This window comes from Trachurus trachurus, assembly GCF_905171665.1.
Source record: "Trachurus trachurus genome assembly, chromosome: 19".
NCBI classification, from domain to species: Eukaryota; Metazoa; Chordata; class Actinopteri; order Carangiformes; family Carangidae; genus Trachurus; species Trachurus trachurus.
The window spans coordinates 20,041,889-20,150,545 of record NC_139913.1 but is presented as its reverse complement, the minus strand read 5'-3'; the positions used below and the strand labels follow the sequence as shown (position 1 = coordinate 20,150,545).

At 41.8% G+C, this 108,657-nt stretch overlaps 11 protein-coding genes across 12 annotated transcripts; 4 read left to right on the top strand and 7 right to left on the bottom strand.

The window, feature by feature from the left end:
- The first annotated feature begins 1,757 nt into the window (after nt 1–1,757).
- On the top strand, nt 1,758–32,138 carry LOC311002421 (cytohesin-3-like). Its single transcript, XM_083993786.1, has 13 exons — nt 1,758–1,827; nt 14,578–14,660; nt 14,996–15,060; nt 16,671–16,737; nt 16,924–17,042; nt 19,684–19,764; nt 19,864–19,976; nt 22,265–22,413; nt 22,571–22,682; nt 26,777–26,853; nt 28,559–28,630; nt 29,226–29,380; nt 31,942–32,138. Exons 1-13 carry the CDS (start codon nt 1,803–1,805, stop codon nt 32,012–32,014), a joined length of 1,191 nt encoding a protein of 396 aa, XP_083849912.1. The 5' UTR covers nt 1,758–1,802; the 3' UTR covers nt 32,015–32,138.
- A 1,959-nt stretch (nt 32,139–34,097) lies between these two features.
- On the bottom strand, nt 34,098–44,131 carry usp42 (ubiquitin specific peptidase 42). The gene is made up of 18 exons (XM_083994738.1): nt 44,053–44,131; nt 42,239–42,488; nt 41,396–41,602; nt 41,123–41,233; nt 40,808–40,907; nt 40,079–40,146; nt 39,912–39,982; nt 39,692–39,774; nt 39,473–39,584; nt 39,236–39,376; nt 38,828–38,928; nt 38,401–38,566; nt 37,567–38,283; nt 37,358–37,440; nt 36,060–37,205; nt 35,395–35,705; nt 35,239–35,304; nt 34,098–35,101 (listed from the first exon to the last, which is right to left on the bottom strand). Exons 2-17 carry the CDS (start codon nt 42,477–42,479, stop codon nt 35,243–35,245), a joined length of 3,720 nt encoding a protein of 1,239 aa, XP_083850864.1. The 5' UTR covers nt 42,480–42,488; nt 44,053–44,131; the 3' UTR covers nt 34,098–35,101; nt 35,239–35,242.
- Nucleotides 44,132–44,709: 578 nt separating this feature from the next.
- eif2ak1 (eukaryotic translation initiation factor 2-alpha kinase 1) lies at nt 44,710–54,402 on the bottom strand. Of its 2 annotated transcripts, none has more exons than XM_083993758.1 (15): nt 54,020–54,402; nt 52,306–52,473; nt 51,622–51,758; nt 51,442–51,476; nt 51,249–51,348; nt 51,071–51,151; nt 50,881–50,974; nt 50,737–50,788; nt 50,271–50,655; nt 50,034–50,142; nt 49,702–49,808; nt 45,833–45,947; nt 45,655–45,734; nt 45,263–45,496; nt 44,710–45,008 (listed from the first exon to the last, which is right to left on the bottom strand). In XM_083993758.1, the coding sequence occupies exons 1-15, from the start codon at nt 54,192–54,194 to the stop codon at nt 44,883–44,885; spliced, it is 1,998 nt and encodes a 665-aa protein (XP_083849884.1). In that variant the 5' UTR covers nt 54,195–54,402; the 3' UTR covers nt 44,710–44,882. The 2 variants fall into 2 exon arrangements, with proteins under 2 accessions (XP_083849884.1, XP_083849885.1); XM_083993759.1 differs by lacking the exon at nt 54,020–54,402 and adding an exon at nt 52,718–52,830.
- LOC311003096 (ankyrin repeat domain-containing protein 61-like) lies at nt 46,444–49,604 on the top strand (the record flags this gene model as incomplete). The annotated part of the gene is made up of 5 exons (XM_083994781.1): nt 46,444–46,473; nt 46,940–47,034; nt 47,262–47,430; nt 48,205–48,405; nt 48,975–49,604. The coding sequence occupies 5 exons, from the start codon at nt 46,444–46,446 to the stop codon at nt 49,602–49,604; spliced, it is 1,125 nt and encodes a 374-aa protein (XP_083850907.1).
- Nucleotides 54,403–54,729: 327 nt separating the features above from the next.
- On the top strand, nt 54,730–60,351 carry pms2 (PMS1 homolog 2, mismatch repair system component). Its single transcript, XM_083994294.1, has 15 exons — nt 54,730–55,095; nt 55,498–55,637; nt 55,862–55,948; nt 56,023–56,125; nt 56,215–56,398; nt 57,072–57,239; nt 57,337–57,434; nt 57,519–57,618; nt 57,705–57,789; nt 57,881–58,033; nt 58,212–59,049; nt 59,141–59,308; nt 59,395–59,495; nt 59,616–59,785; nt 60,206–60,351. The coding sequence occupies exons 1-15, from the start codon at nt 55,082–55,084 to the stop codon at nt 60,347–60,349; spliced, it is 2,553 nt and encodes an 850-aa protein (XP_083850420.1). The 5' UTR covers nt 54,730–55,081; the 3' UTR covers nt 60,350–60,351.
- A 376-nt stretch (nt 60,352–60,727) lies between these two features.
- Nucleotides 60,728–65,764, top strand: rsph10b (radial spoke head 10 homolog B; the record flags this gene model as incomplete). The annotated part of the gene is made up of 17 exons (XM_083993903.1): nt 60,728–60,828; nt 60,917–60,992; nt 61,153–61,221; nt 61,417–61,590; nt 61,671–61,756; nt 61,832–61,952; nt 62,054–62,230; nt 62,411–62,516; nt 62,600–62,715; nt 62,825–63,014; nt 63,146–63,251; nt 63,352–63,431; nt 64,565–64,713; nt 64,895–64,999; nt 65,115–65,246; nt 65,423–65,483; nt 65,565–65,764. The coding sequence occupies 17 exons, from the start codon at nt 60,728–60,730 to the stop codon at nt 65,762–65,764; spliced, it is 2,049 nt and encodes a 682-aa protein (XP_083850029.1).
- Nucleotides 65,765–66,367: 603 nt separating this feature from the next.
- On the bottom strand, nt 66,368–72,390 carry dlgap5 (discs, large homolog-associated protein 5; the record flags this gene model as incomplete). Its single annotated transcript, XM_083993902.1, has 19 exons — nt 72,291–72,390; nt 71,198–71,440; nt 70,880–71,067; nt 70,628–70,702; nt 70,476–70,512; nt 70,290–70,382; nt 70,070–70,168; nt 69,829–69,903; nt 69,661–69,698; nt 69,309–69,562; nt 69,027–69,200; nt 68,836–68,924; nt 68,559–68,719; nt 68,361–68,462; nt 68,004–68,256; nt 67,220–67,872; nt 66,966–67,131; nt 66,604–66,647; nt 66,368–66,481 (listed from the first exon to the last, which is right to left on the bottom strand). The coding sequence occupies exons 2-19, from the start codon at nt 71,433–71,435 to the stop codon at nt 66,368–66,370; spliced, it is 2,853 nt and encodes a 950-aa protein (XP_083850028.1). The 5' UTR covers nt 71,436–71,440; nt 72,291–72,390.
- A 1,619-nt stretch (nt 72,391–74,009) lies between these two features.
- Nucleotides 74,010–83,736, bottom strand: ccz1 (CCZ1 homolog, vacuolar protein trafficking and biogenesis associated). Its single transcript, XM_083993836.1, has 17 exons — nt 83,579–83,736; nt 82,620–82,695; nt 82,435–82,531; nt 82,188–82,285; nt 81,999–82,092; nt 81,793–81,873; nt 81,671–81,718; nt 81,442–81,525; nt 80,606–80,781; nt 79,929–80,010; nt 79,512–79,573; nt 77,616–77,727; nt 77,246–77,279; nt 76,998–77,115; nt 75,451–75,609; nt 74,649–74,776; nt 74,010–74,528 (listed from the first exon to the last, which is right to left on the bottom strand). The coding sequence occupies exons 2-17, from the start codon at nt 82,631–82,633 to the stop codon at nt 74,473–74,475; spliced, it is 1,443 nt and encodes a 480-aa protein (XP_083849962.1). The 5' UTR covers nt 82,634–82,695; nt 83,579–83,736; the 3' UTR covers nt 74,010–74,472.
- A 1,561-nt stretch (nt 83,737–85,297) lies between these two features.
- Nucleotides 85,298–87,249, bottom strand: pvalb9 (parvalbumin 9; the record flags this gene model as incomplete). Its single annotated transcript, XM_083994102.1, has 4 exons — nt 85,298–85,323; nt 85,949–86,058; nt 86,539–86,671; nt 87,189–87,249. The coding sequence occupies 4 exons, from the start codon at nt 87,247–87,249 to the stop codon at nt 85,298–85,300; spliced, it is 330 nt and encodes a 109-aa protein (XP_083850228.1).
- Nucleotides 87,250–91,683: 4,434 nt separating this feature from the next.
- On the bottom strand, nt 91,684–94,213 carry pvalb3 (parvalbumin 3). The gene is made up of 5 exons (XM_083994101.1): nt 94,041–94,213; nt 93,488–93,554; nt 92,814–92,946; nt 92,234–92,343; nt 91,684–92,096 (listed from the first exon to the last, which is right to left on the bottom strand). The coding sequence occupies exons 2-5, from the start codon at nt 93,546–93,548 to the stop codon at nt 92,071–92,073; spliced, it is 330 nt and encodes a 109-aa protein (XP_083850227.1). The 5' UTR covers nt 93,549–93,554; nt 94,041–94,213; the 3' UTR covers nt 91,684–92,070.
- A 3,787-nt stretch (nt 94,214–98,000) lies between these two features.
- On the bottom strand, nt 98,001–100,300 carry LOC311002672 (parvalbumin, thymic-like). The gene is made up of 4 exons (XM_083994100.1): nt 99,649–100,300; nt 99,338–99,470; nt 99,140–99,249; nt 98,001–98,163 (listed from the first exon to the last, which is right to left on the bottom strand). Exons 1-4 carry the CDS (start codon nt 99,806–99,808, stop codon nt 98,135–98,137), a joined length of 432 nt encoding a protein of 143 aa, XP_083850226.1. The 5' UTR covers nt 99,809–100,300; the 3' UTR covers nt 98,001–98,134.
- Between the last annotated feature and the right edge of the window lie 8,357 nt (nt 100,301–108,657).

Here is a 108,657-nt window from a genome sequence, read left to right as displayed (position 1 = left end):
GTCGTGAGCTCACATGGGAAGGGACCGTCAGGAAGTACCAGCGCTAGACTGGTTTGGCCATGAGCTTTTGAAAGTGTCACCGCCTGCATCACCAGTGACGGGCGTTGGGCGGATGCATGAGGTCAGAGTCACTTTTAAGGCAGATATTTGGTGAGTAACCTACATTAAAAGCCCGTTTAAGAGAGCTGCTCCACAGCTCATCAAAAAGGGGGGGATTGTGAAAGAAGAACATAATAAAATATGAACTACTTCTGAATAATTTAACTAGAATGAGCAAGGACTAAGTGGCTTTAAGGAGAAAATCATCTAAATCTGATCTGCAACGAAACCAGAGACACATCTGACACGTTTCTTATCAGTTCACCTTATTGACTAAGGACTGACTGACTGAGCCACAATGAACGCTCCAAGTAACCCACAGTAGTCTGTGTGTGTGACTCCTGAGTGTTGTTCTTTTTAAATCATAAATCAGGAGGAGTAAATTCTTGTATGAGAGTAAAACAAAAATGCAGTTTCACTGTAACTGCTCAGACAGAAACTGAAAAACTAACAAACTGGATGTGGCAACTTTTTGTCCATTTGGGTGAGGAAGGCTGGACACAGGGGCCCCATTAAAAGATATCATATTGGAGGATTAATAATTTAATATTTTAAAACAAAATTACCTAATCATCTAATATTTTTCAAGGCCCCTGTCAGTCACAGGCCCTTAGAAATACATGGCTCCCCTGGTAGGATAGGATAGAAACAAAGAATGGTAATAAATGTTGGATTAACATTGATCTAATGAAATAATCAAACGTGTTAAACACCCAATGAAAAGTTGGTGTGCTTTCTTTTAAGCTGGATGTGAGCAGGATTTTTCTCTCATTCCAACTGGTAATAATCATTATTACATGTTTAAATTGCATAATTAAAGAATACCATTTAAAATTTGGTTTGCTTGAGGCTGTAGTTTAAGCCATTTAACAGCATTAGATAGAAAATGAAGCTGAACAAATCTAAAATGCATGCTATGTCATCCGAGCAGGTTAATAATTAACGTTCACCTTATTTTATAACTTCCAAATAATTTGTGGATACTGCGAGGAAACCTTTTTACAGCCAAGTGTTATCATCCAACCTGCCATAACTGCTCATAAACCAGCAAGTAGCCTACAGTAATAGGCCTATAGGCTACAGTACCAGGCTATAAACAGGCATGACTGTGAAAACTGAACAAGAAAACATGATGATCTTATTCAATAGCTGAATGATTAATTTATTCTTTATTGATATAAAGTATGACAATAACACATTGAACACCTGTAGTGTGCTGGCATTGTGTGTACTGTGTGTGTGTGTGTGTGTTGGAGGGGGTTGCATGGGGGCGTGGCTTAGTGACGTCACCGTGGTTGCAGTGTAGCTAATGTGAATGCAGACGGAGCAGCTGAGGGATGGAGCAGAGACCAGGACTCGTCTCTCACCGCGGTCACACACCTCTGAAACCTCCGCTCCTCTGCAGATAACGACCGCGCTTTCCATTCACACCAAGACTCCCTGCTTTTATTTATTTTTTCCCTCCGTTTTTTTTTTCTTTATTTCCCCCCTCCCCTCTCGTTCATTTCGCCCGCTGACATCTGCGCCCCCCCAATCCACTTCACCCATCTGCCTGTCAACACAGCACCGGCTCCCGCTCCGGCTCTGGCTCCGGCTCCTTCTCCCTGGTCAGTGGAAGGAGAGAAAACCCACTCTGCTACATCCACCTTCCGCGGGGTTTCCACCGGACACACCTTCTCCTGGACTGCCCTGTCACTGCTGCGATGAATATGGATGAAGACAATCACGGTAAGGCTGTTTTTTTTTTTGTGTGTGTTTTTTTATGCCGTGTCCCCACATTGGCTTCTTCTCCGTGTGCAGGGATGGATGTGTAGGCTATGAACGGCACGGATGGATGTGTGTGAGTCGGATATGCAGAGATGGAGGGAGCTAATCCAAGATGTTGTGTTTTTGTTGTTGTTGTTGCTGTTGTTGCAGTCTCACTAAGGACAAAACAACCATGCATGGTCCTGATTTAACACCTGTTAATAAATACAGGATGTAGCTCCCCCATCCTCCCAGGTGAGAAGGAGGCTGTTCTGTTCCCCTATGGAAACATGTTTAGAAACGCTGTAGTCATGCTCCAAAAAAAAAAGAAAAAGAGAAAAGCCAAAACACAGCGTTTTTTTCTCCATGCAGCCCCCTTTTCCATCTGTTTGATGTCTTGCTGTAAGGCTTTGAAGTTGTTCTCTCTATCTTGTCGCCCTGTTTGAAGCCAGTAAACTGGTGGAAATTGATAAGGTATCTGACTGGCAGAGGACAGACCAAGAAGGATCTGCATCCTTGTAGCAAAGCATAGAAAATAAATGCCTGTATTGACTTTGGAGGAATTAGTAGATTGACTCACTCTATAAAGTTCTGATATTGAGATGAAATATTACAGCTGTGGAGTAATATGACATGCAGCCACTTGCAGATTAACAGTAAAACTTATTTTCTCTGTAGTAGATTTTTTTTTTTTTTTTTTACTTCAGGGTGGATTTTTAATATTTCCAGACCCAAAACATCCTACTACATGGCAGCGAAAAACAGTAGATTACATTTGAGATGTTTGAACCCTGGAATATTTGGCATTTTTTGCTCAAAATATGACTGAAATGATTCATAGCTCATACAGTTGTTTCAGCTCTGTTGTGAACTATTAATAGGCATGTGCAAAATGTGTGAAAAGCTCATCCTTAGGACTCATTAGTGAGTAACACAGTGTTTCTATTGGTGGGTGTTAGTTGTGGTGAGGTCACATTCAGTGGCATAGACGAGCTGTGGTGAGACACTGTAAAACCATGTGGCACCTCAGTCCCGACAGTGTGATGTGGTGATAAAGCTGAATGAATTGAACCTGTGTGAAACCTGAATTACACTGCTGCTTATGCAGCTGCAGCTTCAATATCCGATAGTGGCTGAAACACACACATAGGCTACACACACACACGCAGGACGCTTCTGAGCAGATAATCCAAACCGCCTTGTGGGCTGAAGGCCTTGAGGAGCAATGTAGTGTAAACAAACGTCTGATAACAGTGTGTCAGTTAAACTGTTGGAGATTAGCTGAGCTTCACCCCCTCTTCCCCTCTTCCTCTTGTCTGAGCAGTCTGAATATGCATAAGCAAATATGTGTATATGTGAGAATAGAAATGATCTCTTCCTTCACATTTCCATTGCTTTATTTTTCTACTGTAGTAAAATTTGTGCAGGACATTCATGCTCCTCAGAGGATGCACTCCAGAGTTGTCAATGACACTCTGACCTCTCCTCTAGCGTCAACATCAGGCAGCATTTTCCACTGGTTAATAAATTACATTAAACTCAAATGGTCATTAAATTGACAAAGTATGAAGGAGTCCAGGAGGGAAAGATGTCCTCTTGTTTTGGACACTTGGAATAGTAAGGAATATCAATTTTGCATGCATGCATCCTTTTTAATCTGTGTTTTATATGTCACAAGTTAGTCAAAGTATTGTTTCAGGGGCTGATTTGAAGTAATATTTGAGGATTGGACCTATATTCTCCTCACAATGTAACTTGCTGTGTTGCATGCTTGCTTTAATGCATGTGCTACGGGCGCACAGCCCATAGACGAGGCTGCTCTGAGAGATATCGGTCACTGAGTCATGTGACAGGATGTCTGAGAGCACACAGGCACGCTGTCTGCGATCCAACTGGAAACATGCGACACATGCTCGGGCAGATTGCGCCCGGCACCGTGCAGGAGTGTGTGTGTGAATTATTAAAATAACTTACCATAAATGTTCAACTAATCAAGAGCTCTTGTTGGCTCGCTCGCACACCCTCGCTCCCTCCCGCTGACCTGCGTGCACATCACTTAACATTGTTCACATGCACTTGATACGCTGGTATCACAGCTCAGGAACTGGCTGTGATGTGTCAGTGCAATAGTGGCTTTTGGAATAGTTTCAGTGGCTCCTGCATGTGGGACAAAATGCAACTGAATCCTATTGTCAGTGTGTAGTTTTTTCTACAAACTAAAGTTTTTATTAAAATCCCCCCACATGCTGTCCGATGACCTTTCAGCTCAGTGCTTGTAAATCCCTCCTGAGGTGCTCTTTTGCATGCCGACAAATGCACATTATCCTCATGTGTGCACATTAGGGGCTGTATTCTCACGCCTGCGTGTACAGTATGCGTGCAACATATGTTGAAAGTTGGAGCTATAATTTGTTCTGCACCAGTGAACCAATCTGGGAACAACAGAGAGGGCGGGGGCCAGCTGATGCCATGATATTCTATAGGATTAAGAAATAGTATAAAAAGAAAACTAATTCTCCCACAATCCACCTCTCGTGAAAGTGCAACAGGATACAGATGAGACAACGCTGTATCTCAGTAAGAGACGTCCCTGGTGGAACAATGCATGGTGCAATAATGTGAAGCTATAACCTGCACTGTCTCATTCCATATATCTTTTTCCTAGAGCTCTGAATGAAACTATAAACTGTGCCACTGAGTGTTGTTTGTGGGACTCAGCTGTAGCATGGAATTCATTAGTCCATGTTTACTGCGCTCACTAATCAGAGTTGGCGCTTTTCTGCTCAGTTTACATGCCACGGAGCAGACACAGCCCGGCCTCAAAATGGATGGAAATCAGCAACAGGCTGAAAATCCTAAGTGTTTTTTATTACTCATGTGTCTATTTTTAGAATCATTGTATAGCTGGAATGAGAAGTGGAAAGAACACAGAAGCAGAAACTGGCTGGGAAACAGTTCACTGAACGGCTGGAGGGAGGCCATGAATTTTAACACTTGGCTTTCTTGTATTTTCTCTTCTTTATAGCAGCTCTATGATGCGTCAGTTAGGGGATTAATGTGGGCTGGGTGAATGGCTGCTTTGGGAGTTTAGGGGCATTAAAACGTTGAGAGGAATACAATCCACCTTTTCAAAAAAATTTCCCTGCACCTTTCCAGCCTGAATTAAGGTGTCTGATGTCACCGATGAGGCTCCAGAGAAAGTGTGTTTTGTATCTGTAGGTATAGATGGCAACACATGTGCAGCTAATGTTTGTTTGTGGGGCCCCACTGAGGGGTTTCTTGACCATATTTCCTGTGTAAGGACGTGATAACACGGTGTCAATCAACACTCTTCTCCCTATCTGACCGTGGGAAAGTTGAATGGGAAAGGCTTTTTCCTTCAATTCTTCTATTCTCTTTGGACTGGACGTGGTGCGAGTGGTGTGTTCGCTAAAATAACAACTGGTATCAGACTGCAGCACTGATGTTTTGTCTGTGTCAGGCTTTTTGTAATGGAGCACACATGGCAGTGTTTGTGCGCAGCAGAATCATGCATGCACATCTTTGTCTTCTTTTTTTTTTGTAATGAAATATGTCCCTGAGAGAGAAGTGCTGTGCCTTTTCCACTCTGCAGTTTTAAATCAAAGTTAATGGACTCCTGGCTTCATGCATTTATTGCCTGTGACATCCACCACAGCAGGCATGAAACCCAACCTCAGGTGGCTTTTGTAAAAAAAAAAAAAAAAAAAAAAAAAACCCCTGAATCAACACACTGTATTGTACGTGTGGTTTCTTTGGTTCTAGGGTTTGTGAGGGGGACTAGTGGGTAAGAAGGGGAGGTTGTCGTGCTGTGGGTACTCTCTTTGTTGTGGCTGGAGGGGAGTGTGTGGGTGGACATCAGACAGTCACTTGGGGCGAGCCGGGGCTGTTCTCTGGTTGTATACTCCCCCCCACCCCCACCCCCCACCCCCCCACCCCCGGGAGGCTGGCTTAAAGTAAGTGGTCGGTGCTGAACGGCTAGACAGCAGTGAAACAGAGCTCAGACATCTGTTTCTCTCCGCATCTGCATGTTTCATCTGCCTAACGTCGCCCTGGAGATGAGCTTCATGCGTAACTTTCGAAAAGGGAAAACGCATTAGAGCCGAAATGATTAGTCAATCATTTGATCAGCAGAGAGTTGATTGGCAAACTATTGCGATGATTTATGAAGTGTGTGTGAGTGTTTTTTTTTAAGAACATTATTGTTTTATCGGAATAAAATAAAACTGCTTAAAGACGTCGTCAGTAGACTATGGGGACTTGTAATTGTCATTTTAATTAATCGCAGGCCCTAAAATGTTTCATTCATCAGCTGAAGAATAGAGCCTACAAAAAAACTATGACAGACTTTTAGACTCCTTCCCCCCACGTAAAATAAAAAGTGTTACAAATAAATCCAACAATGTTATGAATCATTTTCAGAAGTATTCACTTTCTTGTAGAGAGTTTGACAAGAGCTAGAAGTAGCTATCTTAGCCTAGCATTACTGGAAACAGGAAGCGAATGGGATTAAACAACTAGCTTGGCCTTATAAAGGGTAAGAAACCAACACAACCAACCTTTTACAGGGTGTTATGTTCAACGCTAGTTTTATTATAAGGAATTTGTTGCTTTTGGACAGAGCCAAGCTGCTGTTTCCCTCTGTTTCCAATCTTAATGCTAAAATAAGCTAACTGTCTGTTAGCTTCATTTACCACACAGAACCAAAATGACTCTAAATGCATTTTCCAAATGGTCGAGCTATTTATATAATGAACAATACCAACACCGTTGATACTGAATGGCAATGTGAAGGTGTCCTCTATATTCTCTATAAAGCCTTTGCTTGTGTGTGAATGTCTGATGCACTTACCACATGTTTTTTATTCACCTGGCAGCAGGAGGAATTTGCCCTTTGGTATAAAAACATGGAGCTGGATCGAAGTCGCCTCCTCCAAATGCCCCTCAGCGTCTCATCTCACAGGCCTGAAATGAACGTCTGCACTGGTTTAGGCAAAAATGTGTCTCTTGTGCGTTGACACGGATGCCAAAAAATGTGCTAAAACGTACCCTTTTACAATCTCTCTGGTTGACCCGGCAGGCTGGCGGTGCTGTTTAAAGGCTTAGGGGGAGATTTGGCAAGAACAAGAAAATTAATTTTTACTGCCAAGATTATGGGTGTTGTGGTGCAACATTAGAAGATTAAACATACAGAACATTACACCACATGCGACAAAGACAAATACACAAACACAGACATAGACACTGTTGGCGCATTATGTGCAGGGGCTGAGTCGGAGCTCGTAACAAGCTGCACTGTTTAAGTGTGGAGAGGACACATGGACCTGATTAGGAGAGAGACTGGAGAGGCTTTTCGACATGTTCCCATCTCCATGGCAGTGTGTGGGGGGGGAGACAAGACATTGTAGCTGTCTGTCAGGGGGGAGACAACATCTCCTCTGTTGTTGAATAGAGGTATACGCTTTGCCTGGAATTATTGCTCGGAGCTGTCGGGAGGGGAAGCTCTTTATGTGTGAGATGGAGAGCAGATGGGAGACAAAAGGCTCGGCAAATTAAATGAGCAGGAGTCAGGGAAGAACACAGGCAGACATTAAGGGCAGCAGAGATGTACTGTGCTCGAGTAATCCACACCTAATTTCAGCAGAGGGAGAGAGAGGAGAGAAAACAGGGTCCAGCTGACCATACAGACAGACAGAGAGAGAGTCGGGGGCGGAGGAGGCTGGAGGGGAGACGTGTGTTTCCTGGCTACTGGCTTGATAGAAATGGAGAACCACGCCAACGCCCAGGCCCAGCTCGTTCTCACCTTAGTAAAATGTCCTGGCGCTCTGTTATTTCATTTCCTGCCCCCCCCCCCCTTTTCTTTTTTTCTAATCTGGATGGAGCATATATTTTCTCTTTTGCTCTGTTTCAAATCAGCTCGTGTGAGGAGAGAGCTGCTTTTAATGGAAACTCTTTGATCCAGCAGGTAGCCATGGGACAGGTTGATATTGAACACCATCCATCTATAAGGAGCTGTAGTGAAACACAAAAAGAGAGAGAGAGAAGGTGGCCTAAGCTTTGTGGGTGGTTTCTGTAGCTGTTGTTTTGATCAAAGGTTGCTCCGGTCTCACTGTGAATGGGATGGCGGTGGTCAGCCAAAGTCAGTGTTTTTGCAGGCAAATGCACAACCATCACAGGAACATCCTGGACAAGCAGACCAGGGGGGAGGCCGACACACACGGAGCGGCTCGCTTCATCCAGGCTGACACTGTCACTGACAGCCCTTCCTTTTTTCTGCCGGTGTCTGCGCATTGTCAGCGTGTTTGGAGATATCAAAACGTATTTTCCTCTCTCGTACGTTGTTGTGTGTAGAATGAAAAGCACCCCGGCCCAGCCTACAGATTTCAGATTTGCTCCCAAGCTAGATATCTATCACAATAATGGAGCTGAGCGTGTTCATATCAGATAAAGCGCTTCATTCATTCGGCTTCCTGTCAATCACCTGACACCCACAGGTATCTGTCAGGAAATAATCCCTCAGATATGTCGGCTTTAGAAATGTATTGTCACATCCACATGTTCCACCCAGTGATTTAACTCATAGTGAGGCTGAACATGTGATATTTACAGTTTTACAAGGATAAAAGCTACTCGAAATGTGTAAAATAACGGTAACAGCTATGCCAGGTTGGTAATTAATGTGCTCATACTGATATTCCCAGAGCCATAACATTTAGACTAGCAAAAACGATTCAAATCATCTCCTGATACTTGGTGAGGCAAGAAAGCTGAGACAAATTTACAGCAGGCAGTTTCGCATAAAATCCAATATGTTTGTTAATTGAAGCAAATTATCCACAACTCGTTCCAAATATGTCACACCACAAAAACAGCTGACATTGTAACAGCTTAATATTGTACAGTCTAGATTTCAGGCTGAATGTAGATAGAAGCAAACAGGCTCTGACGCCCGCCCTGCGTTGAGCCTCACTTTTCGATATTATTACCCCCTGAATGATTAAAAGTGAAAGATATTAGTCCGAAGGTTTTTACAGTTTACCCGTAAATTGTGTCCAAAACCTGGACAATCTTCTGAGATCTGTCGCGGCGAGGGAACAGTGAGCTACTTGGACGGCGCTCAGCCTCAGCGAAAAGCCTCCTCATCCTGCCCGGATGCCAGAAGAAACAGCATCCATCTAATTCATTCTCAGGCCGATCAAATCATCAGATTATAGTTACTTTGGCCGCCAGCATATGGCAGTGGAAGTCCCTCAGATCCCACTGGCAGTGCTCATTGAATCAAATATTGACATAGTGCTGATGCTGAGCAGATGTGTCATATAAGGAGGACATGGTGTGCAGCAGACCACCTCCTATGCAACCATGCACTCGCGCAAATGCATTCACAGCAGGGGGTCCCCTCTACAAAACTGCAGATTAACCAGAGCAATCAGCATGGGGGGCTGTTCAGCTCCCCCAAGCCCCAGATTCTCCCTGAGACCCCAGCGGTGGTTAAAAACTAGAAGCCATATTAGCCCCCCGAATGTCTTCTCACGCAAAGGGCAGGAGTGTAGTTGCTAAATGATTACTGAACTGACTACACCGGGGCGCACCGTATGATATTAATAATGCATGTTTGTGCAGGCGCAGGTAGCACGTCAGACACATTCATCAGTTATTCATACAATCTGAACAGACTCACTTTAATCAGGAGAATAAAATGGTCAATTCATTTTTTCAATTCTAATTAAACTGAAGCTATACTGCACTATCATGAGTTTTAACTGTATAAGACTGTTTATTTATCCCACACATTGGAAATTTGGTTGTTGTAGTAGCATTGTAACATACAGGGTAAAAAAAAAAGAAGAAGCAAATATAGAAATATAAAAACAAACATGAAAATATAAAAAACAGACAAATAGAGAGAGAGAGACATTCTGTATAGTTATGTGCCAAAATGTTTCAAGAATATATACAGTTATAGAATACTACTCTGTATGGTGTGCAGTTTGTACACAAAAATGGAAGTGTTGGACATAAATAAATAAAAAATAACTAGACTGTGTAAATACAGCCTAAATAGCCGTAGATTAATTAATTGAGGGAATTAATTAATGGAATGATCAGTCATTAAAATAATTGTTCCTGCAGCAATAGTTTTAGCAATTAGTTTTCACCAGAATAAAAACTAGAGTAGATATTTCACATGATGAACTTGGTCTTATGGCCACATATGTACACATGCATGTAGATTCCTGCACGTGACCTTTTTACCCTTTGTATCACAACCCCCGTCCCCTCACATCGGCCTGTATGCTGACAACCAATCATTCTACATGCTTTGTGGCTCGGAGCCAAAGTGCCTCTGCAGACGGCCTCGCCAGACTCATCTCCGATCTGCTGCTACACTTACTGTCACATTATTTTATCCCGCATCACCGATGCAAAGTAGGTTAAAGTCAGGCAGCGACTGGTCGGCGGCAACATCTGTGTATGTACTGTATATGCTGTTATACATCACACTTCTGCCCCATCAGACTCACATCGGGCTTAAAGAGCGGCGGGGAGGGCGAATGCGTGGGATTAGTGCCAGCTGGCCTGGGTGTGTATGTGCTCATGTGCATTTTCTATCCACGCGTCTGTTTGTCTGTCTGTATGTATGACCCCGGCTGTAATTCAGAGTGTGTCTTCCATCGTGGACAGTCAGAGGGATTGAGGGTGGTGGGCTTCAGATTAGAGTCTGGGTCCAGAGGAACTTTTCCTCCTGTCCTCTAATGACTTCCTTGCATGTGTCGCATTGTGCTGGAGAGGCCAAGCGGGGTAACAAGGTTATCTTTTTTCTTTCTTTCTTTTTTTTTTTTAAAGCTCATCCACTTTAAAAGACATCACAGTAAGTAAAGTCGCTAGTTTAAAAACCAGCGGATCTGGACAAATCCTTTCTCACACACAGGAGTCAGTGAAAACTGGGACTGCAGCCAGTGTTAAGTGAGCGTGGGATTTTCACTCTGAGCTCCATGCGCTCCGAGGACTGTGCCGCTTTTCCTGCACAACTGGCATGAGCGCCGCTTGTAGGGAAGTCCTTCAATCTGCTCTCAAGGCCTGTTGAATATTTTCCTCCCCACGTCCAGTCTTATGAGGTGGCTTCCACTGTTGGCGCCCAAAGTAAACATTGTAAAAGTTATGAAACTGATGGAGACTGGTGATGGTGTGTGCGTGCCAAAGTATCCCTGCATTAGTTTAAATGCCATTAAAGCCTCTGGTTTCAGTGGGTGGTCAGGGACAGTTGTTAGTTTTGGGTGTGAAGAGCAGCAGGGGATTTACTCCTAAAAGTAGATTTTGAGGGATTTTGTTTTTAGGGGGGAAAATTACTGGAGCCTCTTGTTCTCTGTTGCACATGGCCGAGTTTAAACCCTTCGGACCCTCTCAACCCGCAGCTCACAGTGGATTTCTAAGCTCTCATATACGAGATTTCTTTTAGAAGCCACCAAGGTTAAAATGTGCTTTAAGTCAAGTTTCCTGCAGATTTAGCTCAATTTAAAGCAGTGCCTCCACCAGCTCCAGCTGCTTCGCCACTGGACAATCCAAAACCTCAGCCCTCTTCTTGCTGTGAAGAAATGACTCACACCATAATTGATTTCAGTAGATTGTGTCATTCAAGCGTGGCTGTGTTTGCTGAAGACACTAAACTCATTTCCATAGAAGGTCACAGGGGGAAGTGTGTTAATAATGTAATTGGAGGACCACCTCTGTAGAGACTAGCCCCCCACAACCACCACCACCACCATCTTCCACCAAAGTGTAATTTGATGGACACATGTACATCATAGCAGATCCAGTAAGAGAGGCCTGGATTGGAGGATAATGGTGGTGGGCTTTTATTAAAGGGTGCATCCTCTGCTTTTCATTAGATTAGTAATGAATGAAGATTGTAATCATGCACACTGTTGCAGCCAGTGGATATCTCCATTAGCTAATGCACTGCCTCAGGCAAATGGAAAACATGAAGCTGTCTGCTGTGTGTGCACATTATCTTCCTCTGGGCAAATTACTTAAAAACTTAATCCTAATGTTAGATAACTGATGATTTAACTGGTGACTGCTAAAACAGAAAGAAAGAAAAAGCCAAGAACAGAGGTTGATATATTCAAATTGTTTGTTTCTTTTGCTAAGGAACATGTCATTCATTTTACAATGAAAAATGTATTTATCTATTTTTTAAACAAAACCCTCAAATATTGCAGTATTATGCTAGCAGCTCTGTTAGCATTACATTTGGTAATCATCATTAAACACATGAGAATATCAAGTATTAACTCATAAATCTACTGTAATACAGATTATCAAAGCTGTTACTGAATTACTGTTACTGTTATATATATTTTTAATCATCAAGTGTTTCAAAATCTGATAGGCTATGTGTGTCATCTCAATTGTGACAGATTTGGAGAGTCTAAACCTTGAACTGTATTCGTCATCCTTTAGCTGTATCAGAACTGGAACTGCTGTGGCAGAAACAAGTTGTGAAGTTTACCATCTTGACCTTTTAATTACATCTCCTCAGGCCAGTCTTCCTTTTTTTAGTCTGTTTAGATCAAATGCGTCAACCCTCCACAGGCTTTGTCAAAATCAGACTGCAGTGAATCTGAGTCAAAAATGTTGACATTTACCTTTAATGCCCTCAGTGGGTGTACAGCGGTGGTGCCACATTTTTTTTGGAAATCCCCTTCTTCCCTTCCCTGCAGACAGGTCGATGAGAAGATTGACACCATTCCTATTAGTGTGTTAAAGCAGATATCACTGGCACGGCCATTTCGGCTAATGCTGCGTTCAAGGCAGGCTTTTGAAACCGTAAGTTACAGCTTCAAGTCACAACTACGACTTGGTAGCGTTCCAGGTAACCCGTAGCTCGTGTTTTTACCATCCTGTTGTCTGTGAAAGTTCCCTATAACGGCCACTCGTAACTTCCGACCCGTGAACTCGTACCAGATCGAACTGGTATGACTTCACAGGAAGGAAAAACACAAAGTACGAGTTTCCTTGAACGCAACATGAGTTAGCAGCCCCCGCCCTTGTCAGGCATCAATTGGTCCTCGTGCTACGTCACCACATTCACGCGCATCCCTTGGCTGCACACACAGCCCTTCATGCCGTTCTCTCTTCTCATTGGATAACACTTGTATCCCACAAGGAAAATTTTCTCCTCGGGTTACAGCAGAGCAGAGTGACGGAGAGACTCGTGTTTAGGCTGAAATACTTCATGTAAGTGATTGCTGACGGAAAATAGGACTATTTAGGACTTATATTAACAAAAACATTCCACTGATATCTGCTTTAAGAGATGAAGCTACAGCAGCAGCTACTTAGCTTAGCTGGCAGAAAGGCAGCAACACGTCTTTCTGCTTCTTCCTAATTTCATTGCATGTAGACCAAAAGAAAACAGAAAACATTCCTCAAGTAAAAGATTAAAGTCTTGTGTAGCAGCCTGGAAAACTTTTTTAGGAGCACTAATTGGCTTTCAAGCCACACTACTCACAGTTCTCACAGTTGTGTTGCTCAAGTGCAGTGATTTAGCCAGAGGTTAACAGCGCTAATTATGGTTTTTTAGTTCTGTACTGTAGCTATATCCCCCTCTGTTCTCTATTAAAAAACATGGACCGCAAAGGAAATCCCTCAGCTGTTTACCTGACCCTCATCACGGTGCTTCAGAATTACATAACCAGGTCAGGAAGTGCCTTTTGTCTCATTGTTACACTCCGCTCCCCTCAACTCTTTTACAAGCTGTCGAATTAAAAGTGGGTTGAATGCTTCCTCTTATAAGCCCACTGACCTTTTTTTTTTAACTTTAATTGGCACAGACTTCCGCCTGCAAGGAAAAAATAACAAGTGATGTTCTTGATATATATTCATATATCTCCTTTAGCAACATGTAGGCAGCGCTGAAGCTGTGATATTAGACGTGCTTTTTCCCCGTAGAGAGATGTGTTTTCCGCCTCTAAGCTGGTTTAATGAAGTGAGATTGCTCGGGCTCTCTGTGCATCAGGAAGACGGAGGAAATTGAGAAATAAAATGTGTGTGTGTGTATGTGTGGGAGAATGAAACAGAGAGAGAGAGGAGAGAGGGGTAGATAAAGACAAAAGACGGAGAATGAAAAATGGCGAGGAGCAGCGTGTAGAGAGCAATTCGTACTCCCTTCTTGCCCTTTTTTTTTTTTTGCCTGGAGCAGTAAAGGCCTCAGGGCTGGGGGAATCAGGGTTGTAGGCCGTGTTAAATTACCAAATTCACATGTAATGAAAGAAAACTTAATCTGGATTGGTTTTATTAATAGAATCCCCCCCCCTGAGCCAAATGGAGAAGGAGGGAAGGGGGTAAAGCACTTTCAAGTGGAATAATTAAGATCCTTCGCCCCCTCTCTCTAGTTAATTAAGACGAACATGCAGGATCCTGATATGTGTTGCTCCGGCAGAACAAGGTGAAATCAAGTCGAAGCAGCAGCAGCAAGCAGCAGCAGTATTCCTGTCACTTCGCTGTATACTGAGGGACGAATCCATCTCAACAACTTTACAACTTGCAGGCACTAGATTGGATTTAGAGCTCACTTGTGTTGTGTTCCTTCATCTCTGCCCTTTCTCCAGTTGTTGGGAGCGAGCAGAGCCGATGACGGAGAGAGGGCCGAGCATATAGCGTAGAAATGGAAGTTAAGCCGTGCTGTGTTTTCTGCATCATGTCTTTCAGTTCCTGAGGATCTGTCCCTGGAGGAGAGGGATGAGCTGTCAAACATCCGACGCAGGAAGAGAGAGCTGCTCGATGATATTGAGGTGTGTATGACGCTGAGGTTGATATGAGCATGTAGGAAAGCCTGCTACACAGAGGTGCATTGTGCGTTTGTCTTACTGTTCAAGGCTGATGGTTTTAGCAGATCATTTTACGACATATTTAGACAAGTACAATATACATTCATAATCTATTATCTTTGTTTTTGCCTATCTGCTGCCATAGCTCTGTACGTCTCTTTGCATGATGCAAATTGACGTGCAGTCCATCTTTGTACTCACGGTCAGCTGGAAAAAAATAAGGAATGACTTTTCCACAGCATGCAGTCCCATCTCACACTGTAACACTCTGTCGCTGCTTTGTCACTCTCTTCTCTCAGAGGTTGAAGTTTGAGATAGCAGAGGTCATGACGGAGATCGAGCAGCTGACGTGTGTTGGAGAAAGGTAAGCCAGTCTAGTCCGTCTACAGAATCCATCATGTATTCCTCTGAGCTTTGTGGCTCGTTTTAATCGATTACAACTTCTCTGCTGTAAGTTCAACCTTTATGAAGCTTGCAAGTGCAATTTCTTTTTTTGTTGGAGAAGTGTAAATCCAACCCACTCAGGTCTTAGTGAAGTGTGAGGAGCAGAATATTACAAATACCACTCAACATAAAGCTCTCCAGTACATGACGGCAATACTAAAACATGAGATTTCATTAACAGCTCTGTGACAGTGTCGACAAAAAAGTTTTTTTTTTTCCACTACTGATTAAACTGCTGCTTATTTGTTATTAAAAACAAGAACAAAAGTCCAATGAATGGTTCAGATATTCAATTCCATATTCCATTTTTTTTTTACTTCAATTTCAAAAATTCAATGTACAATTCAGTAAAAAACAATATAGCCTATACTCCCATTGTCAATGATCTTCGTGTATTTTTAAAGTCTACAATAGCTGTGTAGGCACTGCTAAATGATAACATGCATGTTAATATGAGCACAGTATTAAAAATGTGAGCATGCCTCATGTTTACCTTAGTTAAATACTAGGGTTAGGCAAAGGGTTAGTGTTATCAGAATAAAATACATTTATTGGCAGGAATATCAGTTTTTCATGTATTTAGTCATTAATGTACTGCACTACTGGACAAATTAAATGTGTAACAAGATAGAACTGAATAGCAGATTGTTCATTTGAGTTTCACACACATTTAGTTCAGATGATGACTATAACAATTGAGGATTTTTATGTTCATTGTCCAACATTTACGTTTTGATGGTGAGTCAGTAAAATTCCTGGAGAAATTCAGGTCATGACCTTTGTGACCGTTAACAGCCCTAAATAACGCTGATATCGGTTTTAAACCCCAGTCATAAATAGCAGCCAGTAGAGTTATTATGGCTCCTGGTTCCCTCATTGCTTCTATCTTTGTTGGGTTTGGGATTTGCATGATCCGTCAGAGACAGTCAGACTACAAAGGTGCTTTTTGTTTGAAGTGACTCTGGGTTGTACGAGCGCAGTAGATAGACCTGGGAAGGATGTGGATTTCTATGGAAGCATTGTGGTCACATGAGCCAGACTCAGCTGGTTATTTGTCGATAAATTTGACTTATTACGCCCATTGTTCAGCACCACGTAAACAGCGTTGTTCTGTATAGGGTCCAGACCCGTAACATGTGAGGTTGTGTTCAGACGGTGACAGTCAATATGTGCCAGTGTAAATCAATCAGGCCTGTTCTCCTTAGTGATTCATTGTGTGTCACAGTGTGTACTGTTTGTCATTCCTGTTTTGCCTTCTTATCTGTCACTTAATCACCCACCTGCATTAGACACACAAACACACACACATTTGGGTTAGCCTGTGCACAGTGGGGGTTTTATTTGTCTCCCTGTGCATATGTCTTTCAGATTAGATTCAAGCATGAACATACAAGCATATAATGAGTGGAACAGATGTGGCAGGAAATAATCTCCCCAGTTCAGACTATAAATAAAATGTAATTGTTGTGTTTGACATTCAGGTACTTGACAATCAGTTGTTTTCAGTTGTTTTATGTTTTTCTGTCACAGTAAAACATCCCAGAGAAACAAACAAATAGCCATGGGCAGGAAGAAATTCAACATGGATCCAAAGAAGGTAACGCTTCTGTTTTGCACCGGCCACATGTCTTTCATCATAAACCATCACAGCATCTCGCATCTCTGTGGCCCTTCAGATGAAATAAAATGATTCCACTCTCATCAGTGAAACTCTTTTATTTTCCTTTCATCTGAACTTAATTGAGATTAACAACCGTCCTCCTTTCTCCTCTTTTGTCTCCAGGGAATTCAGTTCCTGCTGGAGAACGACCTCCTCCAGCACACCCCTGAAGACATCGCCCAGTTCCTCTACAAAGGCGAGGGGCTTAACAAGACCGTCATCGGAGACTACTTGGGCGAGCGGTAAGACAGAGCATCAGTCAGGCTGAAGGAGAAAGCCCTGCTTACATGGGATTTATACCTCCTCCGTGATTAGAGTAGGAAATTATGGGCTGGATTTATTGACTAAAGAGGGAGAACATGATTGAACCCCTCGCTCCCCCCACCCACTCCCCCTCAACATGAATCTCTGAGGCAGTGTGGGTGTCTTGTCATAGTCCACCCATGTGGACTTATAACTGGTAATAAAAGGGCAATGCAGCTCCTCAGATCTCAGGCCAGCCTGCTGGGTAATGAAGAAGCAGGGAAATCCTGCAGCTGTAGCACAGCCACACAGAGGACTATTGAGATAGATGGTGTTATCTGAGGGTGAGATTAGATAGTTAAACATACTATATGAGGAACAAAGCAGGCTGACTCAAAACTAGGAGATGGGGAGCTGAAAGTACTGAAGTTCAATTACACACAACTCATAGCCCAAGGAAATCATCAGTTGCAGATAATTTACATAATAAGATATGGTATTAAAAGCATCCATCAGTGCTATTTTTTACATAAACACTGTGTCCATTCAGCTTCTCATTATCCCCAGTTGATAAAACACACAGCGACGAATCGACCGCTAATCACTCCTTACATTTGCTGCAGTGCGTTACTGTAGCTGAGGCCTTTTACAGTACAAGCTGTAATGAACAGGAAGTGATGCATTTTAAATGACTAATATTATTGATTGTTGTCTTTAAGAATCTGGTGAGAGTTCATTTTTTCAGCCTTAATGAATTATTTACACAGTTCTTTAAAGCACAGCCTGAGCACCAAAGTGGTGTACAAAGGATAAATGAAATAATGAAAGAACTTTTTTATGTATATAGTATGCGTGGATCCTTTACTTTCTATTTTCTTAAAGAAATACATAACAACAATATAGTCAGACGTAATTTCCACCATGTGTGGACTGCAGCTTTTTATTGGCCATTTATCACCATGACCAGTATGTCTGTAAAAACTCCATATTGGTTCATTGCTTTATCCATAGCTACTTAATCCAACATTGGTTATTGACTTTTATATCAGTCACCTAGCAACCAAGACGGTTTAATCATCTTCTCTCACTGAGGTATTTTTATAACCTTTTAAATCTTTCATGAAGTACATAAAAATTAGCCTGAAAATAACGTATAGCAAGAAATAACTAAACGCCTAAAAAGCGAAGAAAAGGTCACAATTTCAATTTTAAAGTTGATATTAAAAAAATTAACTCCTGTAGTGGTATTTCAAAAAAGGAATCTCGATTAAACACTGAATTAATTGGCTTTTTTAAAATAGATCCACTCTCTCTGATCTTCAAAGTCCCATCAACTCCAGTCTGCATTGACTCAGTTACAGGTGCTGACGCTGCATCGGCCCAACAGACAGCAGCTGAGACAATGAAGCACACACAACGTGCTCTCAATGAGGCTCACATGAGGGGTTTTGGGGGAGGGAGGTGGGGCAGGAGAGGGGGGGGGGGGGGGGGGTGGCGTGGGCAGGGGGAGTGGGGGAAGGGGTGCTCTGTTGGAGGATCATCAAAGAGGCCACCTACCCAGTGCAAATCACACTAAACACAGGCTCAGGGTTCACACTCGGTAATTATCACTAATTAAGCTTATGCAAGGAACTGGAACCTATCGTTAGAGAGAAGGGGATGTGGAGTGGGTAAGGGATGGGGGGGCTGCAAGTGGGGGACACATGGAAAAGCGGTGGAGACAGTGGGAGAGAGACATAGCTAGATGCAGACTGATATTAGGGTATTGTTGCAGGCAGAGTTTGTGTTTGGCAGCATATTTTGTTTTCGAATATACTGTCAGATTCTAAACACTCACTCACCGTTACATACTGTTTATATTTATTTTTTATTTTTACTTCACCAATCCAAACAGCAGGCCACATCCAAGTTCCTTTTGTAATAACTTCACCTATAGCAACAACCTATAGAGGCCTCGTAGGACAAGATTTGTTTTATTAAGCTCCAGACATAAAAAAAACACTTCGCCCTCCAAATAATCCAGGATTGTTGCTGCTTCTTATAAGCCAGAACTCTCTGTACTCCTCTCAACTTTTCCACTGCGTCCTTGGACAAGAAAACTAAAACTAAAAAAACCCTTAAGTCTGAAAAATTCCTGGTTTCTTTGGAACAATACACAGCTCACAACAACGCAGGATCATAGAGCCTGATGTACAACAAACACGATCAGAGAAGGGGTGACCGCAGCCCGAGGGCAGCTGTTGATTCTTCCTCTGAAACCCCCTCCGATGGTCAAACAAACCTTGGAGAGGAAAAAAAAGAACCTTTGTAAGTTTGGTTTTAGCTGTTTTTCATCACTCAAACGCACCGTTTCCTCCCCTCGGGTGGAGAAACATTCAACACAGGCCAGCTGTTTAAATTGCTTTCAGACCTGCTCAGTGTCCGGTATGAATAAGGCCACAAGTATGACAGGAATGCTGGGGGAAAAAATTCAGGTTGAGAAATGCTGTCAAGAAGGAAATATGTTTTTCCTCCGCCCGGCCTTGTGGGTTCACATTGTGTTGAGAGGTATCCTGGATAGTTTAAAAAAAACAAAAAACAAAATGGCTACAGCTAGAACAATAGTGGAAATCAGTTTTTGTCCTTTTTTTTTCTCCACAGGGATGACTTCAACATCAAGGTGCTGCAGGCTTTTGTGGAGCTGCACGAGTTCGCAGACCTGAACCTCGTCCAAGCGCTAAGGTCAACGGAGTGATGAACCCAGACTGAACCTGTGCACCCTGACCCCTGTGACATCACAAATCAAAGCCCCCTCTCTCTCTCTCTTTGTCTCTCTTACAGGCAGTTCTTGTGGAGTTTCCGTTTGCCAGGTGAAGCCCAGAAGATCGACCGAATGATGGAGGCGTTTGCGTCACGGTACTGTCAGTGCAACCCCGGAGTCTTCCAGTCAACAGGTCAGACACAAAGAGAGTTACTGCTAAAACTGTGCTTTTGTGTTGTTTTTTTTACCAAACAAGGCTTGAACTCCATACATTTTATACAGTTTAAATCAAAGTGGGAAAGTAAGTGGTTATTCATTATCTATAGACACCCTGATAACATAACACTCTTTTATCCATTATATAACAAATAATTATCCATTAACTGAAACTATTTTAACCATTTTCACATTGATGTTAACTGTTTGAGCCATATTTACTATTTAAACCCTAGATCAGTTACATCTAGTTAATTTAACCCATTTATCAGCTTCCCTCACCCAACTATAACAGCTAATAACTATAGCTACCCATTAACTTTGTCCATTTCATCTTTATTCATTTTTCCCCTACCTGTTTTTCATGTTTTAAATATGCTTTTCAAATCAAACTGTGACTTCTGTTTTATTTAAAAAATCTTTAAAAATCTTTCCACATTCCCCTTGGCAATGGCACAAGTACCTGTTAGGAGCGTCCTAGTTAGGAGCTGCTGCAATGTGTGAAATCCAAAACATGGCAACACAAACACTGCCTGAGGGTCTATTATAGGATGGCCTGTTTTCTTTTTAATGCATTTCAATCATTAAACCACGAGAGTTACTGTAACTAAAGTTCAATGAGGATTAACCAGATTACAGTTTCCAGTTCACTGCAACAGACGACATCAGAGTGAACAACCAGCAACAAACAAGGGACATTCATTATTTAGGACTCAACCTGGTTAAGTGATACATGTCTTGCGATAAACAAAGTCAACAACTACAACAGTTTGTAAATAATTAAAGATGTTTTAAGGCAAGTTATTGTTGCTCGAAGGCAGGGATACTCCAGATTGTAATAGATTACCTGTTACGGTAAGAGGGCTAAGCAAATCCTGATGCTATGAATGAACTGGGTTGTTATATTTCACCACTTATACAAATATTAGATGTCTTTGTCACTGTTTCCACATGCACTTAGTTTATGTCCCCATTATGGAAAAAAATGTTTGAGTCCTGTAATCTGCACGTAGGCATGAACACGTGTGTGTGTGTGTGTGTGTGTGTGTGTGTGTCTGTGTTATGAACAATGTGGGGACCATGTGTGTGGCAGTAACCACATATTGGGCCTATAAAGAAATTAATTGATCACACATCTTTAATTATCAGGGTCATGAGCAGCCTGTTTCCTTCAGTGCTTCATCATCATCATCATCATTATCCGTTCTTTCAACACGCTGATGTTCCTCTTGCTGTGCACACTGTGTGCAAAGCTCCACTGTGTGTGCGTGTGTGTGCGTGTGTTTTTTTTTCTTCACAAAGAATGTGTGTCGGCAGACAATAAGCAGCGCAGGACAGCCAGCACCAAAGTGTGTCAGCGTGAGGAGACAGACAGAGTGGAATGAATGATTCATTTACAGGCAGCCACTGGGCCGTGTGAGCCTGAACATTAACGCACAGCAGAGAGACTTCAGTCCTACACCCCCACCCCTCACACACACACATACACACACATACATACACACACGTACATACACGTACATATATGCACATACACAATTTTCCAAATGGAGAACGAAGAGAATGAACTACGTTGTAATTGTGTCCTAGTTTTGATCTTGTGTGGTTTGTATTCAACATGAAGTTTTCTGTGCTGTATGTTTCATTGTGCCATGTGATCATATTTCTGCTGAACAGATAGATTTCGATATACAGTAGAGATAATAGTATAGTAGGTTCTTGATTAGGGATGTCACGATTATAGATTTTCTTGGTATGATTATTGTCAGAGAAATAATCACGGTACTACGATTATCACAATTATTATGCATCAATACATTTCACAACAATATGAATGTGTAAAATCAAATAGTCAAAATATTATAACATTACTAATCTCTTAATATAGGACCAGTTATTAATCCCCTGGGGGAAGTGTTTGAAATATTTAAGTCATTAATTGTCATCTATACCAAATGTTTAAATTTATTTTAATAGTTTTTTTGACACGCTAACATATAACCAATTCAGTATTACTTTAGATAAATGGACCAGTATCTGTGCGTTTACCTTTACTTTGGTGCACATCTGCAGATATGGTTCCAACATAATATTTTTCGGAAAGTGTCGGTATTTAGGAATCTTTACGATCAATTAATTGTGGCATTTAATACCGCGATTAATTGTGAAAACAAGTAATCCTGACATCCCTATTCTTAATACGTGATGTTTCTGGCAGGGTATACACTTTCGTAACCCTTTCATTTGGCTTCCTGTTGCTCTCAGATACCTGCTATGTGCTGTCATTTGCCATCATCATGCTGAACACCAGCCTACACAACCCAAACGTCAGAGACAAGCCCCCCGTGGAGCGCTTTATCTCCATGAACAGAGGCATTAATGAAGGAGGAGATCTGCCAGAGGAGCTTCTCAGGGTTAGGATTTGTCCGTAATACTGTGTGTGTGAGTGTGTCTGTGAATGTGGTGATTGGTTTCTGTGACCATTCTGCTTCACTTCACTCCATACAACTGAGGTTTTCCCTCCATTGTTTCCTCATTTGATAAATAGCTTTCCTCCCCCCTTGTCCACAGAACCTTTATGACAGCATCAAAAACGAGCCCTTCAAAATCCCAGAGGATGATGGGAACGATCTGACGCACACATTCTTCAACCCCGACAGAGAAGGCTGGCTCCTAAAGCTCGGTATGTGCATTCAGATTTACTAAAACTAATCTTTGATTACGTGTCTTAAAGTCAGGACGGCCTCAATGTCAGTTTGATGAGCAGTGACCTTCATCGCCTTGGTGAAGTGTGTTGGTTTGTGCGTGTGTGACTTGTGTATTAGGAGGCGGCCATGATGAAGGACGGTAGCTCCTGGACAAATAGGTGATAAACCTTTTCAGTTGTTGCAGATTTAAACATTAACAACAACTGGAAAAGATGCAAAATCCAACTGACAAATATCACAAGTCAGTGATGTTAACATCAATAATAACGTAATGGTAACTGGAAATGTATTATTAATTAAAGGGACATTGTGTAACTTCTCCTGTTATCTATTCACGAAAATCGATTATTTCGTTCAAAAGTTTTTTTATACATGGAGCGGGTAAGCTCGGTGCTGGCTGCCATGTCGTGTCGCCATGTTTTTACGTTCAGTGGCAGCGTGACGGTAGGAAACCATGGAAACTCATCGGAGACACCGTAGCTGTCGGCTCAGGTCGAGGTGGCGTCTGTGAAAAGTCACCGTGGTAACGCAGTGAGGACCTTCCCTGAATAAATAAAGGAGAAATGAAAATGAAAAGGAGGAATGGAGCGTTACACTGATGCTGCATTCACGTGCAGTCGGGCAGACGGCCGTCGGTAACAAACCAGATGTCATTTTAGTCACAGAAGTCGAGAGAAAGCCGGTAAAACGTGGGTCAAGTGAACAATACGACATGACATGACATGACATGACAACATATTGTAACGTGTATTGTTTTGCCTCGTGCTGATGGACCACTTGTTTATGCCGTTACGTGCAGCGGCTGTCCGCCCAATTTCATGTGAATGCAGCATGAAAAATATGATTGAGTTGCTTGCGATCTACAACCGCAACGCTAGATGGGAGTAATTCCTACACAATGTACCTTTAATAGACATCTGTTCATTAACTGTGCCGTGAATTGGAAAATATCAAACTCACTGACTCATTGACGGTAATAGAACGACAAAATACTGTTTTTATTCAGCTCGTGATTTTTGCTCACTTGTGCCCAGGAAACTGTCGACCTTCACGATGGCACCATGTAGGTCGCTAGAAGATCTTAAGTGTCTTTTCTATCTTCGTCCTTCATCACACGACCTCTCCTCCTTTTTCGTCTCATGTTGTCTCTCCTGGATCCTTCCCGTGATCTCAACTTCTCTCTCCCTCCGTCTCCACTCTTTCTCATGGTGAATTTTTTGTGCTTGCTGTCTTCCTGTGTCCCTCTGTGTGTTTTTTGTTCCTCACTCCCTCTCTAACCTTTCACCCTTTCACCCTGTGTTTTGTTCTTTCATTCTGTTCTGTGATGGCTGTTCCTTCTTAAATCTGTATTAGGAGGTAGGTAACGCTCCTTCCTCCTCCATCCACCCAGTTCATCACAGAGTGTCCTCATACATAGCATAGCATTGGCTGCCATTATCTCCTTAGCACACCCAGTCCCCTGAACATGCTAGCCGCCTCATTTAGTTGGCTTTTTGTATCAGAGCTGTTATTGGGCAAATAAGTGATGGCAGTGTGAGGTGATGGATCATCTCAACCAAAGGAAAGGTCAATGATCTCTTTCATACTCCTGCATGAGGACTGGCTTCTTCTTGTGGCTCTGGAGGAGGCTGGATGACGCTGAGGGCTCGACTCTGTTGGTGCAAAACATGTGGAGCGCGAATTCAGCAGAAAGAAAGAAACTTGGCAGAAAAGATAGATGTTCATCTCAACACACCTTTGAGCCAATCACTCCAAACAGACCACGTCATGTATATCGTAGTCATGCACAAACAAGCAAAGGTTTCTACTTTATTTGAAAACACATTAACATGAATGGGTTCTCACCTTCAGGTTTAATTCTTTATTGGTCTAGATAACTGATTTAAAATGGCCTCATTTAAAGGAATAATCAGACATTGGCATTTAGTAGTCATTAGCGCCCAAAAAGTTCACAAATTGGCTTGAGCTACTTACTCCTGTTTCTAGTCTTTTTGCCGTGCTAGTAAAACCCATTATTGGATGTAACGTTAGCTTCGTACTTGTCCGCAGCCATGAGAATGAGCTAATTCTCAACAAGAAAACTTAAAAGCATATTTCCTGTATTTTTCTCATTTACGTAACATTACCTCTTTCAATGTGTCTTTATGTACTCTTAGCTAGTCAACCAAATGACCAAAACAAATTCTGCGAAATGACACTGCTGCAGGCTTAGGAGTTTCAACATGTAACAGTCACATGCATCATTGTGACGCAAGTGACTTCCCCTCATTTGTAGATTCCCGTTAAACAGGGGTCAGTTCAACTGGTCCCCTCATGTTTTGTACCGTTGGAGACTCTGCCCTGCGCGTCATACAGCTCCTGTGCAGCGATCTGCCAGAACATGCGGTCATGCTCGAGCTTTGGTGAATGGTGCCGCTTGAATCCGCGCTGTGGGAATGCACACGTGCCGCTGCGTGACTGGTCATGCAGTGAAGTAAAGGCGACCCTTGCCCCTTTTTCATTTTTTGTCCCTCTTTTCCTGCCCCACAGGCCTCCATACCTCCCCCTGCTGCTTCACGGATCCCTATCTCTTCCTCTTTCTCTTTTGCTCTCTGTTCCACTAGCTGCACTTGCCAGATCATTTTAGATTCAGTTTCCCCCCATTAGTGAATCCCACACTGCTAATTTTAGCTTCAAGACAGGAGCCCCTGGTTAATGATGGGCAGATTTTCAATATGACATACAGCTGCACTGCTGAGGCTGTGAAGCTCCATAAGCTTTCATAACACCCACACTGTTAACCCGGATCGAGCCCACTGCTATGCCTGAATCCATCATCATCCAGCATGATAATTAAATTCAGTCATTTAGATGTTTAAGACTCAGAATATATTTCAGAATATCTATGAGCTGTTAAGGAGAGCCTGTTCTCTCAGACAAAGACAAATGTAAAAAAAAAAAAAGTGTTCAGCATGTAACCAGATCAACATTTATATTAGATACACAGCCAGCCAGTGTAAAAATATGGTGCTCATGCCTGTGAGAACTTCATATTTATTCAACGACTACATCACACTCATGGGAAACTAGTTCTATCTGGTTCAATAGTACTAATCATAAAAATAGACGGATGTGAGACTTTCTACTCCCTCACATTTGTGCATAATTTTGAACCTTCCCACATATATTTGCACTCCCTCTCTGGAGTGTCCAAAAACAAACAGCCAAGTGATAAATCTGCATCAGAGGGTCCTGCTGTAGAAAGCCATAATAACTGTCAGGTTTTGAGGATGAAATGAAACATATGGTTAAAGGGGATAAAGAGCTCTCCGGGCCGCCTTATGGTGGATGGTAGCAGAGTAAAACATATATCCACATTTACCCAGCAAGACTATTGTACACGTTCCTTCCACTTTAGAGAGAAAAATGCAGTGGCTGCATGTGGAAGTAAATATTGCTTATGAATAATACACACTAGACGTTGGATTTTAGTCTGCATAGCGGTATAGAATGAAAATCTAGGTCAGGTGCACATTACATATTGATTACATCAGTAACAGCAGCTTTCTGCTTGTTCTGTAAAGTCAGCAAACATGTTATTATGGGGCGCTTATTGCAGACTGTACATTGACATCAGCCACATTATGTCTATTTTTGATTACATAGGTAAATTGTTCATTGCATTGCATCACCGATGGTGTAATTAACCGACAATCTAATAATCCCAATAATCCACGTTTATCTGATGATTAAAGCAGATGGAGAGTTTTTGTTTCTTGTAAAGAAATCTCTTTGGACTGCTCCCACCCACCGCGCCCCCCCCCCCCCCCCCCCCCCCCCCCCCCCCCAACCCCACCCCACTGCTCGCCTGCACAGCCCTCAGGCGTCAGTCTCTGGGGACTGGGAGCGGTTGGTGGAGGTGGAGTATCCAGCCTCTGATTGAGCCTAATAATAATAATGCAGAGACTTGATGATCAGAACCAGATGTGGCGCGTGGGGCCGAGGTCTCCTGGAGGTTAGACTTCACGTGCACAAGACGCCGTCACCTCTTCAGGTTTTTTAAGTCAAAACTGTGTGTCTCTCTTCGCAGGCGGCCGGGTGAAGACGTGGAAGAGGAGGTGGTTCATTCTGACCGACAACTGCCTCTACTACTTTGAGTACACAACAGTAAGTAGGCAGATGAGTGTTTGTGCACCAGTCGCTCGACCGACTCACGGTGATGACACGACTCAAAAGATATCATCACCTCAGGTCAATGAATTGTATACCACATATCCCCCACTTTAAAGGGATAGTTCAACATTTTGGCAAATTGTCCCATTGCCATATTCGCTATAGTCATAGCAGTAGGTTCGTTACCTTTATTTGTCGGTGTAAGCTATTTCGTGACGTTCCGTTATTATCTCATAGCGTGGTGAATGTGCAGGTCACAACTTGTCCACAAAGCATTTTGGAGTTTTTGGATTGTGTATTTAATGAGGGAAACCAAGAAATCCCATGAGCCTCCGTAGCGTAGCTCTGAGCAGCTCGCGGCTCTGCTCCGCCGTTCTAAAAATAGCTTGCACTGACAATTAAAGGTAACGAACCTACTGCTATGACTATAGCGATTATGGCAATGGGCCAATTTGCCAAAATGTTGAACTATCCCTTTAAAACCAAATGGTACATTTTTGGGTTTGCACAGGTTTGTACATTTCCAGGATCTTTGCTAAGCTAAGTTAACTAGCTGCCTGCATGTAAACATGAGAAACAATAAGGAGCTAGGAGCTAAACTTAACATATTTCTCAAAATAGATGTAGTTAGATCAATAAAGGACACACACGTCATTGTCTCTTTTTCACACACACAGTTAGGACAGAGGCAGGGGTCTTTGCCTCCCAGCCCTGCTCTTTAACAGATGTAGCCCCTTTGACCTAAATGAACCTCACTCTAGCAATTAACATGAGGCATCATGGGAAACATCTGCAAAGTCTGTGGCACACATCTGGCCCCTGCTATGCCGTATGCCAAGAACCTCCCCCCAACCCGCTGCGAGAGTCACCCCACACTTCACCCCGGCATCCCTAATTCTGAGAACACACACACACACACACACACACACACACACACACACACACACACACACACACACACACACACACACACACACACACACACACACACACACACACACACACACACACACACACACTCCCCAATCCCTCAACACACGCACACACACACAATCTGTGGTGGGGTATACATTCAAAGAGACACGCACACAGCCAGCTGTGAGCAGCCGTCCCCGAGCATTTCCTCCCCCTGCTGTGCCCCCTCATTAGTAGGAAGATGACAAGCAGGACACGGGGTTGTTCCTCAAGGTCTCCCCCACCCCATCACACACACACACTGACACACACACACACACTTCACATCTGGCCCCCCCAGTCACAAAAGCAGTCGCTAGAGGACGGAGGGTGTCGGGTTACGTCTCCCTCGGGCGCTGTCCCCTACATGACCAGGTTAAATAAAAACCTCCAGTGTGCTTTAATCACCACCTTGAATTGTTTTACTTAAACGCTGTCAGGCTCAATATGATGTAGAGATAAAACACTTTAACCTTTAAATTCCTGCAGTGCAAAGTAAAGCCGCTACATGTAGCATCAGGAAAGTTTCTATTTTCATATTTTAATTTGAACAAAGCTCATTCATCCTCTACAAAGCCACACACGTGGTGAACAGTGGATGATAGAAGATCTCAGTGACAGACTGTTTGTCATTGTGTCCTCATCGCCCGCTGACATTGTCCCCGTCTTGGATGGTGGTTAAGGAACATTTGCATTCTGAACGAGCATCGTGTTGATGCTGAGTGTCGTCTGTTTGTGTCTCCAGGATAAAGAGCCTCGTGGGATTATTCCCCTGGAGAACCTGAGTATCAGAGAGGTGGACGAGCCCAGGAAACCTGTAAGGAACAAATGCACACACTGTTCTAAATTTACACACTAAACTCTATTTAAACTGGGTTTTTTTTTTAAGTTGAATAAGATATTCCCTGTCTTCAACTTTTTTGTCATTTTTTTTCTTCTAAACTAAATATATACCCACATGGAAAGAACCTATAGGTTTTAATATAGGTTTGAATATATGTGACATACATAAAATTGGCCGTTTTCATATATACGCATATATGCTATATATATATAACATGGTGCATATATGCATAATGCACCATATGCATAGCCTATATGCTATATATATATATGGTGCATATATGCGTATATATGCACCATATGCACAGATAAACTGCATATAGGTTTCATATGAAATATCGCATATATGCGTATATATGCACCATATATATATAGCATATATGCGTATATATGAAAACGGCCAATTTTATGTATGCCACATACGTATATTCAAACCTATATTAAAACCTATAGGTTCTTTCCGTGTGGGTATCCCCCATCTGCAAAACCTTCAATAAAAAGAAAAAAAAACATAACTGCTGAGAGATGTTATTCTTTCACCATGTTAATCAGTTTCTGTCTCTTCCTAGAACTGCTTTGAGCTCTACAACCCAAACCACAAAGGTCAGGTGATCAAGGCCTGCAAGACGGAGGCGGACGGACGTGTCGTCGAGGGGAACCACGTGGTGTACAGGATATCGGCCCCCACGCCAGAGGAGAAGGAGGAGTGGATCAAATCCATCAAGTAAGAGGCGGCGTGTTGGTGTGGATCCATTTACACCGAGAGGGCACTTAGCCAACACAGGGGCTGCTCCCATGTGGGCCTTTCACATGTCTGACCTTGACTATGAGAAACCTACACACACACTGAGCTGTGAGCTTAATCACAACGTGCACTGCAGCACAAATACACACTCACACTGTCGCGCACACACACACACATGCTGGTGGTGACTAAATGTGACTCTTTCTCACACTTCCACACAGATAACACTCAGAGGTGATTTCTGCTCTGCTGGATAAGCTCACTTCCCATTGAGTCGCGCTCAGCAAAGAATAACACACACACGCACACACCTACTCAGAGACACCATGCCTTGCTGCGCTCTCACAAGAGTTCTGGCAGCCTTTGCACCCGATTTGTCATCTCCAAACGCTGCCTTGTTAACCAGCAAGGAGAGTGGAGGTGCGGCGGTAAATTGGACCCGGTGGGTAATTGATCAGCTCGCTGGTTATCATCCACTCAGCTTCAGCTTCACTGGCAAATATGATCAATATCAGAGGAAAAATCATGTTACACAGGCTTTCCTTGCTCTAATGATATTAAAAAACCACTTAGCATTGACAGATGTGTACCCATTAAATGGAAGTGATGGGTTTTTGCAGCTAAGTTACAGCGGTCTTGGTCGGGCGAGGCTTCTTCATGGACAGTTAAAGTGATTGCAAAGACGAGAGAAGCGCTCATTTTTCTCGGGTCAGGAAATTTAGAGTTGGTTGACCTTCAGATGACACGCTGCCGCCTGGATAACAGGTTTTGTTGCTCCTGGTGCTTTTACTCCTACCAGGCACAAGTGTGAAGCAGGAGTCGCTATCTCATTGCACATCATAAGGTAAAGCCTCTTCCTGTTGCTGGAACGATAAAGATCACAGATTGGACTCAGCAAGACGGCGTTTCAACCGCACTCTCGCTTGACTCAGCTGAGGTTGGCGGCAGACTGTCCTGTGGTCAGCAGATCCTCTCTCTCTCTAACACACACATATTATAACCACACCTGACTCATCTGCAGAGGTGGAAATTGCTCTGGTGGTAGCTGTTGTGTGTGCAGAGTGCAGACACACACACACACACACAGGCCACCTCAGCATGTCCAGTGCTGTGCAGCTGCTGCTGGGAAGGCTGGGGATTACTCAGCGCTATTCTCATCTTCAGTGTGACAGTGACAACACATCAGGATATGAAGGGAGGACACAGAGCTGCAAGGACACACAGCAGCAACAGTTTAAAGCAGATGTAGTCCTGTTTTTATGATCACAATGATTCAAATGTCTATAAAAGTGAAAGTTGACCCCCCCTCAGCAAATTGGTTTGGTTTTACAGCCTTGTTGTGTTTCTCTTGGTGGTATTGTTACTACATGCTACCTGCTTAGCACAAAATAACAAGCAAAATTAGCCACCCAAATGTTAGCTAGTTGCTAGCTGGATTTAGACTGGCTTTTTTTTTTGCCTTTTTTATATTCTAATTATTTTTATTCCTGTGTTGTTTTTCATCTAAGGTGACCTTGAGAGCCTATAAGGCGCATCTGAATAAAATCTATTATTATTATTATTATTATTTAGAGTTGTTATTAGACTAAATGTTCACAGGCTGAACAGGAAAACAATTAAAACCGTATGTGAACATTGCTCAAAACCTGCCACACACGCAACTGTTTAACATATCCACTTGATCATATGCCATCATCTCTGTTGCTTATTTTCTTCGGAAAAAGCTGAACAATCACAGCACTGAAGATGAAAATCCACCCTAAATTGCTGCTTTGCTATTTTTTTTTTCCACATTCGGTGGTTTAAAGCCGAATTTTGTGATGATCAGAGATTTCCATTATCAAGCACAATGAATCCTCCTGAATATGCAAGAGAAGCAAATGTAGTATGGTCACAGTGACATTGACGTTATCCAGTGAATCTGTGGTGGTAGAAAACCAAGTGTGGTTGCACTCTCCTGTTTACATTTTGACTCAAATAAGCGAACTGATATAACCTTTAATTTGGTGCTGAATAGTTTTTGATGTGACTTTTTTTCTGTGGATAATAGATGCAGATGATAAGATGTTTATATATTTATAGCACAGCGAGCAGAAGCTTAATTAAAGACCAGACTTATGGGGGTGTAACAAATCACAGTCAACAACATGTTTTGATGTTGATCAATCAGAATTGGAGCAAATTTCTAAACCCAGCAGAATGCAGCTCAGGCAGAAGACGTGGTGTGTTTTGGGTAGGATGCTCTGACTGATAGCAACGAGACAGATTAAGGTCAGGTTAGTACACAGAGAAATTACTGAATCTCGTCCCAAAAATAGTCCCAGAACCCTCCAGAACATCACAAACTGATCATGTGTCATGTCTTTTTCTGTAAGCCCTGCAGTAGGTTTTAGTGTTTTCCGACACATCGGTCCAGCGAAACAAAACCACAGTCGGTTTTAATATCAGCAGATGATTAAAAAGTGTGAGTAAGATTGAGGCGGGTGGTTGAAAACAGTCGATCACTGATGTGTGTCCTTTTTTGCGTTCTCTCTCCGCAGGGCGAGCATCAGCAGGGATCCTTTCTACGACATGCTGGCCACCAGGAAGCGGAGGATAGCCAATAAGAAATGATGACTGCCCCGTCTCCATCCACATCTGCATCACCACTGTTTCTGTGACCAGCAGAGTCCTTGTGTGTGTGTGTGTGTTTGTGTGTGTACGTACAAGTATGTGTGTGTGAGTGTTACAGGGGCTATGAAGGACTCCCAATTGCTATTTCAGGGCTGAAGGACACAGCAGCAGACAGGTGGAGTTGTTCTGACTGAATGGATGGAGTTTATCTCCACCTGAAGACGATCTGCGCCTCGATATGAAAAGCTTTTATTTCACGCGGTGCAGACTTTAGCACTGGTGTGAAACGGTGTAGAAGGAACTCCACAATCTTTACACAACTGGATATTAATGGACAAAAAGGATGAAGGACTGGCCCAACAGCCATGACTGGAATCAGTGGACAACTTCTGCGTTAACGTGGCTGTGGCGATATCGCCCTCTGCCGGACAAGTAAGGAATCGCATCTGCTGCACTACAGATTGTGAGGATTTGAAAGCTGAACCTCCCCGGTCATGTTGCGTTCCTTTTCATCCAGAGCGGGGATCGCCCGCTTGCTGTCAGATGCCGGTCAACGTTTAATCTCCACCTCACATGTCTTTGCCAACACCAACAATCTTTTATAGTATCCTCTAACTACAGAAAGCCTCAAGCTTTTAAATCAGCTGGTCTGATTGTTAGCCCTCAACGGACTCGTATCTGTATATGCAAACGCTGATTTATTCCAAGAAAATGAAACCTAGACTCATATTCTTTTTACATTTACAGTACGCCCCTCCTTATTTCTTCTTTGAAAACATAAAAAGCTAACAGTCTGGGGAATAATACCCAACATATATCAAGTGGAATGACCTTCTTGCGTGGCCACAGTTTGAAAAAGCTACAATGCATCATATATTAGTTCTCGTACGGTTATGTATTGAAGATCCACCTCTGTGATCGAGTTCATTTCTTTTGTATTTATTTCTTATAGTTTAACAAAAGAGGCAGCCCCTCCCCCCGACTGACATTATGCATGTATAGTATATAATGTACATACTGTTTTTTTTTGTTTTGTTTTTTTTGTTCTTTGTTGTGTTTATGTAGCATGTAAATCATAATGGCCATAGCCTATACCCGTTCACATTTTTTAGTTCAACAGCTAACAGTTTACAATAGTGGAAGAGGGACCTTGTGCAGAGCAGTGAAACCTCCTCATGCTGTGTATTACTAAGGATCAAATAATACATGTTATATGAAAGAAAAACTGAGAGCATAGATAGAAGTGGGATTTAAAACACCCTTGAAAAAGTGAAAAAAAAAAAAAGTCCAAACATGTGAACACTGACTGGAATCTGAGGATTGTGTTTTTTTTTTTTTCCCAGACTGATCAAACCAACCCCTTAGGTGGTGCAGCTTTTAGGTTTAAAGCTGGTTTGAAGTCAGTTTGGGGAAAACTGCTCCTGAATTCTTTGATGAAGACTTTGAATAAAAATACATGCTGATCAGAGAACACTTGGTGTCATTTCAGTGGGAAGAGGTCTTACCAACTTACCAGGTCTTTGGTTATTTCACTTGTAGAAACAAGTGTTGTGAATAAATGATAGTGAGCTGAGCCGCCGCGCTGCCCCTGACCGCTAAACAAGCGCGTGTATTTAACAAAACCTGAATACAAACGAGTGTCCTCTGCTTCGACCCTCGCCCACTGTATCTACAACACTATTTCAATGAAGTGAAAGGTTTGTTCAACAAATACAAATCAGTCTATTCTATGTAATATAAAGGCAGACAGGAGCTTTTTGTAAAATTCCCTGGCAACTCGTCACTCGTCTCAATCTGAATTTTTCATTCATTTCAATGCAACTTGTAAACAACGTCAAAGACCAAGAACAAATTACAATTTCTGACATTAACAAATGTATTTTAAGGCTTTTACCTTATACAATGTATAAATTCGGACATGCTAAACTAAAAAGGTATAACAGCAGTTTTTCAACGTCTGTCTAAAATTGAAAAAAAAAAAAAAAGAAAAGAAAAAAACAACAACAAAACAAAAGCTAACCATACTCATTATTGTTTTTTGTCCAAAGAATATGGTCAAAATGAACAGGATTTTCTAAAAATAAAGCAAAACAACATAACATCTACTGATAATCCTGATACAGGATTTTTTATGTATAAAAATAACTGATAGTACAGTTCAAAATTAAATTCACAGTATTTTTTATGATGCTAGAAGACACAAACTGTATTTTTCATTAAAAAGCAAACACAAATGGTCCACAGCCATGATAACAAATTTTTGATGTTTTTCTTTTTGAACATTTAAAAAAAAAAAAAAAAAAAAAAAAGAATGTGTGGGAGGAGAGAGAGAGCCGGGATGAAGAGAAAATTCTCCGCACCTTGAAAAAAGTGAAAAGTTTAAAAATTACAGTGAGTGAATCTTAGGCTTCAGAGCAAAAATGGAAACAAACAAAAGAAAGGAGAGAGAAAAAAAAGCTGGGAAATGTCCTCAAGTCTGTCCAGGGTTAAAGTGGAGGTATCAGTCAGCCAAGCCTTGTTCCCACCACTGCACTGGTCTGCCTCGTTCATGAATTATCTCCTCCCTCAGTTTGTCTGCTCCCAGTGGGATCAAAGTGAAAGGAAAATTGCAAATTTCAAGAGGAAGAGAAAAAAAAAGCAAAACATTTTGCAGCTCTGTAGATATGATGACATCTTGAACTTGCAGTCAACGTGATGCCTTACAGTTCTCTTAGGCAGTTTTCCCTTTTGTTTCATTCATTATTGAAGCGTGTGGATATCTGTGATGGATGTTAACAAGTTTTCAAGTCCTGAGTTCCACTGAGCAGCAGCTGAGATGTTTAAGCTCCAGGCTTTGTTTGTGTTCATACAAGTATATATTAATATTTTTCATCATAAATGTTCAACAAGGTGACAGTTTTTTTTGTTTTTTTTAACCGTAGTTAGGAGAATTGCGGCAAATAAATCAATGCCTTAAAAAAAGACTTCTGAACATTTTAAAACACTTTACTTGCGGTAAAAATACAATATATTCCCAATGACGAAGCACCATGTCAAAAAGTTGTGGATGTCATTCCTCTGCTGTTCTTAAAATGTTGTCGGGTGTGTCTGAAATGACAAAGAAGAGGCTTTCATGCTATTTGTTTGCAGGGCTATGAGCTCAAACACATTTGCCCATGAGAGTTCCTCTTTTTCACTGGCACTGATAAAGCACACAGCAACCATCAGAGAGGACGCCCACTCACCGGGTCAGTGTTTCAGGCCGATGGAGAATCTGTAGGAGTTGCCATTGGATCGGCTGTAACCGTTTCCTACAAAACAGGATCAGCGCGTTAAATTGACAAACTTTAAATTCAGCGATACGGTTCCTGTAGAATCTGAATGTGAAAAAGCTGTCGTACCTGTGTGCCCGTTGAGATGGCGGTGAGCTGAACCATTGATGGGTGAGGTGTGGTGGGAGGGGGGCGGCGGGTCACTGCTGCTGTCCGTGTAGTCGGTCCGCCGGCGTTTTTCAGGTGAGAAACCGTTGTCGTGTTTAGCGTCCTTGGTGTCGTGGTGACGTCGCTTGCGGCTTTCCCTCTCCTCGCTGCTTCTGTTCTTGTGGCTCTGAGTGGCTCCTGGACTGTGCTGCTCCGCCTCGGCGTCCCGGTGCTTCTTGCTTTTCTTCTTCTTCTTCTTTGTTTCAGTGGTTCTGTCTGAATCGTCGGAGCTACTAGGAGAAAGGCAGAACACACATGACGACTCTTTATCCACGAATTAGATCTGAACGACGATATCAGACAATCGTCATCAGCTTAAGTCAAATCCTGCCATACTCTCATTACTGATTAATCATTAAGGCTGTAAAATATCAAAATAACAGCAGAAAAAGTTTTTAAAAATGCCATCACAACTCTTCAAACGTCTTCTTTTCTCGAGTCCAAAACCCAAATATAAACAAGTTCTCATTATGTGACATACAAAAGCAACAAAATAACTTTTGGGAAGCTGCAGCCAGAGCAAAAAATTTTCACTATAATTGCTGTAAAAATGGATAAAACTATTGATTATTAGTAGTAACACTCACCCGCTCTCACGGTGTCTGTCTTTGTCCTTTGACTTCTTCTTTTTCTTGCTCTTTTTGGGTTTTTTAGAGTGACAGGCCTCAGAGCTGTTGTCTCTCTCCTTGCCTGGATTATCAGCAGCAGTCCTCTTGTGATTTTGATCGTCCCTGTTCGCAGACCGAGGCGGTGAGCCCTTGGACTTTGAGGATGTTTCTGCCGCTGTGGCGGAAGAGTAGGTCTCCTCTTTTGAAGCGTAATAGTCCCTGTCCCTGCCGTTGCTCTTGTCCTTCGTTACCCGGGAGTCCCGACGTTCCTGCTGCCACCTCCTGCGACTGCTCGACCTCTCCTCGCGGCGCGAGTAGCCGCGCCCCCTCCGCTCAGAGTCCCACTCCTCTCTGGATTTGCGGTAGTGGTCGTGGTGGTAATGGTGAGAGCACCTGTCGCGGTCGCGCTCCCTTGGGTGGGGGGTGGTCCGTTCGTTGTGCCGCTCGGAGTCCCTGTCCTTGTAGTATCTATCGTGATGCGACACGCGACCCCTGTTCGACCGACTGTGGTTCCGGTGATCTCCGTGGTCCCGGCTGTACCGATAACGATCACCGTCGCTGTCTCGCTCCTGGCTCCTGTCCCTGTAGTGTCTCTCCCTGTCTCTGCTCCAGTCAGAGTGCAGTCTGTCCCTCTCCCTGTCTCTGCTCCAGTCAGAGCGCGGCCTGTCCCTCTCCCTGTCTCGGGAAGATTGTCTTTCGTTGCCTCTAGAACCGGGCTTGTACTGGTGCTCCTCCTTAGCGTCTGTACATCCTTCGCTCCCCGCTGCCGGTCCGTTGGTCTGCGGTAGATCCCTGGCTTCAGCCCCACTTACGCTATCCTTCTGTGGAGCAGCAGGTGTCCCACTGGTGCTTTGGGAGCCGTGTGGTGGGGTGGATAAGGCCGCGGGGCTGCCATGATGTGCAGAGGAGGAAGCAGATTCTCTAGATCCAACAGAATAGGTCTTTGTAGCAGTAGATGGAGGTGGGGTGCTGACGGCGGACGATGCTGTGTGCTGAAGCGGGGGTTCAGACACACTCTTAGCCCTTGTGTGAGAAGTGGAGAGGTGCTGGCCTTCACCAGCAGCAGGATGGACGCTGTGAGAAGACGTGGCCTGATGGGATGAGGCTGAACTGTATTCCTCTTTGCTGGAAAACCAAATCAGACACACATAAATAACAATTTAAACCAAAAATTTACATTGTCAGAAATAACTTTTGCTTCAGTGTTTTTCAATTTCTAATATTTGATTAGCACAACATCATCTTTTTTTCTTGTCATTGTTGGATTACCACCGTACCTTGTTTGACTGTGGTCACCATCTAATCCATTAGTGGCGATGGCAGCCACAGAGGACACACTTCCAAGATTACTGCCAGACATCTGAAGGGCACAAATGTTAAATTAAATGTAACCTCTGTTTATGCTTTTTTTTTTTTTAAGGTTAATTAAATAAAAAGAAGCAAAATATTGTTAAGATATAGCAAAAACACAAAGCTTGTGACTTACCTTTTCAGAGGTGTTGTGTCCATTGACTTTGTGTTGTCCATAATGGTGCCCGTTCTGGCCTGATTTAGAGCCACCATAGGCCGATCCGTTTAATCCGTTACCATTATGGTGTACGCTTGACTCTCCATTTGTGGCTTGCGAAGAATTCTCAAAAACATCTCCTGTTGTGTTGTTTCCGTTGAGATGAGACTTGCCTACACAGCCGTTATCCAGCGCGCCGCAGTTCTCCTGGTCCGATTCCTCCGACGACTCTTGGCCGTACGGCACCAGAAATGACGCTCCGTTTCCTCCGGTGTGGTGATCCCCGTTACTGCGAGATGTGCCGTTTACGTGGTTGAGCTGACGTGGAACAAAGCGAACGTCTGAGTGGACATCTGAGGTAGACTGTGAAGAGGATAAAGAGCTGGAGGAGGAGGAGGAAGAGGAGGACGAGGAGGAGGAGCTGCTGCTGCTGCTGGCAGAGGACGGCTGGCTGTAAGAGGACGAGGAGGATAAAGAGGAGGATGGGCGGTTCTGTTTGCCGTGTCCGATAAAGAATGAAAGCTTCTGGCGTTTGTCATGGTCTGGGATCATGGTGGGCCGGCTGATCGCGTGGGAGATGGAGGAGGAAGAGGCCAGGCCATGGTTGGGTTTGCCCACAACACTGCTGCTGGTGCTGGGCTTGGAGCTTGTGGGATAGTCCCTCAGAGATCCATTCCCGTTGACATGAAGGGCACTCTGATGGAAAACAAGCATGAGGTTTGAGTTCCCGGGTCAAACACTGCCAACTTTATTAAGTAAATATATCAAAATACACTTGGTCACAAGCGTAGGATGAGAGCATGTCTGTGGTACCTTAGTCATGTGTGGGGGCAACTGAGGACCAATGAAGCCGATGTTGTTGTGGTGGACAGTGGTGTTGATGCGTGGTATCACCACAGGCCGTGGAGACGACTGACCAGGGATCCCTGGGTTATGGCCCATGTGGCTGTAGTCCCCTGTTTTTTTCACATCGTTGGATCTGGTGACACAAGAGAAAGTGACATTGAAAACATTTGGAGACATGAGAAACCAATTCCAGTGACCAGGCTTAAGGAAAAATGTTACAAGTCCCAGGATAAAAGAACTGTTTATTAAATATATTTGAACTATATACAATCAATATACATTTTCCCAGATTATTAAAAAGCATATTGAGTGGGAGAGGAGAATCATACAATATTAAGTTCCTTTGACCCATAGTTTCTTGTGCAGAAAATAAAAACTTTTTGGATTTACTCACTTGATGTAGAAAAGAACGTAGGCCTGCTGGCTGAGGACAGACCTGATGTCACTGACGGACACAGAGGAGTCGTTCATTTGATACCACTGACCATTGCTCGCCTGTGAGACATGACAGAAGAGTTGGCAGGTTTGACACAACTCTAAATTTGATTTCCACTGCTGAATATATATGACTTTATTAACAAAAAAAGTGGTCAATATGTAAAGTAAAATTGCATTTATGTTCTTTATTTCTTATTTAAAACATGAACAAAGAAAAATAAATCTGTATTTTCTCAGGTAAACCTCAGTCTGCATTCAGCTCTGATAACGTCAGAGTGTTGTGTTGAGATAAACGCATGCATGTGCACTTAGCAACCGCAGCGTCCTGATAGATTACAACAGTGGTCTGTAGCAGTGCCAGTACCTTAATATAGCAGAAATAGTGTCCCGCATGACAGCTGAATCCAGAGTGGACCAGCACAGCGTACAGCCCGTAGACCTGGGCTTCTCCCTGGGACTGAGACATGAAAGGCTGCAGGTCCAGGTACTCCGGATATTTCACATCCTATCGACCACAGAAACAGCTGATTAATACCAAATCACCACCCACAAGTCACTAAGGCATCACGGTTATATTGTTGCTCTGAATATGTTTGTCCACCTTTGTAATTTTGCCTCCGCTGAAGTTTGCAAAGCGTTTGAGTGAGAGGGTGAGCACGTTAGAGTTGCGGTGGATGGTAAATCTCTTTGAGGCTGTGACCATTTTTTTGCACCTAAGGAGGAGAAATGTTCAATTGTTAGTCAAAATATGTAAATGAACAAATAAACACAACGCTTGCCATCTTTTCTGAATTGCTTGTGCTAGTTTAAAGCAACCTACTTGGTGCATTTGTAGGCGTTTTCTCCATCCAGCTGCTCTGGTTTAACAAACTGCTCCAGAGCCTTGGAGACACTGGGAGCTGTCTGTATGGAGATAAAAATCCGTTTTAAGATCTAGTACTGTGAAAGATCCTTGATTACATCTTCAAGTAATTGATTTGTTACAGAGTAAAACAAAGACGTGTCAGACCCATGGGTGACTGAGAACTTGATTTAATTACCTTTATTTCCAGAGTAATATCCAGAAACGGGTCAAATGTATCTGAGACTGCTTTGCAGTTTAAACATTTAACTGAAAAAGACAAATCGGTGTTATTAGTCTCGGGAAGATGTAAGACATAAAAACATGACATCAAGTGGAAGAAACAAATCAACAACAATCACTTACCTCTGGACCTTAGGTACCCGCCAAATACTTGATGGATGAAAGTGGTTGCCTGTGTTTGCCTGTCCAATCTGTCACAAAGATAAATATTATGAGGAAAAGGGTGATCACATAAATCAATGTCTGCCGTATTCATTCAATGAATAAACAAACATTTCCTTTTTTTTTTGGCTGCACTGTACAGAGAAAAAAAAAGTCACTACGCAGTGTTTTGCACTGACATGTTACAAAATTTCACAGCTCAAATAACAGGAGAAAAAAAGAGAGGGCATGGAGCAAGAGTTACATGTTGAGAGGCCACTTGTTGGGACAGAGGGAGAACTGACTTGATATGATGTTCTCTAAAAAAAAAAATCACCTTCAGCAGTGTATCAATTAAACATGCCCCGCTGTGGCTTTAGTTAATGCATGGAGGCGTCGTATGTGCCCCTAACCTACTTATAAAATACACTACATTGATTTATTATATTTCAGCAGTAAAATAAATGACTTCTCTATATTTACACAGAGTTTTTTATGCAACATCCCTTCTGGGTGGAGCGTTCAGTGAATCAACAAAATGCCAAGATTAAAATTTCTCACTAATGTCGTGCATTTCAGTTCAGTTCAGGAAAATTAACAAATAACAAATAACCGTCTTGTTAATCAGAAATTATTGTCAACCATTCAAAGTAAACGTGGTTGTCTCACTATCCATTTCTTTTTCCATACACAGGTTAGTATGAAACTTACTTGGTTCCAGGTAAGCAGGACTTTTGCATAGCGTCCACTGTGTACCGCAGGAACTCATGGGAATCCTCTTGGCTTCCATAGCGGAAGTGCTTTGCTATCCCTGTGAGGGCAAAAGACAAGCAGGAAGACTTGTAAGCATTTGTGGTATTTGTCATGTTTACAACGGTGCATTTCTCACTTTAAACTCTCACTACAAGATTTCCCTCCAAAATGGAAAGGTAAACAGCCACACAGCGCCTCCTGGCATTCATTTCTGGTAAATATTTTATGAAAGAGCACAACTTCAACCTTCTAACCTCACAGTCGGTCACTTACTTTTGAGCTCATTGAGCACACCAATGGGCTTAATGACATTCCCAGAGTTGGCAAAAACTTGAATGATGTGGTTTTGCATGGTACACATCATACAGAACCCAGGCTCATGACCTGCAGCAGAGACAGATGGACAAAAAAAAAACACCAATGTGAGACATGATTCAGGAAAGACAGCAGCTCACAGATACTGCCAAGTGCCCAATTTCATCACTGTACAATTACATAAGAACGCAAGTGCAAAGATGCGCCATGAAAAACTGAACATTAGCTTACATGTTTTAGAGTGCTCCCTTGTCAGCATGTAGTTGGCGAACGGAGGGGTGTAGGTGAGACACTGCAGCGCCGAGTTGAGGAAGCAGGTGTTCCCCATGTTCTGCAGACCTGCACCGATGCGGTGAACCTGGGTCCATTTCAGGTTGAGCCGCTCTGGAGGGAAGAGGACCTTCTGGGGCACATCAATGCCGTCACCACTGCTTATCACTGGAGACAAAGAGGCCATTGCTAAAATTAGATTCAATGTATTTACAAGGTCTAAACCATTAACGTTGTTAATATAAGTACTCGTGCAAATTATAGGAAATCTACACCATATAATCATACCTATCGCTCTAATGAGTTACATAATGTGATTCTGACTACTGATATAAAACAGTCAAACAAGCTAATGAAAAAAACAAAACAGTTTGCTTTCTCTTTCGTTCCTGCAAATACAAGTAGGACTGCTGCTCTTTATATCCAAACATCAATTGCGTCACAAGCACAAATGATTGATCATGCTCCCACTTAAAAACTGGCTTAGTTATGTAACTGGATGAATGAAAGTAGAATGGAAGCAGCAACACAACACCCACAAAACCAGTTGTGTCAGACTCTTATACAGTTGCTGAAACTTTTAACTTCATTATTACAGCTATGTATTACGTGTATGTAAAATTCAAGTAACTTAGATCACAAGCAATTCAGTGAAAGAAAATAAAAATAACTTTATAGATGTCAGATGTCTCAAAAACGTTTTGTTTTTTTATGAGTTGGAACAAGACGTGTGCCCATATGGGCCACATAACATTGATTAGTGGTATAAGCCTTGAATACATGCATAATTGTTGTTGCTATTACCTTGCTCCTTGGGTCGGTCCACAGGGGAGGGAGTACTGTTGTAGACGGCAGCTCCAGGTGTGGGGCCCAGACAGCCTCCTGGAGCCTTCAGCCTCGGAGAGTCACTGGGCATAGCAGCGCCCACTGCCCAGCTGCTGGAACAGCTGCCGTCCATCCCCACGTCTCCACTGGTGAAGGGGGATCGCTTGCAACCGACTGACTCGTGGTCAGATTTTTCGGAAGATCTGTCAACTATGGTCATTGTTCATTGCTGTGTGAAGAACAGAAACACAGATGTGTACAACTTTTGGAGCTGTAGGAAATACAGAAAAAGTTTTTTTCTATTGTTCATCTTTGTTGTCGCTTTAGATGTGGATTTGGGTGTAGTTTATTGTGGCACAACTTTCTTCCTTAAATTATGTATTTAAGGGGACTTGCAGTTTTCTAAATTTGTTGGATTGTTCTCCACAAGTGAAACAGACGGTGGATTATACACAACCTTTGCTCTTAGAGAGGATTCTACCATAGCCCAAATCAGATTACACTACATTAAAATTATAACCACTAAATGCATTGTAAACATAACTATTTCAATCACAAATTATCAGCAAGTACCATTAGTCTCTAAAGTCTGAATCGTCACTTTTCACTCTTTTCTAGTAGTATAACACAGTTAAAATTACAGTCATTCTAATTATATTTTGATATATTTATTTTAAAACAGCACATTATTTGTCTTACAAAATAATCCACCTAGAGGCAGTTAGAAATAGCTAAATCTCCCAGGCCTGAATTCTTGTTGCATGTTGTTATTAGATCAATCACTGAATGTTATGACTATGACCACAATGGCTTGTGGTGAGAGAAATCTGAACTGACTGATAACACCAGCAGTCTTGTTAATTAAAGCTATTAATGAACACAAACAGCACATTTGTGTTGTAGTCTCTCCTTGAATCTAACTAGTTTGCTTTCATTTCATTCAAATGACAGCCATTTGTGTGCATATTGTAATGTTTCTTTTAGCGGCAAAAACAAACGTCAACACACTAGGAAATTATTCCAATTTAAATTTATTCAAATCGATCGACTTGTGAAACCTACAAACGAGAAAATAGTTTGCAAAACGCACAGGAGTAAATATTATCGATTTCAATACGCGACCGAATAAAATATCCTCGACGGTCGGTCGCACGTTTGAAAGAGCAGCTGTTCCCTCCCACCTGCTCCAGCAGACTGGCTCACATTGGCTAACAGACGACTGCTAGGCCTTTAACACGCAGCGCCGCTGAACTTCATTAAAACACAAAATAAGGTTTCGTTGACCGTCGTGGGAGAAAGGGCGCCGGCTAAAACCTTACCTTTCTCACAGAGGTCTGAAACAGAACGACTGATAAGGAGCGAACGGTCCGAGAAGCCTCCAACACCATGGAAACGGCGGACGTAACACTTAGCCACCGAACGCTGCTAACGCTGCGTGCGGTGATATTGATGCTAACGCTGCTAGCTAGCTAGCTCGGCACGATGGTCGCTCTCCGACATGGCGGAGATAACGTAGCCATTAACTATGAATGTCTGTGAGCACTTCTCTGCTTCCGCTTCCAAATAAGTTAGATCTGAGTTGGGAAGGGGCCCGAGTAACTGGACATTCAGGGAGCTAATAAAAGGAGGGGCTCGACACCGGCGGCTGTGTGTGCTCATTGCGCTGCTCTCTCCGACATGACAGAGAACCGGTGTAAGGATATTACAACAACTCTCTGAGGCTTTGGCCCTTTAAATTAGCACGGCTGCACAGTTAAACTGTCACTCGATCGCATAAGCAATACAGCACTCACCTGGAATATGTTACGAATACGTTAATATCGGTTGTAAATCCATTCCTTATTTCCAGCGGGTGTCCGGCGGTGAACAATGACGTAGCTAATTGCCCCACGGGTACATCCGGGTACCTGCGATGAAACGACGTCTCTGATTGGCTCAGTCGGCCGTTTCTCTGCGAGAAACGTGTTTCGGGAAGTCGCATGTACACACCTCTGACCTTTGTGTACATGATGTACAATCAACATTACGTGCTTTAAATTCAGCTGTTGTGTAAATCCATACCTACCACATACACTTGATGGCACCAATTACTGTGTCTATGCTGAAATGTATGGCCATGGTACCTCACTTATGAAGGTTGTGAATCCATAACCAAGTGCATTCCCTGAAAACTATAACCCAACATCTGAACAATCAGCTAAATGCATGTGGAAATAAATGTGCCCATGTCCCCATAAAATCACAATTGAAAGTCTTACTCTGTCCTCAGCAGCTGCTTCTGCTTCAGGTTCAAGAAGCTGCAGGAAATCAGAATACACATCATTAAATCTACCTGTCAATCACTTTTTCAGTTTGTCATAAATGTACAAGTTTCAAAGCAGCGATCCAAATGACTTGAATGAATGAATTACTATTCATTGAATCTTGAAAATCCCATCAGACATATGATTTATTGAAATAAATAATTGCACCCTTACATCAAGATACACTCAAATGCTTACACGCACACACATACACACACTCTCTCTCTCCACCACTTGTACCATATCAGCTGTAACATAGTATAGCAGTAGTTAAACATATCAAGTTTTGACAGTCTGTAAATTGTTACATTTTTTAAGGCTCAGGTATTGTCAAACTCAGAGACATGAACTGTTGCTTGTGAACTCTGAAGCCGACTGATCTGTCTCCTCAGCTGCATGATCTCTTCCTCCTGCTCTTCAACCCTTCTCTGCAAACCATGGATCACCTGATAGAGAAAGAATTCAGAGCCCTCAGTGCAAATGCAAGTATAATGGTCTTCCTGGAGCCATTGTGTGTTAAATGTTATTTTGAAAACACACAAGCATGTAAGAATAAGAATGAATAAGAATAAAAATGACTTTATTAATCCCCAGAGGGAGATTATGCAACACATATAGTGCAACAATTTAGATTAGATTAGATTATTACGTAACATCAATTGTGTTGATGTCATTATTTTTAAAGTGAAACACTCCATACCATGTCTTTACTGCAGAAGAGTTCACTCTGTAGAAGCTGGCTAGCTGTGGGTCGGACAGTAGGATCTTTACTTGTTAGCTTCATGATGTATTTAGCCAGGACTGGCCATCTGCAGCAAAACGAGTCTGGGACTTTCCCCTCTCTCAGGTCCCCAAGGGTTCGGACTCGCTCCATCTCCGTCCCAAAGGGCTGGAATAGCTCGAGAGCTAGCACTCCGATGCTATACATGTCTGACTGCAAGGATAACAACAAGATTAATATAGTTTAAACACCTAAAGACTGGCAGTGTTTTAACATGTCAAAGAAGAGATTATTACAGTGACGAATATGAAGTTCACAATGGTTTAGCATAACACAAATAATGGTATAAGTTGTACTATTACAGTGTTTACCTTTGAATCATAATGGGAGCCCTTCAGTTGTTCTGGTGCAGCATACACAAATGTACCAACACCTGTGGTGTGAGAGGAATCTGCAAAACACATCAGAAATGTGACTTATAAGCAAATAGCGCCATCTATTGGCTCTAGGAAGTACTGTGCCATGAAAATATATTAAATGAAGTATTACCACTGGTGGGGGGGCTGGTTCTTTTCAGTCCATCAAATATCATATCCCTACAGGCCAAACCAAAGTCCCCAATCCGAACATGGCGGTCCTTAGCGTGGAGGAAAATGTTCCTTGGCTGTGAGAAGAGCAAAGAAATTACAATTATTTCCATGTGTGGCTGCCTGGGTGTGAAGATGCAGATGTCAGAGGTTTTTGAATTTAGACCATGTTTCATAAAAATATTAAGGGGATAGTGAAATAGTGAAAAATTACATTCCAAACACTTATTTTGCAAAAATATTTTGAATGAAAATAGGGACTACAACACTGTGATGTAGGTACTGGATGTGTGTCCATCATAAAAAGGAGTGATTAAGAAATAACAATTCTGCTTTACTAAAAACAAAAAATACATAGGTGCCACAACACTACAACTTGTTAACCACCCCCTTTAATTGGCCCCACACACAGCACCACGTTATCAGTTCCGACAGAAAGGCTGCACGTCAAAGTTAGACACTCACACATAACACCAAAACGGAAGCAGCTGCTAGAAAACACCAAATACAGAAAGGAGAAGTAGTAAGGTTTGAATTCTCCCACGTCAACATTAACTGGAATTTCTCTCAGAAATGAACGCTTGCAACAACAAGAATAAACAGGTTCTGATTGCCACTGCCCTTCTCAAAAACTAAGCACAGAGAACTGGGAAGCTGCAATACCTTGTCATGCTGGAGGATTAGAAGGAACATTATCAAGCTTCACAAAAATGGATTATACGCTGCTGTGATGGATGAACACTTGGGACGTGTTGAAGATGTGTCAAAAAAGTATGGGAGCAAGATGTTGCATTTGGAAACGTTTTTTTGGAAGGTAACTGCAACAACGCAAGCATCTTTTAAATGTTAAATTAAGAGCATAAAGGTTAACTTGATTAAAGGTAGTAATCAAAAGAAACGTAATGTTTGCAGTGTTTTTGCTCCTGTTAAGTTTCTAACAACAGTTACTGTAAAAATAAATAAATAAAAGGAACAAGTACCACACATCAGGTTTGAACAAGTAAGGATCTAGTTACTATTTTCTTGGTGTATTAAATTTTTCGTTCTAACTTGACATGTCTTGACTCAGGGCCTTGCTGTCTTTCCCCTTCACCTGGCTGCCTCTCACAGAAAAGTGAAGAGCATGCAGACCCTGCTGTCAGCAGGAGCAGACCCTGAAATGAGGTGTGCACAAACACCCACAAGAAAATGCACAATAACGTCCTAACTGCATCCATCAATACTGGGTTGTTAGATATAAACTCCAAGTTTATATTTCCTTAGACAAAGACGCTCAGGTATACGGTATGAATTTAATTTGTGGTTTAGCGATCTGAGGACTTCCTGTTACTGCTCAAGCTGTGAAAGTTCCCCCTCAGCATCAGTGTCACAAGTCTCTTCCTCTGTCACAGGGACCATCTCGGCCGGACCACACTACACTTGGTGATAATTGGTTGGCCGAAGATCCCTACGTGGCCCAAACCAGACACCAAGTTGCAGACTGTCATGATCGGTGTGCACCGTAAAGCTGAGGCCTGTCTACGGCTCCTCTGTGAGCACGGCGTTGACATCAATGCAAAGGTGACCAGTGTTTTGAACGATAAATAGCCTCTTCTTAAACTAATGTAAGTTACTGTCGGTGAAATTCAACAGGTGTGGGGTGGTGCGTGGCGCAGTGGTTAAGGCGGCCGCCCCATGTAGAGGCTACAGTCCTCAACGCAGGCGTCCCCCGGTTCGAATCCCGCATCGGGCAGACCTTTCCTGCATGTCATTCCCCCTCTCTCTGCCTCCCCCTTTCCTGTCTCTCTCTACTATGGTTATCAAATAAAAAAAATAAAATAAAAAAATATATATACTTAAAAAAAAAGAAATTCAACAGGTGTATGGTAATCCCAACAATGCCAGAGTAACATTCAATTCCCAGTGGTGCTTGGTGGTTGAGTGGTTAAGTGCACGTCCCATGTTGGCAATGCCCAATGCAGTGATTGCCGGATTGATACCTGACTCTGCCGACCTGTACTGTGTGTCATTGCCTCAGTTTCTCTCACAATAAAATAAAAAAAAGAAAATGTCCAAAAAAATATGTGATAATAATAAAATAATAAATAATAAAAAATAATAAAATAAAATAAAAAATAATAAAATAAAAAAATTCCCAAATTGAAAGGAAGGAAATGCTGTATTACAATAAAAGTCTTGATTAATGGCTGAGGGTTTAAAGTGCTGGCTAAGTGTGTAAAAAATGAAATGTAAAAGTCTGAAATTAAATATATTAAAACATAAATTATGAATAGCCTCCTCAAGAATGCAGTTTGTAATTTTGCTCTGGTCTTGTTTCTTGTGGTTTCTCCAAAGGTGGAGGGACAGGGTCAGGAGACGGCACTTCACCTGTCAGTGCGCTACACTGCTGTGTCTGCTGTCCGCATCCTGACCAGCTACGGCGCTCATGTTAATGCAGTGGACAGCAGTGGGATGACGGCCCTTCATATGGCCGCTGCCATGCTTCATAAGGACATCATAGCCAACTTGAGCAGGCGGGGGGCGGACATCAACATGGTTTGTGTCGTTGCTCTCTTATTTGTTTTGGGTCATTTTGACACAGTGGGTGGAGCACAGGTGTAATTAATGATATTGATTAGAGGACATTTGATGACTCACTTTAATAGAGCAGACCTCGTTATTGTTATTAGTAACACCTGTGCTTTTCCCGCCAAAAGCAATAATGTTCACCATGGAAGCAGTTCAGCAATGTCCAACACATTTCCTTCAAATCAAAACTAAGGTATTAACATAGAAACAGATAAATAAATAAAAATTAATTCAGGAGATGCGGCCTGTTGAAATTATATTCAGTCTGATATAAATCAATTAACCTATAATTTAGGTCTAATTTCAACCTTTTATTCTGAGATTACACATTGAAAACAATATTAATATTATCATTATTATTATTATTATTATTATTAACATGTTACTTTTGCTTTTTTTAATCTCTACTTACCATAAAGAATTACAAATATCTCAGTGTACACAAATGCAAAAATGTTCAGCCAAAATTTCTTCTGGCTGGGCTATTAAATTATGTGCTAACTAACAGATTTAAATCTTAAAAACCTTTTCTCAAGGGAGCGAAGAACAGTGGAAACACTCCTCTGCACTTAGCTGCTGTGACAATGGCTATGAAGACCACTAAAACACTGGAAGACGACTTAAACTGCTTCTCTGAGCTGCTGGAGCACGGGGCCGAGCCCGACGCAGAGAACAAGGCGGGAATAACACCGTTACACGAGGCGTGCAGCTCAGGCAATGAGGAGCTTGTGGACCTGCTGCTCAGGTATGGAGCCAACATCAATAAGCTCAGCCAAGCAGGAGAGAACTGTCTATTTCTGTTCCTGAATCACAGGTGTAACGTCAGGAACTGCTCCCTGCTGGTCAAACTCCTCAGCCTGACCTCTCCACTCACAGTCTACAACAAAAATGGCCACCTGCCCTTAACTTTGAGGTTACCATGTTTCTTCAAGCAGAGAGACCGGCTACTAAAACTCATTCAGCAGCCAAGAAGACTTCAAGATATTTGTAAGACTTGTATTTATCTCCAACATGTCTGGGACAAGAAAGAGAAACTGAAAGAAACCCTGCCCAGGAGGCTATATGACTTTGTCTTCAACTATTGGGAGAACATACACGACATCTCCTTTGTGACTGGTGATGAAGAGGACTCTTTTAGAAATGTATTAGATGTTGGTCTGAGTTGAGACCTGTGTGTTCATTAAAATGTTGCAGGTGACTGCTAATGTTTGCATCAAGCTGCAAAGACTTGCCAATGAAATAAAATCTGTCAAAGCCCCTTACCTTCAGGTCTCTGTGCATGATTCCCCTGGAGTGAATGTACTCCACTCCTTCAAGGATGGTTTTCAACAGGCCGAGTGTGTGTTCAGGATCAACACATCCGTAAGGACCTAAAAAAATTACAAATCAAAAAGTGCAACGTGTTTAATTTCTTTAGAACACATGTGAAATAAATTATTACCATAAATGTATTAAATTACATTAGCAGTCGTTTGTAAATAGAGACAAACTGATCAAACTTGTGCACTTTAAATAAATGAAATCTACATTGGAACAATATAAAATTGTAGAGTTATTAATATAATATTAATTCATAATATTAATTAATCAATTACATCTTGAGGTTTGTTCTTCTTTGGGTTTGGCATTTCTCTCAGAGATCCAGTCCTTTAATGAGCGCTCACACAGCTGCATCTGGATGTAGAGCATAAGGTGGAACTGTACCTGCAGACACAGAGGAACAGTAATGAAACACATTTCACTTAAACATGGAAACATTTGGAATGTAAAGAAAGAAATGTTAATCTTGCTAGTAATTAGTCTAATCCCTGAGAGGCACCTGAAGCACCTACCTCTTTGGAAGGCTTTGTTGTGCATTTGACGGCCCACTGTTGACATTCCTTGTCGATGCAGGAGTTGTTGTTCAGCTCGATGCTGCTCCTGCTGGACTCCTCCTCTAACAATGCAGAGCTGTCCCAACCCATGGCAGGACATTTGGAGCTCTTCACGGCACCACGCTGCGAAAGGAACACGCAGGGGACATAATTTTCTGGGAGACGTCGCACTGTCTTGGAACACACCACCTGGCCCTTCTCTTGGGCTGGGACCAAAGCTTTGACAGACTCAGCGTCTGCTGGAGATGCTTTGGTACTTGGATCTGCATCTGTTGGTGCTTCACCGAAGCTTTGAAAAACTATAGAGGAGCCGGTGTTGCTGCCATCAGGGCTCTCATCAGAACTGCAAAAACAGTTTACAGTTATTAGACACATTGCTATCACATCATACGTAGCTGGTTTGTAATTTTGTTTTCAGTCTTACTTGTCTTCTTGTCCAGGTGATTCCAGTGCAGGCAGAACAGACTTGGAATCCACTGCAAAGACAGTTCATTCATTAATCTCCATGAACAGTAACTTTATCTATTTCAGCTAAACAAACATCACAGGACAGAGGTTGAATACTCACATGCTACAGGCTGAACATGTTCCATCCATGCAGTGTGATAACCCACAACATTTACATGCTGCAGGCTGGACAACACTTTCACTTCCCTCAGGACCTGGATTAAAGAAAACAACCACAATCACTGAAGTGTATTTCTCTGTATTTGGGTGTAAAAAAAAAAGGGCCTATTGATAAAACCCTGACAGCCCACCTTCATACAGTCATCCTTTGAGACTTTCTTGATCAGAATTTTCTTCATTGCATAGTGTTGTCCATCAAGTTTGTTCATAACCTACAAGATGATGACAGAGAAAAAAACATGACTTAACCCATGTGCTTTACAGGAACTGGACAGGATTAATAGTGTAGTTGAGAACTGAGCACAATACCTTAAATACATTTCCATACGATCCTTTTCCAAGTCTGCAGACTTCTTCAAACTCACTAAGATACCGCGACGTCTGCGCTTGAAATAGTCCCTCATTGGGTCTGTGGGAGGTCGACAACCAACAATTCTTACATAAAACTTGCATATTGCCCGGGGGAAGATCAATATTCAAAACCAGACAAGGTGAACCTTACCTTGCAGACGGATTGTGTGTATTTGTGCTGAGACCCTGTAAAATAACAAGAATACACTGTGAGCTGACAACAATAAACACTGATAAGATTACAAAGCCATAACCTGCATGCACTGCTTTGATCTGAATGTTTATTGACATTCATATCAGTGACTCGACTAGTGTTGAAATGTCCACTTACCTGGGGGTACAACGAGGAGCTGGCAGCATTTAGCAGCTCGGTGAAGGCCCGGTTGTGCTGAAGTCTGACGGTGCTGAACTCATCACTTATGGCCAAAGGTGAGAGGAGGTTCATTGCTGCTAAACGCTGTCCAATGACTGTCAAAGACAACAGATTAAATGTAACTGAATTCAGAGTTAACCACCAACTGTACATTCAAATTACTTCTCACAGCCTACACTGCAAAAACTCAAAATCTTTCCAAGAATATTTGTCTTATTTCTTGTCAAAATGTCTCATTTCTAGTCAAAACGAATCTCTTTCCACTTAAAATAAGACTCATCACCTAAAAATTAACTTGTTTTTAGACAATTTTCCCTTGTTCCAAACAGATTTTCACTTGAAATAAGTAGAAAATTCTGCCAGTGAAAGCAAGTTTTTTGTGCTTGTTATATGGAAGAAAAACTTGTTCCACTATCAGATTTTTCTACTTATTTCAAGTGAAAATATGATTGAAAGGAGTAAAAAGTGTCTTAAAAACAAGCTACTTTTAATGTGTGATTTAAGTATAATGAGATTTGTTTTGACTAGAAATTACATTTTGACTAGAAATAAGACAAATATTCTTGGTAAGATATTTGAGTTTTTGCAGTGTAAACACATATTTACTTATTTTTAATTCCTGTATAACAACTCTGTAGATACCTTTGAACAGCATGCGTGAGCGTGCTGGATTGCTCTCATAGACGAAACACAGGTGCTCCAGCAGAGACCCCAGAAGAAGGTGGTTGGGGATTGCCGAAGCAAACTCTTGGATGGATGGGTAATGTCTACCAGCAATCAACACCTCACGGTCAGTATCTGTGTCAGAAGCTGAGCATAGAGGTAAAAAAAAAAAAAAATGTGAAAGAGGAAACAGTGGTGAATCATTGTTTTAAAAACTCCCAATTTCTGGTTCAGTTTTGTTTCTGCAATTTATTTATTTTTATAATAAAATGTCCCCTCAAAAACTCCAGACTGGATACTGACGCACAAAAAACACTTTAGATTATATTCTCAACTGCCAATAAAAATCAAATACTCACATAATATCTATAGAAAGTTACAACTGTCTTACCTTCTTTAAGGATTTTTGCAATGATTTCAATAATGTTTTTTTCTCCTAGGTCCATCTTTTTCTGTATTAAAGTCGTTTTATATGTAATATTAACCACTCAGAGCTGTAATAATGATTATCGTGTTCACCTCCAAGGCTCAAAAACGAATGCATCTTGATTATAGCCTACATAAGGGGGCGTCTACAGCAGTAATGCTTATCTGCCTGGTCCAGCAGACACCAGCGTCCTCCACCTACTGTAGCCTAAAAACATGACCAAGCTGAGATGCTTGGCCCCAGTGCCAGAGTGGGAGGGAGTGGTTATATCGTCTGTCAAAATTGCCTGCCACCTCTTCTTTCATTAGATTGTTAGATTAGGATGTGTCGAGTAGAAAGTCTTGACTTGTTTGCCAACTTCAAATGTGAAAGGCACAATGTTTGAAACCTCAAGCAAAATCCACTTATGGTCTTGGACTTAGGAACAATAAAATCAGGTTATTCCAGCATTTGTTTATTCAATATTTTACTTTTTTCCCATATAGCCTATCAGACTTTCAGATTAGGGATAGAAAGAAATAATAGACCAATAAGGTCCAATATACTGATCTGCATATCACAGGATGGACATTAGTAATATAGATGGGCCTATTTACTGAGATATACAGCTCTGTTTAGAAAAAAATCACATCAGTTTAAATAACTGAAAATTTGCACAATTTCAGAGACTTTAAACAGGATTGGAATAACTTCTGGTAATACATTAGAACGGGATTTCAGTATTGTAATCAAGTTATTTCTATGACATAAGGACCAAAGTTGATCCTAGTTTGTAGGTACACTAACACAGTGAAATGGCAGTAGGATGATTGTCCCAAGCTGGGAGAAAGGCTCAAATATCTCTGAATGCAAATACATGATGTTATATCTATCGCTCTGGGCCAGAGGTGCCATTTTTAGGAAGTGTAGTTAGTGTAGTCTAATTCCCCAAAACCAAACCACACTTCCTAAAAATACAGTTTGTTATTTCACTCCAAGATACACCAGCAGTTTATGAAATGAGCTAAAATGTAAAACAGCTGTTTGGTGTAGGCTATGTGATTTTATGCTGGGGTAATGGTGGGCTGGGCTTGGTGACGTTAATAAACACATCGCATATAAATAACCTAACTGAGCCCGAGCACTAAAAAAAACACAAATGCTAATTTTAATTATTCAGAGACAGACATTTTGTCCTGGTACACAGCCACCTATGTTTAGTTTACTCTAGTAATTGTTCCTAATGACAAGACAAGCGGCCCCTTTAAGTACAGAAAAGCTGCTTACTGTCAAACTGGACTTCATCGTCCTCGTCGGATGCCAAACTTAGCAGGCTAATGTTAGTCCCAGACTCGTGTTTCCTCCTGGTCGATTTAAGGCTGTGTCGGGCCAACAGGTTACTGCCATTACTGGAGCTTTCGTCCGACCGCAGGACTCCGCTGTTGGATCTTGAACTGAACATTTTTCTACTATGTGTTTAACGATAGCTCCCTCAAACAAAGTGTGTAATTTAAAACGCTGCCCAATTTACAGCAGCTACCCCATATCTGCGATAAGATATGTTAAAACACTCGATAAATCCGAGCTTCTCTAATGTTTACATCGCATGGTTACATCTGAAAAGACAGTAGAAAAGAGACAGGTCCCACACCGACCACCATGTCCGATAATGAGCATGAGTTCAGAGCCGTAAAGGGACCGTCTGACAATGAACGTGCGTGACTTTACATCGTCATTAACTTATCGTGAAAAAAATAGATTACAGTCTAAATTGCAGTTTAAAATCAACAGAGATGTTGAGTTGTAGTAAATCCATAAGTTGAAGGTTTAATATTGAGGAGAAAGACCCAGAAACAAAAAACGATTTATTCGTTTTTGACAACAGCAGGTACTTGCACGTGCGCCCTAATATCGCACAAGGTCAAAGGTTGCGGTGGATTTGGTGATGAAATGCTACAGAGTTTGATGCAACGGGTCGGTTTATGCTTACTTTTATACATAAATATCGTTATTTTTACGTTTTTATCACGCCTACAGTTTGTAAAGTCATTATTTTTTAACAAACAAAATTTCATATTTTCACGTTTAACCGTCAAACTGCGCAGTTTTTGCGCACGGGTGACGCTCGTGAACAATTTGCGACCTGCGCGCGGAACTGCTTCACTTTTGTGTTTACAGCACGATGTTGTGGACGGATTCACCACCAACACTTGGTGAAAACAAAGTAGCTACATTTGCATGGATGGCAACATGTTAATTAGCGTCCCGTCTTTTATCAACATGAGATGTAGATACCGGTACATGTCAAAGTTTGAATGAAGTCTGTCTCAAGCTTTTCAGGTTTTGAAGATGTCTGATGCTTGGTAAGTTAGCCTCCCTAGTATTTAGTAGGCTATATTGGCCTGCAGATACATGTTTTCACAACACAATGCAAATCTTCATGGTAAATGTGTAATGTTAGATGTTGTTACATTTAGTTCCAATTTCTTGTGTTGTAGGTTTTCCTGAAACTGAACCACACTAATGAAAGTGCTAATTTCTGTATAATTTCACATAAAGGACTAAGTTTTAGTAGAACTCCACATTATAATCAGGTCACCCAACATTCCCACAACCCTATACTGATCATATATCATAGCTTTCAGTGGTTATTTCATATTTGATAGTATCCTGAGAGTTGAGCATGTTGTAATCTGTTGGACCAGTATTACTAAGGCTGAGGTCAATGTTATCATTCACCAATGTGTTTGATTTCCTCTCATTAGTTCGGAGCCTGCAGGAGCCATCAAGGCCATCGATAAACACTCAGTGCATCAAATCTGCTCGGGACAGGTGGTCCTGACTTTAGCCACTGCTGTCAAAGAGCTGGTGGAAAACAGTGTTGATGCAGGGGCCACCAACATTGGTAAGCAGTGTTAGTTTACATATTAAGACATAACACATAATTAATTTCCTGGCTCATGTCTTATGTAACTCTAAGCACAACAAAATAAATCATTTTAAGAAAAAATTTGATCAAAAGATAAAGAGATAGGTCTGATTAGATAACAAGTTGTAACTGCTGTAAAGGACTTTACTGCATAAAACTAGAATTTGTTTGATTTGTTAACACATTGTTACATGTTTCAGATGTGAAACTCAAGGAGTGTGGAGTTGAACTAGTAGAAGTGTCTGACAATGGCAAAGGAGTAGAGGAGGCCAACTTTGAAGGACTAAGTAAGTGTCAGCTTTGAATATCTGCTCCATTAAACCAGACCAACCCACTGAAACCTCCTCTGTCTGTTCCACAGCGCTGAAGCATCACACATCAAAGTTGAGAGATTTCTCTGATCTCATCCATGTGGAAACATTTGGCTTCAGAGGTGAAGCTCTCAGCTCTTTGTGCGCTCTGAGGTAAAACACTTCAACAGCCTCATTAATTCACCATTTAAACCTAAATTCCTTTTCACTTCATTAACCTTTATCCAACTCTTGTGTTGCAGTGACCTGAGTGTGGTGACATGCCATGAGTCCAGCCAGGTGGGGACCAAGCTGGTGTTTGACCACAAGGGCCACTTGGTGCAGCAGTTGCCCCAACCCCGTCAGCAAGGCACCACAGTCAGCCTGCAGCAGCTTTTCTACACCCTGCCTGTTCGACACAAGGAGTTCCAGAGAAACATAAAGAAGGTTCATCACATACGTTTTCTGTTACTCCAGTTTTCCAAATAATTTGTTTCAGTTGGTTTCACAGTAAGTCATACAATCTCTGCTTCATGACAATAAGTACAATCATTTGTTGCTTTACTAAAAATAATTTGTATTTTATGTTGATGAGTAATTAAACAGCAGAGACCTCTTCCTTTTAGCTTATCTTCCAAGTTTGATTTTCCAGCTATATGTTGGGATTTGTTTTGTGAATGCAAGCATAGATATCCAAGGTTTCCACCACTACATGAACACATCATCATTCTAGAAGTTTATGTTAGTTAAATGCAGTCCATGTTCTAAAAAATAGACCACATTTATATCACATTTAACCACAGTTATATCACAGTATAAATGTTAAGGGTGATGCATCCTCCAAGTTTGTAGACTTTGCAAGTTGATTTTTACATAATAAATGAAATGACAATGAAAAACACATTGAATCCTTGTTAAAGAGTGAATGTGAGATCTTCCCGACCATAAATACTTAAATAATTCTTGAGAAAAACTCATGTCTCAGAACATAATGTTTAATGCATATTTTTCTTGTAGTATCTTTGAATTTATTACTTTAGTTTAGATTGTTTAGGTGCCTGTTTGAATTGCATATGTCATTTATGTTTAATCCCTAATATTCACTGATTTGTATTTTTAGGAATATACCAAAATGATACACGTCCTGCAGTCGTACTGTATCATCTCTACAGGGGTGCGTATCACCTGCTACAACCAAAACGGGCAGGGCAAACGCAGCACAGTGCTCAGCACCAGTGGAAGCCAAAGTATGAGAGACAATATAGGAGCCATATTTGGACCAAAACAGGTTGGAATATAGTCACATTGTTGTTGTTTTTTACATTTGTCTTGAACATAACCTGACATTATGTGGAGTGGTTAAATGTCTGTTTTGTGTCCCACAGCTACAGAATCTTCTGCCTTTCCAGCAAGTTTCCCCTACAGAAAATATTATTGAAGAATATGGACTTAATAATGCAGATCTTCCCAAACAGCTTTTCACGTGAGTGGCACCATAGCATTAAAGTCCAGTCCCTCTTTCTGCATCCAAAACAGTTTTTAAATCAATGACTGTGTACGTTGGCAGCATCACAGGGTTTGTGACACGAGGAGACCACGGTGCTGGGAGAAGTTCCACAGACAGACAGTTCTTTTTCATTAATAACCGACCATGTGATCCCCTGAAGGTATTTGATGTGTAGTCGATATTCGGATATTTAAAGGTGAGGATTTGTCTATTCCAGTCTGACCTCTGGATATTCCCACTTTACAGGTGACCAAAGTTGTGAATGAAGTTTATCACATGTACAACAGACATCAGTATCCATTTGTTGCTTTGAACATAGCTGTCGCCTCAGGTAAGAAACAATTATTATATCACAGCTCTATTCCTGAAATATATGAAGATCCTTCAGTATTTCATGAATATTTTTGCTTTTGTTATTTCAGAGTGTGTGGATGTGAACGTAACCCCAGACAAGCGACAGATTTTCCTGCAGGAAGAGAAACTCTTGCTGGCTATTCTGAAAACATCTCTAATCAGCATGTACGAGGCTGGAGTCAATAAGATCAGCCTGAACTACACACCCATGCCCAGCACCAGTAAGAGCTCAACATTACATTTAGCCTGCATAGGAACAGTTATTATGTACAATATAAATAAGAATATAATAAGAAAGTAATATCCCAGAGAGTTATTTTATGGTTGTAACTTGTATTTTGTGGAGACGTTGTCATTGCGCTGCTTTAACTTTGACATTTTTCCTGTCACTTGCCATAGAGGCTACATCTACAACTGAACTGCATCAGGTCGTACCCTCTGATGGCAACAGGCAGGAACCTGGAGAGGCCATGGAACCAATGATCCAGAGCCCAAAGTCGTCCTTGAACCTGGCCTCTCTAAAAGCTGCCTTTTCAAGTCATCAAAGCTCCAATTCAAGCAAATCATCTGCCAACAGTGGCCCAACACAGAAAACAATGCAGTCTTTTTTTAAGGGCTCCGTCAAACCTCCCACTTCCAATCCCAGTGCTAAATCTCCGATGAAACCTGTAAAAGATCTGGCCAGAATCTCCTCAGTGGGAAAGTCAGTATTGGATGGATTCAGATATGGGATGAGGTCATGTAGCGACTCAGACCATGAAAAAGACAGTGTTTCCACTCCAGGAGAGATCCTGGAGATCAGCTCCCCTGAACCAGTGACTGACACACCCAGTGTAAAAGATGAAGCATTTGAAGAAACATCAGACAGCAGTCAGACTGCTCCTGAAGACCCAGAGATAAAGACTGAGCAATGCACTTCAAACGAGGATGTTACGGTGAGCCCTGATGCTAAGAGGGCCAGGAAAGATAATCTACATTTCCCTACAGACCTCAAATCCAACATTTTCTCAAAGTGTACTGAAGGATCCCCTCCCTCTAAGGTGGATGCTCCCGTCTGCTTACGGAAGAGGACGGTGCCTCTCCAGTTCTCTTTACAAGAGCTGGAGGGGAGGATAAGGAGAATGCAGGACCGGAAGAAACAAAGGGCTGGTGAGGAGCTTCAGTACCGCCGCTTCAGGGCCAAGATCAACCCTGGAGAGAATAACAGTGCAGAAGAAGAGCTGAGGAAAGAGATCAGGTAGGATTTTACTACTACGCTATTACTGCTGAATTACTTAGTGGAGCAGTGTTTGGGTGTTACAGTAAATAATCTTAATTTGTCTCTACAGTAAAGACATGTTCAAAGAGATGGAGATCATCGGTCAGTTTAACTTGGGCTTCATCATCACCAAACTCAACTCGGACATCTTCATGATCGACCAACACGCCACAGATGAGAAATACAACTTTGAGATGTTGCAGCAGCACACTGTGCTCCAAGGACAGAAACTCATAGCGTGAGAATATAAATCTGTAGTTTCATTTTTACATCGTGTTGTTTTATATTGGCCAGTGATTGATCTGTGTTGTTTTTGGTTTGCAGCCCTCAGAAACTTCACCTCCCTGCAGTCAGTGAGAATGTACTCTTAGAAAACATCGACATTTTCAGAAAGAATGGCTTCGAGTTTCTGGTTGACGAGGACGGTGAGGACATTCAGGGGTTTACATGAACCATTTAGTTCATTTCATTTTAATGTTTAATACACAGATTTAGCAATTGGATAATTGCAACCACTAAACCACATTTTTCCATTGTGACTCTAGCTCAGGTGATGGAGAGGGTTAAGCTGGTTTCTCTGCCCACCAGTAAGAATTGGACATTCGGTCCAGGCGATATTGAGGAGCTGATCTTCATGTTGAGCGACAGCCCAGGGGTCATGTGTCGACCATCCAGAGTCAGACAGATGTTTGCCTCCAGAGCGTGTCGAAAATCGGTGAGTTTACACTGACAATACTTGGACAAATCATAGGCCTATTTACACACACAAAGTTTCTGCTTTACATGGGGGTCAACTTATTATTTTCTTTGCCTTTCCAGTAGCCATTGATCTTCCTTTAATTCCATGCACTGTTTAAAAATCACTGTTAAAACAATGTTGTAATGTAATGTAGCACATTTTTGCTGGGAATAAAAAAGTAAACATGCATATTTTCCTGAACCTTCAGTCTGAAATGTAATTGTAATAGTGTACTGAAAACAGTGGAGACCAACGGCTGTGTGGAGCAGCAAATAAAACTGACGTGTAAAACAATTAGTTTTTTTTTAGTAATGTAAGCATTTGTGAGTCTTGTCCATTATACGTATCTGCAAGAGAAACACCCATTACTGAACAGTTTTTTTTATCCATCTTCAGGTGATGATTGGCACTGCTCTGAGTGTCAGTGAGATGAAAAAGCTGGTGGTTCATATGGGGGAAATTGAACATCCATGGAACTGTCCTCACGGCCGGCCCACCATGAGACACCTGGCCAACCTGGACATCATCTCACAAGACTGAACAATACAAGGAGAAACCCACCTGCACACTGTTCGGTGTCCAGCCTGTCTGCAGACATTGTACATTTGTATTATTGACCGTTTTTATTTGTTGCTTTGATTGTTTTGTTCTTTGTTTTATTGTACTGAGAGGAAATAAACGATATATACCACATAAAACGTTGCTATCTGTTTATTGCGTTAACCTTTTTTGGTGCAGTGTAGTTGCCGTAGTTGGTGCGCGTTGTTCGTCGTTGCCATGGAGACGTGCCCGACTAGTGCGAGAGATAGACGGAAGAAAATGACACAAAACGAAGAAAAGAAGAAAACTACGAAAATAAATGATGAACAGAAAAACGTCAAGAAATATAGAAACACGGAAAGAGGGGGAAGGGGGAAGATGAAGGTGAATTCAGCAGATGTGGAACCGACCCGACCTAACCTGCCGGGAACCGGTGACCTGTGGGAACTCCCTACACTGTTCAGTTTAATTATTCAGAGGTAAAATGTCACTCACAACTAATAATTGATTCGCTCAGTGAATCGTCTGGACTGGTCGTGGCTGTAACCTCTGGTGTCTCACTGACAGATATGAAGGAGAAACCTGTGACGACCAGTTTCACGGGGAAGGTGTTGCTCACTTTGAAGGAGGTCATATGTACAAGGTGGATTTTACATTACAGTATGCACATTGTCAATAGTTTATTTTAAGGCTTTGTGCCATTGCTAAAAACGTTTTTCCTGCAAAGTAACACTCTGAAATACAGATGTGTAGTTCCAGCAGGATAGCCTATATCATGTGGTCCCTGCTTTGTTTTTGTGAAGGGCATGTTTACCAAGGGACTTATGGATGGAAAAGGTGTCTTCACATGGGCAGATGGAATGAAATATGAGGTAAGCTGCTATGGATGCACACACTCACATTTTTGTTATCATTTTCTTTTAATTTGATTGATTTGTACATTTGATTTCTAAACATACATCTTCTATACATGAATAATGAAATAAAACTGAGAAAGGAATGGTTAATATAGTTACACATGATGCTGGTAAAATCTTGAAGTAAATTGACATGTCTAATCCCAACAGGGAGACTTTGTGTGTAACATGCCCATGGGTCGGGGTGTCTACACTTGGGCAGATGGCAGCACTTACAAGGGAGAAGTGTGTAATGGAATAAGACATGGGACTGGAGCTTACAAATGTGCCATAAATGGTGTGTCATACAGGGGGCAGTGGGATCAGGGCAAGAGGCACGGAAAGGTATGATTAACCAAGTTATCATCAAACATATTCAGTCTTATTTTACTTTTTAAGTTTTATATTGGTTGTCTTTGTTTTAGGGCGTAGTGTATTATAATCAGGATAAAACCTCTTGGTACAAAGGAGACTGGTTGAAGAACAACAGAGAGGGACTGGGAGAAAGATGGTATGTACAGTGAAATAATCTAACCAGCAGCCACAATTACATCACTTCTAAAAGTAATTCATGTTTCTTAACAAGCTACCCCTCTGGAAACATTTACTCTGGTGAGTGGAAGAGCAACCAGAGACATGGAGAGGGCACAATGAGGTGGCTGACACTGGGACAGCAGTATGTTGGCATGTGGCAAGATGGAGTCCAGGTATAAAAGCATCATCTGGTATCAGGAAAACATTTTTTTTTCTTAAAACATCAACCTTGATATACTTTTTTGTGACTCATTTGAGCTTACCTCTCTGGCAGCATGGACGAGGAACACAGACCTGGATCCGGAGGCGGGTGGATGGATCCCAGTATTCGCAGTGTAACCAGTACACAGGGGATTTTGTTCAGGGCCAGAGGCACGGACAGGGAACGTTTTACTATGCCGGTGGTGCAATCTATGAGGGAGAATGGAAGAACAGTAAAAAAGATGGGAAGGTTAGTCAGAAAAACATGATTGTCTGTCAATGATTATGGCCCTAAATTCAACAAAATACAACAAAAGACAGTGAAAATTAGATTAGTTTTCCTTAACACTATTTGTTCTATTCATCACAATCAGTAACACATCTATACTGAAGTTACACACTAAGAATGACTGTGATTTATGGTTCATAGGGAAAATTCACCTTCAAGGACGGTCATGTTTTTGAAGGAGAATTTGTGGATGATCAGATGATGACACCCAACTGGAATGGAAACAGAGCTCTGACTCCACTGTGTGGTAAACACCTACAGCATATTAGCTCAATGTTACAGTCTGAAAACCTCATATACAATGACTCACAGCTTTGCATCTTGCTACAGGTGCGTTTCCTCCGCCAAGTGGTGATTCATCTGACTTGGGATCGGACATGGCTCTGAACTTTGAATGTCTTCTGGATAAATTCCCGGACAGAAAGCGCGACACTGAGCGCAAACAGGTGAGGTGACATCCCGCTCTATCGTAAACCCCTCGCAGCGTACAGTACGATTTATTCCTTGCTACCTTGCTTTGAATCCTGTTTCCTGTTCCTGTTTCATGAGTAACAGGTGGAGTTTGTGCTACTGAGGAACGACATGGAACTGCGGTCCATCAATAGTTTCTACAGCAGACTCGGTCATGTCCATTTCAAAGATAACACCTTCCAGATGTCTCGCCTGCAGCTGTGGCGCCTGCTCAAAGACTGTAACATCCATCATCACGACGTCACTCTAACACAGATAAACCGCTTAATCAAAGGTGAGGAACCATTTACTGTATGCCCCAAATCTCACATATACAGCACACAATACTGATCGCTTCATTATTACTGTATTTTGGGAAACTTATTGGACACAGTGGCCAATATTATCATTCTTTGTGTGCCACAGAGGAAGCCACCACAGAGATCCACTCTCCTTTCACACCTATTCCGCTTCGTAGGCTCCTCAGCTGCCTAGTGATCGCGGCCTACCATATCTACAATGAAAACATGGTGTAAGGAATAAAACTCGCCCCACCCTTAGATTGGAAACCTCTTTTTTTCTCCTCTGTTGCTAATTCTAATTTAGAAACATGACTTTTCCTCCTTTCACAGGGCACAACAACATGTTCTGGCTGCTTGCTTATCCAAACTGTTGACGGACGACATCCTCCCTAATGCTAAGAATGTAAAAGGTGCTAACAACATAAGAACATGGAGTCATGTGCACATGGACGAAATTTTGATTTTAGAAGTGGGGGGGACATATTTTAATAAAACCCAAACTCTTTCAGTTTCTTACAGTTTTCACCGATTTGCGCCGGCATTATTGGGCTTATGCGCTCTCTCTCCCCCTCTCTCTCTCTCTGTGTGTGTGTGTGTGTGTGTGTGTCTGTGATTGTGTGTGTGTGTGCGTGCGTGCGTGTTAATGTGTATCTTTGTGTGTACACGTGCGCAGGCTGCGCAGATGCACACTCACGTCCACACTTCACACACGCACGGTGCAGAAATTATTTTCCAGACTGGACAGACTAGTTGTAGAAGAGGTGTAGCCTACATTCAGGGGGGAAATATCAATATGATATCAAAAGAAAACGAAATTCGTTTTATAAAGCCAGTATTTAGGAGCAAACTAGTGTAAAAACAGAGTCGCTGTGCTCTTCATGTAAAGCGCCGACGTGAGCGCACGCGGGGGGGGGGGGGGGGGGGTCGGTATGATGGGCAGCTCCACCTGACATATCAAACAAAGATCACTAAGGACTATGGATGTCTCCGTAAAAGAGAGAGAGAGAAAAAAAAGGTCGTTTATACGGTGGAAACCTGGCTTTACAGGCGGGGGCGGGGTTCCTACGGTATGCCCCCCCCCCGCCCCCGCCCCCCCCTGCCTCGCGGAGGCTGCGGGGTGCAGCCTACTTCATGGCCCAGAGTAGCTGTTAAAAGACTAAGACAAATGTAACACCTATACAGCTCTAATTAACGCTTTATTACAGTTCGTCCAATGAACGACTCATGGCGGTTATAGGTATATAGTGTGCAATGGCGGTGCTAGTGTTAATACAGTGTAACATTGTTTGTGGACGGTAAAAACAGCGGGGGACAAAAACGGCGTTTTGAAAAAGTGGGGGGGACATGTCCCCTGCGTCCCCCCCTAAAATTACGTCCGTGCATGTGCATGTACACAAATTATATGATCAAATAGGGATATTTAAACTCCCAGACAGGAAAACCAGTTATTTAATAAGATTTAGTGCAAAACAGTGAAAATAATCCCTGCAAATCTTTATTATGCAGTAGTAGCTGTGCTCACAAACCATTGCTGTGTATCCAGGCTTCCTGTTTGGACAACCAGACCTTTCACGTGTGTCCATGAACCACATGAAGAGGTGTTGGGAGGTCTACCAGGCTAACTGCAAGGTCCATTCAGCCCTGGGTGATGACCAGACCATGACCTGCAGACACATGCTGTGGATGTTCAAGGTGCAACAAACAGTAACATAAAGATTTCCATTTTTAAGACATACAAGTTTCTATTAGTGTTCTATTAAATAAAGGTTGGAAAAATCACATTCACATTCGACAGGAGCCACCAAATCATGCTCACATCACAATGTATAATTCCAGCCATGTTTAAAAATTAGTTCATTTTAACTCGCACTAGGATCTTCATCTGTTGGATGATAAACTGACCACAGAGAAGCTGCTGAAGGTCATCACTGCAGAGAGCCGTGACCCCGAAAACCTGTCCTCCTGCCTGAATCTGGAGGTCTGACTGTAGTGTCTGCACATCCGTCAGTTCCCTTTGAAAGATCAGTTATCACCTGCTTACTCCTTTCCCTCTGTATCACTTTTGTTGCTGTCTCATTTGTTTGCCACTGCAGATTACATTCCTGGAGTTTTTTGAGGTACTTTTGGGATGTGTTGAGGTCAAGTGTCGGTGTGCTTCCCAAAGTCTGCCAGAGTGCCAATCCCTGTCCAGATCCAACGTTGAAACCAGGAGAGATCTTCCTGAGGTGGGCAGTGAGAAAATCTTACAAACTACAAACAGCCCCTCACAGTTGGTCAGATCCTTTCTCAAGCCTCTCCTGAGCTCTGCACCGATGTAGTATAAATATTCTCACACCTTTGCTTTTGATATTAATTTTTATGTAATAAACTTTATTATATTGCTTTTGTGTTTTGTGCTCAGGACACCCCAGAGAGTCGACAAGATGTCAAGACTGAAGTCAAAGAGCAGCTTCAGTCTGCTGGTTTGTATTTGTTTATTTTATGTTGGGAAAATGAATCTTTATGAAATGTATGTAGTGGATTAATTGTGGATTTTCTTATAGAGAGAACAGAAGTGCATCAAGCTGAGGGAGAGGACATGGAAACCAGAGAACTGGAGGCCAAAAACCAAACAATCCATCAGTTCTTCAACCACTTTTTCTTTCCTGCATTTGATCATCACCAGTTGGTGACTAAAACCATGACGGAGGATAAACTGTCCGAAGGCCCAGTTGCATTCCTACTGTCCAACAGATCAAGCTAAAAAATAATAAATAAATAAGAAGCTAGAATTTATGTTTTTTGTTGGGAGACTTGACATTACAATGAAGTCAGTGTCTTTTTTTTTTTAATGGAAACACATCATTACTCATTAAATGTTTTTAGATACAAGTGGTTTTATTCCAGCTCCGTCATGAACCAACTAAAGAAAATGTGATTTTTTTTTTAACTGTGTGCAGTTTACTTTTTGATTGCAAACATGTGTTGTGTTACAGGCAGAGAGAGGATTAAGAGGCTGATGAATGACAGCAGAAGATGCAGCAAAGAAACCACATGAACACTGAATGAAGCCTGTTGCTCTGTCCCAAACTACACAAAATACCTACAGCCTTCAAAGACAGAAATAAATGCACTGATAGGATCGCTGATTTGTGCTTGGGTGTAAAGAAGAAGTACTGGCCATATCCTTGTTGTAACAGCTTTAATTAAACCTTTAGTAGTAAGACAATTTTTTTTTTAATTCTCAAGTAATCTAAAAATAAATGTCAAAAATCACTCTTATATTTTTTTTTCTCAAAAAAAAAGAAAAAAAGGGAGTAATAAAATTACCCAATACATGTTAAAATAGAAATAGAAAAACAATTTGCTACAGATAAGAGGGAGGGGTGAAGACCATGAGGTCACTTGGACAAACAGACTGGCGTATCCGGTCCGTCGGGTCCGGGGTGAAAAGAAGAAGGGGAGACTCTGCTGTCCGGACCTGAAAGTTCAGAAAATAATATTTAGTAATGTTACAGCAGCAATAAGGAAATTGGGATATTAGTTAGCAGCCTAGTTAATGATTTTAAGTCAATATTTGGAGGATAAGAAATCAAAAAACACCTGTGGTGACATGGTGGTGAACACTGAGGGAACCTCTGGCAGTGCTGTGGCAACAGTGAGAGAGTGAGCATAACCGTGAGTTTTAAAAAAAAAGTGCAATTTAAAACAGTTTAAAAATTGAAGCCATCACAATATTTGAACTTAAAGTTGCAGTATGCACATCTGATGTCTCAGGTAAAACAATATTTCTCTTTAAACTACTAGTACTCAAATTCTTCCTATATTAATCAAATTAATTTCATCCTAAATGTCAATAAATGCTTACTGCAGCTTTAAAATCCATTAGCGTTGTTAAGGTAGAAAACCCAGTGTACCCAGGCTAGTGTATGTGCATGCACAGTACCCAAGAATATCAGTCATACCTGCTTCTTGTTCAGTTAGCAGATCCTCGGATTGACTTCTGGGACTCTCCATCTCAACATCCATTGCCATGGGTGACTGTGTCTCTACGGCAACTGCCCCGCTCGGTGACAGGCTGCATCTCTGTGAAGGCTGAAGGTATCGCTCAAAGTCCAAACCAGGAATTTCCTACAGTTTCGAGAGAATAATTAGTTGATTGTATAGACAGAGAAAATGCCAAGTTTAAACAACCTCTGACGGTGAGACTTCACTTTACCTCAACAACTGAGCTGTCTGGTGTACAACACACAGACTCTTGTGCCTCGACGTGGCTCTGCACGGCGGGAGGGGAGCAGGTGGGAGGTTGGCTGGGAGTCACACAGGGTGATAGCAAGAAACTCAGAGATGATGAGGGCTCAGGGGCGTGGGCGATGGGTGCAGGTGTTTTGCATGGAGAGAGGGAGAGCCTTGGAGAGACACTGACTTTAACATCGACAGCTTCAACTGGTTCACCTTGCTCTTCGACTACAGAAATGGATGGCAGTGGAGAATGTGCAGGAATGGCAGGATTTTCCTGCATTGGCGCTGGTTCTGTCTGTCGGGCGGGGCTTCCCTCAGGCTGAGTGTCGTCTGAAACCAGTTCCTTGACAGGTGAGAAACAAAGAGAGACGTTGACAGTCTCCTTCCTCTCCTGAGGCGGCTGAGGAGTGCCTTGCTGTGACTTTGGTGCGGGCGCCGGGGTTTGCTCCAGGGTTAAGCGTAGCTGGGCAGGAGTGAAGACGGGCTGAGCAGGCGAGGCGGCGCTCTGAACCGGGGTCTGTGTCAGCGCCAGGGAACGCCGGGTGACCCGTCTGGGTGTGAGATAATTGGGGCAGGGAGAGGCCTGGGGCAGCACAGCAGCACTGAGACGGCTGGATTTTCTCACTGAACCTACAGACGACAAGATGTGTGAAATCTTAATCTGAATCTTAGAGCTCAAGCAGCCAGAAACAGTAGAGAAGCAAACACTGATACATGATATAAAAACTCTTAGGTGTGTGTGTGTCATTTTTTATTCTCACCTGGTGGTTTGGCTGGACTCTCCACCTGAAAGAAGCCTCCATCAAAGACCACAGTGTCTGGCTTTTGGGGCTCTGCCTGGGGACCTTGAGAGTCCAGACCGGGGTCATCCTCGCTTATACCAGCATCCTGTGCAGCTTTCTCTGCCTCGGCCGCCTGCTGTTTGGCTTTCATGGCCGCTTTAACGGCTGCCAGGCGAGACTTGGCTGCTGTCTTGTTTCCTGCAGGCTTGGCGGGGGCGGCGGCTGACGGCTTCTGTCAAAAGGACAAGACAGGAACAAGGAGTGTTTTATTTTCATAAAATGAGGGGAAGTTATGGGGGCAAAAACAATGTGTTGATGACCGAGTACTGTACTCACCTTCACAACTTTCCTCTGTCGTGGAGGAGGCTTGTGTTCTTCCACCCAGCCTCGGCCCTCCGCTTCCTTGAGAGCTTCAAACTTCTTGTTGACATCTTCAACCTGAAAAGTTACAAAACATCCATCTATAAATTGTCCTTTTCTTTACATACTTGGTGTGTGAAACAGTGTGTTGTCTCTCCGCTGTGAGGCACTCACCTGGTAATAAACCATGTCCCAGAATCCCTGCAGGTCCGTGCAGGTGGTGATCTTCTCGCCACGGCCCAGGTCGCAGTCGTCGACTAAACCGCTGAACTGTTTAAAACGTTCTTTCATCAGCAGCCTCGCCTGGCCGACAGCTGTACGCATGCGGTCTCTCACTATAGACGGTACACAAAGGCAACTTATTCACATTTGTTTAGTTAGGGAATACTGGCAATACAGCTGCAGATTGCAAATTCAAAGAGTCACATAGGATGCGGCTCTTGTTACTCACTCTCCTCTGGGATGGACTCATCCTCCACTTTGGGCTCCCACTGGACACACAGAGTTGTAAGTCTGTCTGTCTCATTGGTGATTTCCAATCTGAATTTTTTTTTAAGAAAAAAAGAAGATGGGTTTAAAACTAAACAACTGATTGTAAAGTTAGAATATATTTAACAAGAAAGGTAAAACAAGGGATCTCACCTGAAGTACGGTACATCATGCTTGGATTCCAGGGGGCTGGCTGGAGCTGGAGGAGCCAGTGTGGGAGACATGTGAGGTGGCGAGCGGCGAGGGGATTTAGGGGGAGAGGGTTCGCTTGGTTCAGACTGAGACTCAAAGTTGAACACAGGAGGTGGTGGCAGCGTGAAGCTGGAGCTGGGTCGGAAGATTCACAACAACACAACATGTAAAGTAACTGTCCCGAGTATTAAATAGCTGAAGAAAAATAAATAAGATTTAAGAGAAGAGGGAAAACGGACTCACCTGGGTGTGAGGAAAGCATCTGCTGAACGAGGAGTGAGAGGCTCAAACTTGAAGGATGGCAAAGTAGCAGGAGCCTGGAAGACAAAACCCCGTGGAGCAAACGAGGACGGAGCCTCGACAGACTCCACAGCGGGGACAGCGTCAGCTGAAGCCTGGTCCACCACCATGTCTTCTTCCTCAGGGCAGGGCGATGGGCTGGGAGGTTGAAGAGTTTCCTCTGGCTCCTTTAATTCAGGCTCCTTCAGCTCAGGTTCCTGTAAAAGACAGAAACTATGTAAACATATTCTAAGGGTAAAAGAAAAAAGTTATAAAAGATGTAATCAGACTCAAACAGACTCATAGAAATGCTAACCTTGGGGACAGGCGCCTGAGTGGGCTCATTGGCAGTTTCTGTGTATTAAAAATAAATAAGATATTAAAAAAACAGAATAAATTCAAAAACAATAGCTCATGTTCACACGGGAAAAGCAAAACTGGTCAGTTTCCAAAACCAAATGGTTCTATAATCATTAAATAATACCTTTGCAGTTTCTCTCTTTGCCAGAAGGGGGGGCCACAGGGTTGACAATGGCTCTACTCCTGGTGGTTCTTGCATCTGAAGGTGGAGAGGATATTTGACATTAAGAGTGGTTTTCTACAACAGCAATGTCTGTGTTTGTTTATTCTGACCATCACATCTCCAGTGGTCTTCCAATTTCTATGTCAAAGACCAAAGAAATGTTCAAAAGCCTCCTTAACTCTAGCCTCAGCTCTTTGTTTACCTGCAGCCTTGTCCTTAGGTTTGTCTTTCACCAGAGGCGCTGCTGTAACAGGAGGCCTGTTGGTTGATCTGGTCGACAAACCTCGCACAGTAGGCTCCACTGCAGTAGGAGGTCATTACAGAGACACAGTGATATGTAAATAAGGAAACATAATAGGACAAAACATGATCGCTGGTCTCGTGGTAAGAGAGAAGTAAGAATATTTTCTCTCATCGGTTACCTGCACAAACTTTGGTCCTGTTGGTAACTGGTGTAGGGGCAGGCTTGACGGGAGCTGCCCGGGTCCTGGTTGATCTTTCAACAGCAGGTTGAGCTATAGTAAAAGCAACAGGTCAGACCTGATGTATAATAATCACCAGAGATGACAATGAATCATTTGAAATAAAAGTAACATTCAATAGTTCACCTTTCTTTACAGTATTTGGGTCTTGTCTCTTCAGTGGCTGTAGAGATTTAGGTAAAAGAAAAATTATGCAACAAAGTGTGTGACAAGTGAAACATTAAGTTTTATGGAAGTTTGTATCAGAAAGATGTTCAACAACAGAGAGGAAACTGTACCTGCTGAACCTGCTGCTGCTGTTTCATTGAACGGGTGACTCTGCTGCTCTGAGTAGGAGCTGTGAACACTTTTGTCTGAAAGACAAGCAAAAATATTATAGGTTGCTCATAGGAGCCGTTTATCATTTAAATGTACCAATGCAGCCAAAATAACCTTTAACTTAGATCATCATATCCAGTAAGTACAATAAAATGCATTGTGATAGAAGTGATATAATTTACTGATATGGCTACAGATGAGTCCGTCCTCACCTCCTTAGTCTTTTTTGTGGCAACTGGGGCCATGGGCAGAGAACCAATGTCAAGGCCATCCTTGTGATGATACACGCCAGTCTTAAAAACCCCTTTGCGCTCCTTCTCTCTCTTTTCTTTCTCCTTCTCAAGAGTTTTTCGTTCTTTCCAGCGTTCCAGCTGTTTCAACCTCTCTTCTCCAGCAACATCTGTGGACAAACAAGTGTGGGATTGATGAGCACATGAAAAGCAGATCAGCAACATGATAACAGCAGTTATTCTATACAATCCTATGTGATAAGGTGCGAGTTGAAGCCGTATTGGATGATGAAGCATTACTTTTCACAGATTTTGCAATATTCTGTGTCTTCTCTTGAATGACCGACATGTTGGCCATCGCGATGGAGGCATCCAGGGAAGACATTTCCAGCTCCTGGAGCTTGTCCAGCTGCCTGCGTGTGTTCATGACACGGTCCCGATTCTCCTTCTGGGACTGAGACCGTCTGCGGGACAGTTTGACCCTCAACATCGACACACTGGTGTCCCGCTGGCGCAGGTGAGAAAACCGAGACTCCATCTTACCTGGAATAATCAGAAAGAGGCAGATGATGTTACAAAGGAACAATAAATATGAGACTTATTCCTTATTATAAATATCAACATGCATCACATAGACATAACTGTATTTGTCACTAAATTGTCATCACAAAAATGAGACAGTAACTATTATTGTCCTCTTTAATCCTCTTATTTTACTTAATTAAAACCAATGACTACTACAATATTTACTACAAATGCCAATCAACGGACGAATAACATGATATGTATATAAATATGATTACTTAGGAGTTGCATGATCCTTTTCCCCTCACAGATTACAACATGAAGACTGTTTTTAAATAAGAATAACCGAGTTTTGCCTAATCTCAGTTGAGGAAGTGTTAGCAAATTTAGCTAACTTTCTAAAAAGCTACATAAACCAAACTTAAATAATAGTATCAGAGGTCAGAAAGGACCAGAAAGCGAATCAACTTTCAAAATGTAAAGAAAAATAACTCTGCAACATAACAAGGATAATGACATTAAAGCACTGCTAAGAAACGTTGCGTATCGTGTACATTTTGTACGTTAACGATTATGTACGTTAACTTCTGTTTATCACGGCCAGTGAGTACAATTTCACTACGACCACTCAGCATTGGGATTACCCAACGTTTGAGACCCTCTTGCAACGTTTAGTTATCATTTAACGATAAAGTCTGTGGAAACTTAAGCTGCGTTGGAGCAAAATTGTGTTTTAAATGTTTAAATGTTAGCCGCCGAGGTTAGCTAACAAGAAACAAGAGGAAACCGTGAACTAACAGTTGAATTAAAAAAAAACAGAGACGGACAGTAGCTAATCTGACACCATTGAATTACACATCTGTCTTACCTCGTCCTTTTCCGAGAAAAAAACACGTACAAAAAAAAGTCCTTCTTTGGACTGTCTTGTTAAAAACAACAACTAAAACTTAGCGGACAACCGACGGACTCTACTGAGCCTGAAAACACAACAATCATGGCGGGTGAGATTTTGAAAATCATCTAAGCTGACGCTGATTGGCTGAGAGTCAGACTCAACGGCGAGCTCTGATTGGTTCATTGTTTTCTTCTTCAAATTGTTTATGCGCGTCTGGAAGTCTGAGATTTGGTGCCGCCCTCTGGTCTGGAGGAAAAAGTGTAATTTAAACAATATCGCCAATCACTTTAATTTCTCTAACATCATCACATCAAATTTATTTATTTTGAGGCATATTTTAAACAACATAATTTGACCAGAGCACTGTATTATAAAACACAAAGAAACAACATACTGTGGTGACATGACAGCTAAGGGGGAAAAAATGCAAGAGCAACAGCAAGAGAAAAAAATTAAATACTCTATAGAGACAGACAGAAAAAAAAACACAGGGGGTAAAAATGAAAAATAAAGCCTGGGGACATGGACAAATTTTAATGTCCAAAGAGAGGGGGCACTTAATTAAAAAAGCTAAATTGTTCCAAAGCTTTGAGCAGCCACACCAAATGCCAAATCACCCTTTCCCCTGATCCTCGACCAGGTGACGGCCAGGAACAGCTGGTCTGAGGATCTGTGGATGGAGAGGGGGCAGAGGAGCTCAGAGAGGTACTGGCATGCCAGACATGTTGCATTAGGAAATAAATAAAAGTAACCTTGAAATCCATTCAATAGTTGACAGGTAGCCAATGAAAGGGTGCAAGTAGAGGTGAGTCACTGTCTCTCCTCCTGACACAAGCTAATAATCTGGCTATGGCATTGTCCACCAGCTGTACAAAGACAACACTTTTATTTCAATAAAGGATAATATTGTTTGGAGTTTGGTGATGTCTCTTATCTGGTAATAGCAACCTTTCACAACAGTGATGATTTGTTTAGAGATCTTTAGATTTCGGGCCTGAGCATGGGGGTGAAGGGCCAGGGGCCCCTACAGGATGTGTTGTAAAGGAAAGTAAAAATATTAGCATCATCGTTGCCATCTTTAAATCTGAGTGTTGTCAGCACAGAAATGATAGGAAATGTTGTGTATTAGTCAAATAAAATGGACCCGAGAATGGAGCCTTGAGGTACTCCACATGGATGAGGGGGTTTGCCAGATTTGACAGAAATAGATCCATCAGGTTGAGTGTTTCCAATATATATATATATATATATATATTTTTTTTTTTTTTTTTACAGCATCTGTGTATTTTTATCTCAGCATATTCACTTGTGTTGTGCATTCTGCTTCACAATAAAAACCAGTAGTCAGTCTCTCCTGTAATTCTTTTTCAAAAACAATGAACACATGGAACCTATTTTTCTTTATTATAAAGATAGCATTACTGCCAGATTAAATTTGATCTCCCCCAAACTTTATAAGAGGTACCTTGTTATCACAGCAACACTTAAAACACTCTGGTCTGTGGTATAAAAGATTAATCTTACCCAATTGTAGATGTAAAAGTTTAGTGGTCTAGTTTGCATTCATTTTGATTGAGGATGTGATCTTTGTGCAAGTGTCAGCCTTTATTCATCATTATGTACCTAAACTAAAGCCATATTTCAATTAAAAAAACACATTTCTTACACCATGTAAAATTAATTCTTAATTTATTTAAAGTTAGCGTAGTTGTTTACAAACCACAACACTTCTGACATGATGACATCTCATTTTAAAACTATCACTGATCATCAAAGGAACCTGGAGTGAACTGTTCTGTGTCAGTTTTTAAATTAATTTTGTCATGTTGCCTTCATTAAAAAAAAAAAAAAAAAAAAAACTTAACAAATTCTAATTTGAATGAAATCAAAACAAACAGTTAACAAAATCCTACAAGTATGTACAAAGAAAATGAAATAAAATAAAGTGAATGTACAGTAAAAATCTGGATTTTTACACATAATTACAAGAGGAAATTACAATTTTTGTAGGTTAAATTAAAAAAAAAACTTGGTGAGAAAGCTTTTTATTGTATTTTTTTTATTTTACAATGCAATTATTGCATTACGCTGATGCTGTCATGATACCCTGCAACACTGACAGTTTTTAGTGTTGTGAAACAGCCTCTCAGCTCCGTCAGTCCAAGAAGAATATGTTGTTGAACTGTGTTGCACAAAGCCTCTTAACCTCCTCTGTGGAAGAGAAAAGATAAAAGGGCATTAAGGGTGAAGTGGAGATTAAACATCAAGGCAGATTGTCTATTGTGGTGGTAGTGACACAGATTCACTCTTAGCCAGGTGGCGGGGACATACCGTTGACTTCAATCAGATTGGCGTTCTTCTGGTTCAGGATCACATACAGTTCTCTCTGGTCTGACTTCTTGCCGACTACCCAGTAGTCTGTCATTGCTTTAACGATGATTTCTTCATCTTCGTCGACCCTGAGAGACACAGAATTGTATTGAAGGGAAAATAAGATTTTGTATTTACCTCTGCATTAAACACATATAAAAAGACCCACATGTAATTACCTAAAAGGTTATATTTCATTGCATAAATAGCAGAGTGAGAACGTTTTAGATGTGCCGACAAAATAAAAACGACAAATGGTATTTACACACCATGTGCCCAAAAACAGGAAATGATAGTTATACTGGGGGAGTAAATACCAGTGTGTGTTCCACAGACTGAGAATGGGATGCTCACATGACTACAATCTCATGACCACTTCACAAGATATAATACTGTAGTAAGATTACAAAGTTCCTGGGAGCACAGCATTATGTAAGAAAATGACACAGTTGCGCTGATATCCAGGGACAAGAGGGAGTTTGTGGTTTTACACATTTCCTTCTTTAATTTATAAAATCTGAAAATACTGCACAGCTGCTCTTCACAGCTGACGATATTTTTTTTTATATCCTCATGCTGCTATACTATCTACCAACACTGACATAAGAGGAAGTTTACAGAACTAAAACTAACCAATTCTAATCTATTCTTTAGTTTCTACTGTGAAAGCCAGCATCGCCACGAAACTGATTTGTGTCCACTAAAAAAAACTCCTTCACAAATATCTGGAGAAATACAGCAGGCAGATGTTCTCTTGCTGTACCTGGCAAAGTCACAGTTGATGTCTCCCAGGATCTTCATGAGGTCAGGATGGACAGAGGTGAGGCAAACGCTGGCGGTCTTCCTCATGTGGATGGTGCTCTTCTCCGCCAGGTTCATGTGGTTGAAGTAGATGAACTTAAACTGAGGCTCTTTCTCTGGCCTGAGCAGATACAACAAGGAAGGAATAAACCAAGTCAATATTTGGATTTACTATTTGGACTATTGTTGTCTTTGCAGAATAAAGATGCATCTTTTTCAAGAGTTTCAATTTATTTAAGTGGCATTTAGTGATTCAGTGAGTTGTTGTTCTCATATATAACATCATATGGCAGAAGGAGCTATGGACACAACTTTGCACATGTTCTGACTGTGTCTTAAACAGTTAGGATAGAGCCTTGGCCCCGGTATAAAACTTTAAGAGATGAACTACTCAGGTTACAATGATGAGGTCTCTCTGAGGTAGGCCATTCTGTAAACACACATAAAAGATATTGAGCCAAATCACTTTGGATGATAACATCAAGTTCTGCATTGCAGTTACTCAACTGTCCATGCACTCCAATGTGAGCCGAGATCACATTATTACTGTAACAGGACTGTAATTGCCTCTCTGGAAGTGTGGCTGCATGCATCCAAATGGACTGGACAACTGATTTTTATCTATGTCTATCTAATTATTTACAGTTCCATCAGGCCGAATCAGGACAGAGACCTGGATGCCAGCTGAGGAATTTAGGACGGCATCATTTATTCAGTGCATTCTTCACTAGAGTGATTAAAAAGGAGCCCGTCACATTGTTCTGGCCAGCGAGTCCAGTCTTACATTACAGGCTGGGGCGCATCTGAGGCAAAGTGTTAAAGGAGAGCAGGCCAGGATAAATTGCAGGCTAGGATGCTAGTCTTTAAAGCTGCACTGCTTCAGTTACCCCTAACTGGTGCCATGACGATATCCACCAGAGTCTCGCCTATCAATGCCAGCCTGGCAGAGTCAATACAAAAGGACCGAAGGCAAACTGATGACAAACAACTTGTTTACTGTAATCACCTCTGATACAACTACACTAAACCTCCAACTAAGACAGAAAGACAAGAACCTGTTGACTGGCGCTCTGTGTGGAGTTAAAACGAAAGCTCTCGAATGTCCTGTGTGATGATTAATTAACCAAATACCGGTAGTACTCCACAGAAAAAAGATATCACACATGTGATAGCAGTTTTGAGAAACTTAAATGACAATAATTTCTTTTTCCAGCTGCTTTTTCACAGTCTCTGTGAATACAACGAATAAGGGAAAGAAACATCGGTCATGACTTAATCATCAGTTGCAGCCATAATTATACAGCAGCATCAGCTATGGGGAGTGAGAAAACAGCCAAAGCATGATTAGTATATGAACCAAGAAAATCATGGTGAACTGCTATGAAGCAGTTGCATTGTCTGCATCTCATACTGCAAGACTATTATGATTCTTTAAATCTTTCCTTGTGTTGTAAGAAAAGTGACACTGACGCAGTTATAACAAAACACGAACATGCATCTTCAACTGACCCTGATATCCTGCGGTTAATGGTGAACTGTTCACAAATATCAGATGCCAGCAAGGTCAGCTGAGGGCCCACCAGGCCGTCCAGTTGCTCGCAGAACTCCCTCGTCAGCTCCACAGAGGCTGGAGAGAGACGGAGCAGAGAATGGTTGAGAAAAAACATAATATTTAAACTCCACGTAAGCAAAAAATTTAATGAAATACCAAAATACCAATTTCATCATATAGGTACTGTGTGTGGGCGCACACTCACCACTGATCATAAAACAAGCAGCCGCGCTCATCGCCTGGAGAAGAACAGACCAATACAGGTTAAATGCAGAATCAAGGTCACACAGGTTGGAAATTACATTAACATGATGATGAGCATCATGGCACGTACTTCATCATTTTAAAACTCTGCTGTCTAATCCCCCAAATCCATATCATTTCATAGAGCAGTAGAATAGTTCATTCTAAACCTACTCTTCATAAACAAATCACCCAGTCACAGATTATGGGAATCATCCTAAAAATGAATAACAAACTTCCTGTTTTAATACATTAAAATATTCCTGTATGCATATGAATGAATCAACGGATTGACGGTCACAAAATAGTAGAACATATTTACTCAGCCACACCTTATAAACGATCAGATGCAGCTCCTCGTAGCCGTCCCCTGTGCTGACAAATATTTTTGGAAATCGGAATTTGGCCTCTGGATCTTTGAGATTGGTCGGTCCTGTCAAAAACCTGGAGAACAGAGAAGTGCTCAAATGAATAATTACTCAGATAGAGGATGTGAAAATCATTGTGGTTATCTGACAGACTCGCTATGAGTAAAAATGAAATTCAAAAGGATTGCTAGGAACTGGAGGAAAGGCTGCATGGTGATTACAAATCAAGAATTTATCCTCTTGAGAGCATGAATGCACGTAGGACTGTGGAAAAAGTTGTCATTTTGTGCCAAAAGGGGGAAAGCAATGTCCAAAACAGGAAGGGCTCATCCTCTGGGGAGTGGTTTATGTTGTCAGTCATTTGTTTAATGCAAGTTGGTCGGTTCACCACTTGAATCTAAAAGGTGAATTCTCAACAATTCACATTAAAATGAAATTTTGTACCAACATTCATGGTCCCAAGAGGATGAATCCTACTCACATACTACTACCACCATGAAGTTTAGAATTCTTTTTTTTTAGCACAGTGGAGAGAGACAGGAAATGGGGGAGGCAGAGAGGGGGAATGACACGCAGGAAAGGGCCGCCCGATGCGGGATTCGAACCAGGGCCGCCTGCAGTGAGGACTGTAGCCTCAACATGGGGCGGTAGCTCTATCAAGTGAGCTAAACGCCGCCCCCATGACGTTTAGATTTGTAGTTTAGAGTGACAGGTTCCCCACAAGATGAACTGTAATAACTTTATATTCAGTCAGTGTTAGGCATCATTGCCATCCTAGACAGATCCCCCTCCATTAACAGTAACTGGACTGATTGGTGGAGGCAGACAACTGTGAGACTGTAATTTAACTTCAATCATAAAAGGACAAATTCATTTTCTCAGTTCCAAGATTCCGTCCTCCATGACTGATTCAAATGATAAGATCACAAACTGAACAGGAAATTCACTGTTATGCTGTTAAATTGCTGGAATTCATGGATGCCATTTAGTATCATGGGGAACTACAGTACTTGCATTGCAAGACGTTTCTGTGCATTAACTATGCCTTCTCTATGTGCAGCTCGGCCTGCATGGGCCTCCAAGAGCATCTGTAAGCTTTATTCTGTCATTTTCTTCCAGTTATAATAACTTTTCTAACCTTCATCAGGTCCATAAATTCTGAAGTGTCTTCCAGTTACAGCTGTAAAATCCCGCCCCATGATAGGTCACTAGGAGTCACACTTGGGACTATTGCACCAGCCCCACTTCACCTTTGAACATTAGTTACATCAAGCAGCACACAGACACACAGAATGTTACCACGCTACTCTACACTCTGCTCTGTTGCTTGACTGCAAAATGTCACACTGCTTTCTATTTACCTCAGATGAGCAGATTAGTCCAAGTACAACAAACGACAAGCCTTTTATTGTTGTCAACCAGTCCATAACAACTCACTTGGCTGTATTTGGTGTGTGCTTTTTGAACAGTGCTGTGTGTGTGTGTGTGTGTGTGTGACTGACGCAATCAGACACTAATAAGACAGAAGTGTTATGATATAGCAGCTTTCACTTTTCCTATTGTGCACAGCAGCCATTTTGGATTTGCCGAGGACTTCAGTCCTGCACCAACTTATTATTATGTTAAAATTAAATTTCCGACTGGAAACTTGGAAATTCCGACTTGCCAGTTCAAATGCAATGCACCATGAGCCACGGGAGTTCCCCTCTTATCTAATTTGGTTGACAACAAGCAAAACCCATTACTCATGCTTATTGTTTATTCAACTGGTGACACACCAGACATTAAATGAATTAAACTAAATCCCCATTTTACCCTAATTTAGACTCTGTCCTGTGCATAGGAAGTGGGGGAGCTTACCTTCCATAGTGCAACAAATTCCCTGCAACCTCCGGCCTCAGAGGAGAGTCCCTGCCGGCCAACTGTGAGGAGAAAAGACAATAGCAGAAAGGCAAAAATTATGTGGCACAGCTTTGAAAGTACTTTGGCTCTTGTTCAGGTCAGCTGCCTATTATTATAATTAACCCTTTATGGTAGATCACATTGTTATTTTTATGTATTTATTCAATGTGGTGTTAAAGTTTGAGGCTATAGTCACGGGTGAAGCTTGGCATTAGCAGCATTAGGATCAGACACCAATTGTAGCAATAATCTTTCCTCTATTCTACACAAACACCTGTTGCTCATATTGATGCTTTTGTAACATCCTCAGTTTATCTCCCATACTTCCACAAGCCATTTGTTTGATCAGTCCATCATTCACTCCCACCTCCTCACCTCTGGCTCTGAGTGTCTGGGGAACAGTGAGGTGGTCAGGTACTTGTACAGGATCCTCATGTCATCTTGTTCCAGTCCGCTCCTGCAGACAGAACCAAAGGGTTAAACATTTAAAACCTTCCAACGTTGACAAGAGACTGTGCAAACAAAATGCAAAAGAACAAGGTGTGACTGGATATTTTTCAGCGTGCTGCAACCTGTACTCTTCATCATGAGCTAAGATGTTGAAACAATTTGTCCCCTGGTGGTAATTACAGTTCAGCCGTGGCTGTGAAGGTGCTACAGTGAAAGCACACAGTGCAGCTCCAGGGTTGATTTGGGCAGTAATTAAACAGCTCCTCTGTTTGTCTATTGACAGTTCACAATGAAAGATCACACTGCTCTCGAGCCATTTCATTAGCAATCACGTAATCCCCGGTGCTTTGCGCCAAGCTGGGCGGCTCAGGGCACAATTAAAGGCAAGTGACATGTCAGGGAGCACATAAACCCACAAAGAGGATTAGATGCCGTGTTTAAAGCCACCTCTGTTTACCCAGCATGCCATGATGCGTTTGCAGATGTTGGTGCTTTGATTTTTGTGTCCGATCGTGACAGCCGTCAAATCTTACAGATGGTGAATGTCAGGAACCAGCACGCACTGTTAAGGACAAATTTCCAACAAAGCGGTCATTCTGTACCAGATGAGCTGGTCGTTATACAGGAAGGCGGTGTATTTGATCAGGCTGAGGCTCTCCTCCACTCGGTTGACAAAGGACTGGATCTTCAGGTAGGTCATCTTGTCCAGTGGGAAGAAGCTAATGCCTCCAAATACATCCAGTAGGTCACAGGACTGCAAGTGGAGAGTCTGCAGATACTAGAAACCCCAGAGTAAACACACGCACACGCACAGACACACACACGCACACACACAATGAAAATGACAAGACACAGGAGAAGGTTAAGGAGCGAAGGGTTAGTTTACACGTCTACGAGAGCCTCCTTACAGCGCAATAAAGAAAGCTGAATAAGAAACTCTGATTGGCGCTCTGCACAGACGCTTGCATCACCCTGGGGCAGAGAGGCACTGACATTCAACCTCTGATACACACACCGCAGGCTCTCTCTTTCGCTCCGTCTTTCAGTTACACGGCGGCGAGGGAAGCCTGCGTTCACTCAAGAAGGGTATTCCCTAATTAGAAATGAATTTTTTATACTTTTTGCTTTGCTCAAGGGCAGCACTGTTCCAGTGAGGTGAAGACAGCTAATGTAGAGAGATCATTGTTGTGAAATCAGGTGTGACTGCAAACGTCTATTCGCAGGAGTGACATGAACATTTACAAAGAGATAAAACAAAGTAAATCTAGTGCAAATATCACAAGTAGAGGCCCGGACCTTGTCAAAACACTGACTTCAGGCTTAACTGACTTTTACAAATAACCATGTGTGCATTGTTATATTCAAACACATCATGTCGTCAAGGCAAGGTCAATATACATATCCACCTAGCAACAAAGTCAAGTGAACATAATTATACCCTGTAGAAGAATTTTTCAAGCTTCTGTGTGAGCAGCTCAACTCCTCCAGTTTCCATCGATCTGCCAAATGTGCCATTGAAGAGCTACGGCATTAGGAAAAAAAAAAACATTATTAGAAAATGTTTCTTTTTGCATTAAAATTGCTAGTCTGCCAAAGTGTTACTTTGTGGGTTTTAGAATAGGAAGACATTTAATTTAGGGAAGTTACAGAAACAAACTGGAACTGACCTTGTACATACTGTAGCATTGTCTTACAACTGCACCATAAACAGTATCCTAGAAAGACAAGAGGGCACGATAAGTATAATGTAAAACTGCCAATATCTAAAGAAAAAATGTGAAAAACTCACAAGTATTTCCTCTTCCTGATATTCAACTGTTGGAGGTTTACCATCTTTGTTTGGTTTCTCGACCATTGGGTTTCGAACCACCTGAGGAAAAGCAAATAAAAAGAGATTAGCAAGATAATGGTAGATTACATTCCATAGAAGGCCAATAAAGTCTGAACTAACACATAATGTTGGACAAGCAATGTGCATGTAAGCCTTTAACATACCATGACTATCCAGAAATTGTCCTCAGGCTCAAAGAAAAACTGCCGGTTCTTCTGTGTGTGCAGGGATTTAGCTGGCTTTGTTGGACAGAAGGTCCTGGAAGACAAAAACAAGACACGACAATTAAAAGCAAGTGAGGGATGAAAACATTATTGTAAGAATGAAGATCGACACCTGGTTAAGATGGATACCTGGTGAACTGTACAATGGCTTCACAGAGGCCTACATTTCGGATCTTCTCGTTCTTCTCAACATCACTGGGGTGGTAAAACAAAATCTTCTTCTCTTCCTAAAAAAGACATTACATTAGTGATGGACTTATACCATAGTACATTTTGTTAATGGTGAATAAGTTTAAAAAAAAAAAGAAAAAAAAAGAAAACTGATTCAGGTGTAAAACATTAGCATAACAATTCTTCTTGTAGAAGTCAAGCTCACCTCTCCTTCCCGTGGCCCAAATGTGGGGTTATAAATGAAGAAATTAAGCAGAGATGGCGTGTACTGTTTCTCTTGCATTCCTGAGGCCATTCTGGGGCTGCAACCGACACAAAGAGAAAGTTGATGCTGACAAACCACAACATTTCTTCCAAGAAACATCAATGTCAGCTTTGCATCATCGTTACCTAATCATCAGCATTAGTGTAACTTGTGTCTGGATTTCCTTTGCTCCAAAGACAGTGTGGTTAGCATGCCGTGTGTCTGCAGAATGAAGACAAGTACATCACATAATGAGACATGGCAAATGTAGAGATAACAGTAATTAACTAATAAGTAGCTGATGGCTCCACACACACACCAAGTATAGTTGATGTGCATTAAAGCTGAAAGCACAGTGGGCATTTATAGAAGGGATCGATCAATCTCTGTATGCTTACTACTGACACTTGAGTAAATAGCTAGGGATTAAAAAGTGAAACAGTTGCAACAAAAACGAATCATTTGATAGATATAGTATGCATTACATGGCTAATGTACCAGACAGCCGTAGCTATGCTTTGATGTAATGGTACCAAATAAACTGGGAACTGAGTGCAACTCTATAATATTAAAACCCCACATATTCATTCTGAAAACTGTCATTTATTATCTGCTGTCACTTAGGGGTTTCAACTAAAAAGTTAATAACAAGCATTCAATAAATTCGGTGGAGGAAATAGCTTAGTGCCCCTGCTTTTAATTAATTACAGTAAAGAGTGAGTGCACGTTTACTGTCGTGTAGCCGGGCTGAGGCTAAACACCTCGGTGTATTTACAACACCAGCTGTTTAGATAAAAGATAATTGGGTGAATTAAACACACATGGTGACGTCTGTGGATGCGAGCATCTAACACGAACGGTTACCAGGTCAACAACCAGTCCATGAACGGTTACCAAGCCAACAACCAGTCCATGAACGGTTACCAAGTCAACAACCAGCCCATGAACGGTTACCAAGTCAACAACCGGCCGATGTGAAGTGAAGTCAGCAGTGAGCAGCTAGCGGGGTTAGCTCGCTCTGCTAGCAGTGGAGTTGTGAGGTCCAGGCGGAGGAAAAGTCAAGAGAACCGGCTCCGTAACGGAGTAACACGACGGCAAAACTCACCTTACGGAGGCTACACACAACACGCTCAAGTGCTCGTGGTTCTAGACGGCGTAAATAAAAATAAAAAATGAGGAAATGAGATCAATGAGAGGAGACGCTGCATTATACTTTACATTCTTAACTTCCTGCTTTTGACAGCGCGGTGTCACAAGCCCAACTGTCCGGGTAAAAGTAACTTCAAGCCGAATAAAGGTTCCGAGTCCGCACAGGAAACATGAGGTTTTGTCCTTTGCTTAAATTATACCTCACAATTACATTAAGATCTGTTCATATTATATCCTAAATCTTTGTAAACTAGTAACACAAAACATTTGTTGATTGAGAATGTTTTATCTTATGAACTATGAATACACACAGATTTATAAACTTTTAAATTCAGATTTTATGTTCCTGATAACCTGGAAATTAAAAGTTCAAGTAGGCCTACTTTTTGGTCAGGGGGGCATCTGATCAGTCTCAAATTCACTTGGCAAAACAACAACAGACCCAAACATACAGGCTAGTCATAATCAGAAAGAGCTTTCCTCAGGGACAAGAAGAACAAGTCCTCCAACAGATGATATGGCACCCAAAGAGCCCTGATTTTATGATTATAGAATTAATCTGGCATTGCATAAAAACACACTGTGGCAACCAAGTGTTTGTGGGTGTAACCTGGAGAACTGACCCTGTATTAAAGAGGAACTATGCAGGATTTGTAGCTTAACTATGCTTAATTTTTACCCTAATTAAATAGCTTTGCAGTAATTTTCATGGTTTAATAAATGGCTTCTCTTGTTATGAAAGAGAATGGAGGCTCTCTGCCTTCCACGTGTGTGTCACTTATTGCGTCTCTTGGCTGAAAACATGCCGCTGTCCCGGTGTCCCAGCTCGTCTCTGCAGCACCGCGACACAAACACACCCCGTAACCTGTATCTCTTGTTTATGACAGATAAGACTACACAAATATACACGTCGTAACATCATATATGATATATAACATATCTATCACTCTATTGATTGATTTCTCGCCGGCTTCAACAAATGCACATGGCCGAGAGGAGGGTTAACAGCGGAAAAGCGACCTGGCTAACATAATAGTTCACCTTTAAAGTAAAAATGTATTCATGACACATACTCATTTGATACAGTTTTTTCTGTTTACTACACATTGCATCAAGTCAAATGATAACTATTCATTTAATTATTTATCAAAGCATCCTCTCTTTTCTTTTAGTGTCTAAAGTTGTTTTGTGTATTCACAAGTTGCACTCTGTCACTAACATTAGTGTAGGCTTGAAAGTCTTGCCTCTGGTAGTCATCTTGGTATATGTGTCTTGTGAATTTTTTTTAATCTAATATTAAGTGTTTGTATTTTAACTTAATAATAAACAATAGTATTTACAACGTGCTCTATTTTCAAATAAGAATAAAGTTTGCATTATGAATCTAATGAATAACAAGTGACAGGCATTAAGAGGCAATGTATGCTTCCACGTTTATTCATCTCATTCATTGACAGAGGTGGGATGTGCACAGACAAGTATACATGGGCCAACACAGTGGAAAGACAAATTAAAACTCTGTTGTCTTTAAATAGACAAAAGGTCAATTAAAAACAACCGATGCACACAGATTTGAGTAATTTAGTAGAAAAGGACCAGGTAATGGAAGCCGGGTTCACTTGATTCCAGATGTGGGGAGGTGACTGAAGACTTGAGACCTCTTTATCTGCAAAACTCAGGACAGGACCATTGTCTGGAATTCTAGAGGAGAAAAAGAAATTATGTTGAAATGAATGTGAATCTCCCCCAAAAAATAGCATCAACCATATGCAAAATCCCTGCATGCATAACTGGGACTGGGACCTTTAATTGACCTTTAATTGAGTGACCAGACAAACCAACAGACAAAAAATAATCCCTTCTTTTTTGTCCAACCATTTGATCCTTTTATGCAACACAGCTGACCTCTGATGCCGACTGCTGTCCTCACCGGACAATGGGCAAAACTGACACACACATTGACCTCTAGTGTCAGTGCATGCGATTTCTGACAAAGCTGAAGCAATGTGATTAAACAAAGACCCTAAATGCACCAACATGATGAAACCAAAATGCTTAAATATTGATCTGTTGTGCTGTTTCTATCTGGTCTATTCACTGTAAGTAAAGAACCCTGACACAGCACAGGGCATTTTAATTTCAACATTCAATATATACATTTGCACTGAGTTAAAACCATCTCCACTATGTTCTAAGATCTGTGATCTCAGGGGAGTAAAACTGCTCTAAACTGCACTGAGCCACTCAGATTTAATCCAACCACTGAGATAATTTCTGCCTACATTGGGAGTTTTAGAAATAAGGATCCGAGAAATCAGACACTGACCCTCTGCTCCAATTTTGCCATCACTGTCATCGTCAGCTGCTGAGATGAAGCTCTTAGTCTCTGCCTCAGTCAGTGTCCGTGCACCCGGGACGAACCGCTGCAAAAAGTACCTGGACACACACATGCACAAAGACACAGGTAATGTTTGAGTTGACTTTTCAAAAAGCGCATAAACACACAAATTCCAAATCTACACAGTTCCACACACAGCTCCTGGTACACAAAGGTGAATTACATAACACAGATACGACCATAACACTTTGTCCATGGTGGATTATTAGGAAACGGCTTAATGGTGCCATTCCAATAATACAACTGTGCAATTCATCGTCCTAAATCTCTCTCTGTCAGACACAAGAATACACGCAGACTGTATACTTAACTCTGTGGCTCAGGATAAATCTGTATGGGAATTATTCCATTAATACAGTAACTTTTAAATAAGAATGAGCCATGTGGATGTGTCCAGTGACTTGTAGTGATAAGAATTAGAGCACTAACATATTATTGTATAAGCTGTGAATATGTAGGAAAAGGGGACAACAGCTTGTAGGTGAGGAACGTGAACATCTCGGGGTCATGTCACACACTTGAGCTCAGATTCCTCGATGTAGCCGCTGTTGTCATCATCGAGGATCTGGAAGACATTTTTGACCTCCTGGGGCGTCTTTGAGGACAGGCCACACAGCTGGAAGAACTTCTTGTAGCAGAATGAGTCCGGAGCTGGAATCACATTGAGGCATAATGAATGTAATGAGAAAATAAGAGAACAGAATGATGGGGTGAAAGCTGAGCCACGAGGTCCACCAGGGTGGGAGCTGACGTGCAGATTAAAACTGTGGCTATGTTGTGGCTGCTGTCCAGGTGGCAGCTTTTCCAACTCTGATTTTTCATCTTTTAAAGCTGGCAGACACAGGCGTCCACTAAAAAACAGATGATCAGAAACCTTTCCAAATTCAGATTTCATCACCCTTCATTTAAACCTGGATATGAGGAGAGGACACTGCATAATAATGAAAACAATGCAGATCACAAACCTTTCTGTAAGAGTTCAACGTTTTATCAAAATTAGACGTGAAATAAGTTCATTAGTTAGTTATTTAGTTAGTTGCAGCTTTGATCCCGCAGAAGTTTGTTCAAATCAGTCACTTTGGACCGTGCATTCAATTGATTATAAGTAGTTCCAAGAATTGCCAGAGCAGGGATTGGGCCTGTGTGTGTGTGTGTGCTGAAATCCTACCTTGACAGTCCTTGACAGCATTTTCAATGGCCTCAGCTGAAAGGATGGAGGTGAGCGACATGTTGGTCCTGCAGTGTAAAAGGACAGGTCAGTAAATTATTCACACGCACATACACACACACACACTCTCCCTCTTTCTCTGTCACACACATTTTTTTTTTCATCTACTTCAGGCAACTCGGTCCCATTTTTGTGTCAAGCTGGATTAGCTCTTTTTTTTCTAGGTTAATATTATGATCTCATCAAGACTCCCACAGTGATTGTTTAGCAAAAATACTTAAAATGCAGAAAGAAAAAATAGAGAATGTGTTTTGGTAATATTTCAAGAGCTACACTGTTTTCCCCCCTTGTACCTATATTTCATTTCATAAATCTCTAATTGAGTATGTTATGATCCATTCTTTATCGACTGTGCTCCTGATATGATTTCCCCTGGTGGCCCTTTAATCACTGAGACTATTTGCTGCCCTTGAACTGCTTAATTGGCCTGGTTGAGCTGTACAACATAATTGGCATATAGGGACTGCACATAAATGATTGGGGAGCAGGGTGTAATTGTGGAGAAGCAATCTTTAAATTAATAAAAACATAAGATTTCCTGCAGTGTTCCTGGAATTATTTTGCACTATTCCCCAAGCAATTACTGTAAATACAGCACCTCTCCACTTTGGAGCTGCTAAATGTTTAAGCCTGCTAGAGCGTGACCTAGAAACAACAACAAAATAAAAACAAAAATCAAGAATGTTACTTTCTGACATTGCAAGTAATTTCCATACAGTCCCTTAAAGTTCACAGAAATGATAGGAATCCAAATATCACCTGTTTTAAATGATATATTCATCATTTAGTTTAGAGGAATGAATGTTTTTGAGCTAAAAACAAATCCTATCATTGGTCTAAAAGCTTAAACACCTTTACAATCATATTTGTAAAGGATTTGTTGGTAAAAATAAAGACTTTCTACTGTCTAAGAATGTTTTATCATTTCTATACCTGAGTAAACCCCTGAAACAGTGTAAAAAGAAAAAAAGAAAAGCTGAAAGTAGCCTAAATAGTTCCATTGCTGTAGCTCCATCCCCCAGACAGACAGCACACCTGGCCAACACCTGCACCCAGAGTCTCCTGGTGCAGCCGTGGGACTCACCGCTGTTGGCTCGGGCTCCTCTCGGTCCAGGTCCAAAGCAGCAGCTGTAGCAGCAGCAGCAGATGACAGATAAGGCTTTGTGGTGGCCCCTGACAGCTGGCTCACTCTTATATACACACTGGAGCTGGATGCGCCGACTGATGCTGGAGGATCAAATTTTCCCACAGACCAGTCGCCTCCTTCTCAAGTTCCTCACCTGCTCACCTGCCCAATTAACCTTTACTGTTTGTATCCGCTCTACGCTGCTCTCTCCCTTTCCCCGTCACTGTCATAACTTGGTCCAATCAACTTTTCCCTCGTGTTACAGTGTCCCTCTCTCCCCTCCCTTCCCCTTCTTTCTCTCTCTCTCCCTCTCTCTCTCTGTCTCTGTCTCTGTGTCTCTCTATCTCTCTGTGCAGGTGGATGTTAGAGCTTACACACATGTGAAATTTAATCAGGTCCCCTTTCTGTCTTTGGTTTTAGTGAATAATCTCCTAAATTCAGATGACCATAGGGAGCAGCAGGTCATAAATCATCTTATGACTCACCAGAGGATTGTTGTCCTCGTCATGTGTTGCACTAATGTTTGGCTACAAGCTCAAAACCTGACTGCCGGGGTACATTTTATTTACCTGTAAAACTGCAGACAAGTTACTGTAACAAGTTCAAAGAGGACTTTGGTATAGATTTGACCTAAGATGAACACAGCCCATTTGGCAGTTGCAATTGGTGGGAAATGCTTTGGCATCTTTTCTTTTTAGTGTCCTATTACCAGTTTGGATATTTGTCTGGATTGTGCACTAAAAGCAGAACTGTCTCCTCATCATAAAATTTACCAAAGACAACAGCATATTTAGATGTTTAATATTTAAGTAGGCTGTTTTGCTGCCAAAACACTTTAGGATGTTTCCATCCTTTGATTTATAATGGAGGTTAGATAAAGGGTCAGTTCTGAGTTTTATAATGGGTCTGGAAATGCTTTAACACAAAAAAAAGCAAGAAGGACAACCACACACACTTCTGACCTTCTGTGAGGTGAGGGTGTCGGTGATTTTTTTTTTTTTTTGTGGTGTTGCACCTGGTCACCGTGGCAACAGTCCACTCTAAACTGATGAGTCTGTTGCAGAGGGAAACCTTTCCAGCCATCTGACACAGCAGCATCTCTGGTGAATCCAGTCAGCACTAATAGCATTAGCAAAGAGGGGAGGGGAGGCGAGGGGAGTCTTTTTGTAATGAGAACCAAGGGAATAAATCTCATTATTCTTCAAAGTTTGAAATGCGGTGAACCTCTGATTTAGACTGTGTGGTCTCACAGACCCCTGCTTTACTCAACTCAGAGCTTGGGAATAAAACAAACCACTGATTCTAACACACATCTTAATCTCCAAGGTTTCAATGTAAAACACCAGCTGAAACCCCTTTGATTCATTCACAGATGAGAGATGCCATCTTGTGGCTGCTACCTGTCACTGCAGGGCACCACGGTAACCTTAACCTCATACAGTACGTGTTGAGGGCCGGATTAGGAGTTGGGTGCATGTGAGTGTGGTTTGTGCATCCAGTCTAGATTACAAGGGTGAATCTGATACTGGCCTCACATCACCACAGCAGGATGCCTTCCCAGCTGGTTAGTGTTAGCACAAAAAGGCATTTTAAAGGGTGATTACATAACTTTAGGGAGAGCAGCAGCATCTCTCTTTTTACAAATGAATAAATTGAATTCATAAGCAATAAACGTGACTTTTGTTAGATATTATATACTGAGGGCTTTTCTGCTACAGTTTCTGGTGGATAATAATAGCAAACCACAGGTCAATATTTCGGTACAATGCACATTACACAGTGACTGTCTGGCTCATTTCCACATTCTTTTTTTTTCTTTTACATTATTTAGTGGCAATGGTAGCCTTTTAACTAAATGTTATGCGTTTTTGCTTCACTTGTACTAAAGGCCACTCTAATGAGTGTTGAGGTCATGTAGTGTGGATTTAAGTGGACTAAACCTATTATTTATGATAATTTGACAGTAGTATCCTCCAGAATTTTCTATAAAAATGCACTTATTTAGATTAGTTTGCATATGTCTCAACTGCGGATTGATTCAAAGACCATTGTTATCTTTAGGTCAGATTTACTTCAACATCTTTTTTTCTCAATTGCTAAAACACTAAACCCTGTTGTCTGAACCAAATTCCCAGTTGCCTGAACCCACTGATTGAATCAGTCACTCTTTTGGCAAAACCATCAGCACTTTTCACCTGTTTAGACACATCTTACCAACACATTTTCATTGTGATGCACCTGTGTTGCATAATGCTGAGCACAGGTGGCAAAAGTCAAACACAAGTAAAGCACAAGTTTCACCGGTTGAACACAACAACTCAAAATTGATAACACTTGTGTCCAATGATGTGAGGGCACATATACTGTAAGCCAGTTCAGGATGAAGTCCTGTGGCCTGATCCAGTACAGAGAAATGATGCTGTGGCTGAGTTGTGCACTTCTCATTTCTATATTTTTGTACATTATTTTTACGTAGGCTTACTGTATACAAGTGCTAAATGCACAAGATTTCTGTTTGTCTTTGTACTGTACAAGTGCTACGTGTAAATGCACAAGATTTCTGGTTTTTGTACTTCTTTTTTTTTTTTTTTTTTTTTTTTACAGTACTATGTACTACAAGTGCTAAATGCACAGGTTTTTTGTTTTGCAAGAGGAGAAGATGAGAGACGACAGGGTGAAGGAAGAAAGGATGAGGGAGGGAGGGATGAACTGGGAAGAAAAAAGAAGAAGGAAGGAAAAGGGGATGAAATGGATGTGGAGAGGGAAGGAGGAGGGTGAAAGAAAGGGAAGGAGAGAAGTGCTACAGTTTGCTACAGCACAGGTTTTTTGTTTTGCAACATGCATTTAGCCTACAGTGAACGATAAACATTTATTTCTACAGCTTCATGTCCTGAGCATTGTGTTTTCTATTTGTCTATGTAGTGTTTAGTGGCTGCTCAGTAGTGTTTTTAATTTTGATTGACTCGGGGCACGATTTGACAACATAGTTCAGTTTTGGGCACAGATTGAACTGTTTTGAGGTGAAAGTTTGGTTTTGCAAGAAGAGTCTGAGGTTTTGTGAATGTAGCTTGAAAATTGGGGTTTGTGTTCACAGTTTAGAGAAAATGAGAGAAGCTTTCGAGAAATGTGTTTTAGCAATCGAGAAAAACTGTAAGTGTTATGTTGATATAAATTCCTCAACTGTTACTGCACCTTCACAGGTCATATCCTGTGGTATAAGTAAAGAGGTTCCTCTATGAGGCATTTCTTTCCTTCTTTGGTTTTCCTTGCAGTTTTCTATGCATATTGAAGACCAGGGTCAGACTTGAGTTATTGAAAAAGAACCTTTATTGCTTTCTCATCGTCCGTCCGTTTCCCACAAAAGTGCATCATCACTGATCTCACAGTACGCAAAACTCACAGACTAAAACGACGACAGAAGTGAGAGAGAGAGAGAAAAGACACAAGTCAACCATGCTATACACTTAGGTACATTCAATGTGGACAGAAAAGATCTGAGCATGGCCAGGAAGAGAGAGAGAGTTAGAGAGAGAGGGAGAGCAGGTAGTTTATGGTCAGGGGTGAAAGGTCAAGTGTATAAAAGTGGTGTGATTTGAGAGAGAGAGTGAGCGGGAAGAGGAGAAATGAGGAGGAGTATGTCTTGGCTCAAGTTGTTCCTTTGGAGTAGTGGAGTAAGTTGTTGGTCAGTGTTTTCCTTTAACCCTTGACCATGGCAGCGAACTCTGCAGGGAGACAAGCACAGGCAGAGATTCCAGTGTTACTTCAAGATCAATATTTAGTTTGAGGCCAACAGATATGATTCATCATTTGTGGTAAAAAGAAAAAGAAAAGAAAGAAAGAAAAGAAGCAAGTTTCTCACCATCAACTCCGATCTTGCCATCACCATCAGAGTCACCGGCCTTGAGGAAAGCCTTGGTCTCAGCGTCGGTCAGAGCTCTGGCACCGGCAGAGAAGTTCTGCAGGAACAGCCTGGAGAACACAGAGAAATACAAAGTGATGAATAAATCATGTTAGAGCAGATTAAAGCTGATAGATACTGTTCTTTCTCTATCGGTTTCAAAACGTTTTGACAAAAATCACTGTCTACAAATCTTGACTGATTATTCACTGGATTTTTTTTTTTTTTTTTTTTTTTACAGCTCTAGATCATTCAGGATTTCTCACTGTGAAACTAATTTAAATGCACTTGATCTGGCCCAGAAAATTCCAGCTATGCTCCTTCTGATTCCAGCTCTGGTCTTTGTCGCCCTACAACACGAGACACCAGAGGAGGGAGCAGATATAGAGTTACTCGTGAGGAGAACACCTGGTAGCCCAATATTCTCAGATGCTTTAAGCCGCTGACATCATGCTCAAGTCGCCGTGGGCCAAAGAAAGATGATCCCTGTGCTACGAGAGCCCCGAGGAGCTTGAGATTAAATCTAAGAGAGGATGCCTACTTCAGCTCATCCTCCTCAATGAAGCCACTCTTGTCCTGGTCGATGATAGCAAAGGCCTTCTTGATGTCATCGGCGGACTTGGCTGCCATGCCGACCTTAGCAAAGAATTCCTTGTACTTGAAAGAGTCGGCAGCTGAGAGGAGACACAGAGAGGACTGTGTCAGACACCGTGGAAAGTGCACATGCAAAGATGCAAAGCATTTGATTTCTATTCATCTCCAGTTCATTTTAGCTGTTCTTTATACAGTACAAATAAAGATGCATGCTTTATTCTAGCCTGACAAGCCAGACTATATCAGAGCAAATATATTTGCTGCCGCTAGGGTGCATCTAGATTTCTAGGCTATTATTCTAGGGCATTTTCTATACATTTCTATAAGTCACATTCTGCATGTCTGCTGCCTCACTGATCTGAGATGAGCTTAAAAAGGATTCCTCAGTGTTAAACACACAGGGAAGATGGAGGAGGCAGGAACTCTTATAGGTCATACCGTTATCTGGTGACTCTACACCGGCAACTTAATTATGCAGCAAGACATTCAGCTACAAATGAGACATGTAGAAGTCCAGGCCCTCTCTTGCAGAGCTGATTTGCCTAAGTGCATGATTTTGTGCGCATGCAGCTACTATCATGTTTTAATACCGTATGTGGTGACGGTTTTGGTGGGGTTTACCTTGGCAAGCTGCAAGGGCTGCAGTGATGTCAGCTTCCTTCAGAATTGCGGCGAATGCCATTTTTAACTGAGGGAGGAGAGAAGAGGACAAGTCATCACTTCATCAGTTCAGCGGCAGCAAATCACACACTTTGCATCTAACCCTGTCAGGTTTCCTCACTGCACTTAAAAAATTACAGTTGTTTCGAATTACAAAGCTATACGTGAAATCTCCATTATGCCATGCATTGTATTTCACGGTTCCTCTCTTTGAGTATTCCAAGGCACAAATGATCAGAAAAGGTAGTCCAATTTTTTTTCCTCCCCAAAATCAAGCCCTCCAAGGCAAAAGGTCCTTTGCAGCTGTAGTTGGATGGCAGATTGATTTTTTTTCCTCATTCAGTTCCTTAGTTTGTCCAAAGCCAAACTCTTAGCCTGTGATGCTCAGAATCTGGCCCTGTGCAGCCCTTTCCTCGGTTTATATCCCGTCGCATGAAGTTGAAGCCCTGAAACCCACTCAGCGAGTCAGGCTGAGGTCTTGGCTAAAGGTCTGCAGCTCTTCAGTGAAACTCACCTCTGGGTTACCTCTAAGGCTAGAGTGGATTCGCTCTGATGAACCTGATGAATCTGCTCACTGCAGTGAAGCCCTCAGCGACTCTCACAAGCTTATATACTTTCACTCACCCGAAATATGATGCATAGGCTATGTAATAGACACTGTGTGCAAAGCAGTCAAAGCAGTTGGTCAAAAAATGTGTCCAGTAGACAGAGCTGGTCTATTTATATCTACATAAATGAAGATGCTTAAATGGTAGGCTAAGTGTAAGCCTATGCAAAAGTGCCTGATATTGCATAGGGCTAATAATATACGCTGCTGATTTGAGTGAAACGTACTCTGAGGCCATGTAGTTCCGATCTGCTACAGCAAAACGGAGTGAAGGATGAGGTAAACCTTCATATTGTTTATTGTAAAGTCTGATCAGACAGACCAGGCTTCTATGGATAATGCGAGTTATTACAGGACCAATATCAGTTGTTTATACATTGTATCCAATAGTTTTCCCATTGGAATATAACATTTTTTAAATTTTATATTGTAATACTTGTGATAACTGGTATAGTATACCTTGTGTATGTTCTTTTAGTTTATATTGTTTTTTATTGAAACCATAAGAGTTCATTAATAAAGAGATGCTGGCTGAAACACAGTATATTGCTGTGTATGTAGCCTGTAGCAAAGCATAATCTGTTAATCTACATCTACATCATAATTACTGACAGTGATTAATGGCCCACACGTGCCCTCTGAACTCAACAGTTTTGGTGAAAACGAGCTTGTGTGCAATTGGCATCCGGACAATGTCTGCAATGACTTTGGTGGCATTCCAGTGTCAGAAAAGTGTCAAGTTGCTGTGATTGATTATCACAGACGACAGCGATGTCCTGACCAAAAAAAGAAAATGAAAGAAATTAAAACATGATTTTATTTTTTAAGATTTATCACTTTGTGTGCTTAGATCTTTTGATTTTTACACAGATTGTACAGTAACTTGGACTTGAATCTATATAAAAATATATATATTCCATGATATTTGTGAGTTCTTGCATTCAGCTCAACATTTATGTGCACGAGATGTTCCTTCCAGCTGGGAAAGTGCACAAACAAAAAATAAAACTGGAGCAGCACAAAGTGTCTACTGCCCCACTTAGCTCTCTACTCACAGTTACACCAAACAAGATTCAAGTGGAGTACATGTATAAACAAACCAAACACAGACCTGCAGCTACATTTCCAACATCTTCTCTCATTATTTCAATAAACAGGAATAAATATTCAGGATTCATGCCTCCTTGTGTCACTGAATTTGTTGCAGTGGAGTATACGTAGCAGTTCATCATTATGGACGGCTGTATCTGCAGAGTTTAATGCATTTTGCTCATGTGAATGAAATCTATATCAGTGGGTGTGAAAATAAATAAAAGGGGGGATACAAATAATACAAATCAGGCACAAGATGATGAGTAAACAGTAGGTTCACACGGCACTGTGTGCGCTATAGTAGCAGGACGGGGAGTGACTTGGCAGGAGGTATTCAAACTTTAATTTATAGTATGCGTACATAGGATCATCTGCCAGGCCTCTTACACCCATTCAAATGATTTCTCCTTATGGTGATAAAACTATTTGAGCTGCTATTTAAGGAAACACTGAAAGCGGATATCATCTCATCATCACCATCTCTATTATCATCATCATCGTCTTAACTCATGAGTGCGGCACCGTGTGGCTGTGTAGTAACACAGGGGTCTCGTCTCACTCTGCTCTGAACAATGAAGTGATAAGAGTGACTGGTCCAGGCCTGGGGGGTTTCCATACCCATCATCTCCCAGGGCGACTGCAGGCTGTTATGAGCCTATTGTACATCAGGTGGCAGTGTTGAGGTGAACCTGTGTTTTCAGTGACCACATTTTCAGAAAAATTATATCGAAATCATTCATGTTTGTTGAATAACTTCTCATTTTAATGCTGGGTTCATACAATGAATGTCTTAAATGTGGAGTGTAATTTTGTCTCATCACTGTGGGGGTTTCACATATTCTCTCCTCAGCCAGAAAAGGCACTGGCATTTAAAAAAAAAGATAAATTCACTCTGCTTCCTCTTCACAAATCTTCTTAAAAGCTCGGAAAACTAATCTTTGGCCTTTAACATTTGCTGTGGTCAAATGAGGTCCCTCACCTCAAACGACTCGGCCATAGATACTGTAACTATTCCTGCCCTTCTTCGATATCGGGATTAAATTACAAATATCTCACAGCAGAGTTGAAACCCATTAAGCAAGGCCATGAACGCCTGTAATTGGAGAAAGTGAGGGATGCTCTCCCATCATATTCTGACGTTTATATTTGAAATTCAGTTTTGTGATAAATCTGTGGAACGCCTTGATGAACCTCATGTTTCCCTGCTTTTATAATCATCAAGGGATGGTGAATTACTTTTAGTTCATATTTTAAGATCAGCTTCCTGTTAAGAATGTAATGTTTTTGTAGGAGTTTGCTCCCTCTTGCTACAGCAGAAATAGAAGTGACCCATATTCCCGCTATCACCTCCTCTGTCCAGCAGACCAGTGGCCTGCCATCTGAGAGAAAGCTGCAAATAAATGTGCGACATCGACAGAAGTCCTGTAAATGTTCTGGCCCAGAAACTCTACCCCGTCCCAGAGCTCCTCCGCTGGGTCACTCGGGCCTCCTCGGGCCAGCACCGCTGAAGCTCTGCCAGACAGTCCAGTCCTGCTCCTCAGACCCCTGTCTGTGCCAGGCTGGGTCAAAACCCTGCCTGTGACCACCCCCTCCATCCCCCATCCCCCATCCCCCTCCCCATCTGCAATCACTATAAACATTTCAAGTGTGTACAGTGGTTAAGACTAAGGTGCCAAAAAGCCAGTGAATACTGTCCTGATGTCATCTACTACAAGAGCAAATTAAACAAATGCTCAGTCACTGGCAGAGAAACATAATGCAGCAATATGTTTCCTTCAAATTAAAAGATAAGTTCATTGTATCGTTAAATATCACTATCAGTGAAACATACAGGCAGGCATGCTCTCAAAAACATTCATATTCATTACATGTGTGAAAGAGAGTGGCATTTTTAGAGGGAAAAACTGTAAAAGATTAATAAATGGTCTGTTATTAGATGACTGTCAGTTCTGTAACAGTTTTCACTATGAAGCAGTGACGAAGTGGAATCACTTGGCAAATCATGTGACACAGTCAGAGCTATTCATTTATTACTAATTTGATGCTTTCATGAGCTAAAGCAAATAGTCTTTGCACTGTGTCATAGGCTACATAACTTACAGTTTATATATACTAAACTCAACAGTTATATAAATGTTAATATCTACAAAGATCAAAGAGTCACTCTGGCAGAGAAACCTGCGTGAAGCCCTGAGCTCAATGCTGTATTAGCCATAATGTACAAACTGCAAATCAATTGTAATGCATTTTTCACTGTGATGACTTTGAATTGCAGTGTGTATGTGGTGTCATGTGATGAGAGTATGAGAGGTCAAATTATCTATCCACAGTGAGCTTGTTTAATGGTCATTTGGTCTGAATTAATTATGGTGGTAAATGATGAAAGAGTCTAAATGTGGCTGCACATGATGTCCAAGCGAAAACATATGATTCACACCTTATTCTACTATTCCACCTATGCTGTCAAGTTGCAGTTGCCAGAATGACAAATGCGTCATTTGCAAGGTGGAAACTTGCTCCTGTCATTAATTGGAGAACCTGAAGCCCCTCCCGACCCCTAGAAAGGCTGAACCGCTCCAAGTGCTCAATATAACATGAATGCATGAGAGAGAGAGAGTTCAGTTCAGGCTCGGTCTGGATGTAAGCACGACAACAACACAACACAGTCATACCTGGTGGTGAAAAGTAGATTTATTTCTGATAAGTAGATTATTTCTGATATACAACTCCTCTGCCAGGGAAAGACACATAGCAGAGAGGCAAGATTTAATTTGCGCTTTACTTTAATTACTTCATTAAATACATTTCCATGGGTGAGTCCATGACATTTACTGTAGCTAAACATTATAAAAAGAGGTCCACCCTGGAATCACCACCATACGACAGATCGAAGAAACATCGTAGAGGCTTTATGAAGACTTGACCATCGCAGAAAACTCTGGAAAAAGCAGAATTTCACACTTTTAGGTTATTTTTCTCCAAATTCTTCTGCTAAAACAATGCTCTACAGTACATGAATACATAAAATATTGGAATCTGTAATGCAGTTATAGCACTGCATAACTGTAGTTATAAACACTCAGTGATCATAATGCTTTATAACAATAATCATAACACACTATAAAGCGTTTTATCATGACTTATGGTCAGGTATTATTATAGGTTATAATTGTTAGTAACTCACTGACAATGCCCACATCGATATTGCATTATAAATATAGTTATAATGTGTTATAATTGGCTTATTTACGTGTATAACTATCATTATAAACACTCATAAATCATCATAAGACTTTAAAACAATAAGCATAACACATTATAGAGCATTATATAATGGCTTATAAAGTCAAGTATTATAATAGCGTTATAATGCTCTGTAATGTGTTATGCTTATTGTTATTAAGCTTTATGATAATTTATGAGTATTTACAATGATAGTTATACACGTTTATAAGCCAATTATAACACATTATTACTATATTTATAATACATTATGGATTTGGGCATTGTCAGCGAGTTACTAACAATTACCTGACCTTATAAGTCATGATAAAATGCTTTATAGTGTGTTATTATTATTATTGTTATAAAGGATTATGATCATTTATGTGTGTTTATAACTATTGTTATACAGTGCTATAACTGCATTATAACTCATTAGAAGTATGGTTATAATGCGTTACAGAGATAGGCATCAAATAAAGTGTTACCAATATGGTAATGCCTGACTTGAATCTATGTTTACCATTTTTGTTAAAGAAAAGACTTGAAATGCTCTTAAATTTAGTTGATTTACTTTACTTTTCACACTTTTACTCCTTTTGACCAATGTAACCAAGTAAACCATTCAAGCTTAAAAACCAAACAAACAGAAAATACAATGCAGCAGCGCGGGTCCTCTCAGACCTGCTTACCTTCCCAGCCGATCTTTCCATCTCCATCTGAGTCTCCCTCCAGGAGGAAAGCTCTGGTCTCAGCTGCCGTCAGGGGCCTCGCTCCTTTGGCAAAGTTCTGCAGGAACAGTCTGAAGGAGAGCAGGGAGGCAGCAGCACAGTGAGTTAATAAGCTTGATACACGAGAGAAGAACATAGGATATTTGTATACAACTCAACTGTAACTCATCCTGCTCTATGTAGCCACTCTTGTCTTGGTCCAAGATCTTGAAGACCCTCTCAATCTCTGTTGGAGTTTTCTTGGATAAACCAACAGTTTTGAAAAAAATCTTTGGGCTAAAGGAATCCTTGGCTGAAAGCAAACAGATAACACTCAAGTTGATCAAGTAAATTAGAATAATGATTCTTCCTATACAACAACTAACATCACTATACTCTGAAGTATAATGAAACAGTGAAATAAAGGCCTCACACCTTTGGGCAAAAGCAATGTACTGACATAGGACTTAACCCCAATATGGCCTCCTCACCTTTACAAGCATTAATAGCTGAAGTGATGTCTGAAGCTGCAAGAAAGTCGGTGATAGCCATGGTGGTGGTGGTGAGTCTGTTGCGATGGGTGTTGCAGTCTGGTGTGATACGTGACCACTGATGGGCAGAAAGAAACAACTGGTGGCAGTGAATAGGCATCACCCCCCCCAGTGTCAGAAACTACCAGTGTCCTTCTGTCTGCTGTCACCTGCAGCTGACCACTTCAGCCATTTTGTGTGCATGTGTAGCCTACGTGTGTGTGTAAAGACAGAAAATCTTGCCTTTTGCACGACTGTGTTTTGCAGAGCTGTTCCTTTGATAGGTCAAAGGTCATACTGGATTTAAGTCTACCTAAACAGACTGTGTCTGTGTGTAAACAAAGCAGCAGTCGCTGGGGTTATATTTGGTGCATCTTAAGGGAACCTGGCTGGCCTGCATTTCCTGTTCACTAGTGTTTCCAGCTACAGTTGCTGCCTGCCTGTGGTCGTCCCTGGCAATGTTTCCGCAGGCTGTAAACATCCTGTTATTATGGCCTCTGTCACTTTCAGGCTCTACTCCACGGAGCTGTCTCCACTCACAGTCACCTTGTTCTCATATGCTACGAAGACCTCTGTTCTGATATGACTGTATATTCAAAAGGGCAGAGATGGTCTATATGTGCATACCACAGTATGTCCCCGGTGACTCCTAGCTATTTTAAAATGTGATAATTAATTGGGTTGTTGTTAGGTTGATGTTGTTGTTGGATGTTTGCTGCTAGCTAAACCTTCCAATGTTAATATTTCAGCTGGGATTCACTGTAGCTTAAGGCAAGGCAAGGGCAAGGCAATTTTATTTGTATAGCCCGTTTTTACAAACAGTTTGTCTCAAAGGGCTTTACATGGCATCGTAACAACATCCTCTGTCCTTAGACCCTCACATCGACTGAGGAAAAACTCCATGGAAACCCTTTTAGCTTAAGAAGCTGTAATATTATAATTACTAAATATTTAATTAGGTGGCTGAAAATTGGTTGTATATTAAGTGTAGAAATCAACTTTTATTGTTGAGGAGCGATATCACGCTGACCTATAGCTTATTTTATTTGGTCCTCTTTGCTAACGGCACTGGCACAATGTTTTTAATTGAAGGTCAGCTATGTTGTGTTGAATTAAAAATGATCTTGACCATTGTTTTGAGGGCGTTAAATGTTTTAAATTAGCCATATTCTATAATACATTTTTACTTGTCACTTGACCAGCTATTAATGCTACTTTTTTGGTAATTCAGTTGGCTATGACTGTAACAAATGGCTTAACAAATCTTTAGCTAAGAACTAGTTTGAAACCCTTTTTGCTGGTGTGCAAATCTAAAATTAGAAATATATATATATATATAAAAAAAAAAGAATAGTATCAAGGTAGAGGCTAATTCAGTGAACTTTTTCCCAGCATGCAATGGAAATAATGTTGCTCAAAATTGATTTATCGTGATTAGAGAAACAACATTTGAAATACTGGTCAAATGAAAACCTTATTTTGATAGAGAAAAGAAAAGAAAAAAAAAAAAAGATAGACTTTCTCATTACTGTGGGCATTGTGCACAGACTCTGGGTGCACAGAATGCACAGATTTTGTGCCTCTGCAATCAGGCGTTAAGTCACAGAATACACAACAAAACTGGACCTAACAAGTGGCTGACATAGCAGCATATAGCCTAGCTGGAAGGCATGTTGCAGTGCAAAGCTTGGCCATGTCTTTGAAGCTTTTTATCTACCAGTTGCATACACACACACTTTATTTGTTGCATTATAAATCACTCAATGGGGCTCTGTGGAAAACCACCTGCTGAGGAATTCTCACACTTGCAGGTGCCTTGGCAGTTTGCAGCTACAGGAAATGGAGTGTGGTTAGCTGGCAAAATTATTGACTTTTGTTCTGGCAGGGAAACACACACGCACGCACGCACGCACGCACGCACGCACACACACACACACACACACACACACACACACACACACACACACTCCTTCCCTGCACCACATTAAAACTGAGATACAGCCCATGTGATTTCATCTTGACTCTATCCTGCTTGCTAATGCTATTATGATTTGAAAAGCGGTGCTTTCCACAGTTTCAGTGCATGAACATCTTTGTAGCTCCCCTGTGTGAGGGGCTCCTGCAGGGCTGCGTCACACTGGCCCTACCAGGCAGCACGTGTGGGCCCAAGGCCCGGCCAGAGTGACGTGAGCCCGGTTTCCTCAGGATGGACTACAGTGAGGCCTGCAGTAACCAGAGGGGCAGAGGAATGACAAAAACATCCTCTGTTCCCCCTCCACGTACCTGCCCCCCTCGGCCTTGCCCCTTTCCACGCTCTGCTGCTTGTTTTCAGGAAGACCAGTCCTTCCTGCGTGATGGAGCAGTGGATGAGAGGAGGAAGAGGGGGATGGGACAGACAGGAAAAGACAGACAACAGAAAGAGATGGATGGGAATGGGGTGATGGCCCTGTGCACGTAGTGATTCAGGGAAGTTTGTTTTAAATGGCTGTTTTCCTGACAGGTACTTGCAGCTGTTCAGCAGTCTGAGCAATGGAAACAGGGACGATCACTCTACTCTTCTTCTGCATGCATGGAAAACTTGTTTTTGTCCCTTGCACCTGAGAAAAGTCGTGTCTCATGTTGGCAAACTTGACAGGGCGTGGCCGAATGTGTGTTTGGGACAAGTTAAAGGCAAATTTTGTGAGTACATACAGGTCGATTCTTGGACTTTCTGGACATGGCCTTGATCTGGATCTTTGTACTTTTTCTTGCCTGAAATGCAATCTTTCCTATTTGTTTCTGCAACTTGTGTTGGGAAATACTACGCAATGGGACAACCAGTATGAAACGCAACAGAGGTGAGCATTACACCAACAGATGGTAGGTTACACTTTTCACATATTAATGACCCTTTTGTGTTCTTCCAGGTATATTCTTGTCATGCGCTGATCTGGTTTGCACATTCTCTTCTATCTTTGAGATATTGATACAATACAATACAATGGCTATCCAGAGGAGCTGAGCTGCTAAAGGAAACTTTGACAGGATGTATCATAGACACAAAATGGCTTTTGTGGGGATTTACTTTATGAGGTCTGGCTTGGCACCAGTTATTAATTTCCCATTAATTCCTAATCTTTATAAGTAGTTATAAAAAATCATAAACACGTATGGGTTTTTATCACCTAATGTGCAAAAGTCTACAACAGATAAACCACTAAGTTATTATTCAGTGTAGAAAAACAGTTTATCCTGCTAACAGAGACCTTGGAGAAAGAAAGAAGGACACCTAATGTTTTAAGGATTACATGACATGGACACAAACTATATGACCATCTGAGTTACTAGTATCTATGTCTATACCGCTATATTTTCATGTCTCTGTGTTTGTTTCTCACTATCTATTTACCTGTATGTTGTCCATAATGTTCCTTCTCTATTTTCTACCACACATCAGTGACTTTCACAGACTATTTTGTGTCATTATTGGTAATATGATATCTTTATTATAAAAGTTGAATCTTAATCTGCCATGTGTTGTTGAGTAATTCAGCCTGTAGTGCTTCATCACCAGATTGATTTTTTAAACAGGCAGTATATTTTCTCCCTGGGTTAATCATCAGGCTACTGACATTTAACCTTCACTATATTGGCAGAATAAATATAAAATCTGTTTGGGACAGGGTGTCAGATCTCAGGCAGTTGCTCTGTGTAATGCCTTCTGTAGAAACAATTTATCTTGGAAGCCATTTTAATTCAGATAAATGATAATGTCATCAGGTTAGACTTAATGTCCTGCTGCATACTGGACTAAAGCTTTAAGTCCCTCTGTAATGCCTGAAACGTTTGGCTTCTCAGACAGAGACACAGACAGGCAGAGAGAGAGAGAGAGAGAGAGAAAGGAGGAGGAGAGATACCCAGCTCATCCATGCATCCCTAAGGAAAGTGGATGCTCCTCCTTTTCCCTGGGTTTGGTTACTGCTTCATCTATTTCTATCTGACCAGCTGCAGTGTGGACATGCCAGTGACGATCTCGAATTCAGCCCAGATACTCTCCCATACACCCATCCCTCCCTGCCTCCCACGGACCCCCTGTCTTTGCTAACAGTTTTATCTCACTGCTCTGTTTTGGCAACAATCTTTCAAGCTTTAATTTGCAGTTGTCTGTGTCTATGTGCATGTGTATGTTTCTCTGTGTGTGTCGCTCTCTTCCCTACTGGATGTGTTTGATGTCGAGTTTGTGTTTTCTGTAAATGCACCTTTAGTCTTTAGTCTACAGTCCAGCGTGAGTGTTCATGTGGGCCTGTGCATGCATCTACAGTGTGTTAAGTTTGCTGAGCTTCTTGCTGAAACAGTTTCACTGAAACATAAGTTCCAGGGATGCTATGATTTTTTATTTTATTTTATTTTTTTTAGAACACATAATTATTTTTTTTTTCTGGCTGGGAGTTAGCAAATACTCACTCTCATGTCTGCTAAATATGAAGCCGCAGCTAACTGCTGACTAACAGCTTTGCATGCAGGACTGGAGAGGGGTGAACTGCTAGCTTGGCTCTGTCCGGCGGTAACAAAATCTGCTTAGCAGCACCTCTAAAGATCACTCACACATTGTATCTTGTTTGTTTAACTCGTAGAAAAAACAAAGTGTAAAACAACCATTCACTGTTTTACGGGAGACTATGTGCTGAACTATTTCTCGGCCAGGGCAAGTTGCCAAACAGCCGAGGGGGACTCCAGAGAACCCTGGCCAAGAAATTACGTAACCTCCTGCTATCTGTTTCCCCTTACCAGTATTTATGCTAAGCTACTTTAGCACAATACTGGTGGTGGTGGGTTTGAATTCAGCATGACACTTTCAAATCCTTCCCTTTGCTTTACCACAGAATTGAACAGAAAAAAAATGTCAGTCATAGACTCTTATGCTGCAGGCCTGGTGGGTGACAGCAGTAAGCTGGTGGTGTGATCTGTCAGAGGGTGGAGGAAAGTTGATCCTCCTGCTGGTAGAGTAAGTGCAAATGATGAAATGCATGTTAAATGCATTGAGATCAAGCTGTTTCCATCGCCCTAACTCCTGACCACTCAATCTCTTATCTGTTTAGGCCGTAACTAAGGGGCAAATCCTGACTCATTACATTTTCGACTCAAATGTGTTCGCTGCCCTGCAACTGGATCGGGGCCTGATGAATACCAGCCAGCTTAGGATGCAAGTGATAGGATTTTGCTGGGACAGTACAGGGTGAGAGGGTTGATGGGTGTTGGGGGGGTGGGGGTGGGGTGGGGGACTCCCTTCGGAAGTCTCTGAAGGATGGAGGGTGGGGGGGTGGGTTGCAGCAAAAATAGTGGTGTCAGGCAGAGAGACAGGGTGGATTTATAGGTGTATAGGACAGATGGAGGTGCGTGACATAGTACGATAGATCCGACATAGTGACAAGTTAAGACCCCTCCCTATATATACATACATATATATATAGCACAGCCCATTCTCTTTGTAACAGAGCCTATACAACAAATCTCCATATAAAAGTGAGGGTTTGACGTGAAGGTGAAGCATACTGTTTCATGCTCCTATAGTGTGAGGTAGTGTGATATACCCCTGGGCAGAGTCTGATTCCCAAATAAAGATGTTTATGTATATTCTAAAGCCACAGGCCCCTGTAAACCTCATCACATTTAAGATTAGCCACTGAAACAGATCTGCTCTTATCTGATCAGGGCTCTGGATGTGTGTGTAAATGAGAGTTCTGTCAACGAACGTCCAATCTCAGCTTCTCCATAAACACGGAGTAAGGAGTCCCACAGCTGTCTCAGTCTGTGCCTGTTCAAGTGTGCGCCTGTGTGACTGTGTCCACGCAGGGTCAGAGGTCACAGTCACGCTTTTCAACACTTTCTCCACCACCTTTTGCTGCCCAGCAGTCCCTGTCATGTGAATTAGATTTCTCCTCACTTGTGTGTGTGTGTGTGTGTGTGTGTAGGTGTGTGTGTGTGTGTGTGTGTGTGTGTGTGTGTGTGTGTGTGTGTGTGTGTGTGGTAACCGTGTGTTAATTGTATGTTGCTGCTGAAATATCATTTTGCCCTGCTAAGCTGGTCCCTTAGCTGTGGTTTGATTATAGGACAGCATGAGGTAAGTGTTTACATACACCGATGCACTCATTGCTCAAACTTTTAAAAGGCTCCAGTGCAGACAGAGAAATGGGTGCAGATGGAGCAGGGCCATTGTATAGGGGAGAAATGTGATGGTAATTCTAGGGGCCCACAAAAAACACCAGTAGTATAATCTTTGTATGACTGATTTATTCTGCATAAGACCCTGACTAATACTCATAGTAATGCTGCATTAGCATCAAAACAAAGTAGGCTAAATAAAAAATGATAATACATACATAGTCTAAGAAAAAAAAAATCTGGAAAAGTCAGGGGTAGGGACCCACTTTAGTATTCTTTAAGGGGCCCCAGAATTCCTAGCAACGGCCCTGGATGGAGGGCAAGAGAGGCGCAGGCCTTTCATCACCGGTTTCAGTCCCAGGCTGATATAATGGTTAAGTGTTAAAAGCTGTTGTCTTTCTTGGCCTTTGCTGAACACTTAGTGACACAAATGTTCACAGGTAGTATTTTGTGTATGTAAACCCTCACAGAGACAAGCTCTGTCACTCTGCTGCCGTCCAGTGGTAGACAGCTGCAATAACACGTTGCAGAGGCCGTAACAGCAGCTCTGCTTTTACATGTCAGCCTGACATCACATGTAATATATTGTTATATAAGTGGATGTATTTCCACCTTGGTGATCCATCATGTGTGTGTCATTCTTGTTGACTGTAATTGTCATTGCCATGGAGGCAGTGACACTTCTTCTGACACTGCATGAAAATACCTAAACTGGACACATTTGGAGACTATGCTGCCCTACAAAGGCAAAGTACATCTGTAAAAATGCCAAACTGAGAAAAACAGCTTTTTGTGTTTTTCATTGTCAGGTTTAAGCATTGAATAATTACCAGGTCTTATTAGTCAAATTAGATAAAGGTGGACTAAATTAAATGTATTTTGTAGTTTGTCTTTCTGACCAATTTTGACCGTACTGCACTTTTGCCTTGGTTTTGGTGCAGATACTGCACTTTGCCTTGGTATTAGCTACAGATAGCCTACCCCACTTTGCCTTGGTTTTACTCCAATGGAATTATAGAGTAATGTACAGTACTCTTTGCAGATACTGCACTTTGCCTTGGTTTCACAGTGCTTTTTGGATGGACAGCAAAATAAAAAGCCCAATAAGTCTGGACATTTTAGCAGAACCAATATCAAATAAAAGACCAAGATAATTCTACTAAGAGAATATGCCACACTTTTGATTGGTCAAAAAAAAAATTGAAAAAATGCAGATACTGCACTTTGCCTTTGTAGGGCAGTATAGTCTGGTTTAGCATGACACCCTGACCCCGCCCTGATCCCGCGCTGGTGTGTACGTACGGATGTTGTCATTTTCTTTGAAGGGATAGTTATTTCTCCTCCTGTCATGACAGGGATTCTATATGCTGAATGATGGAGTAATAAATGACTCTCAGTAATCTGTGTTCTCATGGCACCAGGAAACGAGTAAAGATAGACCCCCCCCCCCCTGCCCCTCACCACCACGCACACATTCCTCCCACCAACACAGACCCACCCTCCTCTCCCCATGTGTCCATCTCATTACACCTTTTCATACAAACACACACACTCCCCCTCCCCGTTTTCTTTACACTCACACACACACTCCCAGTTCACCCAATATGGCAGTGCCCTTGGCAGCAGTGGTGCTAGTTCAGACGGGCACTGTTCCCAGATCTGGACTGGGGAAGAGCAGGTGTACTGCTGTCAACAGAGGCTCATAAATACTCAGCCAGTGATCTGAGATGGATTACACATTTATGTCATCATATTAAAGACACTCTGTCAGCAAACACTTTTAAGACCCTATAATCTCTTACCTAAGAGAAAAGTATTCTCTCCCTACAAAGGGAGTTAATGGGATGGCTCACTGCTCTGCGGCCTCGCCAATGATCATTTGCAACAAATTTAGTCTGTCAGTTCACAAACCCCGTGCAGAGCAGCACTCATTTTAAATGCAAAAGCTGCAAAAACAACAGCAAAAACAGATTCCCAGCGTTGATTCTTACTGTAATGACAGGGGAAGTTGCAGTTTTATTACCGCTCAAGTCATGCATCTTGAACAAATGTGTACATGTCAGTGACATATTTACCACTCCGTATGCTGTTATTTTAGTGTCACATTTCACTCCCTCTCGGCCTCTCTGCTCTGCAGCCGTGAGACCCTGCTGTGTCCAAATAAAGGCTGCGAACAGCACTAACCGGCATCCCGACCTGAGGTTTCGTTTTCCCATGTTACCCATAGTGCTTTGCAGCGCCTCATTTCACTGGCGTCGGACAGGGAGAGCTCCATATTCTCCTCTTGAGGCTTCAGGCATGGTGTATTTGGCATGCTCAGAATAAGCCCAATGATCTCCAATTACCCTCCTCTCACGGATTGTTTGGTGTCACTTGCTGTCTGACGGCTGGATATGATGATTCTGCGCCTGCAGTGTAAAAGGATAGTTGCACAGGTCTCCTGGCAAATACTGCGCTGGTTACAACTCAATTGCAGCAGTAAGACACAACGAGCCCAAACCAGTTGATTAAAAAAAATCAAGTTGAAGTGTCATCTCGGTGCTTAGGCTTGTCTTCACCCTCTCTAACACAACAGCACATTTCTTTTTACTAGTTCACCTGCTGATGCCCTGTGAGGTCAAGTTACACTCTTCACAGCAGCCATTCCTATGTAGCTAGTGATGAAGGAGTGGGTTGGCTGGCTTTCAGCATAGCTTTGCCTGAAGCAGCAGCATACATCAGTGGAAGAAAATACATCCAGCGCTTAGATAAACTACATCAGATAATAAAACACAACTGTTTGACTCCCTCAGCTTCTCGTCAGTAAGTCAGACGGCCTGAAACCAAAGG

What these genes read in the sequence shown, in the direction of transcription:
- LOC311002421 (XM_083993786.1), top strand. Translation starts at nt 1,803, where the DNA reads ATGAATATGGATGAAGACAATCACG. An exon ending in AGCTGCTCGATGATATTGAG is followed by an intron (nt 14,661 to 14,995) that starts GTGTGTATGACG and finishes CTCTTCTCTCAG; the next exon opens with AGGTTGAAGTTTGAGATAGC. An exon ending in TGCCAGAGGAGCTTCTCAGG is followed by an intron (nt 22,414 to 22,570) that starts GTTAGGATTTGT and finishes CCTTGTCCACAG; the next exon opens with AACCTTTATGACAGCATCAA.
- usp42 (XM_083994738.1), bottom strand. Translation starts at nt 42,479, where the DNA reads ATGACCATAGTTGACAGATCTTCCGAAAAATCTGACCACGAGTCAGTC. An exon ending in GGACCGACCCAAGGAGCAAG is followed by an intron (nt 41,603 to 42,238) that starts GTAATAGCAACA and finishes CTTTGTCTCCAG; the next exon opens with TGATAAGCAGTGGTGACGGC. An exon ending in TCCTGCTTACCTGGAACCAA is followed by an intron (nt 40,147 to 40,807) that starts GTAAGTTTCATA and finishes TCTTTGTGACAG; the next exon opens with ATTGGACAGGCAAACACAGG.
- eif2ak1 (XM_083993758.1), bottom strand. Translation starts at nt 54,194, where the DNA reads ATGTTCAGTTCAAGATCCAACAGCGGAGTCCTGCGGTCGGACGAAAGC. An exon ending in CAACAAAGCCTTCCAAAGAG is followed by an intron (nt 50,143 to 50,270) that starts GTAGGTGCTTCA and finishes CTGTGTCTGCAG; the next exon opens with GTACAGTTCCACCTTATGCT. An exon ending in AGAAGAACAAACCTCAAGAT is followed by an intron (nt 49,809 to 50,033) that starts GTAATTGATTAA and finishes TAATTTTTTTAG; the next exon opens with GTCCTTACGGATGTGTTGAT.
- pms2 (XM_083994294.1), top strand. An exon ending in AGCTCTTTGTGCGCTCTGAG is followed by an intron (nt 56,126 to 56,214) that starts GTAAAACACTTC and finishes CTTGTGTTGCAG; the next exon opens with TGACCTGAGTGTGGTGACAT. An exon ending in CACACCCATGCCCAGCACCA is followed by an intron (nt 58,034 to 58,211) that starts GTAAGAGCTCAA and finishes CACTTGCCATAG; the next exon opens with AGGCTACATCTACAACTGAA.
- ccz1 (XM_083993836.1), bottom strand. An exon ending in TTGGGCCACGGGAAGGAGAG is followed by an intron (nt 82,286 to 82,434) that starts GTGAGCTTGACT and finishes TGTCTTTTTTAG; the next exon opens with GAAGAGAAGAAGATTTTGTT. An exon ending in CCAGACACTCAGAGCCAGAG is followed by an intron (nt 79,574 to 79,928) that starts GTGAGGAGGTGG and finishes TTCTCCTCACAG; the next exon opens with TTGGCCGGCAGGGACTCTCC.
- pvalb3 (XM_083994101.1), bottom strand. Translation starts at nt 93,548, where the DNA reads ATGGCATTCGCCGCAATTCTGAAGGAAGCTGACATCACTGCAGCCCTT. An exon ending in AGCCCTTGCAGCTTGCCAAG is followed by an intron (nt 92,947 to 93,487) that starts GTAAACCCCACC and finishes GTCTCCTCTCAG; the next exon opens with CTGCCGACTCTTTCAAGTAC. An exon ending in ATTGAGGAGGATGAGCTGAA is followed by an intron (nt 92,344 to 92,813) that starts GTAGGCATCCTC and finishes TGTGTTCTCCAG; the next exon opens with GCTGTTCCTGCAGAACTTCT.
- LOC311002672 (XM_083994100.1), bottom strand. Translation starts at nt 99,808, where the DNA reads ATGCCTATTCACTGCCACCAGTTGTTTCTTTCTGCCCATCAGTGGTCA. An exon ending in AGCTATTAATGCTTGTAAAG is followed by an intron (nt 99,471 to 99,648) that starts GTGAGGAGGCCA and finishes GTTTGCTTTCAG; the next exon opens with CCAAGGATTCCTTTAGCCCA. An exon ending in TGGAAAGATCGGCTGGGAAG is followed by an intron (nt 98,164 to 99,139) that starts GTAAGCAGGTCT and finishes TGCTTTTTCCAG; the next exon opens with AGTTTTCTGCGATGGTCAAG.